This window comes from Phodopus roborovskii, unplaced genomic scaffold (assembly GCF_943737965.1).
Source record: "Phodopus roborovskii unplaced genomic scaffold, PHOROB, whole genome shotgun sequence".
In the NCBI taxonomy this organism is placed as follows: domain Eukaryota; kingdom Metazoa; phylum Chordata; class Mammalia; order Rodentia; family Cricetidae; genus Phodopus; species Phodopus roborovskii.
In genome coordinates, this window is record NW_026126409.1 from 13,944,583 (window position 1) to 14,088,761 (window position 144,179).

The window sequence follows — 144,179 nt, forward strand, 5'->3', positions numbered from 1 at the left end:
CTAGTCACTTTGTATTTATTCCCCTAAGATCCTGCAGGCGTTAGGCAGAACTTGCTTGTTGATCATGAATAGCCACCAAGAAGGGGCCAGGAAACTGCAACGTGCATAGCTCTCATGAACTCAGGATCATAGGCCCTACAATCTCACAGCTACAGATCTCAGGCCAAGGCTTGGGAGGAGCAACTTTAAGTTCAACACCACCCCCTTCAGGTTACTACAGAATACTGCAATTATTAGGTCAAACAAGAATGTGTGCAGAAAAGTGAGATAGAGACAAGTAAAAGTATATTAAATAACAACAAAGTTACAAAGAATAAGTGACAATAACAATGCCATGTTTTCAGTTTTCTACTTTGTGTGTTATGTGTGTGTGTGTTTGTGTGAGAGTAAACATGTTATATTCTTGTGTATAAAATGGGTGTGTGTGCCACAGTGTGCATGTGAAGTTGATGGGTTAGCCTCAGGCTTAGCTGCTTACCTTCCTTTTGTTGGAGACAAAGCCCCCTTTGCTGTTGTTTTCACTGTATTTGCCAAGCTGGTTGGCTGAAAGTTCCAGGGTCTCCCTTGTTTCTGCTTCCCACATAGGAGCACTCGGACTACAAACCTGTGCTCCCATGACCAATTTAGGTTACGTTTTGGAAAGTTGAACTCAGGCCCTCAGACTTATGTGGCAAGTAGCGTATCCAAGGAGCCAGCTCCTCAACCTTTCATATTATTTAAGCAGTGTATTTAAGTGTTTAATTACAACAAATGCTTGCTAATTAAAGACATGAAATGCATTTTCTTTTCAGTATAGTGCCTGCCGTGGAGATGACATGTTTCTGCCCACAATACAGTTCATGATGCCCCCAGGGTGTGCCTGCTTCTGTGGAAGCTCTATGTTCTGTGTCTCGTTGGACTGAGAGTCAGTACAGCAAGGGGCCTATTGGGCTTTGCGCATTTTGGAAACATCCCAAATGTCATACTGGAATTAGTCATCAGAGGCCAGAGTTTGTGTCTAGCACTCACCATGTAAAAACTGGAAGATTATGGGAAAGTCAGTACTTAGGAGTTACAGCCACATTCAGTTGTTCCGGTTCATTCCAGATTTCCTTTGTCTCAGTTTCACTCTCCTGCACCAGGACCTGTCCCCACAACACTATGGATCTCCAGGTCCTAATACCTTTGTCCCATACAGTATGACTGAGGTAGGCAGGCTTGAACACTCTGGATATAGTGTTGCTTTTGTGCTATGGGACTCCAGGGAGCCTGCTGAGTATGGCCTGCTAGAAGCCACATTAGATACAGACCTCTGTGATGTTTCCCATTCACAAACTTTATTTGTCTCAGTTGCTTCTGGTCCTTGCCACTGAGTTTTTAAATATAAGAATAATATTGTATCTAAAGGGATCATTTCACATCATTTATTTATATGAAGCTAACACTTTTTCACTGTGAGGTCATTTTTAAAACTGAAAATTGTCATAATCTAGAAGGAATCACTCATCGACTTAATAGCTGTTTATTAATGGATAAGACTAGGAGGTTATTAAAATTGAAGTATGATACTTGACTTCCAGTTAGATCACAGGAAACAAATCAAACCTCAGCAGGCAGAGGCAAGCAGGCATCATTGCAGGCAAACATTCTGCAATGAAATTTAATACACTTGTCATTGAATTTTTATGTCACATGCTTAGCATGCTGAGTGGATTCTGTCTGCTGTATTTACACATGCCAAGAGATGTGTCTACCATCCTTCTTTCTTGAATATAACCTTAAATTGAGCATGCTCAGGAGTTCACATCTTAGCAGCATACCCAGTGATGTGTCTATCTCTGAAGTGAGTCTGTTTGGTTCCCTGAGTAGCACCCAGGCACTCTGAGAAAGGTGTTGCTTTGGAAATGGTCTCCTAGCCTTCCCTGCAGCAGTTGAGGAATCTTTTCCCTCTCGTTCCATGCTGGTTTGTTTTGACTTTGTACTCACTAAGATAAAAACCCATTGCACTGGTTACTGAACCATGCTGCTGTGCCGTCTGTTAGACACAATTACTGTGACTAGCCAGCCCCGGTCAGGAATAATGTAACTTTTTCCACACTACAAGGGATTATGGGTAATAATACAAAAGTTCCTGTATTTTTGTTTTTCTTTTGCACAATGTTGTCACACTCCTTAAAAGACTAGTTCTCAGGGAAGCAGAGATTTCTGGTGGCTTGGTGCTCTCTCTTGTGGACACATGTAAGATTGCAGCTTGGGCTGTTATGGGTGAAAAGAGGGCTCTCTGTGGTACAAGGATCAGGACTCTCATTTATGCTTTTGCAAATAATTTTTGCAGTGATTGCCAAAGTTAATGAGTGTGTTAGTTACTTGCTGGTTAGACCAACCAAACAACCAAGGGTGGAAGAACTTGTTTGGGTCACAATTTGAGAGGATACATAGTCCATAGTGGAGGGGACGATTAGGGCATTGGAGCATTAGGGCATTAGAGCAGAGGGCATTAGGTCAGGCAGTGAGGAAACAAAGAGAGATGAATGCTGGTAACCAGATCACTTTCTCTTTTTTATGCAGTCTGGAACCCCAGTCCATGGAATAGCATCCCTATTTGTAGTGGGTCACCTCAATGAACCCTTCCTGAAAATACCTGCACAGACCTACAGAGAGGCATGCCTCCTAGTTGGTTGTAGAGCCAATCAAGTTGACAACCATTGTGTACCATCACCATGGAGGTCTGTTTAAACATGCATTCTTAGGTGCTTCTGCTGTGTCGGCTGGCTGGCTGTGGTCAGGGTGACAGACATCTGGACCCCTGAGCATGCACTGGTTATCAACAGTCGCTCTTTCCGGTCTCAGTGTGTCCCTACTGTGGATGATAACTGTATGCTCCCCTTGGTTGTGACAGTTTCATGGCTATGTGGAAGAGTAGTCCCAAGAGTGATCCTATATAACCACTTTACAGCCACCATATCCTTTGGTTGGGAATCCACACATGTCATCCAAGGTCACAGATCTGGTGAGTGAGTATCTGGCCAGGACACAGCCTGGGATGTCAGCCCCATCCCTATCACCCACTCCTTTACTTGGCAATCCTGTAGTCTGCTTCTTCTACTCACCCTTAGCCTGTAGGCTGCAGGGGTAGCCACAGCAGTTGCAAGTAAATCAGTTGACATTCATGTGGGTGGCTTTGGGGTTCCTGGGGAGAACTGGACAACAGTTGATTTATGATAAGGGATATGAATAGGACTGTCAAGGATCACATCTGAGAATGGGCCTGTCCCTGAGGAAGAAACCTCAGGTGTTGGCTTCATTCAGGTCTTAAACTAAGGGCGGGAGGTGGCCTATATCAAGCTTCAGAGTGGCTTTAACCCAGTCCTGCTTTTCCTGCTTGCTGGGCAGCCACGGTTCTTAGTTGTGCCCAGAGGATGTAACACAGTTGAGGCTGCTGAAGACAGGAGCTTAAGACAAGCAGGACGTCAAGGGAAATGGGCAAGGCATTCCTCCTTTGTGATGTGGAGTTTAACCTTAGCCTCCAGTCAGGGATGGCTGAAGTTGAAGTGAGTACGGTTGTTTTCTTTAGAGATCGGGTCTCATGGGGCTCTGTCTGGTCTTGAACTTGCTTTGTAACTGAAGATGGCCTTGAGCTCTTGGTCTTCCCACCTTCACCTCACAAGGGCTGAGATCATGGGTGTGGCCCACCACACCAGACTGTTTATGTGGCTATTTAAAATACTTTTGACTTCTCACCCCTGTTGTTGAGAGCGCCTTGTCTAAGCTACATGGATCTCTGAAAGCTGCTGAGTCCACTGGGCTCACATGTGTGCACTCCCCACACTTACTCACCATGGCCTGAGCTGGAGTCCTGTCCCAGTTCTATGCTGGATTAGATGGTAGCCCAGACGTTCATCATAGCCCGGCTTTGTGCTCCTCTCATTCCTCCCAGGAGGCTCCACCACAGAGGGCTAGAAATCAAGAGTGGAGAATTTTAGTTCAGAGCCATCTCCTGGCTTTGTACAGTCCCCTGAGGACCGCAGTTCCCACTTTTTCAGGTGAGTGAAGGCAAGGGTGTGGTTTCTCATGGGTCTCTGCAGTATGAGTGGTTCAGCCTGTGTTGGTCACTACCCCAGCAGTTCTCTTTTTAGGCCAGTGGGCATACTGTTTGCTTCGTGCCTTGCCAGCACAGGCAGGGCCAGCAGAATGGACTCTTGTGTCACTTTTATTTTATTGCAGCCACTGTTCTTGTAAACACGTGGCATGGCACACTGCTGCTAATCTTTGAGCCTCTGAGTGTTTTCAGAATGGAATCCTCGTTGGCATGGCTTGTCTGAGCCTTCACTACTGTTTCCTGGAGCCTGCCTGCCATGGGCCAGGCAGCTGGCCACACAGCCCTGTGCAGCAAGCTTATGCTCAGAACACGGCCATGCAGAACCGAGCCCAGAGCCTCTTGGGGCTTAAATTAGGAGTATCTAGTCCAATTCTCCCTGGGCCAGTGAGGAAGTCAAGGCCCAGAGCAGCTGAAAGGATTCTCAATAGGTATTCAGCTCCAAGAATAGATTAACAAACAATCAATCTGAGCTGGTGCCCTTGATACGGCTTAAGGCTCTCCATTGAAACCTAGGTGTCTGCTGTCCGAGCATGGCACGCTGAAACCACGGTAGGAATAAACTCCCTGGGGAGGGGGACTGGATATGGCTCAGTCCCTAATGCACTTGCCACACAAGCCTGAGAACCTCAGTTTGTATCCTAGCACCTACATACATGCCGGATGCTGTGGCACACTTCTCAACCGCAGTGCTGGGGCGCAGAGACAGGCAGATCCCCGATGCTCATTGGTTAGCCAGTGTAGCAGAGTCAGTGAACTCCAGATTCAGTGAGAGACCCTGCTTCAAAAAACACAAGGTGAAAAGTGATTGAAGAAGTCACTGAAAGCTTCTGCTTTTTTATACACATGTACACATACACTAACATGGACATGTATGTACACACCCTTACCTGTAACAAATGAATGCAAACACCAGAGTCAGATGTTTCTAAAGTTTGGTGTCTGTCCATAGAACCAACAGGGTAAAATTCAAGGTTGCAGATATACCTACTGACTCTCTACAGTGTGCTTGATGTTGACCGATCTGTCAGAGCGAAGACATAGGTCTATGTCAACATCTGCAGGCAATCCTGGCCACCTTGTGTAGACAGGTAAATTCCATCTGGGTCGGTTACTCTCGTAGGTTAAAAACTGCAGGAATGTTTCACTGCAACCCCAAGTGCTAGGTAGATGTATGGGTGTGAGGGTGTCCAGACAACTACACACATGCTAAGCCGATCATGTTCCTCTCAGTCACGCACTAGGCCTCATGTCCTCTGTGGCTTCCTGTCTGCTAAGACCACTTTCACCCTTGGCCTGCTGAAGACAGACCTTTGCAGACTTACGGAAAGCCTCCTGCCACTGCTCTGAGTCCTGGACTTCCTGCTGCTGTGGCCTGGGCACGTAGCTTGGGTTGAACACAACAGAGTTGGTGCCAGAGGGTTGCACACATGATACCTGCAAAGGTACATTGCTGAGATCTGTTGATGGGTTTCCTAGGATATGTTTTGATCTACAAAATATGGAAAACCTTTGGGCTCCATTACAGAGACACAGGGTAATGCCAAGAATGTAGGCCAGGCAAGTGACCTCATGCCACAGAAACCACACTTGTCTTAACATGAAGGTCGACCTACTAAGAGAAGCTGTGTGTGGTCTGAGCCCCTCATCCTCCCTGTGGGAGAACCTGGGCCTTATTATTCCAGTTCCAGTGTTGGTGGAGTACATTTCTGGGTGTATTGATGGTGGCAGGTATAGTTAGGAAAGTCCTCATCCAAGATCTAAAGTGTAGCATGTCACACTGTCATATCGGTCTCAGGAGAGACACCAGCTAACCTCTCTAGGAGTAAAAAGTAAGGTCAATATTATGGAAAAGGATCAATTAAGGAGCATGATCATTTGCCTTAATAGTCCCCGATAATAGAAGGATAAAATAAGAGTAGGAAAAATATTGTGTATGTGTATGTTAGGGTTTCTATTGCTGTGAAAAAGATACCATGACCATGACAATTTTTATAAAGGAAAACATTTCATTGCTGGCTGGCTTACAGTTCAGAGGTTCAGCCCACTATCATCATGGCAGGGAGCATGGCCATGTGCAGGCAGACATGGTTCTGGTTACATCTTGATCAGAAGGCAACAGGAAATGGACTGTCTCACTGGGTAGTATCTTGAATATAGTCAGACCTCAAAGCCTGACTCCACAATGACATGCTTCCTCCAACAAGACTACACACCCCTACTCCTACAAAGCCATGCCTCCTGATAGTGCCACTCCTATGAGATTATGGGAGCCAATTACATTCAAACTACCCCAATGTGCAGCAAGTCAGTTGACAAGAAACCCTCATTATTAAACATTTTCTGTTAACTGTGCTTGACTAAGAGCTAGGAAAAAAGCAGTTGCCCAGAACGGGGTCACATATCCCCAATGGCCACAAGGAAACCTGTGACATCCCATCTTGACAAATCCACATGGACAGTGGAGAGGTAGAAAAACACCATAAAAAAAAAAGCCATAAAGAGTTCATGGATTTGGAATCTGGAAGTCAAGGCAGACTTGTGTACTGTGTAGCCAGTATGTGGTCCCTGATGCCCTCAGCCTGAATGCCACCTCTGAGAGGGTGATTTCTCTATGGATGGTTTCTGTATTGATGATGGATGGCAGTAGCATCCACGTGCAAGCTTTTACCACAGCTTCCAGCTACTCCAGTGAGCATGGGTAGAGGTGAGTCCACAGGCACCATACATTCTGGAGAAAGCTGCAGGGTGGGGGCTGGTTACAGTGGCTGCTGCTCATGGCTCCATCTTCTTTTTCTCATTTCTGAGAGGAGAAAATAGAGGCAGAGGGACATTCCCACACTCACATAGGGGAGATGGCAGATCCCTTGCTTATTTCTTTGGGCACTTACCTGAAGCAGGATTGCTTTCCCAGCATGCTAAGCTGTCTTCTTCCTGAGCTGTCCTGACCCTCAGGGGCCTTTCCTTCCTTCCTTCCTTCCTTCCTTCCTTCCTTCCTTCCTTCCTTCCTGCTTTTCTTCCTTCCTTCCTGCTTTTCTTCCTTCCTTCCTGCTTTTCTTCCTTCCTTCCTGCTTTTCTTCCTTCCTTCCTTCCTTCCTTCCTTCCTTCCTTCCTTCCTTCTTTTCTTCCTGCCTATCTTCCTTCCTTCCTTCCCGCCCTCTTTCTCTCTCTCCCTTTCTTTCTCTCTCTTTGTTTTTCTGTGTTTCAGGACTTGAGGCCAGGCTAGCCTTGAACTCACAGAGATCCTCTGCCTCCTGAGCATTGGGATTAAAGGCCACTATGCCCTGAAATGGGCTTTTCTGCTCGTGAACAGCTATGAGGGTTTGGCCAGTTGGATGGATGTTTTCCATAGCATATCAGACCACCTTCTATTTTCTAAGACGTGACACATGAAAATGAATAACCTGGGAGTAATTTTATATCTCTCAGGTTCTTCTCAAGTTCCTGAATTGAACATCAGTTTTGACTGTGTGGTAACTTAACCAAATCCTCTGGATTTATTTTGGTCCACATGCTAAAGACTATGGAGTTTTGTAAGGTCAGAATCTTTGTGACCCCACTCTTCAGCTTTTGGTCTCTTTTTATGCAAAGGGACATTCCATATAGACCTTTTACTAAGTTGCAGGCTCCAGATGGGGGTTGGAACATAAAATTACTGAAGTTGGATTTGTTTGTTTGTTTGTTTTGGTGGTACATGACAGAAACCCAGCTCTAATCTTCAGCAATGAGGGGATTGCTGGTGTCACCCCTGGGAACCTGGTGGAGAGCCAACATCCCACGGTAAGTCCTACTGTCTACATTTTGTCTCTCACCATTTGGCTTGTCAAGGTTCAGTCTGTGGCAGGTCCACTCCATATAGAGGCCATTGGCAGAGGAATAAAAGGCCAAGTTTAGATAAATGCATTCTACACAGCACAGAAGGGACATTCATCTTCAGGGAGACATGGCTGTCTTCTATCAGGACTCTCCTCTGTGCTCAGAAGCAGTGTTCTAGGAAACAGACTTCCTGTATCATAGAGCACTGATGCACACGCAAAATAAGTAACTAAATAAAGGAGGTGGGGTCCTTTGAGGCTAGCCTCCCGAGGCAGGACTGAAGAGGTTGGCAGTGGGAATCCAGGTAATTGGAATTTTTCTGAGTAGGAATGCAACATTATAATGTTCTTTCTGCAGCCACATGTCACATTACATGCAAGAGAGGTGCAGTGCATGGGGAGGGGGGTAGAATTGGCCCCTCATATGTAAAGACAGCATGACCTTGGGACTTCTTCTGTGGCGTGGACATTCCTGTTCCCTATCCCTATTCTTCTTGTCCTTCCTTCTTTCCTCCCTCCCTCCCTTCCTTCCTTCCTCCCTTCTTTCTTCCTTTCTTTTCCTCTTTCCTTCCTTTTATCTTCCTTTTTTAAAAACAGTTTTTTTTTCTTTTTTAATTATGTATAATACAGTGTTCTGACTGCACATATCCTTGCAGGCCAGAAGAGGACACCAGAGCTCATTATGGATGGTTGTGAGCCACTATATGGTTGCTGGGAATTAAACTCAGGATCTCTGGAAGAGCAGCCAATGCTCTTAACCTCTGAGCTATCTGTCTAGCTCCTACTTGGGGAAATTCGCACCCACAGAGGGATAGTGAGGGTGTGGGGATTATGGGAAGTGATGAGGTCACCAGGTGGAGCCCAGGAACAATGGGTTTATAGGCACATTAAAAAGCAACAAAGTTCCCTGTTCCTTCCTCCATGGAGGACAGTCAGGAGGTGCCGTCTGTGGATTATAAAGTGGTTCCTGCCCGACCTACAGCCTCCAGAACTGAGAGAAATAAAGTTCTCCCCTTAGCAAACCCTCAGGCTGTGGTCTTCTGGTATGGCAGCCTGGTTGGATTAGGAAATTGCTGTGCACAGACTTATTAAGTGGGATTTTAAGCTTTCCAGAATGGTCCTATTGTGTACGAACTAGTACACAGTGCCATAAAGTTGAGGAAGGATCCACATGGAGCCTAGAGAGGTGTGTACTTCCGGGACTCTCTGAGAGAAACCTGGTCCTGGGCAGCTGTAAGACCAGGTAGACACCTCTGCAATAGTGTCAGAAGGAAGGTGTACACATGGTTAGGATCTAGGTCACTTCATCCTAGTCCCTGGTTTATCTGAAACTAGTACCGAAGTGTCAAGTGCATTCCTGGTGCTAGGACCAGTTGTGAAGCTCTCTATACACCACCCTGATGGTTCCTTGAGGTATTGTCTGTTGGGAACGCTGCAGGCAAGCTGTCCAAGATCACTCCAAAATGCTGGGGTTCCTGCTGCAACTGAGCTACTGCATCTTCACCAGCAGCCTTTTCTGGGACCTGCAACTGAGGCTGACCCACTGACCAATGGCCTCTCATGGTGCCAAGCCTCAGCTGCCCTCCATGACCCCTTCATGTCTTTAAAACTACTACCAACTTGGAAACAATTATACATTACCAAGTTCAGCTGCCAGCATGAGGTACTGCCTTGACTCCCCATAGACCACAGCTTTTGTGTGCTAACCCTGAGGAAGCATTCCCAAGAAGATAACACCTCAGTGATGCTGGCCTCTTCTTAATCCAGCTGATCAACAGCAATTGTCCCAGCAAATCAAACATTTCAGTTCAGGGGTTCTGGTCTCGTGTTAAAGACAACAGATTCTTCAACCCCAATTGACCAGATACCACAGATTCTTAATACAAAACACAACACAGATTACCCTGAAGAACCTTCATAAGCCAAGCCTCTACAAACTGCCTTACTCTTGGGTTTATCTTCAAAGTCCCCAAATAGCTCATTAGTCTCTTAGCACCGAATGGCTTTTCTAGCTCTAAGTTCCAAAGTCCTCCCACAATCCTCCTCCAAGCACAGTCAAGTCTATCACAGCAATGCATGTGGCTGCTATAAAGCACCATGACCATGTTATAAAACACAAGACTTGCAGAGGAAAGAGTTTATGTCAGTTTACATTTCCACATCATGGTCCATCATCAAAAGAAGTCAGGGCAGGAACCTGAAAGCAGGTACTGAAGCAGAAACCATGGAGCAGTGCTACTTACTGCTTGCTCCCCATGGCTTGCTCAGCCTGCTTTCTTATAGAACCCAGGCTCACCAGCCCAGGGATGGCACCAAACTACAATAATTAAGAAAACTCCCCAGAAACTTGTATATAGGCCAATCGGCCAATCTTTTTTTTTTTTTTTTTCCTAGACAGGGTTTCTCAGTAGCTATGGAGTTTGTACTGAAACTTGCTTTGTAGACAGGCTGGCCTTGAGCTCACAGAAATTAGCCTGCCTCTAAGTGCTGGGATTAAAGGCGTGCATCACATAGGTCAATCTTCAGGCGACGACATTTTTTCAGTTGAGAGCCAGTCATCCCAAATGACTCTTGCTTGTGTCAAGTTGAAATGAGACACATATATTAGGCCACTGGGGTCCTAGGGAAAATAAGATACAACATTAAAGTGCACAAGTCACTGACTAAATATCCAAGGGGCTTTTGGATAAGGCAGTAGTGGCCTTTACCCTAGGCCTTTCTAATACTTTTAACTTGTTCCTCAACTTATTCTGATAAACCAGATGTATGAACATGTTTCTTTAAAGGCCTCCAGGTATTTTGCAAGTATAAATTTCACAACAAACCTCTAGGTGGTTGCTGCTACACACAACCTAAGACAGCAATACAAAGCTCTGTGGGGCTGACTGGCTAGAGTCCTCAAGAGATAGCCGTCATTCCTTCCAGACTCCTCCTCTTGGCAGCATGACCATGCCAGGTGCATGTTATTTATACTTGGACACATGCTGTGTGAAAAGATGGACACCTGCCGTTATCCCTGCAGGTCAGATGTGGCACAGTGTGAAGACCATAAATAAGACTGGGCTTGCCCAGCAGGCTGTCCCCTCTCAGGTGGGCAGCTCCTGTTAAATTCTCCCACAATAAAGTCATACCCATATTGGTGCTTTTCTAAAGCAACACACACACACACACACACACACACACACACACACACACACACACACCTGAAAATACACGGGGTTGCCATCTTCTATACCGATAGCGCCCTGGCCCTTGGATTTAGGTGCTCTGGCTGACGGGTGACCTGGATGTTTATGGATGGTCATGAACCACCTTACACCTCAGGGAGCCTTTGGTGAATGAGAAAACATGCCTGAGGGTTTGGGTCTGACTCACACATCTCGTGTCTGCATCTGGGTTGATGCAATACCAGAGTCTGCTCTCTCTTCTGGACAGTAGCCAGAGGGGCACAGAATGGAGTACCCTGAGACTTGGTATGGGTACTTTCTATTTCCTGGTTTTGTTTGCCCCCTTGCATCTGGTCCTCCTCTAGTGAGAGCCAGTGATTTATGATACAGGTATGGGTTTGGGAGAGGCAGTCCTGTGCCTAAATATAGCACCTCCTCTGGCCATAAATGGGAGGGAAGCACGGAGCTTTGCAGGGAGAAATTAGCTCTGCTGTCCTCAGCCAGTGTCGGGATACTCTTCCACAGTCGTTTTCTCCTCTTCGGGTTCTTCTCCTCTGGGTAAGTCTTTCTCCTTTCCTTGGCTGTGATTTTGGGAGATCACAGAGCATGCTGCATTTGCTTTCAGAGTGAAAACTTACCTGAAGATACTCCTCACTCTAGGACAAATAAGAGGATTCCACCCAAGATGTGCCTGTCTTGGGACTCTGTGTTCAGCTCAGCTAGGATCTCTTCCCTTGTTTTTTCTTCTTCCCCTACCTAGTCCTGGCCCCTTTCCTTTCCTTTCCTTTCCTTTCCTTTCCTTTCCTTTCCTTTCCTTTCCTTTCCTTTCCTTTCCTTTCCTTTCCTTTCCTTCCTTCCTTTCTTTTCCTTTCCTTTCCTTTCCTTTCCTTTCCTTTCCTTTCCTTTCCTTTCCTTTCCTTTCCTTTCCTTTCCTTTCCTTTCCTTTCCTTTCCTTTCCTTTTCCCTTCCCCTCCTTTCCCTTCCTTTTCTGCCTCACTTTTGAAGGGGGAGGTTCATATATCCCAGGCTGGTCTTGAACTTGCTATGTAGCCAAGGATGATCTTGAACTTTTGATCCTCTTGCCTTCATCTCACGAGTGCCAGAGTTCTGGAGTCACAGGTGTGTGCCACCAGGTTTTCATGCCATGCTGGGAATCAAACCCAGGGCTTCAGGCATGCTAGGCTAGCCCTCTACCCACTGAGTTACACCTTTATTTCCCTATGTTCTGGGCCTTTCTTGCATGATTTGACACCCTTCATGGTAGGTTGTTCCCCCTGGGTTTCCTGCCCTTCTTATTGTTTTTAAACTGTTCCTAAATCAGCTGATTGATTGGTGGGGTAGAGAGCTGAGAAACACCAGGCATTCCACTTAGAGCTTGGGCAGGGCTGGGTAGGAGGTTCAAGTGTTCTCCGTGAAAGGACGATTGTGGCTTGCCAGGTTTCCTTTCCTTGTACATTTGGAGTTTGGACCTGCAGATCTCCAGCTCCATGCCTTATGCGGAGCTATGTGCAGACTGCAGCGCCTGCCAGGGGGCATAGGGGTTCACCCTGCATTCGAGGGCCAGAAACACTCAGCTTTCTCTGTCACCTGCCCCACATTCCATCTTTACTGGGTGCAATAAAAACAGGAAGCAAAGAGCACGTGGAACCAAGACACTTAAAGGTGATATTGAATAAATGGGGGCCCCAGATAAAAACCTGTCCTAGGATCCAAGAGCTTAGTTTCTGGGGCCCGTGCCAACTCTGTGCCCTCTGGAGATGCTGTGCCCATGAGCTCACCGACTGATAGTTCTAGCTCTGCAAAGGCAGAATGAGGGTAGTAAGCTGCTGAATGTTCTGGAAGGCTGTTAGATCATATCTCTAGCACAGCTGTATGAAACATACATGAATCGAGGAGGTTATCACCCAAGGAGTGTTACATGCAGAGCCAGGGAGATTGTCAATGGAACTCTGTATGGTTTTTGATGACTGCTCTCATCAAGTGGGATGCTGCCTGGGATCATTTCTGAGTCAAATTCAACACTATTAAAGTATTATGGGGAGCCAGTGATTCCCTCAAAGACAGCTGAGTACTTTGTGAATACAAAATTGAACCCTTCTATATCTAATTCCAAGGCTCTCAAAGGAGGGACCCTGCCAAACCCAGCCATGTTTAACTGATTTCCAGTGACCCCAGGGCTTGATTTGTGTCCAGTTGTTTTGGTGGTCCTTTTTGGCAGCAAGTCGTTTTGAAAACCCTTTGGACAAATAGGTCCAAATATGAATGAGCTGGATGGAAACTCCATCTCATGAACTCAGGGCTTGTTCCTTGTGGGCTACACTTTGTCAGCTGATTTTCCCTTCCTCCTTGAATTATTTTCAGTCCATGTGTCTACAAACTTTGGCATTTTTAGCCGTATAAGTAATTTATTTAGTTGCATAAGAGTAAATGCTTTCAACCTGACATATCTTCACAAACTAAAACTGCATTTAGTGACACAAAAGAGTTCCCACTGTCCCTTGCAGGGAGGGCCCAGAACAAGGTACATCAGACATGGAGCTCCAGTGCTGGGGACAGGCTCGTGTTTCATGGTGGTGTCATAATTCCTAAACATGTCAGGGGCCCGCGGGTGTGGTTCCAGAGCTGGGCTGAGGCAGAAAGTGTCTGGGAGTGGTCAAAGGAGCAGCTGGTGTCTTGGCTCTGCTGGAATGCACCAGTCCTTTGGGCAGCAGGGCGTGTTCATCTGAGAGGGTTCAGCACTACTGGTCAGAATGGCCTGTGATGTTAGTTTCGTACAGCCACTGACACATGCTGCTGGAGGCAGGGGTATTTAGAGGAGTATTTATGGCATTACTTCAGTCCTCTGGTTTTACAGTGATCCACACAGTAGCCTGGCACTGTGAGGGTTCAGCCCTTGGGGTCCCCAGAATCAAAGCCTCTCTGTGCATCTGAACTTCAGGGGATCATCAGAACCTGCCCTTTGGAGAAGAGGTGTACCTCATCTTTTTGGGTATGTGTGGGGCCACTTAAAGTGCTTCTGAAAGTGGATAGTGGTAGTGTGAGTCTGGGTGAGGTCTCAGAAGGCCCTTTTACTTCAGAGCACCCGATGCTCCCAGACTGCAGTCCCAGACCTTTCTCTGGGCCACAGGAATGTACTTCTAAGAGGATCTATTGATAGAGATAGGACTGGGAACCCAGCCTGACTCAGGGAAGTTCTGAAGTGAGAAGTCCCAAGGAGTTGGCAATGGCTGCAAAGTGCACACTGGGTTCCCATGAGACCCCCTTTCCTGTGATAGGTTTTGCTGGGCATGAGACTGGGAGCAGTTGAGGAGACAGGTAAAGCCGAGGCATGGCGTTCAGGTGCATGCACTGATCCAGCTGGCATTGTCCTCGAGCCATGGACTCTAAGATACTTCCTTCTTGGAATCCAGTGGTCTTGGGTTCGTTCAGCACTAGGGGACACAGGCCAAAAGGCTGTGCTTTGAAAATGCATACAGTGGAGAGTGTCAAGTAGAGAGCCCTCAACTCCTGGCTTTGATGATGTTAGGGAGACAAAGCATAGGATAAGTGCAGTTAAGTGCTGTTGCCCTTGTCAAAGGCACCTAGGGGATGTATCTGCAGTGGGACTGTGTATCAGAGTGAGGGGCCCAGGAAACATGACCACTTAAGGCAGGTGGGTCCTTGCTAATCACTACAAAGTGTGTGTCCTTCACACATGAAGTGTTTGAAGAATTCCAGGCCCAGAGGACAGCATGTAAAGTAGTGTCAGAGATACACTGTATTGTGTGTTGTCTTTGCCTGGGGCACTGAGAGGGGCAATCAGAATAAAGGGAAGAGGGCCATTGAGATATAAGGACCCGTGTCCTCTCACACACAGAAGCATGTGTCTAATGACATGTTCTACCAGGGATATAGCATCTGTTTGGAGTTCTTTTTGCAAAGAACAAAACAAAACAACAACAACAATAACAACAATAAAACCAATTTGAAAGCTAACATAGCATAGACACATATGCAAGTAAACATATGGAATGACACGATAGTCTATGTTTGTGATGAAGAATTGGAATTCATCAGGGCCGATGGATGTGGGGAGAAATCCTAGAGAGGAAACTAGCTTGATTGGTGGCTATCTCTATAATGTTGGTCTGTCTTTTGTCCCCACATCTGTGTGGCTCTAGAGATAGCACAGGCAGCCATGGACAGCAGACCTTTCTTGGGGATCACCGTGCTGAGGTACAATTGAGACTCTCCCATGTTAAAGTGAGAGGGCTTTCCAGGCACCTCTTCCCATCTACAAGGTTTAGTGTCACAATGACCCTGTGACAGAGACAGCCATGGTGTCTGTTGTTTGCTACTCTATACCAAGCACAGCGCCAGCTCTTACATAGATTCAGTGTGGAATATCAGAGCTGGAGAGATTAGGAATAAAGCCCCAAGGCTACATCACTTGGAGCCAGGTCCCAGGGAGCCTGGCACCTGACCTCTGAGTTCTCCTTCAAGGCTGGCTGGATTGGTTCTGTGTGGCCCTTAGGGCACAATGTCTTTTGACACTTGGCCTCTGGAACAGAAGATGGCTGGTTAACATGTTGATTTTTAAGAAGACGTACTGGAGTATACATGCAAGAAATACTGAAATAATCGTAGAAGGCCCCAAGCAGCAGTTTACTGACTTTGGGGGAGTGGGGGATGGGCTGGCTTGTGTTTGAATAATTCCCAGGATCTTCCTCAGCCCTGTAATTTTGCAATCCCACAGTCTTCACTGGAATTGGTCATGGGGTAAATTACTGGTGAATTTTCCAATATATAGATGGCCGGGTGATGAAGAGGACTGGAACCCCCGGGGTTGGGGGGCAGTCTCCTCTCTCCTGAGCTCCTGTTCCTGTCATTTCACCTGATTGGCAGCCTCAGGGCTGTGCTGCCTTCCCAGAGTAATGCCCTGCTGCACACCGTGTTCCCACCTTCACGCCTCAGAACCATTCCTGCCACCTGACCTCTGTCTGTTGGCTTAGTCACCCCCAGGGCCCTTCCCACATGTCCCCTGCTAGGGGCCTCTCTGGCTGTGCTGTGCTCTCTTCTTTGAAGGACACTCTGTATCTCTGTGTGGCCTCTGGCTCTTGTCATGTCAAGTGTTTGTTTACTTCCCTAATCTGTTTAAATTATTTTTACCCTCTCTACTCAAACTTCTGTTTGCATCGCCCTAAGCACATTAGGCATTCTATGAATACCATTAAGGAAGAAATTAAAGTCAACATATAGTCACAGTATCTGATTTTCGTGAAAGCTGACAAAAAACAAACAAACAAACAAACAAACAAAAAAAAACAAACAAAACCCCAAAAAACAAAAAACTGGATTCCAGAGAAGTCTGTAGATTCTATGATTATAGCTGAGGTTGATTTGTATCTGTGTAAAATCCTTCACATTGACCCTCTGGATCAGAGTAAGTGTGTGTGTGTGTGTGTGTGTGTGTGTGTGTGTGAGAGAGAGAGAGAGAGAGAGAGTAAGTGTATGTGTGTGTGTGTGTGCTCTGTCTATGTGCCTTTCTCTATGTGTATGTATCTGTCTCTCTGTGTGTGTGTCTATCTGTACATGTGTCTGTATGTGTCCATCTGTCTGTGTCTCTTTGTGTGCTTGTCTGTGTGTCTGCTCTCTGTCTCTGTCTCTCTCTGTCTCTGTCTGTCTCTGTCTGTCTGTCTCTCTCCCTCTGTGTGTGTGTGGGGGGGGTGGGCGGGTGGATGTGGGTGTGTATGTGTATGTGGGGGCCATAGATCAATGCCAGGTGTCTTCCTCAATTGTTCTCCACCTTACTATGAGACAGGTCTCTCACAGAACCCAGAGATCACCAATCTCTTGACTGCCAGGCAAGTGAGCTCCTGGACTCCTTTCTGCAGTCTGCCACCTTCAGCTCAGAGTTACAGGCATGTAGCATTGAGTCTTTTCCATGCATGGTGGGGATGCTTTGCAGGGCTCCATGCTTGCATAGCAAGCACCATTTCCACAGAGCCATTGCTCCAGACCCACCGTCTCCCTTGGAAAGATCACAGGACATGAGTCCTCATGCAATTTTCTCTTCCAGGAGCACCCAAGATGTCCCTGGTGGCAGTCCCTTTCTACCAGAAAAGACATAAACACTTCGACCAGTCGTATCGAAACATCCAAACCAGGTACCTCCTGGACCAGTACTCATCAAAAAAGTAAGTTGACAGGTCCTGGCTAGAATCCTTGAATTCTGAAGTGTAGCTTTGATGTCTTCTGGCTAGAAGCTGTGCTATTCCCTGAGATCTGGAGGTGAAATGGTACACATCTCTTTTGAAGACTAAATGTTGGCTGGGTTGCATGACCTAGCTGGGTGGAGCTGTCCCATATTTTGCAGGACCTGAGGGCTGACTCTGAGCCCTCTGGTGGAGATTCCCAAGATTATGCATTACAAGCCCACCGACTCAATATTCTTCCCAGTGTCTTCTAGCAGCAGGACTTAAAGAGTCACTCACAGTATGGGACAAGGAGGAAAGCAATGGGAAGAACATTGGCAGGATCCATAGGAGATAGAGCAAAGATGAAATGAAGTCTGTTCTGACCATAGCTCCCCTACCTCAGTAGTACAGGTGCAACCCCAGAGTCCTCCCTGCCAAGTGCAGCTGGAATCTAGTCCACCTTCATCTCCAGGCTCCTGAAGGACGAGGTCTCCTCCAGCATGCAGCTCGTGCCTCTCTGGCACCATTTGTGGGGCAGCTTATCTACAGCTTCAACAGGCTGATTAGAGGGCAATGAGCAGGAAGAGACCTCAGAGTCTGGTCTTCTCTTGCTGTAGGTGCCTGCCACATGTCACCAGCACCCTATATTTAGAAATGCTTTTGGCACCCATTTAGTTGCCATCCCTTGTTATAAACAAAGCCAAACATTTGCAGCCCATCTTAACAGAGATTGAGATTCTACTACACTCTAACACACACACACACACACACACACACACACACACACACACAGCATCTTGGCTGAAAATCCATTCAGAAATGGTTGGCAGGGAAGGAGAACCACCAGCTACAGGGAGCCCAGGGGAGTATTTTTCAGAAAGTGTTTGCAGACCGAGGGAGAGTGCCACATGCAAAGATGTAGGCTTGGGTTTAGGTGTCCACATGCACATGTGTGCTTGTACTTGTATGCATATATATCAATGGATATGTGTGCCTGCACAAGTAGAGATGTTTGGCTCTGTGTGTGTGTCCATGGCCATGCATGTTCCTGCTTGTGTTTGTGTGATATATATTGGTGTATGTGTGTGCATCTGTATGTGGTATGTTGTGGTGATATATTGTTTATGATTTATTAAAGCTTGCCTAGGGATCAGAATGCAAAGCCAGCCATACTAGTTAGCCGTAGAAGCTGGCCACTGGTGGCACACACCTTTAGTCCTAGGACTCAGGAGACAGAGGCAGGTGGATCTCTATGAGTTCAAGGCCACCCAGGGATACATGAGAGTGAATCAGTCTAAAAGAGAAATGGCATAGGTGTATAAGAGAGGAGCATGGCATTCAGTATTCTTGGCAATTAAAGTCTCCATCACGTTGAGGTCAGGATCGCCCCAGCCCTGGTAGAGGTAAGAGCTCTCTGGTAGCTTGACTGCTTTGCTCCCCTGATCTTCAGCCTGAACCCCATCATCTGTCTCTGGGTTTTTATTATTTGTGTCACAGAATGTGTGCATACAAATGTATGAGGTGTGCCCAGGTGCATCTGTACGGGTATTCATGTACATATGTGTGCACTTGTGTGCTTATGCTCTGGGAGCATGTGTGTATGCTGCAGGGAGGGTTGGGTGTGTAGAAAGGAAGCAGTGTTAGTGTAAGCATTAGTAACTTTCCAGCACACCTAATCATTTTCACTGTTTGTCAGGCGAGCAACTACCCAGTCATCATCCCAGAGGTCTCTGTCAGAGAGGTCCTCTTTGCAGAGAGCTTCCAGTCAGAGCTCCACTGGGGGGATGACCTGCAGGCTCTGTGCAAAGCGGTTGAGCACAGCAGAAGAGGAGGAAGCTGAAAATGAAAATAGGTAACTGCTTTTCATCCTCCATTGGCTCTAACACATAGCACCCGTGCTTCTAGGTGCTGGCATCCAATTCATCTGTGACCTTGGGCAGAGAGGGGTAAGTGGGTACTAGCCCGGGAGGTTCAGCAGGCAGAAGCCAGGCATGCTTATAACCACAGTGGAGAGCTTCTTTCCATCATTTGCTTATTCTGTGCCATCTGATGTCAGCCCCAACACACAAAGAATGGCAACTGCCTCTCCATCATTATACTGGCCAGGGCTGAGTTTCCATCACAGCCTCTGTGGCTGTTGTCCCTTGGAGCAAGGTCATTTTCTGAGGAGGCAGCCAGTGTTTAAACAGCTGTCTCTGTGGACACTAAGGGCTATGAAGGGTTCCATAAATCATCATATCTGTCATAGGAAAGAGAAGGACCAGCCAGAATGTCAGTCCTAAAGTTACAAAATCCAAGTGATGGAGAAACAGTTGGTAGTTGTGTGTTGGTCTTTCAAGAAAAACATTAGTAGGTCTGAAGAGATGGCTCAATAGTTAAGACACTTGCTGCTCTTGCCAGGGACATGAGTTTGAATCCCAGGTGCCTGGAAACCACCTGTAACTCCAGGTCCAGGAGATCCTATGCCTCTGGCCTCCTCTTACACCTACATCCATGGGCATACTATCCATGAGAGAATAATATGAGCAGCCACACACTTATATCTCTCTCCCACTATTCCCTACCATTTCCCAGAATTTCTCTTAAAGAAACTCCAATTCGCAAGGACACATGAGAATGAAATATGCATGCTTCACTTGAAAGTTGCTCAATGGTGGATAGCCCAAAGGACAGTCTTCTTTTCAGTTGTTTGGAAAGGACAGTTATCCAGCAACAATGATACATTTTAGAATGGTAATACAAAGTGAGATGGGAGCAACACTCCTGGTGTGTTTAGATTCCTAGCGTATTATTCTTTTAAATCCAAGGACAGTAAACCCATAGCCCTAGGAATTCCCAGCAATGTCAAAGATAAGATTATTTTAAGTGTACTTCTAATGACATTTGCACTATCATTTAGATAGTTAAAACGTGTGTTTAAAGAATAAAATGCAAGCTAGTTGGTGGTGGTGCAAGCCTTTAATCCCAACACTCTGGATGCAGAGGCATATTTATCTCTCTGAGTTCAAGGCCAGCCTGGTCTACAGAGTGAGTTCCAGGACAGCTAGGGCTATTACACAGAGAAGCTGTCTCAAAATAAAAAAATCGAAACAAAAGGATAAAATGCACAAGTTCAGTACTTACAAAGAACCACATACTAGAGGAATTGTCAAACAGTGAAATTATAATTTAAAATTCAGGTCTTGCAGTAAGGTAACAGCCCTCCATGGAATCACATGGACACCACCCATTTAAGGACTTAGTTTACATTGAAATGTGCTATACCTTAGGAATTTATGACATGAAAAATACTATATATGTGGATTTATAAGTATGGATTTTTTTCATCTTTTAAAAATAGTTTAAAATGCCTTAGGTATATTTACTGTGCCATGCAAAATGTATAAATTGATTTTATTATAAAGTGAGGGCTTCTGGTGTTAAGAAATGACTTCAGAGTGTAAATGGTGGGTTGTAGGGGTGTAGCTCAGTGGGAGAGTGCTTGTTTAGCATCTGTGGTGTTCTGGGTATCACCCTGAGTCCCACATAAACCAGGTATGTCAGCATGACTTTATTCCCGGCATTTTGGAGGTAGAAGCAAGAGGATTGGAAGTTCAAGTCATCTTTGGCTCTATAGCGAGTTTCAGGTCAACCTGGGCTACACGGGACATGAACACTCTGAAGTTTTAAGTGTCCAATTGTTTTGGAAAGATATCTCCTGATTATATTTAAGTTTGGGGACTAGTTGTTGGTCATTTGAGCCATGCTGTTTTGTGCCCATCAGTTATACATCAGTGTGACTTTGAACATAATATGCAAGTTCTTGTCCCTCAGTGTCCTCACTGTAAAGTGAGGAAAGTGACATCACTTTGAATGGTTGGTATGTTGGTTATGAACCTCGTATGGTTTTTCCACAGTCTCAGAGGACAGAAATCTTCATGGCACACAGGGCCTTCACATTGGGTTTTCTCACTTTGAGTCTGGGTTTGAGTTCTGATGGTGCCTCTTAGCCCATTGTAGACGCCAGTCCTCTTGGTAGGTATAGGATTGCAGGTGTTGGCCAGCCCTATACTGTCCCCCATAGAATTATCATCTTTTACTGTCATCACTCATATGGTGTCTTCCTCATGTCAGGTCTTGAGATCACTTCTTCCTCCGAAAGTAGATTGGGTGATTAGTGAGTGATCCTGGGGTTGAGGGAGATGATACCATTGCATTGTGGGGCAGCCGAGGAGGATGAGTGTGCCCTGCTGAGCACCGACAGGAACCTCTGTTATTCGTTATATACACTACCACTATCACCAGTCCTAGTTGTTATCACAAGCTCTTACCATTCCTTGAAGACATTAGTCCAGTCTGGTACATACTTGTCCTTGGCTTTGACAGGAAGGAGTGACTCTGACTTTCCAGGACTAAGGCTGGTGTTTCTTCATTGTTTGTGAACACTCAACTTCTACATGCAGGGATCTTTCCAAGCACCCACATGTACATGCCCCGGAGGACTCTAGTGCTGTCTCCCTTGCCAAAGAAAGCAAGAGATGTGTGCTGTCGATATCTATATTAATAAACCACACACCTGCTGTTCTTTGTAACTTCCTGTGTGCCGTTAACACACTTTGAAAAGAGAGGCAAAATTGAGTAGAAAAAAAAGTTGTTTTGTTTCCCCCCATCATCTTCTTTTATCCCTCCACGCTGAGGGATGGGTAGCCAGATCAGTGTTGTCTGTCAGTCAGTGCCACAAAGTCTTGTCATATGTCCTATGACTAACAGAATCTCTTGGCTGTCATAGGTACCGGTCCCTAGAGGCATCTTATGGAGAAGCTAAGAGGCAGCGTTTTCTTAGTGAGCTGGCCCAGCTGGAGGAGAATGTACACCTGGCACGGTCACTGGCTCGTGACAAGTTGGACAAGTACTTCCTGGAGCAGACGGTAAGGGGACCTCCAAGCTCCTCCGGGTGTATAGAAGGAGAGAGTTCATCTGCATGCAGGCAGTCTAATGCTTCACTGCTAGTGGGCTACTCCTGCCACACCCAACCTGACTACCCTTGCTTCTTCTCGGCAGGTGGAAGACAAGCTATCTTGGGAGAGACACTCATTTGAAGACCGGATGAGCAGAGCCCCTGAGATCTTGGTGAGGTTAAGGTCCCATACCATCTGGGAGCGGATGTCCGTGAAGCTTTGCTTCACTGTACAAGGATTCCCCACACCTGTGGTGCAATGGTGAGAGGCAGCATTTGGGGCTGCTTTCCTCTTAGAACTGTGTGCATGGAAGGCGAGCATGCATGAGAGCCTGTCCTATAGACCTATGGAAGCCCATGTGGAAAATGCATGCACAAAATTCAAGCTGCCTATTCAGTTAATGGTCTATCATTCAAATTTTAGGAACACTGTCCTGATGTCTCTCTCAGAGCATTCTGTTGAAGGGTTAGCTCCCTGAATAGGCATGCATGTTGGTTGTCTTGGCTGTTGTCTATACACTAGCTTCATTGCTGACCATGTACAGAGAGCCTATATATCTGCTTTAGTTATAGGTGGGCTCATGGAGGGAAGTTGTAAATATTAGAGAGTTAAATCTTTAAGCTCTACAGACCCTTCTTGTTCACCTGCTGTTGCAATCACAGATTGCTGAATATATCCCCTTGTGTCCCTGATCTCTTACAGGAGTCTTGTAACCTTGTAGCTCAGCTCATCCATGGTATTAGGAGACAAGGGATTATTCCAAGGCTTGCCCAACCATAGCACAGCCTGTGGTGGCTGAGTCCTGTTTTACAGGTGGGGGCTGGAGCTTCTAGGACCAGGGCTTCATGCACTCTGTGATGTCCTCCTCATGTGTTCCAGCTGCAATGTGGCCTGATGGGCCAGGCTGAGACCTGGCTAGCAGCAGCTACATTTCTTTTCAAATGGAATGGTAATTTCTGAATTCATAAGAGGTTTAAGCAGATTTAGGCAGTTGTCTGCTAGAATGTTACAACTCTTGCCTAGAAAGCAGGATCCAGAGCACCTTGCAGTAATGGGCAGGGGAAAGAGGAGCAGGTGTTTCTTAGAGCACAAAGGGGATTGGGACAAAACTGCAAAAATATATCTGCTACTACACCAAAGTGAATGTTTCTCACCACCAGGTACAAAGACGGCAGTCTGATCTGCCAGGCAGGTGAGCCAGGGAAGTACCGGATTGAGAGCAGGTATGGCGTGCACACCCTGGAGATCAACAGGTGAGGATCCACAAATGGGTTCACATACTAACCACATGAAAATGCTAAAGACAGCAGAAGCTGGAGCCCAAGGCAGAGAGATTGGGATGTGTAGGTCAGCCGGATCCACTGAGACCTGAGTGCATCCATAATCTCTGTGTGCTTGGAAGAGTCACATGATGGCACACACATGTTTCACTCACACACACAGATGCAGACAGACAGGCTTATTTTTCCTGTGTCTTTACCTAGATGCTTGCTTAGAATAAAAACATATTCTTCTATTTTAATTAAAATATTTTATGCATTGGGTTTTGTTGAAGAATGGAAGATTGTGGTCGCTACCTAATAGCAAGGTAGAATCATGCAATGATAGCTTCAGTGGATAAGTGTGTTTGGCCCTTAGCAGACCTGGAGCTGGACACCAGAGCCAAGGAGAGGTTGGAGTCCACAGATAGAAAGTGACAGCAGGAGGCTTCTGGATGAACACACCTAGCATGATCCTTGATGAGTCTAGGCTGTGGTGCCAGCTCTTCCCTGATGGTCATGGATGAGGGGCTCCATTCGGATGGAGGAGGGGGTCAAAGTGAATGGTTTTGCTCTTGAGGTCATGCTCCAACATGAGCCTGTTTGGACTGGAAGCTCTGTTAGGCCCTGGCCCTGCAGTTCAGATGGAATTTCTCTTTTCTGTTTCCTAGCTTCCCCTCGCCCTCTTTCTATCTGTTTCCTTATGACTCCTTGGGGGAGACAGTCCCTTCTCTGGGGTTATCTTGGTGACCTGAGGTCAGGATAGTGCTGTCCCTGAGCCCTGCATGACTGTGGGCCCCTCCCTCAAGTGTGCAAGTGCCACTCCTCCACAGCTATCCAGTCTTTACTAGGTTGGGAGCCCTGCCCCCCATAAGCTCCATCTCCTGACTCACAGCTGGTTGGTTTCTTCTGTCATCCACTGGTAGCCCACTGAGTGCCAGGTGCTGTGCTAGGTGAGGCAGTACACGGATGGCCACCAAAATTGCCCTTGCTGTTTGGTGTTTAGAAAGTGTCCTGTATTGAGCATAGGTGAATAACAGATAGGTGATGGCCTGGGGTAGCAGACCATAACAAAACGAGGACCAGGGATAATTTGCTTGAGAAGATGCAGCTCGAGTTTTCATGGTGAGAGGGTGCTAGTGGGAAGTGGCTGTTGGGCGAAGGGTCTCCAACAGTATCTCATGACACACAGGTGCTGGGCTAGACAGGGGTGGGGGGGGGGATGGTCGGGGGAGTGAGAGGAAGGAGAACTGGAGGCCAGAGATAGGCTTGTAGACCAGGGAACCAGCAGGGCAGGTAGGATGCTGGCTTTGCTTAGAAGTTGAGACAAGTTGAAGGGGGAGGGAGGGGCCCTAGTTGACACTTGCTGAAACTCAAGAATTATGAACCAGATGTGGAGCAGGGAGGGACCGGTACGATTGATGAGAGGGATCCAGAGGGATCCAGGCTACCTTACCTACTCTGCAGGTAGACTCATGTATCTCTGGTGGAAGCATTCTGTACAGGGGCAAAGCCAGTTGGGTGGGTGTGGCTCCACAGCAGCAATTGGAGGATAGGTCTCAGAGCAGGGGCACTCTCTGGACAGTGACTCTTCCCTTGACTTCTGAGGATCAGCTGGCAGTAAGGCAAGACCAGTTTTCTCAGGAGACACCGAGGTCAGGGTAACTGATCCCTGGGCAGGGGTGCTCTGACCAGGAGGCCTGGGTAGGCTGGTTTGAGTGAGCAGTTAGCTTTTTGTCAAGAAGTGTTTTCTCTTTAGCAAGCATGAAAATAGTCACACCCCCCACCAATGTTGGCAGCATTCAGACTTTACACCCAGAATAACATCAGATTTAAGCAGAGAAGAAACACCCAGAGTGAACTAAGTTAGTTGGCCCTGGTAGGGCCATGATAGAATGATGCAGAAACACAAGTCTCTTGACTCACATCTGCCAAGAGCAGCATATCTCCTCTCTCTCTCTCTCTCTCTCTCTCTCTCTCTCTCTCTCTCTCTCTCTCTCTCCTTCCCTCTCCCTCTCTCTCTTCTTTTTTCCCCACCTGGGCGTCCTTAGCACATCAAGTGAATTTCATGTTCTTCAAGGAAAGAGCAATGGGAAACTCCACAAATTATAGCCCAGCTCAGCTGTTGATTCCGATGTGCTGAGCCATGGGTCATCTGATCCACGGCGTCTCCAGGGTGTGGAATGCCTTGTCGGTGTCTCTAGCTGGTGGTGGAGTGAGCTTTTCCTTGCATTCTGAGATGACATTTGGTCCTATGAATGTTCTTTGGCTGCTGCATCGGAATTCTTAAGACACTTTAAAGCAAACCAGGTCCTTGGTACTATTTGAGCTTGTAGTCTGCATATATATATATATATATATATATATATATATATATACACACACACACACACACACACACTCATACTTTTTTCCTCTGGCCACCTATAATGAGAGCTCTCCCCACCCAAGGGTTTTTATGTTGTTCTCTTATTCTGAGGGAGCATTTAGAACAGTCTGACAATCTGTCTCGTTTCTTGTTAGTGGCACCACCATCAACTCCCCCTCCTGCCCTGCCCTGTAGAAAGTTTTCATGACTAAACTTCTCTTATACTTTGCGTTTTGACTTTGGTATCTAGTTCTGAGTTAAGATTTAAGCTCTGAGTCTGATTTTACATCCCGTATCATTTAAGGTCCCGGAATGTTGCCTACCAATGAGTAATGCACTTAGGATGTCTGTCCATCTTTAGGAAAGATAAAATTGCATTAGTTCTCACAGGAAGTTGTGTTGAGACACTTTTACCCTGAGATTTTGAGAGGCAAAGGTGACCCTAAGGAAGTAAAAATTGAGACTGAAAAAAAACCCTCCTATTCTGGGAACCCATCCAGACAGAAAGTAAAACCCTTGCAAAGTTCTCTCAGCATGAAGCAAAGGCTAGAATTAGACACTAGGTTTGCTGAACATTCCCCGTGGGTGTCCGGAGGAGCAGAAGGGAGGGAAGGTCCACCTAGGACACAGTGGGGATGGAAGTCATGGTTCACTGTCTCCAAGTCAGCCTTTGCTGAAATCAGAGTTTGCTGAAGCTCCCAGAGCCACCCACCCTCTTCTTCTCTGCCTCCTGTCTGTCCCTGCCCTGGGCATCCTGTTTCCTACCGCTCTACTACACTCAGTAGTGAGGGAGTATTCCAGGGGCCCACTTCAATATGTGGATGGGTGCTCAGTTATAATCTATCTATCTATCTATCTATCTATCTATCTATCTATCTATCTATCTATCTATCTGCTTCAAAGTTCTGTCTGTAGAGTTCAAAACAGCAAGGTGAACAAGATAAAGGAAGGTACTAGAAGTTGTTCCGGGGAACACTGTCATAAATCAAGGGGTCTCATATTTGGGCATGTGGGGGTTCCCTTCCCAGTGTGGAGGAAGCTGTGGGGTCTGCCTCCTGAGCTGGCTTCCCTAAGCACAGGAGGAAGAGGCGCTTCTCCCATCAGACCTCCTAACTCCATGCCTTTGTGCTACAAGTGCTAATGGGTGAACGGAGGAGCTAATTAGTGCTAATGCGTTAGGTGGCGCTGTCCCATCTTCATGTCTGAGTCAGCCCAGGGCAAGCTGGGAGTTACAGTGAGGCCTCATCTCTTCAGCACTCCTGTGGCCCATTACCTGACAAGCTTTGCTCTCTTCCTGGGACGTTCCTAACCCAAGAACAGCTCAGAGGGCTGGGAAGCCTCTGATGTTTGCAGGACTCTGGGGAAAGAAAGGAAACTTTGTACAGGAGAGAGAGAGAGAGAAAGAGAGAGAGAGAGAGAGAGAGAGAGAGAGAGAGAGAGAGAGAGAGAGAGAGAGAAGGGGGCTCTCTTTTGGTTCAATGGTTGAGCTAGTGCATTTTAACTGATGACGATGGGCTTGACATTTAATATTTATATTATTACATTTACAAAACTGTAAGTTTTCCAAATACATTGCTTTATTTTAACCACCAAAGTCACCCTTATAGAGCATTTTAGGGATTTAAAACATAGGTACCTTTTGCAGGGGATAACATTGATAGAGGAGGGCTGTGAGCTGATCCACAGAAGTGCATGTTACCAAGGTACCGTGGCTGGAGTTCTGCTGCCTCGGCAGCCGTGTTTTTTCTGACTGACCACTGTTGAGAACAACCCCGACTTGCCAAGATAAGCACTTATAAACAGAAACAAGCTTTTACCTTGAGCTTAGGGACATCAACATCAATCAATTAAACAGAGGTGGTAGAAGCGTTACTGAGGCCTAGGCCCAGACAGACTATATACTACATAAATTAAATACCCTAGAGTGCTAAATACTGCCCTTAGTTGTGCAAGTAGAACACGCATGATACATCTGAGCACACACATTTACTCTGGATTGAAAAATTGAAGAATTTTGCGGTGCAGCAAAGGAGATGCAGCTTGGAGACCGTTTTATTTCCACGAAGGGCTGTTGACGGGATTGGAGATGGTGAGATCTACGCAGTGGACTGGACACTCAGGACCATCTGTGTCCACACTTTTCTGAGAACTCTTCATGGCCTACGTGTTAATCCCCTCCTCAGCTCTGAGGACCAGGTGATCTGCAGGGCCAAGGGCAGCCTTTGTCCTCTGGGCTTCTCCTGGAAGTCCTGCCCAGGCTTCTCAATGAACTCTGCTATCTGTTGGGTGCTTGCTTTGGGTGTTCTGCTTCTACTTCCAGGCTTTGTCTGTGCCTCTGTGTGGCCCCTGTTGGGCTCCGTGTCAGTCAGGCAGTCACATCCAGAGACTTTGTCTTTTTCCACCGGCTTTCCAGAACCTGCAGCCATGCCTATAGTCACCATGATGTCATTTTTCTCATTTTGAAATGCCATTGCTGGTGGAGGGTGGGTGAGTGTCAGTGGAACACGCATGCATGTTGTGGAACTTTCTACTGTGCACTGTTCTCTTGCAAGGCTGTCCGCAGAATTTCAAACCCCAAAGCTGATTGTCTCCTAATCAAAGCAGGCCGGCACTGCACTGTGCTGACGGGTAGCAGCTAGCGTTCACTCCTCCCAGGTGAATGGAACATAATGTACTGGCATGAGTGTCCAGATGGACAGGGCTGTGTTGACCTCTGTAAGCAGTGGTATTTAAGGGAGGGGGCAGATGTCATGTCTGACACAGCAAAAGTGGGCTGAAACTCCCAAGAGAGAAGAAGGGAGTTGGCAGACAGTGCAGTTCTCAGAAAATTCACTCCCCTTTCCTAGAGATATTAAATCTTAGGTCAAAGAAAATATTTTCAGATCTGAAAGCAATGGAGAAGAAAGTCAGGTGACCAAGAACTTCCAGGATAGAGCTTTGTCTCTGGGAATACTGGCTTTATGATGAGACTTGGGCAAAGCTTTTCTTCCTTAAAAGTGAATTTGTGCTGTTTCTTCCCCAAGATTAAGGCCTCACTCAGTGCCCCAGTTTGGAGGGAAACAGCAGCAGGCATGCAAATTTTGGAGCCATGTGGGCCCTTGATTTCCAATTTCTCCAAGTGCCAAATTATCTCATGGTGCTCTGCAGGATCCATAGCGATATTATGTAATAGAGTAGCTGAGGGTTGTGGTGCTGGGAAAATGGCATAGTCAGCAGAAGGCTTGCTATGCAAGCATGAGGACCCCAGTTCTCTCCAGAATCTATAGGACAAAGTAGGGCAGAGTGGCTTGTGCTTGTAATCTTAGTGTTGCTGGCATAAAACCAGGTGGAAACCTGGGGCTTTCTAGCTAGTTAGCCTAGTTTAGCCCAAGCTCCAGGCCAATTGGAAACCCTGCTTCCAAAATCATGGTGGGCAGATCCCAAGGAACATTTCCAGAAGATGACCTCTGGCTTTCATATGTGTGCACAAACATGTATCCATATGTATATGCAAATGAGCGCGTGCGAGCGCGCACGCGCGCGCACACACACACACACACACACACTGGAGAGAGAGAGAGAGAGAGAGAGAGAGAGAGAGAGAGAGAGAGAAAGAGAGAGGGAGGGGGGGAGGGAGGGAGAGAGACTCCTATCAGAACTTGATGGAGTACCTGGTATAAACCTGAGAATATGAAACTTCCTGCCTGTCTCTTGTCACATTTTCTGGGGAAGATGAAGGAGTGTCAGTTCACAACCATGGAAGTAGCCCCACTTCTGAAGGACAGAAGTGAGGAAATGAGAACTCTGTGCCCTGAAAGTTTGGGCCTTTGCCAATTCATGGTCATAGTCTTTCTGGGATGGACATACACCCATGTCTTAGGTGGGGCACAGCCTGGGTGTTTTAATGAGACCCATATGGGTCATTCCAATCTGTGGATTGTAGCATTTGTGGTTCTCAACATCAGCTACTGTCCTGAGAGTCCTTCTGGGGAGTGAGGTGGGGTTCTGGATCTGCTTTACATGAGTAGCAGGGTGCTCTGCACTTAAAAAGGCTCAGGGTTTCTTCTCAGGCCTTAGATACAAGCTTGGGTTACTGCTTGGGGCTCTGGTGTGTCTCAGCAGCCTGCTCATGCTGTGATCTCAGAGCCATTTACAATAGGACAGTGGCAGGCACAGTCCTAGATGGGAAGCATCAAGACAACATAGAAGCTGGGACCAATTGGCAGCTCCTGGGCTACTTTGAGCCAACTAGAGACCAGGTCCTAGGGAGGAGAGCAACTCCTTTCTACAGGACAGGCACAAGACTCTCCCAAACTTGCTTCTTCATTAACCCAGCAGGAGGTTCTGCTGTGGACCATGATCCCAGAAGCCTTCCCAGTGACTACACAAAACAACAGACTCAACTGGGCTGAGAAACAGGGCCAGACAGACCGATGACTTCTCCTTGAGAGTGAAATAAGTGATTTCTGGAAGCTCCCCTATCTTTGGAGTCAGGCATTCATCTGTATCTGTCTTGCTCTTCGTTCCAAGATAGAGCTGGCGTTGCTCTCCAGTAAATCCATGTGATTCAGACCACATGGTTTGCTTTCCAGGAATGCTTTGTTCAAGTTCAGGAGGCTGACACTGTCAGAACACCTCACAAACTCCCTTTCTCTTCCCAAGGGCCAACTTTGAGGACACAGCCACTTACTCAGCAGTAGCCACGAACCCTCATGGACAAGTGTCAACCAATGCTGCTGTGGTGGTGAGAAGTATGTCCTGCTGTCTGCTGTCTGTCTGAGGTCTGGGGAGAAGGCCTTTGTCCTTGCCTGTCTCTTTAGTGTCACATTCACCTAATTTTCCCCACAGGGTACCGAGGAGATGAGGAACCATTGCACTCTGTAGGACTCCCAATTGGATGTAAGTATGCCTGGGTGTCTTTGTCAGGGAAGATGCTTAGTGACATAGCATGAAAGTGAGAAATGATTTTGTTAGGATAAAATCTTGGTTAACTTTATGTTTCTAATACCTTTTCAGGTTTTCCCAGCCAGTGTTATTGTCTGATAATTTTCTCTGCTGGCAAGCTGGTGTCTTTAGGCACAGGTGAAAGTATCACTTGTGGAGTCTTTATGTATCTGAATTGGAAAAAAGAAATGAGTACAAATTCTTAGGCACAATCTGTGATGGCTCCATGTTTTGTGTATGAGGACACTCCATGGGCCTGAAGGTCCCGAGGCCATTTGTATGGAGCAGATACCTAAGGTCTAGATGGGACACACAGCCAGTGTATGCTGAGAGTGATACACCCTGCCTCAGTGTCTGACAGACATCTTCCTCATGCGCGGTACCCTGTAGCAGGTGGCCCCTTGTGCCTACTGTCACTGTCAGTGCCACTCCACTTGCCTTCAAACACCACACATCAGGATGGGAAGAAACTACCTATCAGCAAATAGGCTCCTTGTTCACAGTGACCTGCAGTGGCCCAGTCATGAGCCATGCATTTCCCTGTGACCCAGGTTGGTTTTTCCCTGGGAGGCCCAAGAGTTGTGCTGACCCAGACCAGGTGAGGGAGGCCACCAGTGATGAGAACCTACTTCCAATTAACTCATGTATGGTTCAGGGGCAAGCTTTAAGTTTGACCTATACTTCTACCAGGGGAATTGTGCTTTCTGTGGAGGCTTTAGCTCCTCCATGATTCTATTTACACATGAGCCCTAATCTGAAGAACTGACTACAGCATTTCCTGAGGACAGACCCTTTGGCAACTACTACAGTTTCTTTTTGGTGTTTATGCATGCATTTTTTGGGTGAGTCCACACCCAACATTTGGCTGGTATTAAACCACCCCAGGAGCATAGGGCATGTCAAGGTCGACATAAGGAGTTCTAAGGATCTGGAGTCCCATACACCTTGAACACTCAGACCTTTGAGTTAGCTGCCCTACTCCTGTATTTCTTTTATTAAAGATTTATTTCTAAACAGAATATAATATATATAGTTATATAGTTAGGAAATGCCTTTAGATCATGATGATATTAGATGCTCTTGTATTTATCACATATTTATTTATTTAGTAATATTTTTGCCCTTTTGAAATTAGTGTCAAGTTCACATGGCATAGAATTAATCCCTTAAAGCACACAGTTCAGCCGTTCTTCAGCTATTTTAAAAGCTGGAACTGGTAAGATCTTCTGGACACTCAGCCCATCCTCCTAGTCAAAATTACCTCCTCCATTTTGAGGATAGTTTCTGAACTTTCCCCACATGCTGTGTTTTTAAATCACAGATTTTTTTCTTTTAGTTTTAAAATTTTAATTTTTTTGTTTTGTTGTTTGTTTGTTTTTCAAGTCAGGGTTTCTTTGTTGTAGCCCTGACTACAGAACTAGCTCTGTAGACCAGGTTGGCCTCAAACTCAAAGAGATCCACCTGCCTCTGCTTTCTGAGTGCTGGGATAAAAAATGTAGACTACTATTGCTTCGCCCAAAATTTTGCTTTTTAAATATGGTGATACAAACTGATAATCATGTCACTTGGGATGTGGAGTCAGGAAGATCATAGCTGAAGGCTAGCCTGAGCTACATAATACAACCTTGTCTCAATGAAGAACTGGGTCTATAGTTTAGTGGTAGAATACTTGCCTGCCTAGCATGTGAAAGGCCCTGAGTCTGATAACAGTGCTACAACAACTAATTAAACAATGCCCGTTGACCCTCTCCTAAGAGGTTTAGTCTGATTCTAGTGGACATCTCTGGGTCTAGTTAGTTTACTTGCTGTGAAATGACAGATAAGAACAGTTCCACAGCTTATTTTAAAGAGGAAAATGCCATGACTTCAGTAGGTATGACTTTCTCAAAGTCACCCTTTGGGCTGAGGTGAGGCATAAATCCTGTGCTGTAAACAGTTAGGTCTGCAGGTCTGCATTGAATGTCCCTGTCCCTAATGACAAGACAGATTAGCTACTTGTCTGACTACAGAATGGCAGTCTCCCAGGAGGGTGACTGACAAGGGGCCTTTGTTTCCCATGGTTCTGGGTTTGTGGACCTGATAGATCAAGCTGCCCTTGGTGAGTTCTGGGGGATCCTGCTTCCTGGTTCATAGGATGGTTCTTTCTTGTCCTCTTCGGTACAAAGCTATCTCTCTTCCTCCTCTACAAGGACACTGACCTCACCATGGGGTCCATTCTTGTGATTTCATCAAACCCAAATCACCTCTTAAGGTGCTACTGCCCTCATACCAGGGTGGTTAGAGTGTCAGCTTGAGTCTGGGGAATGAACCTTCCTACCCCAGAGGGCATGTAGTCCATGACCAGGTGAGGAACCACCTGGCAGCTGGCAGTGCTCTGAGTGTGTTTGCTGTGCCGAGACACAGGCACACAGGTTGGCTGGGTGCCAACAGTATCCATCCCCCTCCCCACAATATCCATCCCCCTCCCCCACAGTATCCATCTCCCTCCCCCACAGTATCCACCTCCCTCCCCCACAGTATCCATCTCCCTCCCCCACAGTATCCACCTCCCTCCCCTACAGTATCCACCTCCCTCCCCCACAGTATCCACCTCCCTCCCCTACAGTATCCACCTCCCTCCCCCACAGTATCCATCCCCCTCCCCCACAGTATCCATCTCCCTCCCCCACAGTATCCATCCCCCTCCCCCACAGTATCCATCTCCCTCCCCCACAGTATCCATCTCCCTCCCCCACAGTATCCACCTCCCTCCCCCACAGTATCCACCTCCCTCCCCCACAGTATCCATCTCCCTCCCCCACAGTATCCACCTCCCTCCCCCACAGTATCCATCCCCTCCCCCCACAGTATCCATCTCCCTCCCCCACAGTATCCATCTCCCTCCCCCACAGTATCCACCTCCCTCCCCTACAGTGCCGCTTTCATCCGTGACTCCATACACACATTTTGATGTCCAGTTTTTGGAGAAATTCGGGGTCACCTTCAGAAGAGAGGGTGAAACAGTCACACTCAAGTGTACGATGTTGGTGACGCCAGATCTGAAGAGGGTACAGCCACGAGCCGAGTGGTACCGGGACGGTGAGTGCTGTGGTTAACCAGGCCTGGGGACACTGCTGATGTGTTGTCTCCCCACTGCTGTACCGTGAACCCTTCCAGACGGGGGTGGGGTGGGGTGACCTTGGCAGCCTGACACTTGACCAGCTCATGGGGAAGCACCTGGAGCTAACCTTGCCCCCCACCGTGCTGTTTCAGATGTGCTGCTGAAAGAGTCCAAGTGGATGAAGATGTTCTTTGGAGAAGGCCAGGCCTCGCTGTCCTTCAGTCACCTGAACAAGGATGATGAGGGGCTGTACACCTTGAGGATCGTGTCCCGGGGCGGTGTCAGTGACCACAGTGCCTTCTTGTTTGTCAGAGGTATTGCAGTGGGTGAGGTCGAAGCAGAGGGTGGGAAGAAGCCACATGGAAGGAGAGGACAGGGAGGAGGATGGGGAGTCTCGGCCTTTGCAGACTCCCTGAGCTGAAATAACTCCTTCCAAAGTGCAAGGCACATCTGTCTTCATGACCCTGACTTGTGAGTGAGCAGAAAGAGTTAGAAGAGTGACCTCTGCTCCCTACTGTTCTTACCCTCCTAGCATTTATAAAAGGAATGCCCAGAGTGAATGTGCTATAGGCTCAGCTCCATGGAGGATACAGTGGGCTCCTTTAGACTCTGGTGTTATGACTGACACATGACTAGGACAGGGTGTCTTTCATCTTTGCTGACTTTAGTTCATCCCTGAGTACTATGATCGCAGCATGGCAGTGTAGCTCCAGCGCTGGTGGTGTGAGACAGTCATTAGGATGTTAGATTTTCTCTCAGTGGCAGTTAGAATAGAATTTAATGGGGGCCTGTACCATTAGAGTATGCTACCTCAGGAATGGAAATATACATCTCACTCCCGCACTTCCCAAAAGCTTATACAAGCATGCAGGGCTGTGATTTCAGGCTCTGCCATATAGTTTTGTAGGTTTTTATTAGGGTTTGCATTGAAAGATACCTTCCATTCTCCTGTGTGCCTCTGGCTGGGTGTTTTGCACCATAAAAATGCAACGACTTCAACTAGCTTTCATTGCCGTGCTTATTCAGGACTACAGGCAGGAGGAATAGCACACAAACCTGGGTTGCTCAACTATTCTAATCACTTTCTGGAGGATGTGAATGAAGAGGAAATACTAGGCTCAGTATCAATAAATCCTTGGCTCTTAGTACATTAGGGAGGTTTGAACTAGACATCACAGAATCCTCAGATGTCTGTGGGCATTCCACAACCCTGGCTCCTGAATAAATACGGATTTTAGATAAGAACATCAAATGTTAAGTGTGTCAGTTTTCTTAATCAGCTTTGCTGGCTTTCAGTGTAACTAATGAAAATTGCATTCATAGGCCACAAAATGAGTGGGGGAACTTTGTCTCCAGCATTTGACCACAAGTTGTCTTTTTTTAATTTTTAAATCCGCACATTTTCTAAGAAATTTGAAATATAAAAGTATGTCAGTTGGCATTCCTCAAATGCTGCAAAGGCTAGCTCACCACTGTTATTAGAAAAATTTTGTCAATTTGTAAGGTTTGACCACATAAATTTGAATGAAGGTAGCTTTTAGTTTTGGATTAATTTATTTAAAAAAAAGCCACAGATAAGAAGATTAAATGTTGTAGTTATTTTTTTTAAAAAAATGCATCCAGACATTTATATATCTCTTGATATCAATCTGCCGAGTTAATAAATGCATTCAAATAATTTGTCGATAAAGATGAAACTGATCAGAGAGAATGTGAGTTTGGAGGGCTGTGAGCAGGCTTGGCAGTGACTCCATCTTGTAACTGATGTGAACATGTGAACAGATGCCGACCCGCTGGTCACAGGGGCTCCTGGAGCACCCATGGACCTGCAGTGCCATGATGCCAACAGAGATTATGTTATCGTGACCTGGAAACCACCCAATACCACCACCGAGAGTCCTGTCCTTGGCTACTTCATTGACAAGTGAGTGTGTGCTTCATTTTCCTAGGAATGGAAACACCAGTGACATTACTAAGGTGATATATAATGATATATAAGGATATAGAATGTTGCTGTAGGCCTACAGTCATACCACTATTTGGTCATCCAATGTCAGTGATAAAGTAATTGGTAAATTATGCTAATAGGTTGATCCCTGCCTGGGAGAGCCCCCCTAGGGCTTGTTGGCCAGTAACAAGCTCAACTCTTCATCTGTAGGATAATTAGGGGAAATGAGGTGACACTTCCTAACATGAATGTTCATCTCTGCACCTTGAAGAGCCCAAATGACTAACTTGCTCTTTTCTGCTGGGGACTTAACATAAGAGTTTGTATTTAAATTCCTCAGCCCTTGAAAACTAGGCTAATCTTGCCTGCATTTCCAGGTTTCTGGGCAGGACTATATTTTCAAAAGCCTTCCAAATTCTGCATGGGAAGGGTTCTAGAAACTGGTATCTTACTGTTCAGTAGCCTGAGCAGGATCCCAGAAAGGCATCAGCCTTAGCTCAGTTCAAGTAAGATATACAGTAGCCACAGGAAGGGAGGGAGGAAGGGAGAGCCTCCCCCACACACTGAGGGACCACCCTGTGGCCTTGCCACTCAAGCTTCCAAAAAGAATTGCCAACAGTGTGACTCCTCTTGTTCAACTTTGATGTGAGAGTTTTTTTGTTTTATCTTATATTTTATTATTATCACTTAGAAGCTCGTTCTTTTAAAATAGGAGAGAGAAAGGGAGTGGATCTGGATTGGTGGCAGGGGGCTGTGTAGAGAGGAACTGGGAGGAGCAGAGGGAGGGGGGAAACTAAAACAAGTATAAATTGCCAACAATGGGTTTAAAGTAAGTTTTGGAACATATTTGACTAAAATATGTTTTATGGCAGGAATTTTCTTAAGCTATAAACCTAGAAGATTGAACTTATCTATGTAAATGCATGTCTGGCTATCTCCCTCTCATCTACTTTTCCCTTATCTAAAGTCTGTCTGTCTGTCTATCTATCTGTCTGTCTGTCTGTCTGTCTCTATCATCTATTTATCTACCTTATCTATATCATCTGTCTATCATCAATCATCTATGTTTATCTTCTGTCTGTCTATGCATCATCTCTATCATCTACCTACCTATCTATCTATCTATCTATCTATCTATCTATCTATCTATCTATCTACCTTATCTATATCATCTGTCTATCATCAATCATCTATGTTTATCTTCTGTCTGTCTATGCATCATCTCTATCATCTACCTATCTATCTATCTATCTATCTATCTATCTATATCTTATCTATCTATACATCCATCTATCTATAGATCCATCTATTATCTATCTATAACTATCTATCTATCTTATCTATCTCTATCATCTATTTATCTATCTTATCTATCTCTATCATCTATCTATCTATCATCAATCATCTATGCTTATCTTCTGTCTGTCTATGCATCATCTATATCTATGTATGTATGTATGTATGTATCTATCTATCTATCTATCTATCATCATCATCATCTATCATCTATCTGTGCACCATTTATATACCTATGAAGAGATAGCTATTGAATTTACTAAATCTTTTTTGGGTTTATTGTATTACTATTAATAGATGTTAATATGTCAACAGTGTAAATTTTTACCCAAGTGGTATGCTCCCCTGTGATGACTGATCTATGAGAATACACCCCTGAGTATATCGTAGATTACCACATGTGCTTTTCCCCCTCTTCGTTTCTTTTTTGTTTGAAGATGTGAGGTGGGAACTAACAACTGGGTCCAGTGCAATGATGCGCCAGTAAAGATCTGCAAGTACCCTGTCACTGGGCTTCTTGAAGGAAGGTCATATATGTTCCGTGTGAGGGCTGTCAATAATGCTGGCATCAGCAGGCCTTCCCGCATCTCTGATGCTGTGGCTGCCCTTGACCCTGTTGACCTCAAAAGGTTACAAGGTATGCTCATTTAAGCCCCAGTATTGACTGAAACCTGAGGGCCACCTGCATGTAGTTAGTTCTTTCTCCATTACCTACTGCATGTAAGCATGACATCCCATGATGAGTGTGGCAGGCAAGGTTTCCCCATTCTCAACATCCCCATCAATATTGTCTTTAGGTTTGGAGGTAATGCCTTTAGGAATAGAGGCTGAATCCCATGGTTCACAGCAATGCTTCTTGCCTTCACCAAGCAGTGCACTGGAATTGAGAATGCCCAGTGTCAATGTCCCCCATTTGTTGATGATACAGTTTCTGTACATGGTGGGACTTAGGTCTCAATACCAAGACACTATGGCACAAATTCCTTTATGGGACTGGACCTTTTGTCATGGTTCATGGGAGTCACTGTTTTACCTTAGGATGAGTCCTTTGACCCTCTACAAAGAGCTGATTGTACTGAGAATTACCAGAAACAATTTCAAAGTATCAGAGGTCATGACCCCCATAGCTTTTTTTGTCGCCTAAATGCTGAGCCAGTTCATCATTTATCCCAAATTAGGGAAAACTGCTTTCTTTAGAGGATGCTTTGATGTCAAAATCATTGTCACCTTTTTTCTGCAGCCATTCATTTGGAAGGAGAGAAGGAAATCGTCATCTACCAGGATGACATTGAAGGTAACAATCTCGTTTTTCAGCTTTGTGAACTTGAGGGCTCTAGTTAGAGATGAGAGAGGCTGAGGGCAGAGGGGACAATGATCAAGCTGTAGTATTTCTGGGAATCACTCTTCAAGGAGGGCCCAAAGGCATCTTCTAGGGACTCCTGCATGTAAAGCTGAGATTTGATTCTTAGCTGATGTTGGGTTCTTGCTTCCTTCCTTCCTTCCTTCCTTCCTTCCTTCCTTCCTTCATTTCTTCTTCCCTCCCTCCCTCCTTTTCTCCCTCTCTCCCTCCCTTCCTTCATTTGTGCATGTGTGTGTACATACATGAATGTGTACTAGAGTCCAGAGGAAAACTTTGTCATTTTGCAAATACCATTCTCTCTCCCTCTGCCCTTCTTACCCTCCATCCTTCCCTTCCTCCTTCCCTCCCTCTTTCTCTTTCCCTTTCTCATCTCCTGAGACAAGGCATCTCTCAATGGCCTGGAGCTTGCCAAGCAGTCATGAATCCCAGGGATTCACCTGGTATTGCCTCACGAGTGCTCAAATTATAAGTGAGCATGCCTGGCTTTTGACACAGGTGCTGGAGATCAACAAGCACTGTAGCATGGAGCAACTCCCCATCTTACAACTCTCTTAGTGGGAGAATATTTTATTTTATTAACTTTTTCTGCAAGAATTTTATTCCTAACATTTGAAATGGAATGGGTTGTGACTCCCCTTTCAAATGGTATTCTTGATAGGTTATATTTCTGTTATTGAAGCTCGATGTTGTGACTATGACTCATTAACAAGTCTCCTGAGATGCTAGAAAGAGGGACTAAGGAGACTTGCATCACACCGTGAATCAGACATCCAGAGGTTTTAGTTGGATTTATGGCCAGATCACAGTACAGTGAACAGAAACCTAAACAGTAACATTCCAAGGGTGAGGTGGCCAGTGGGTAGAGGTAGAAGTGTTTCCTGGGCAGCCTGGTGAACTGAGTTTGATTCCTGGAACTTAGAATGGAAGGAGAAAACTAGTTCCTGAACTCCTGAAAGTTGTCCTCTCTCTCCCTCTCTCTCTCTCTCTCTCTCTCTCTCTCTCTCTCTCTCTCTCACACACACACACACACACACACACACACACACACACACACTTTTCCTCTTCCTCTTCTTGTTCTAGAAAGACTGAAATCAGTTTGAAGCTACCAGCGAAGCAGGAGTGCTTCTTGGCTTATCTTCAAAATCACAGTATTGGAGAAGATTCCTTCTAGGGCAGTTGCCAGTTAGGGTTGACTTTCAGGTTTGCAGTACACAGTCTCTATAGGAGAAGCCTCACATTGTGTATTCTACCCTGTGAAGGCTACAGTGTCTTTGAAGGGATGTGCTCCAACCCTGGCAACAGAGGAAGTAAAGTTTCATGGAAAGCCCCTGGGAACTTTGCAGAGGTGACCTGGAGGTCACTAGTGGTCTTTGTCATACATATGTCTCCAGAAGACCTCCAAAGCCATGAGAGACACCAATCAATACTCAGTAGAGGAAACTGGCCCTGGCAGGGTGGCTTACAACTCTACTTAACTGTCTGGTTCCCTTAGTCTAGCGCTGTGCCAAGTGTGGGACCTACTGAAACATAGATATTTGAATGACTGAGAAATGGCTCCAAGATATACTGGAGAAGACAGTCTTTCTGTGAACAGGCCTGAATAAATGGGAGGTCTGGCATGCTGGGGGGGGGGGGTAAAGCATTCTATTTCACTCTCATGGGATGTAGGATTAGCGGAGAAATGCTTTGCTCTCCCAATGTGGACGGTGGAATTCACACCCCATAACAAAGGCCACGGTGAGAAGCTGCAACTTGCTTCATAAATGCCGTGTGTCTGTGATGAAACCTGTGGTACTGTGAAACAGCAGAGTCTAATAAAACTCCCCGAGGCAGGGGCATTCCAGCTATGCCTTTCAACCCAGAGGAACCACCCTTTAGTATCTAGGCATAAGCACATTTGGGAAGCATGCTGAGTAAAGGATATTTTATAGAGAAAAATGTCAAGTAAAGGAAGCATTTCCACAATAATAACGGGTGATACAGTGGTGTTGTGCTGCCTGCGGGCACAAGTGGCTTGCATTTCCAGAGGAAGAAGCTGAAGGTATCCAGTTATTCCCCTGTCCCCCTTCCCTGCATCGCCATTCCAGCTGGTTCTACCCTTCTGTGTGGTTGCTACATTCTAGGATATGGAAGTGTCTTATTCACACATAAGAGCATTCCCAAGTATGCTAGTATGTATTCATGTAGATTGGGAGGTGGAGGATGAGATCCTTCAGTAGAGGACCAGGGACCTTGGTATAAGCTGGTATTCAGGGGGATGCTGGCCTTGGTGTGAGGCTTTGCTTGCATAGAATAGCAATTCCTACAGTCTGCAGCAAGCTGAGTGTGAATTAAGGTTCTGGTGTAGTCAGAGAGGACTTGGAGAATAAGTTTATATTCTAGTTTTATTCTGTTGCTATGATTTTAAAGCAGTACTCTTAAGTAAAAGCAAGTTGGGGAGAAAAGGGTGTATTTCATCTTACACTTCTGGGTTATGGTCTACCATTGAAGGAAGTCAGGATAGGAACTCGAGCAGAAACTGGAGGAACTCTGCTTACTAGCTCATGGCTTCTCAGTTCATGGTTTGATAGATTTTCACACAGCCCATGACCACCTGTCTAGGGATAGTACTGCCCACAGTGGGCTGGGGCCCTTCTACACAGATTAGCAATCAAGACTTTCCCATAGACATGCCTACAGGCCAACCTGATAGAGGCAGTTCTTCAACTGACATTGAAGTTCTTTAGCCTCTTCTCAGGTGACTTGGGCTATGTCAAGGTGACACTAAGAACTAACTAGGACAGCCTATTTCCTTTGGTCATTTATACATAAATTCTTGTCTTAACTAAATCTTTAAAGAGATTCTGTGTGTATTTTAGGAAATCATGTCTGAGTCCAAACATTTGCTACTAGCAAGCTCCTTTTTCTATGTATGTTTCATATAATCTGGTCTCCCTACCTCTTCCCCATCCTTCTCCCCCACCCCCACAGTGCTGGGGAATCAAATCAGTGTTTTGCACATGCTCCTTATAACTCTAACACTGAACCTACCTACCTCCTCAGCTCTAACTTTATTGAAGTTCAAATATTCCTTTAGACATTTGCTTTAATGAAATGGAAACATCACTTTTATTGACTAAGAGCAGCAAGCACTTCAGCTATTTTAGTCCTTTTTTCTACCCTAATATCAGTTGGTTTTGTCCCTTCTGTTAAACATTCCATTCACGTCAATGTTCTTCCCTCAACATAATTTAACTTTTCCAATATGTACTGAATTTAGGATTATTTTCATTTATGTATTTTTTAAACTTTATTGCTATGTGAGTCTCTCTCTCTTTCTCTCTCTGTGTGTGTATGTGTATGTGTATGCGTGTGTGTGTGTGTGTGTGTGTGTGTTTGTATGTGAGTGCCATGGTAGGTATGATTATGGAGGTCAGAGGACAACTTTTAGGGGTTAGTTCTCACTTTCTACCTTTATGTAGTGTCCTAATTAGCTTTCACTGTCAACTTGTCACAGTCCAGAGTCACCTGAGGAATGTGTCCAAATTGAAGTATTGCTCAGATGATAAGATTGGCCTGTGGACATGTCTGTGGTGATTGTCTTGGTTGTTAATTGGTGTAGGAGTGATCCGACCGCTGTGGGTGCCACCGTTCTTTGTGTGGGTGTTTCTGGGGATTGTAAGAAAGCTAGATAGCTAGGCATGAGCTCCAATGAGCCGCATGTTCCTCCGTGGCTTTGCTTCAAGTTCTCACTTGAGTTCTCACCCTGACTTCTTACAGTGATGTGTTGTAATCTATGAGCTGCACAGACACATTGCCCTCCTAGGTTGCTTTTGGTCAGAGTGCTGTTTTTTTTTTTTTAATCACAGTAACAGAAATGAAATTAGGGCATGCAGGTTCTGGGGATTAAACGCATGAAACCAGGCTTTCGAAGCAAACACTGTTAATCTACTCAGTGAGCCTGCTACCCCTGCAAGACTGATTTCATACTGCTGACTCCATATCCAGGTTCCTGTGAACTGCCTTGGACCAGGGAACTTGTACCCTGTGTGTTCAGCTGACCATATATTCCAGAAATTGTAGCCCTTGACTTTAGTTTCTCATTCTCTTGACTTCTGGCCTATTGAGAGCTCTACAAATTCCAAATCAAATTCAGGCGTCAGCAACTTAAACAAACTTCTTCTGGTGTGATGGTAGGTTCTTTGGTTTGACAAAGGGAACAAAGTCCAGGATTGGGACCCAGAGGTCCCTAGCTTAAACCCCAGCTCAACCTCTCAGTGGCTGTGGCAGCAGATGTGGTATGGGCTCCTATTCTGCATTTTAGAATGGAACTTGGCACTGTCATCTTTCAAGGGGAAAAAAAGATGATGGATGTGGAAGTATTTTAAGTGATAGCAAGATAATACTAACTCATACATATGTAATTATATATGCTATATTTTTAACAAAACAACTTCAGTTCTGAGAAGTATTTCTGTACAAGAGTATATAGCACAGTTATACATATACCCATCTCCCCATCTTCATCCAGTGTAACAATGGCCACCCAGAGTCAAGTCCCAAAATAACTGATAGGAAGTGAACAGAGAGGTCAAGGGCATTTGTAACTAACCACCCAGGTCTACAGCATAAGGTACCAGGAGAAGTATTCGGTCATTTCCTTTTATCTTTGCCACTCCCCTTACCCTTACTGTGTCACTGTGTTTCTGTGTATCTCATCAATCCATTCTTGGCTCCTAGGCCATTCCCAACCTGGTTTCTTCTCTCTGTGGCTAGGCTTTCTGCAGATCTGCTGCTTGCTTCCCCCAATGTAGTGTAGAAAACCTTAACGACTCAAGAAGTTCATCCTCACTGGGAACTCTCTGTTTCCAAAGGCTGGATTTTTACTTCTTGCTTCAGTAGCCAATAAAGTGTTTCTTAGCCCAATTTCTCTATGCTTAGAGACTGTGTCTCCAAAACTACAAGGATAGGTCTCGGCTCTGAAGTGTGACGTTCAGTTTGTAGTTCCTGCCTGCTCCAGGGTGGTGGGAACCGTATATGACATGTTCCTGCTAGTTTGCTTCATCAGAAGTGATTTGGTTCTGGGAATCTGGCAAAGATTTCTGTGTCTTTCTCTGGTGTCCCTGCTTGTACCTTTTTGGGTGTTATACACATGTAAGGGTTGAGAAGGACTTGTGGGGACCTGGGCTGCTCCCCATTCCCTCAGTCACCTCTGTTTCCCTATTTTCCTGGAGACATGCTGACTCCTCAGTGAAATCCAACCCACTGACAGGCATGATTCCAAATCAGGCTGAACACTCTAGAGCGCGTTGTGCTCTGTGAAGCGACTCTCAGGGTGAAACCCAATCTTGTTTTGTGCTGTTTCCATGTGGCTGCTCAATTTGCAGCCTGGAGCTGAGTCCCAAGGGAGCAACTAGATATTTCAAAGGGCAGAGAGATATCCCGGGGACTGTTCAAACCATTTTAATCATGTGCTAATCTAACTAAAAGTCTTAATATTTTGTACAACAACTAAAGAGACCTGTGAAATTCTCTCATAAATTCGAACAGAAATATCTACGACCTCTCATGTATTTAGGTAGATGAGAGGGGACGCAGGTATACCAGATGTCTTTGATTATAAAGACCCCATCCACAGTAATTTGCAAAGTGCTTATCACCATCTCTCCTGAAGTTTAAATAAACAGGCATAGATTATACTGTTTGCAAATGTGTATGGATCTTTGGCGGGAAGAAAGTGCAGTGTGCCTTAGGAGCTAATGTAAGACTTGAGTCCACAGTATGGAGTCATCAGCAAGGTGTGATCATTGCAGGCACTTTGGCAATGCTGCCTGCTGCCTTCACAGATCCTAACAAGATATAATCCTGGTTTGGTTGATTACTTTTGGATTCTGTTTCCTTTGTCCTATAGAAACTCTGAAAGGCTTTTGTATGAGACTGATTTTTCAAATCAGAAATGAAATGGAGTGATGTTTAATGGAGTGTTTTGCTTTGACTCTGGATAAAAAAAGCCTAGGATATTTTTGCCTTCTCTGAGTAGAAATGGCCAACTGTAGCAGGGCAATCTTTCAAAAGATATTTATTTTATGGGTATGAGTATTTTGCCTTCATGTATGTCTGTGTACCATGTGCATGACTGATGCACTCAGAGGCCAGAGGAGAGGACTAGATCCCCTGAAACTCCAGTTATAGCCACCATGTGGGAGTTAGATGTCAAACCCAGGTTCTTTGGAAGAACAGCCATTGCTCTTAATTGTGGAGCCATACCCATAGCTCACCAGGGCAGTCTTTGTGCCCTGGGTTATGCTGGGGAATGGTTGAGTGTCACCTCATAGTATCCACGTGGTACATTTTTCCTGCAGGTGATGTTCAGATTCCAGGACCTCCCACCAATGTCCAGGCCTCAGAGGTCAGCAGAAACTATGTCGTCCTCAGCTGGGATCCTCCCTCTCCCCGTGGCAAGGAGCCCTTGATGTACTTCATTGAAAAGGTATTCTGGTCAAGTTCCCAAGAAGGCTGCTCTCAGGTAGCCACTTGGTTTTCTGTGCTTTCCTTAGGGCCTAAGAGCCCATTGCTCTCCAGAGAGCCTGACAACTGTTGTGTAAGCGGAGGTTAAGTAGCAGAGTGCAGAGGTGACACCTAGGGGCTAATTCCTCCAGGGTCTGCTCTTGTATGGAAACTTGTGGGAACCGAGCTCTGTTACCTGTGTAGCAGAGCTGCTGCTCAACTCTTTGGTTCCTATGTCCCCATGGTTTAGGGAGGAGTGGAGTTTACACATCTGTTCCTGCCTCTCAAAGACTGCTGGTTTCTTGAGAAGTGGATCTGTGTTCAGTGTTTGCATGCAGCCATGCAGCCACTGGATGGCGATCTTGTAGAGGGAAATGTGTTTAAGCAGCCTGAGGCATATAAGTAAAGACATACATGTTTTATGTCACAGCCTAATACAACACACACACACACACACACACACCACATACAGGCACACACATATGTGTACACATATAGAACTATATTTGACACATTGTATCTCTATACTTTGTAAGATAAACCATTATACCCTATGTATTCTTCCTTATTTACTTTCTATGAACTTGGGCACCAAGATTAACAAAATGATATAATTCCTCAAAGGCCTTTACACAATAAGTTAAGTAGCTCCATGGTTTAGATATGTGACCTCACCATTGTGTGACCCACGCTCTTGGGAACACTTAGATCATGTCATGCCGTCACTCTAAGTAGCTGCAGAATGGTAAAATTTTTAACTGGATTGTGACTCATTAAGTGGAGATGGAACCTCATAAATACTCCCCTAAACTCTTTAATTATCCTCTCTCCCTTCTGTCTGAGACTCTGACCTCCTGTCCCCTTGCTTCCGCAGTCCGCAGTTGGGAGTGGCAGCTGGCAGCGGGTCAATGCCCAGACAGCAGTAAGATCTCCACGGTATGCTGTCTTCGATTTGGCTGAGGGGAAGTCCTACGTGTTCCGGGTTTTGTCAGCCAATAAACATGGCCTGAGTGAGCCATCAGAGATAACGCCACCTATTCAGGCACAGGACATAATTGGTAAGTGATGGCTCAAACCAGAGTCCATGACAGGCTGAGGTTAGGTGTCACGGGTACACAGTCAGTGAGAGGATGAAGACACACCTTGTGCATGACTTCATGCATGGTGGTGAGTCCATTCACAAGCGATGGAGGGCTGTCCTCATATGGTGGCCAACACTCAGCATTTCTCCAAAGATCTATCCTCTTTTCATGAAGCCACAAGTGGTTTGTTAGTTTGTTTATTGAGACAGGGCCTCACTGTATAGCTCTGTCTGCCCCCAAACTCATAGTAATCATTCCATCTCAGGCCCTTGAGTGCTGCGATTATAAGCCTATGCCACACATGAATTAAAATGTATGTTTAGGCCACAATCTCTTAGAGACCCCCCAACCCTAAACTCAGGGTGGTTTCTTGCTCATGACTTGAAGATTCTGCTCGGAAAATTTCAAATGTAGCTCATAGAAACTCGGAATTGCAGTCCACCCCAGAGTGTAGCCCTCTCAGCACTCCCCCCCCCCCAGCCCTAACAGCCTTTGGGCAGGATGTGCCTGTTGTTAGTCAAATCCTGGTGTTAGTTCACTGAGCATCAGGGCAGCCCCTCTTCATTTACCATATCTTAATCTTACAAAAGCTGGAGATGACAGTGAGCTGGTATTGGGAATGGAGACCTAGGTTACTTTCAGATGCTCTTTGGGCTGTGGCCTGTTTCCACTGTCACCCAGGCTCTTAGAACTCAAACCCAGGACCACAGCTAGCGCAACTGTAGCCTCCCAAGGAGAGGCCGTAACCTTTCCTCTGCACAAAGTAAAATGCACAAAGTAAAAATAATCAGTGAACACTGGGCATGTGTCTGAGGTGGTTAGCTCTGGAGTGGCTGAAGGATATTTTTACTATTTTTTTTTTCTATGTGATAGTCAAACTGATTTGGTAGGGTATCCTCATAGATTCTCCAGAATAGGGTATCAGTGTGTCTTATTTCCAACGAGGCTGTCAAACAAAGCCTCATGCACTGGAACCTCTAGCAGCTCCATGGAATTCACAGTGGAAATTCCTGTCCTGTCAGTCACGAGACTCAGCGAGAGGCCCTAGTCCCACAGCCCCATCCAGAACTCACTTCCTTGTAGAGTGTTAAACCTGCCCTTTACTCCTTGGGGACAAGGTGGCTCTCTGGAATGGCCAGCACTCTGACCACAGCTTCCCTCCTCCTGTCTCCCCTCAGTGGCCCCATCTGCTCCTGGCCGGGTGCTTGCCTCTAGGAATACAAAGACATCTGTTGTGGTGCAGTGGGACAGGCCAAAGCACGAAGAGAGCCTGCTCGGCTACTACGTGGACTGCTGTGTGGCAGGAACAAACCTGTGGGAGCCATGCAACCATAAACCCATCGGATATAACAGGTGCCACCCCCCTAGCAACCAACCCACTGTCACAGAGGCAGGGCACTGCATGTGGGTGTGGCTTCCAGAGCTGGAGAGATGGCAGTGGAATGCCCATGACTACCCTTTAGACATGACTCCTTTCTTTAGTCACATGTTGGGGTGTGACATTCTCAAGTGCTGACTTGAGATAGGCAGGTCACATCGCTGAGATAGATAACTTGTCTATTGATAAAAATATCTTTTTTTTCTATTATTATTTTGGTCGTATAAATTCATGGTATGCAATGCAATAATCAAGCACGTGTACACAATATGTAACAGTAACTATCATTGCCATTTCCTTAATATTTTAAATTAGATTTATGTGGGGGTAAGAGTAACATCTTTACTCGCCACACAGCAGGGTAACCCTGTCTTTGCCCATATAAGGGCAGCTTTATACTTCAGCCCACAACAGCATTGGGGCAGGGAATGACTACCTCTTGGCTGGGCAGTGACCCCCTGAGACTTGTACCTTTTGCAATGGGAAGCTGGAGTCTTCTAGACATACTTGCTTCTGCTCTGTGCCCAAAGCACAAGGATTGTCTGAGTTTGTGTTTTCTGCATGATGTGCTTCATGGGAAGGTGGGGTCTGTGTCACAGTGGTCGCTGTGGAGGGTCTCAGTGGCAGCTCTACCATCTTCCTGTAAAATAATTCTTTTTAGAAGGCATATTGTAAAAACCCAGGGGTATAAAAGAATGGCAACTATGTGGTCTATCAGTCCACGGCCAGCAATGGGAGAAAGACCCCTGAGAGGAAGAGACCTGGGGTGTATTATCAGGGAGGGGCTTGCGTAAGGCTGCTGGTAAATCATATTGACTATAGATTCATAACAACTGCTCATGTTTCCGGAGTACTTGCTGTGTGCAAGGCAAGTTCTTCCTGGATTGTTCTTCATTGGATGCTCATGACAGTTCTGAGAGGACTGAGCATTCCTGCTCCCCAGGAGGGAAAGCAGAGCCTTGCAGGGGTTAAGGAACATGACAAGGGACATATGGTCTGGTGGGTGTCAAAGCCAATGCTCCTGCTGGTTCTGTGTGAATTAGAGGTCCTGGTCTCTACCCACCAGCCTACATTCAGTTCCCATGCACAGTCCTCTTGGATGTGAGAAATCAGATGCTATAGCAAAGCATTCTAGAGAGGCTCCAGATAAAAACCTGAAGGCAGGTTCTCAGACTTTGACACTAAATGCAGTATAATTGGTGCTGCTGGCTTGCCTTTTTTACCTTAAATATTGAGTTAATTCATGGCACTGAAATGAGGATGTGTATGTGTGGTTTACAGGAAAAGTCAATTTGGGTTCAGATCAAGTGGGAATTTTTATGACGGACCCTAGCGACTTCTGCTTCAGCTGTAGGAAGCAGCAACCTGGGGCTTGTGCTGTGTGACTCTTGACCATGTTCTTCAGGTTTGTGGTACATGGCTTAACCACCGGTGAGCAGTACATCTTCCGGGTTAAGGCTGTCAATGCCGTGGGGACCAGCGAGAACTCCCAGGAGTCAGAAGTCATCAAGGTCCAGGCGGCCCTCAGTATGTAGCTCTTGGGCTCTTCTGTCTCTGGTTAGAGCTATATGCTCTCTGCATGAATAAATACTTGCCACCATGGACATGGACAGGGGACAAACGTGGTAGGGGCGGGGCTTGGTACAGACTCTACACCTCCCAGTGGGCTGTTTGTCCTGGAAATGGCAGTGTGAGAGGAAATGGTAGGCCAACACTATGCCAATTAAGTATGGAGGGCATCATAGCCTCTCAGAACATTCATTGTCTGCCATGACTGTCTCTTTGAAATCTGTGCTTTCAAAGGGAATGTCTGAATGTCTTTCATGTCACTTTCTCTTTCTATCCATGAATATTTAAAATGTCTATTATTTTGATCAAACAGGACAATTCAGATCCATTTTTTTTTTTTTAACTGTGGTGTGTGTTTGGGAGGGGGCATGCGTGTGAGTGATTAAGTGCTCCTGCCCCTGTGGGTGTGTGAGCATGGAGGCCTGAGGGGTCTTCCTAGATCACATTCCATTTTAGTTACTGGGCAGGGTTTCTCCACTGAAGCTGCAGCTTTAGGACGGGGCTAGCTTAGCCAGCCAGCTTGTTCCAGGGATCCCGAGACTCTGCCTTTTGAGTGGCAACAAGATGTTTTTGCTGTCCCTAGACAAGGTGATCCCTCATGTTCAGTGTCTCATATTTGTTGCCTGGACTGGAACTCACTATCTAGGTAGGCTGGCCTTGAACTCACAGAGATCCACCTACCTCTGCTTCCCACATGCTGGGATTAGAGGTGTGCATCACTTCTCCCAGCTCTGGGACTTCCGGGGACTCTGGTAAGTCCCAGGCAAGCACAGGAGCAAAAACCATTTGGTTCTGAGTCACATGTCTCTCTCTGTCCTCCCAGAAAGACTTGCACTCATCCTTACTTGACTTTTACCTCAATCCTACTGCCTGAAGCCAAAGGCTCTCTGTCCCTGTTCTCCCACTCATCGACTTCTCACTCACCACCCCATCAGTCATGGAGGATGAACCAGTCAGCGGGAAGCTGGGGCACACTCCTAAGCTTGTTGGAGAAGGTGGTCTCCCTCTAGACATGGTGTCTAAACAGGGAATCATGTGTTATGTACCCATGTTAGTCTGAAGTTTTCACACACAATGGATAGTGCTGCCCCCTTCTGGCCACCTGGTGATTGTTCCCCACATACACAGATTGGAAAATGGCATTTGATCACCTCCAGGGGCTGGAAGGCTCCTGCTGTTTCCATGTCCCGGACCAGGTTCAAACAGGTCCCTGTCCTGTCCTCAAGGTTCTTGAAACTGAATTTAGAGAGAGCAATGGATATAGATGAAAGGAAATGGCACTGTTGAACCCACCTACTTTAAAGGCAGCTGTGAAAGGAGCAGTGGCCCCTGCGTGTACAAAGGTGGCTGCTTGGAGGGATGAGGGATATAGAGCCCTAGTGACTGTCATGCTTCTGTGTCCTTGCAGCTGCCCCCTCTCACCCATATGGGATCACCCTTCTCAACTGTGACGGCCATTCCATGACCCTGGGCTGGAAAGTGCCTAAATTTAGCGGTGGCTCAGCTATCCTAGGCTACTACCTAGACAAACGAGAAGTACACCATGAGAACTGGCATGAAGTCAACTCTTCTCCTGTCAAAGAGAGGATTTTAACGGTTGGTTTTTGTTCTCTGCTTTTGCCTAAGTGTCCTTTGGGTAGACTCCTTCATTCAGAGTTTCAGAATTCAGTTGGCTTTTGGGTCCTTTGATCCTGAAATATAAGTTGTCTAAAAATCCTAGAATTAGAAGGGCATGGTGCTTGAGTCTAGATGGATCTTAGGAATCTAAGAAGCAATAAAGAGTTCCATGTCTGGAACTGAGCAGGCTTCATAGTCAGTTAATGACCCGTTGGAGGAGTGGTGTGTTCCATCCTAGGATCCCAGCCTGGTCCAGGGGGATGGATGGCAGAGGAGGCAGGGGAGTAGGAAAGGATCTAGCTGAGCAAGTGTTGATGGGAGGACACTGCTCTTCGTCGATAATCACCTGTCTTAGCTAGGGTTTCTGTTGCTGAGAAGAGACACCATGACCATGGCAACTCTTATAAAGAAAATATTAAATTGTGGTGGCTTATTTACTACAGTTCCAGAGGTTCAGTCCATTATCATCATGGCAGAAAGCAAGGCAGCATGCAGGCAGACATGATGCTAGAGAATGAGCAGAGAGTTCTTACATCTTGACTTATAGGGAACAGGAAGTTGACTGCGACACTGGGTGTGAATTGAGCATATATGAGACCTCAAAGTCCACCTCCAGAGTAACAGCACTTCATCCTCAAGACCAAACCTACCCCAACAAAGCCACTCCCTTTGGGGCCCATTTTCTTTCAAACCACCACACCACCATATCCTAGAAATTCCAGTGTTTACCATCTCCTGTCCCAGGGTGTGTCACACCCAGATGCAGAGGGAGTAAGAGATCTGGAGTCAAATTCCTGATTTTGATTTCAACTTCAAAGCCTTTGCTTTCTCATTTGAGCAGTGACGAATGGATTCACTTCATCACCAACACATAAGGACTGATGATAGCAGGCACATTAGGAAAAAAAAATGAGAATTTGGGACAAGATCTTAGCAGCCTAATTTTCATATAGAAAACTGCTTTATGATAGACTTTATAATATAATTATTTGTAACATTTACACTTATGTGATATATGTAGCTTAAACTCAAATAAACTTAGTGTGACTACATCGATACTTTCCAAGTTCATCCTCAGCATGCAGTGGCTATTGGGCCTAGGCCCCTGGCAGAACTACCTGCTTCCTCTCTGGGTGAGATGGCTCTGTCTTTTGAGGAATAAAGAAGTTTAGCCACCAAGATTTCACTTGGGAAATCAGTATCCAGGATAGGGCTTTTATTCTAACAAGCTGCTGGGTCAAAGTCTTTAGGGTCTTGCCCATGACTGACAGAGACCCCAAAGCTCAGTGTAGACTGAAAACTTTAGCATCTTGAAAAACCATGAAACCCAGGAGCACTTGAACTTAGGTAGCAGATTTTGTAGTGGTTGCAGGTGACAGGTTCAGTGACTACAGCTGAACGTTAACCCAGCGTTACTTAGCTAGGCTGGAGTCAGGGTTCCTGCGAGCTCCTTGCCAACCCCAGTTTGCAGAGACTGAGCAGGGCTTGGAGCTGGTTCTCCTGTTCCTGGTTTGCTCTTTGTGGGCATTGCTTTTTGTCTCAGCTCAGCTCTTACCTGAAGCCATCATAGAGTTGATGTCATGACTAGTGGGTGCGAAATAAATGGCCTCTTTAAATGACATTTCCAGCACTGTTTATCCCACTTACATTTCTCTTTGCAAACTCATCACGAGTCCTCCTTTGCCTCTATGAATTTTAACATTCCTTCGAGTTCTTAGATTAATTGAAACAAAATCCATACAGGTGGAAGGCTTGACAGAAGGTTCACTGTATGAATTCAAAATTGCTGCCATCAACCTGGCTGGGATCGGGCAGCCATCGGATCCCAGTGAGCATTTCAAGTGTGAGGCTTGGACAGCGCCAGAACCTGGTGAGACAGCCGTCCCCCACAGGCCTCCCTACATCAGCAGGGCTGGCTCGAGGGGCACCCATGGCAGGCTTTTGTCTGCCACTCAGTTGTCACCTACTTCCCAGTGAGGAGGTGGCCATTCACATGATGGAGGCTGTGGCAAGAGCTGCATGCAGCAGTGAGCCTGGACCGATGCAGTTGAACATAGCCGGGGAAGGGGCTTCGAGTACAGAGTGGGAGGCGGTGCATGGAAGGAGCCACTAGCCCTGGCCACAGAGAGGGAGTGTCCCAGAGTCCACAATGTGCAGCTGGCACCTGACATGTGACCCAGATGTGGCTGTGGCCACTGGCTCCTAAGGGGCCAAAAGAATATGAGGGCAAAAGTGAAGGTGTAGAAATTAAGATTCACCAGGCCCTCTCCTTCCTTCCTTCCTTCCTTCCTTCCTTCCTTCCTTCCTTCCTTCCTCCTTCCTCCTTCCTTCCTTTCTTCCTTTCTTCCTCCTTCCTCCTTCCTTCCTTCCTTCCTTCCTTCCTTCCTTCCTCCTTCCTCCTTCCTTCCTTCCTTCCTTTCTTCCTCCTTCCTCCTTCCTTCCTTCCTTCCTTCCTTCCTTCCTCCTTCCTCCTTCCTTCCTTCCTTCCTTTCTTCCTCCTTCCTCCTTCCTTCCTTCCTTCCTTCCTTTCTTCCTTTCTTCCTCCTTCCTTCCTTCCTTCTTCCTTCCTTCCTTCCTTCCTTCCTTCCTCCTTTCCTCTTTCCATCCCTCCCTCCCTCTCTTCTTTCTTCCCTTCACTCTCTTCCTTTCCTCCTTCCCCTCTTCCTTTCTTCTTGCTGTCTTACACAGCCCCTCCCTTACTCTCTCTCTCTCTCCTCATTTTCATTAATTTAAGTTGGGCCCATTAGTTGGGCTCTTCAGAACACCCCCCCATTTCTCTTCCTCCTCCCCTGCCTCATTGTCCCCCTTTCATTGCCCCCAGGGGTGAATCCAGGGATTTTAGCAGCTAGGTAAGCCTTCTATCAGGGAGCTACATCTGCAGCCCTTTTCTTAAAAAAAAAATCGACTTTATATTAAAAATTCAGAAATAAAAAGAAACCGCACACTGAAATTAACTGGACCCACAGTCTGTAGGCATTCTGAACTTGTGGAGTTTCACCTTGGGTTTTATTATTTTGCTCTCAAATATATTTTAATACACTTATGTCCCCAAAATAAGAAAAAGTCTATGACAGAGTTAGAACTGGGAAGGTATTAATTTTATATTCTTATATTCTCTCTCATAACTCGTGTCCATTGCCAAGCTTTTATTTTGAGAGGAGATTTTATTAAGTTTCCAAGCTATCTTACGCTTACTCTGAGGCAGAAACTTTAGCTTTTAATACTCCTGCCTTGGCTTCCTGAGTAGCCAGGATTGCAGGTCTGCACCACCAGGCCCAGCTCCAGAATCTTCTTGAACGCTTCATACAAACAAACTGCTTTAACAGCACACATCTGAAACAGTGTGATCTAATTAAGATGAAGTTGGGCAACATCGCCTCTCTCCCCTTGCTCCTAAGAACTCCTCTGGGAGTGGGGACTCAGTCCCAGACTCTTGCGACTCTGTTAAATATGTTAACATGTCGGGAGATTTGTAGCAGTGACAACAACCCCTCCTGTTCCTGCACATTTTCTCTCTGCTCATGTGCTGGCCTGAGAGAGTGACATGCACTGTGAATTACTTAGTTCATACTCAGGATCACCCAGGTGCCTGATGGAGGGGATAGAAGATGGATTCTCTTTCCAGCCCGTGTCTGGAACCTTCTAGAGAGAGTCATATGTGAATGTGGAGAGGGCACATGTGATGTCTGTAGAGGGAAGCCCTTGCCAAGGCAGCAGGGACTGGTTAGAGTGGTGGTGGTGTGCCTGGCCTCTGCCCAGGAGACAGAGTCACATAAATGATGGTGGTGGAAGGCCCTGCCCAGGAGACAGGGTCACATGAGTGGTGGGGTAGGAGGTCCCTGCCCAGGCTGCAGGGTCATTGCAGTGGTGATGATAGTAGTTAGATTTGGCTAAGTTGGCTGGCTGAGATTTAGTGACTTTTCAGGTCCCGCCTACGACCTGACGTTCTGCGAGGTCCGAGACACTTCTCTGGTCATGCTGTGGAAAGCCCCGGTGTACTCGGGCAGCAGTCCTGTGTCTGGATATTTTGTGGATTTTAAGGAAGAGGATTCGGGGGAGTGGAAGACCACCAGCGAGGCAGCAACTCCAAATCGCTATTTAAAGGTAACGTCACCGCTTTCACATTCGTGTTTTTGATTCTTTAGCAAACTGGCCCAAAGTCTCTAGGTGAGAGATGCCATGGAGACGACCACTGTAGCACATTCCACCTTCAGGTCTACAGAGCAAGTGAAGGAAGCTCCAGCAGAGGGCAGCAAAGCGCCTTGAGGAGGGAGTGCTGTCCTCACAAATTCACTGTCAGAAAGCTGTGTGGATTTGCTCATTCCTTCCCTGACCAGCACTGTAGCCTACCAAGCTTCCATTATAGGTTATAGGACCATGACCCTTGTATGCAGAGGCCCTTTCCATGACTTAGGCAAGGATAATGACATCTAACTATGTGCCTCGATCTCAAGCCCAACATTTGCTTTACCTAGTTCCTATGATTGCTAGTAGTAATTATCTTGAGTGAATATTGCTAATAATAATTGCTTATATAGTTGATAAGCAGCACACACACACATATACAGGCATGTATGAACATGCACACCCTCATCCACACATCTGTGCTAATACATGTGTACATACACAATGCTGTACTCACCTGACACACATGCATGTATATTAACACAGACATCTACCTATATACACACACTCATACTTTCACACATGTACATATACAGTTGTACTAACATGCATACATGTTCATCTGCACCCATTTGTATATACACTTGCATGTACACATTCTATTATACAGATATGGGCACCTTCACACTTTTATACACCTGTACTCACACACATGCACATATACACACACAGAAGCCCAAGCATGGATATGCACATCTGCACTCTCATACCTGCATACATATGCAGAAGTACACACATGAACTCATGTACACATACCTTCACTGTCACAGATATACACCTGTATACATGCACTCATACACATGCACTTGTATGCACACATGTACATATATACATATTTGCACTTACACAATACACATAATTTCATACCAGCACACACATGTCAGCACACATGTACCGTACTTACACTATTACATACTTGCACACATGAACACATACTTTTATACCTGTACCCACATGCATGCCCATATACACACATGCAAACTTGAACTCACCTACCCATGTACACGTATGCACACAGATGTGTGACTGTGCCCATATATATACACACATGCATATTCACAACATCCCACACATGCATACCAGCATTCTCTCTCTCTTTCTCTCTTTCTCTCTTTCTCTCTTTCTCTCTCTCTCTTTCACACACACACACACACATATATATATACATACATACATACATGCATACATACATACATACATATATATATTGCCATATTCACTTATACACCTGCACACCTATACTCAGGGTCAGGGTCGCACACTCACACAAATGTGCAATGCAAATTAGTTCACCTTTATTTTCCAAGCATTTAACTTTAACACTTGCAGTTTTCTGGTCACTGGGTCAGTGTGCCAGTGCCTTTGAGTTCCTGGCCTGCATCATCTGATGTTTACCTTTCCTGACCCAGGGGTCCTTTCTTGATGTGGTTAGACAGAAGCCTGTGCACCCTTCTGTCAAGGCACCGAAGCATACTGATGGCAGCACAGGCAGCAGTCTGCTTTGCAGAACAGATACACAGTGGAAAGCAGTCTCCTTTGAGTAAATGGTTACCTTAGAGTCCAGACACAGTGTGCATACATGTGAAAAGAGACTGGTTTGATTATGGTATGTCTAAAGGACGATCTTAACGGCCAGAAAACACAGTGTAAACAGCATCTGGTCCTGGAGAACTGTGCTAAATACCATCGCCAGGTTGCAGCCTTGTCAATAGATTTGATTCTGCATTTCAGTGTTCAGAGGAATGAATGAATGCAGGCAAACACACACCCGTTCATTCCTTTGGTGAGCTTGAGCACTGTCTGCCCGGCACATGTTTCTTCTGTCATTTTAAGGTGTGTGACCTGCAGCAAGGCAAGACCTATGTATTCAGAGTTCGAGCCGTGAATGCCAGTGGACCAGGGAAGCCGTCAGACACATCGGAGCCTGTGCTTGTGGAGGCCCGGCCAGGTGAGCCCCACCTCTCACAGAAGATGTCACTCCACAATGGGACCTTGAGGGGAGCTCTCATGCTCTGCATGTATGTGTATGCATGGATGGAAGCATACTTAAAAATGCACGAATATGTGCCCTGCCATTTTAAAGTTTTGAAAAGTTCTTTGATAATTTCATGTGTGTATAATATAATGCATTTTGACTATATACACCCCATCACCTGTTTACCCCTTCCTAACTGAACTCTTTTTTTCTTCCCCACAAGCTCCCCAAGCATGTTTTAAGCAGAATTTGATTGTCAGAAGAAGTTAGGCTGCATCCAGGGTTTGTGTCTGCTCTAAGCCCTTGAGCATGCCATCATCTGCTGGTGTGGAGAAGTTGTTCTAGGAGTAGCAAACAATGTCCAAGGGGGACAATTGTTTATACAGCTCTTGCTGTGTGACCAGAAGGCTATAAAGCTATTGGCCATTTTCGTGGCTGCAATGGACTCCTTTGAGGCGATCTTACAAAGAGGCATCTCTGGGGCTAAAAACCAACTCACAAGATACACAGGTTGGTTTTGTGCCTGGATTCAGGGAGGTGATGGAGCCAAGAGCTGAGACCTCCATGGTCTACTCGTGGGCCTCCTGATCTCCTCTGTTTTTGCTTTCCTTTTTTCTTTTTCTTTTTGAAATCTTCCTGGTAACCCAGGAATGTCTATATTAATGACTAGTTTCACTCACCAGCAGGGCTTAACTTTGCCTTTGTTTGCCAACCCCACCACCATAACCACCACCGGCAATAATACAGCTTCCTCTTTCTTCTACCCTTCCTCTCCCTCTTTCTTTTTTCCCCATAAAGATTTGTTTTTATTTTATGTGTATGAGTGTTTAGCTGTGCATGTGACTGGTACTCTCGGTAGCCTTCTAAGAGGGCATCAGATTCCTTTGAACTGAGTTACAGGTGGTTGTGAACTGCCATGTGGGTACTGGGAATCAAATCTGGCTCCTCTGAAAGAGCAGCAAATGCATTCACTGGCTGATCCATCTCTCCACCCCACCCCTGGCTTCTAAGAGTTGTATTCTGAATGTCTGCTGTCAGGCCAACTGTTCACCTTAGTCAACACATACCAGACAAATAGCAGCCCTTATTCCCTAGAGGACACAGAATAACGGATGTGGAGAAGGAAGATGCGGAGGTAATACGGGGTAGTGTAAGCACGACTGTCCAGGTTATGGCCTGGGGGGTGACAGGTCAGTCTGAGAGGCAGTCCAGGGGTTTCAGAAGTGCTGGACAGGAAGCTAGCAGAAGTTAGAAGTTTAATGATATAAATGGCATCAGCACAGCTAGCAGCTGGCCTTGTTGACCAGCTCCCTGACTTGCTCTCTGAAGCCTCTCTGGCCAATCTTGGATAGACATTAAATAAAACTGATGATGCAGCCAGTGTCAAACAAGCTTCCACCTGTCCTGTGTCACCCCCTGTCTCTAGAAAAGGAATCTTGGGGACACAGTGTTCCTGAGGATCCCCTGCTTCCTCCCATCCCTCACAGGCACAAAGGAGATCAGCGCTGGTGTGGATGATGAGGGCAACATCTACCTTGGGTTTGACTGCCAAGAAATGACAGATGCCTCCCAGTTCACCTGGTGCAAGGCCTATGAAGAGATTGCCGATGAGGAGCGGTTTGAGGTTCACACTGAGGGTGATCAGTAAGTTTCTGGGAAGCCAGCGGTTGTGAACCTTTGGCTTCTGCAGGCAGAAGCGACTAATGCTCACCTTTCTTTTTACTTTCAGCTCAAAGCTGTACCTTAAGAATCCAGATAAAGTAGACATAGGGACATATTCTGTGTCTGTAAGCGACACGGATGGTGTGTCCTCCAGCTTCGTTTTGGATGAGGAAGGTAACATTTTCTTGATACAGGCTTGTCTTCTTGGCTCTGTCACACTTTCAGAGTTTGACTCTAATACAGAGAAAACACATTTGATCATGAAGAAGGCTGGGCATGGGGTTTTCTCATGAGCCACGATTTCTTCAGAAATTTAGCAAATCTAAACTAAAGGACTTCTCACTGCCTCTTTCTGTCTTGAAAAGTATCACATGGGGGAAACAGAAATCTTTGCAAGAACTTCACTGCCTCAATAAGGGCTCACTCCCACCTAATATACAGATCATAGAGGGGTCAATTTATAACACATGAACTTGGGGAGATGCCTATATCCCACACACCGTGGGAAGGGAGAACAGGTGAACATCTGGGAGGAGGGTGTTGGTGACATGTTGTTGGCCCCACAAGATTGCAGATCTAGTTCAGTTTGGTTAACTTTTAACAAATTCAGACAAGCTGAACAAGACTCACCTGGGAAGAGCAGAGGATGGGTGTTGCCTCTCTTTAAGATGCATGGAGAAAGGACTTTGTAGCCTGCCTCTTTGCACACACAAGAGGTGGTGGTGTGTTCCTCTGCATGGCAGTTCACACAGGGCATCCTGCCTTACAGCTTTATATAGATGTATAGGGTGAAGCTTCTGCCATGCTTTATGTAATTGGTGACCAAGCAAGACCTCAGGAATCCAAGCATAGTTCATTTGATTTATGCACCTCCCTGCTGGGAACGGAGTTCATCATGGTCAAGTCAAGGGTCAGATGAAGTTTGCTTTTGATTGGGAAGAATGATATGAATGCTCTCATATTTCCATGACATGTATGAATTCTAACTGTGTGAGGGAAAGGAGGAAGAAGAGGAAAGAAATGGAGAGACATCTTGGAACTTCAGCCTTTCTGTCTTTGCTCGGGGTTTCCCCTGGAGCCATGCATTCTGCTTTTGCCCCATTGCAATTTGCCACAATGAGGGTTTTCTTGAATAAGAGAACTTCACTTTATCTGAACAAGACAAAAGGAAATCTTGAAAGGGGGAAAGAAACCCACTAGCCTTAGCATGTTCCCAGGAGCAGGCTAGCTGCAGGAAGTGACTCCTGTGTTAGAGAGAGAAGTCATCCCCAGAGTTGTCCCTTTATACACTTTCTGAAGATTATCCCAGATTTCCAGAGTACCTGCCTTGCCTAGTCCCACACTCCCATGTCTCACCCTCAACTGTCCTTTTAGTAAGTGGGCTTCATGGTGAGGACCCTGACTGGGGCAGACTGCTAATGTGTTAAAAGCTAAAGCACCTTCTCTGTTCTTACGTTTATTTTGTGTCCACAGAGTAAATCTTGGTGATATGTAATTGGCCTTGATGTTTGTTTTAGTTAAGTTTTCTACTGGTGTGAAGAGACACCTTGACCATGGAAACTCTTATAAAGGAAAAAAATAAGATGGAATAGCTTACAGTTCAGAGGTTTAGTCCTTTATCATTCGTGGTGGGGATCATGGCAGCGTGCAGCAGACATGGTGCTGGAGAAGGAGCTCAGAGTTCTGCATCTTGATCTTCAGGCAACAGGAAGTGGCCTGAGACACTGGGTGTGACTTGAGCATGTATGAGACCTCAAAGCCTACCTCCAGAGCAACACACTTCCTCCACAAGGCCACAACTGCTCCAGCAAATCCACACACCTTCTATAGTGCCACTCTCTACAGGTCAAGTTTTCAAATACACGAGTCTATGGGAGCTATTCCTATTTAAACCACTACAATGTTGTTTACAGACTTCTGAATGCACAGGTCAAAGCTGATGAAGTGTTTTCTCCCCTTACTTTTAGAACTTGAACGTTTGATGACATTGAGCAATGAAATAAAGAACCCCAGTAAGTAATCCCCCTGCCTTCTAATAACCCACTTATAATGACCCACTTAGGAAAAATGCCAGTTTATGTTGTAGAAACTTGCCTGTTTGTTCCTAATCCAAGTTGTCTAGAAAAAGGCATCTCAAAGAGTCACTGCTCAACCTCTGACCATGTCCAGAGAGGTTTAAGGAACTCATCAAACAGGAGGCTTTTCACATGATGTTTGCCTCTTGCTTTCATGATCCTGGGCAATACTCCATGACTCACCTTCTTGAAATGGTTAGGAACTAGGATTGGTGCTGCATTCTGATCTTCAGCTGTTCATCTGAGGTCAACCTGCTCACCACTAACTTTTGATTTCTTTTCCACCTGTAGCAATTCCTCTGAAGTCTGAATTAGCTTATGAGATTTTTGATAAGGGTCAGGTCCGATTCTGGCTCCAGGCAGAGCACCTTTCACCTGATGCCAGCTTCCGGTTTGTTATCAATGACAGAGAAGTCTCTGACAGTGAGGTGAGTCCTTAGATGTGAGCTGTGGCTGGAGCAGAAGGGCCTGGAATTGCTGGGCTGGGAATAAGCTAACGTTTAGAGAAATCTGAGGTTATTTGGAAGGTTCTCAGAGTCAGTGTTTTATATTCACCCCCACTCTTTTCAAGTTCCAGAAACAGGAACTTGTTTCTGGAGTTCAGAAGGTTGACCAGATGGCTTGAGGTTGTAGTTCTCACAGTGCTCAGAGGTTCAATCTTGGTTTGATATATCTTAGGCTGACTTTAAAATCCAAATGTATTAAAAAATGAGGAACTATATTTTAGAGACTGGGAGTTTGGGTTTAAGAAAATGTTCAGGATAAAAGGGGATTGTCTTGATGAATTAGTTTCTTTCTTTCTGATTATGGTTCTTAAACCTTGTCATTTTGCTCTTTTCTGGGAAATGGTTCCCTATGTTCCTTCCTCTGACAGCTCTAGGTAGAAAAGAAGTCTCTGTGGCACTTGATTCTCTCAGGTTTTTGCCTTGGTGTACTGTATCTGATCTGAATAGAGAAAGGGGTAGGGTTCTCATAAATGTTTATTATGATGATATATAAGCACTTGGCTTTGTTCTACTTTGTGTGTATGTATATATTCACTTTGTGTGTATGAGGTGGTGCATCATGCATGACACATGTGGGTATTTTTTGTCAGGCATCTTTTCCTTTTTTTATTAAAGTAGTATCTTTCATTAGCCTGGAATTTAATCAAATAGGCCAGCCTAGTTGGTCTATAAGCTTATAGAGATCTACCTGTCTGCCTCCAATTTTTCTATCTCTGGACATGTGCTACCATGTTGAGCTTTTTATATGGGTTCTGGGATCCAAACTCCCATTATTTCATGAGTCAATGAGTCATCTTTTTTTATTATATAAAAATAATCTTTAAGTTACTACAGTTCTCATTTTTCACTGTGGAACATTTGAGAAGTCCTTGCCTATGTTTAAATAATGTTTACCCTTGTCTAATTTATAGCATTCTGGGGAACCCAGTCATAAGACAACCTACTTTTTAATGGGGTCTTTTTATTGGGGAGTGGGTTAGGTGAGTTATTTATTGATATGCACTTAGCCACTTACTCCTAAATTCCGCATTCAGGTGTCCATCACACACATATCAACCAGGGGCTGGAAATGAGAGCCCACCCATGTTTGTGGGCAGCCCACTCTTTTTCTGTGAACTTTACTATCTGCTCTGAGTCTGGTCTTTATGTTTGGTGGTATTGACAAAATAGGGCTAGATGAAGTCTATAATACAGAAATATTGGGATGTCAGGATCAAGTGGTGTTTTAAATCGCATGATCTAGTCAGTCTGCCCCATGCAGGCCATGACATGCTTTAAGAAAAAGTAGAGTGCAGGTAGATTTTGTGGGTTGCAAATAGCCAAGTGAATGCATATTGGGTAGGGGGCAGCACTGCCTGATCAAGGTAATTAGGGGCATTTTCTCCAAGTGGAGATCACACTAGGAAAAGAAGTGGAATGTGGAGTAATTGCACATTATTCCTTGAACATTTTTTGATTATCATTCCCTACCTGCCACAGACAGCAACAGTGCTGCTCCAGAGCTAATCTTTTGGAGAAGGAGGGTACCATTTCACTTCTTTAATTAGCAGCCCACAGGTGACTTTCACATTATAGACTAATGCTGTTTTGTGAAAGTCACATAAAACCCTGTATTTATGGGGCTCGTAAAATCACAGAACTTCATCTTGGTGCATCAAGATGCCTAATTATTTCCTAAAGCCTTCTCAGATGCTGTGGTGAGGGATCAGAGGAAGCTGGAGAGCTTACTGTGTCATTAAGCTTCTGGTTGGTGGTCTCCCACAGTTCTGGGACTGATAGTGAAATGGTAGTGGTATCGTCAAGCAACTTGAAAGTTGCTGTTGATATGCAAATCTCATCATTTGAAACTAGACAGATCTGCAAGGACCAGGGCAGGGGCAGCTCGCTGGCCTCTTCTTCCACTCTGATATGGTGGTGACCCATTTCAGGATGAGGACACAGTGCTTCCCCACAGTTCCTGTCATTAACCTGTTCCAGAAGGTTCTACTGCAAGACTAGTCTGCACGCTTGTGGCCCTTCATCGTGGCCTTTGTTGAGCACATAGATAAACCTGTCTCCTCTTCTGGCTCCCTTTGAAAATACACAGTGATGTGACTCAAGTACAGAACTTGTGACTGACATATTTAAAAGCGTATTTGAATTTCTTACTAATTTTTTTTTGTATGTTTATTGGAGATGAAAGCCCAGAGAGTAGGCTGGTGGGTGTTTACAGTTCCAGAGGTTGTAGTTCATAGTTATGCACTGGGAAATGTCCTGTCTCTCTTCCCTTCCCCAGGGACAGAGGTGTGTTTTGGTTTTTGGTTCACCCAGATGTACAGTTGATAACTTTCCTTCTGAGTTCCTTTGTGTCTCCCAGTTCCTTTAGATGTAATATCTGATATGCCCTAGTTAGTCTTTTGTTGCTGTGAGGAGACACCATGGCCAAGGCAACTCTTGCAAAAGAAAGCATTTAATTGGGGCTTATTTACAGTTTTAGAGGATGAGTCAGTGATCATCATGGCAGGAAGCAGACAGGAATAATAACACTGGAACAATAGCTGAAAGATAATGGGTGGGGAATAAGATTCACTGGGACACCGTAGAGAAAGCTTTATTTACTGAACCGCAGGAAGGCAGCTGGCAGAGAGAGAGAGAGAGAGAGAGAGAGAGAGAGAGAGAGAGAGAAAGAGAGAGAGAGAGAGAGAGAGAGAGAGAGAGAGAGAGAGAGGGAGAGAGAGAGAACTCACATGGTGTGGACTTTTGTAACACTTCCTCTGACAAGTCCATCCCTCCTAATCCTTCCCAAACGGTTTCACTCCCAAATAATTAAGCATTTAAATATATGAGCCTATTGAGGGCCATTCTCATGCAAACACCCGCATGGTGTAACTGCAGTGTGGAGAAGCAGTTTCATCGCATCATTCTCTGTGTCTTTGATGGGTTCCAGACACACAGAATCAAATGTGACAAATCGACGGGCATGATTGAGATGGTCATGGATCGGTTTACTATAGAAAATGAAGGCACCTACACTGTGCAGATTCAAGATGGGAAAGCCAAGAACCAATCTTCACTGGTGCTCATTGGAGATGGTATGCCACAGCAAACATCTTCACATGCCCGCAAAGCATAATTGAAAGAAAATCCCTTTAAGGGAGAGGTATTTCATCTCTCTATTTTTTCTTGAACAGCATTCAGGACTGTCCTAGAAGAGGCTGAATTTCAAAGGAAGGAATTCCTCAGGAAACAAGGTAGGTGCTCACATGGCAGCACAAGGTGCAGACTTTGTAATGTGTCTCTGCATCTCACAGCTGACCCTGAAGACATGAAGAAGGAGCAAACGTTCCACCATCATTTTAGCTGTGGACGTTAGGAGGTGCTTCTGTCTTTTAGCTCCCAAGGGGTTTCTTGCCCATATTCGTTCTTGCTTCTAACCTTGGCTAACCCTGGATATATGTTCATTATTTCCTGATACTATCCTTATCAGGGTAGTGATCTATCCAACCAGCCTCTGCACCAATGGCTGATTAGTCCCTGTCCCCTGCCCCTTGATAATTCCTCTCAACACCTTTCTTTTCATGTTCCCCTGCCTGCCACATGTTGATAACCTCACACAGAAGTGGTGGGAGCTCAGGTTAGCCAAATTCCCTGCCTACCTCAGCCCAGTATAGCCTTCTGGACAAGTCAGGTGGACTTCTCTGGATACCATCACAGAGTCCAGACCACAACTTATTGGTCTTGCTTTTCCAACATGTTTAAATATATATATATATATATATATATATATATATATATATATATATTGAATTGAAATAGTGCCACATCACCTACTGCCCTCCCTCTCCTTCTGCCGGAGTCTCCCAGGTACCTTCCTACTTAACCTCCCCAACACCTGATTAAACTCTAGCCTTATAAAATCTATTAATTTGGAAAAAATCAGTACATAAGTCTCAAGCCTGCTTTATTTTTATAATGTTGTATTGAATAAAAAATAGTTTTATTAGGATTTGGCTTACTCCATGTTTATTTCAATAGAAATGATTGAGAATTTTGAAAAAAGATACCTGAATCCATCTCTGATCCATAATAGCAAGCATCTCCAAAGTTGTGAGGTCACATGGTCTGTCTCTGCCTCAACTCTACTAATTCTCTTACTTTAAAGATGTTGTCACTGTGTTGCTCAGTGTTTAGTCAGATTCATAGCCTGGGGAAGATAATGTGATGAGCTGGACAGTATAAATATCTAAAGAGCAAATGACCCTATGTGCAGTAAGGAGGGGGACTGTGTTCTCCCACTAGGAATAGGGGGCTCAAGATATAGTTAGGGCTAAGGCAAGCTGGCTTTGTAATATGAGACATTCCCTGGCTTTACAGAGCATAGCAAGTTCCTCCAGCTTTTATGTTTATATATCAAAATACAACAGAAATACATTAAAATACTGAAATAGCTACATTAGCCTTATGCATCTGTACATGTAAATTCTTATTTTAGAACTTCCTCCTTTCCCCACAGGCCCTCATTTTGCTGAATATTTGCACTGGGATGTCACAGAAGACTGTGAAGTTCGGCTTATCTGTAAGGTGAGAGACCCAATGGTTCTCCTTCTTGTTCCGTGCAGGAAGTCTGATTAGGGAGCAGTCATGGAGACTGAAGAGGGTGGTCTAGGGTTAGGTGCAAATAGACATGTGACTTCAGGGTCTAGTGAACCCTGTAGACTTAGATGGTAAGCACCCATTCTCCCTTCTTCACCAAGCATTAGTTTTTGTGACATTAAAGGAAGATTTAAGGGGGAAGCATACTAAAGCATTGACTTAGAATGTTAGCAGTGACTCCATGAGAAGACGTTTCATGAGGAAATGCACCTGCCATCCTGTCCACTTGACACCATCAGGGACTAAAAAATACATTTGGGGAACAGGTTCTTAAGTTTTGCATTAATAAGTCAGCAAAGAAGCTTCTTTTTTCTTTCCTTCCTTTCTTTTTCCTTTTCCAGCTAGGGTTTTTCGGTAGTTTTGGAGCCTGTCCTGGAACTCACTCTATAGACCAGGCTGGTCCTAAACTCACACAGATCCGCTTGCCTCTGCCTTCCATTAAAGATGTGCACCACCACCACCTGGTTTTAATTAACAAATCTTTAATTTTTTGAGTACCTGCCTTAAATCTGTCACTGTGGAAGAGCTGAGATAAATAATATTAGTGCATTATTTTTGTTCTTAATCTGCTTAGAAATTACTTAAAGCCCAAGTAGGAAGATTAAAATAAGCAAGCTATTTCAGAAAGGTGGGGCTTCATGTGTCAGAATAGTCCAGGTCCAGGGGTGAGACCAAGAGCAGGAACTTAATGACATCTTCAACCACCATCAGAAGACAGAGCCAATGTTATGTGCACTTTGCACAGTAAGAAGCCATGGGGCTATATCAAGAGGGCAGAGCTAGTGGGCTTGGGGTTGTTAGGAGGGTGGGTCTGTTGGTAGAGTCTGAAGTATTGACATTTACAGGCAAGGAGCTAGCCCTTTACTGAACAATGGGCTGTTTACACAGGCATTTTATACTGGAAAATCTCAAATAATTACCATCCAAGGGAAGGTATGTATTTCTAGGGTGAGCATTTTAAAGCTCAGTTCATTAGGGGTCAGAGGTCAGGTTTAGGAATGAGAGGGGTAACTGATACTCTGGTTCTGACCATAGCACCGAGACACACTGGTGGTATTCCTGTTTCCTGAGGACGAGGGACAAAATTATGAGGTCCACTTCCTGGAGTGATAGCATCTGAGTGCTGTGTAACTGCCCATAAATATTTGAAACTACTTCAAGTTCCCTGATAACAGAGATGCGCAGGCAGGCCACTAGACACAGATATTAGGGAAATGAAAGAAATCTTGAAACAAGTATTTTGCCATCTCATGCAATTCAGTTTACACGTTCATGTTCCCATAATTGCTGCAAACCATCTTCCTGAATACTGTGGCAGGTGACCTTTCTTTATTTATTTATGTGACAAAACACACAGGGGATAGCATATATAAGGGTTTACTTATACTTTAATAGAAAAGCATTTAAAAACAAAAAAAGTATTTAACAGAAACCTTAATCACAACAAGAAGACAGTGCTTTGGAAGTCTGTCATACTCTAGTGCAGTGTCCCAAGAGCAGTGTCCCTTGGGCACGGGCATGGCGTGTATGTGATGTCTGATGGATTTGCTTGTTCATGTCACTTTGCATGCTCATGCACACACTAGGCACCTGAGGGTTCCAGTGTGACAGAGATGAACTGCAGGGTAAGAGAAGGTGCACAGGGTTGTGCATGGGGTGAGACCACTCCACCCACGTGGTAGGGGAATGGAGGTTGTTTAGAGACAAGGTTGAAGGGAATTGGAAAGTCTGATTCCACACGCACAGAGTAGCAGCTTCCCCCTTGATGAGCAGAGTGAGTCTAGAGACAAGGAAGCATGGTCCAGGCTGGCACCAGAGAAGACCAGGAAGCTACTACCCTGTGATGTGTGTTCATTCATGGTCTGTGCTGGGGTGGGGCGTGTCCAGGGTGGCTAGTGCATGGTCTCCATGCATTCCTTAGACACCATGAATGGCTTCTCTGTACGAGGCTGGCTTTCTACTCTGGGGACTAAAGCAAGCAAATGTACCTGTGGTATGTGACTTTTCTCTGGTATTCCTGGTGACAGCACCCCATATAGCTGCTGTGGAAATTCCAAACACATGGCATTACTTTCTGTAGAGACAATGCCATGACATTATCATGTGTAATGTTCCATTGCTGTCCTTACTGGTGTGGAGTCTGTGTGGGTGGGGATGCAGACTCCTCAGCTTCTTGGAACCCAGCATCTGTCACACAAGGCAGAATGTCGTTTTCCTGAGATAGGATGCCAGCTATGTGTGTGTGTGAGCCTGGTTTCTCTCCATCAGAACCATGCAAAGCTTAGCTTCTAAGCCAGAGGCTCAAGTTTAAGGAATTCCTGAATAGGGAAGCTCTCTGTCTGTGTGCCATCCTTTTGTGTTCATGAACCTCAATCCCACACTTTCCAGAATACTCACCCAGTGATCCACAGAGCTCTAAAAACATTTATGAATCAAAGTGCTTTGCTTAGGCCTCATTAATGACATCTCCTATTAAACGAGAGATTTTTCACACCTACTGGCTTCATCGGTCCTGTTGGCAGCTGTGAAGGCTTATTGCTTTTAGAAGACAATTGAGAAATGCCATTTGCTGTTATTAGAAGTGACAGTTCTTCCATGAGCCCTCCGCTGAGCCTGTTGAGGATAAAAGCTGGTGTTGTCTTTAGGTCTGGAGTTGACTAACCCTGAATGATTTTTTTTTCTCCCAAGCTACGGTGATTCACTTAGGACTTCTGTTTTGCAGGTTGCAAACACCAAGAGGGAAACGGTTTTCAAATGGCTCAAGGATGATGTTCTTTATGAAACTGAGACACTGCCAGACCTGGAGAAGGGGGTCTGTGAGCTGCTTATACCAAAGGTACTATGCAGCCAGAGAAGCAAAATAGCACTCTCCAACTCTCCACAACTTGTAAACTCGGCAGTGCCTTCCAGTTTGCACACTGATTCCCCATGCTTTGCAAGGAAATTGTACTAATACAAAGTCTTGTCTCATGGTATTGATTCTGCGTAAGTATGGAATGTGTTTTATTCTTAGTTGTCTAAGAAGGACCATGGTGAATACAAAGCAACCTTAAAAGATGACAGAGGTCAAGATGTATCTATCCTGGAAGTGTCTGGCAAAGGTAAGATGGTGCCTTTTTTTGCCTTACAGTGAAATATATTCTGTCAACTGGATGAGGGGTGTTGTAGGGCTGTGTCCATATGCACCCTGAGCTGTGTGCATCTTTCACTGAGCAGGAATCTATTCTTCCAAATGAGGAGGGGTGTCGTGAGGTGTAGGCATATGCACCAAGAGCTCATAGAGCTCCGCGGAATGGCAGGTGCTGTAAAAGTATAGCCATGCACACTAGGAGCTGCATGCATTTCCCCTCTGTAGTGACACTGGGTAAGAAAACCAGATTGTACTTTGTCTGTATTAGAGCTGCTTCATGATGTTAGAGAAAATGCACAATATCATTTTGGGCTTAGATGAAATGTCATTTCACTCGCTCATCAGAAGCCGAGTTTGATAGTTTGATTCCTTACAAATGCAGTTAAGATGACGGGAGCTCTTAGGAAGTTATTCAATTCAATGTACAGTTTGGATTTATATTGAACAAAGTGTTCTTGTCCCATGTTTAAAATGTGAAGAGGTTAGAAGGATTTATAGAGCACATAACCCTTTTATGGACAAATATTATCATCTTAATGTTTCATTTTTCAAATGAGTACCACAGTTTCCTGTGTCAATTTAATTAGACATGGAAAATTGTGCTTTCTGTTAAAGTCACACCCAATGATAGTGCATTTCCCTTCTCCCTTCCAGTGTACGAGGACATGATCTTGGCAATGAGTCGTGTGTGTGGTGAGTAAAAGCCCCTGAGTTTTTAATTCTTGCTGGCTAAAGCATCTCTGTTTCCTATGGTGAGCACTTGTGTCCTAGAGGACACTGATGGCTGGGGTGTATCCCCTGCCTGGACTTGGGCTGGTGGCAAGAGAATGACAGGTTACCTTGCCCACTCCATGATGTTGTTTCAGAGCTCTGCAGTGTGAATACTAGAACCTCTGCTGGCATTGCCCACCAATCACCTCTGCCAATTTGCCTTTGCCAAGCCTGGACAATTGTTGTGTCCAAAATTGCTATTAGTCTTTCTCAAGCACTCAACTGCAATAGTGGATATTTCACAAATGTATTGAGCCATTTGTCTTTGTATAGAAACTGGAAAATCAAAGGCACTGCTTATAAATGAACAAGTAGTAGCTTTCATGGCAGTAACTAGTAACTTATTACTCCAGACTCTCTAGATTTGTAGCATGCACAACCTGTGACCCACTGGCCACATGTGACTACACAAAGTCAAAGATAGCTACACATGTGATCCAACACAAAGTCATAAACCTACTTGTGACCAAATGAGACCTTCTGGAATTAACTTTCCCATGACTATGTTGTAAGGCCCTCCTGGGTGAATTTTGTAGATGACAACATTATATTCTAATATCAAAAGATCAGACACATCAGCTGGAGAATACCCATGTTGCATGGTTTTCTGATCACATAACTCAAATCTGTATAGGCAAAGTAGATGACCAACTGGCTGAGTCCAGACTTACCAGGACCCTATCTTCTTTACCTCAATCACAGAGTCAGGTACTTTCCAAGAATTCCCATGAAAACCTACATATATGCATCTTTAATGCTTTTGTAAACAGCCCCATGAGGTAGACTTTTGTTTTTGTTTAGTAAAAGATCAGGCTACATTTTAAAACGAGGTTCACTTGGAATGGCTTCCAGCGAGTTGAACACTAACCTATGGGTGAGCAAGTCACTTACTTGTAAGGTGAACCAAACTGTTTGAAAAATGGCTTTGTTCTTACATTCTGGTGAGTTGCTTTGTGTTACCTGTCTTATGATGTGCTGGAGGGCCACGTGCCCATGAGTGCCAAAGACTAGCCTCACACGATGCTTCTTGAACCCTCAGCTCACTCAAGTGGACAGAGACATCTTGTATGGGCAGATAGGTAGGGATGGAAAGCAAGCACAGGAGTCTCCATGTGACTAGACCCCTGGTGTCTCTGTGGCATTTTAGGTGGAAAGGAGTGAGGTGCAGATATCTCTAGTAATGAGGGTTCCAGCTGTGTCCTTCAAGTCTGGCTTCTGCTGATTCTTCCTCCTCCTTCCTTTATAGTTTTTCACTCTTCAGACTTGGGTCAATTAATATAGCAGGTTTCATAGCCATTGTCACCAAGATTGATTCTTTCATGCAAGCTAAACGGCTAAGTGCTAGGTGTAAATTATTTTTTTTTTTTTTGAAAAACTTCATGTTTCTTTGGTCTTAAGCAAAGGGCTTTCCAAAGTTCTCTGTCAGGGCGAATGTACCTGTCGCATGAAAGCATATGACTGGGAGGGAGTTGGGCCTCTGAGGCTATGACAGGAATAAGCACCAACTTGAGGAGAGACGTGCCAGTACTGTGGGTGGATGCACCTTACCGACGGCCCATGGGCCGGTCCTGCTTGTCTGAGATCTGAGATAACATCTTGCTGTCTGCAGGAGCCTCTGCCTCACCGCTGAAGGTTCTCTGCACCCCAGAGGGCATCAGACTTCAGTGTTTCATGAAGTACTTCACAGAGGAAATGAAGGTCAGCTGGTATCACAAGTGAGTAGTGCCTCCGTCTATGGCCACAGCAGTCCATGGCTCAATGTGGTACTCTTGACAAACCCTGTTCTCAGGAAATGTGCCATGCTTTGCCTGGGTGGCCATGGGGTAGTGGGGAGGGTCTGGGCAAAGGAGAAAGCAAAGGAAGAGGCCAACACTTCCTCATTGGTGCTTACCAATGACACCAGTGCTCAGAACACATTCTCCTGGTAGTGACAATGGCAACAAAAGGACAAGTGTTTTAGAGTCCAAACTCCGACCTTCCAACTAGTGATTTTACCACTAGACATGAGAAAGAAGAGCGTGGGGGAGAAACCTGTGTCAGCGGGTGACATTTGATTCGTAGATCCCAATGAGAAATTTGCAGAATACAGACTTAGGTGCAGACAATTGTTCGTTGCTTTAAGGAATCACCAAGTCACATATCAAGGAGGGCAGAGAACGCCACTTTAAATAAAAGGCTGGAAATTTATTCTGAGTGAATGAGAAACAGGCCGAGAGGAACACAGTAAAAATGGTCTTCAGAAATGGGCCCTTGTTTTTCTGCCAGAGGGTGAAATTAATGGATTGTGCAGGCATGGTGAAGTTCAACTGTCTGAGGATTGACCACTTCAGACTTAGAGGAATCCCAGCCGCTCAAGGGATCACTTGCTGTCATTACAAGAATAACAAAGCTAGCATGCTTTTACCTCAGGCTGTATGTGTTCCCTCAGCTTGGGAGGTCTCTCCTGCAGTGGGCACATTGGGCTAATGGCTCCCCTTAATTTTGGCAGCCTCCAATTACCTGCAAGAATGAGATGCTTTCTGTTTCCCGCATCTTACCTTTTAGCATCCTTAGACTGGGGGGAGGGGGGAGTGGTGTTGAGGTGAAGGCTTCCAGTGGGATGGATTCTCTCCCACTCAGGGTAGGGCTGCCAGCTGCTGTGACCTGTGACAGGGTTCTCTTTGATTACAGTTTATTTGAGTTTTACAGACAAAGAAAACGACAGACAGACATCTCCAGATTCACTACCCACATGGGTGGCACATGGCAGAGGAATCCTGAAAAGGCTACAGGAGTCATTGCATAGTTAGGGATGGTGGCCAATGACTCACACAGCACCTGAAGCAGATCACAAATCCCTGGGTTCTGTGAATGCTGTCTCCCTCTGACAAGCAGGAAGGAAGTAACAACCCTCAAACATGCAGGCACTACAGGGCTGGATGAGGTGTTTGCAGTGGATAGCAAGGGGGCCTTACCAACATGCATGCTCACACAGAGCCCTCTACCTCAAACCCTTCTGGCTTTGGAGGCATCAGTAGCCCCGCTGGTGACTCCCCAGTGTGTGCTTGCTTGGGTCTAGGAAGCTGTGAGTCGGGGTCTAACCCTCATTTGGGTGGTCAGTTCATGGAGTTGGCAGAGAGACTGACTACAAGGTATGTAAGAATTTTCTTTTCTGTAGAGGCAGAAAGTCTCTATAAAAGTCTCACTACTCCTTTAGGTAGGGAAGGTCAGTTGTGAGTGCTGGGGTGACCTTTCCATTGTTTTAGCAATTGAGATATTGCTCTGTGCTCACTGGAAGTCTAAAATTAGTGTGTGCTACCCTCAGGTAAAGAGTCAGCTGACTAGGATGAACCCACCAGAATTGAACAAAGTATTCTGTCTGGAAAGCTGTGAGCCTACCTACTCTACAGCACTGGCCTCTGGCTTCTGACTTCCCAAGGGCACCAAGCACCTATGTGTCCTTCTGCCAGGAGTGTTCTGTGTTCTGCTAGGCATGCCTAGTGCCTTAACATTGCATCCTTTATCCCTGCCTGGGTGGGTCTTCCATGGAACATTCCTGGCTTCTTCCCTCCCCCTTTGCCCACATTTCTGAAGTTCTCCTCACATAGTCCCAGGCACTTTCCTATTCTTGATTGATGCACTCTGTGTTCCCACATTATAAGTGGTACCTGTCAGAACTACTTCATAGTTAAAAGGGCCAGGAAATTAATTTCTCTCACCAAATGGCTGGTATACAGTGACCAGTAAAAGTGATAGAATTACTGTTAGGTCATGGCCAGTTATCTGCAAAACCAGAACCTGCTCTCTAAATTGCAGGGACTTGAAAATTTTGTGTGTGTGTATGTGTGTGTGTGTTGACTTGACAATGGGTGAGTGTGGTGTAACACTCTGCTGACTTGGTATACAGCAATGGTACTAGTTGCTTTAGTCTTACTTACATCTTCAGAGTTGGGATAGAATACATCAAACACAGTTTAACTATCCATTGACTGTCGGGGCCCATGTGGCTGACCACATTACCCATTGTGAATAATGTCTCTGCAGATGTGGTGTCCAAATGTTCCAGTCCCCACTTTCAGCTATTTTGAAGGTTCACCTAGAGATGGAAATGCTGTGTCAGGTCTTAAGTTCCATTCCTAACATTCTTACTAGCTGCCATACCAAAGCAAGTATACCAAAGCAAGTATTCTGAAGTCTTAAAGTTGTACGTACTCATTTGGCTTTAGGAGGTTTCAGGCCTGAGTTATTAAGGTACTTAGGTTTATATATATAGCCAGAAAAAAAAACCCCCAAAACTACTGTGCCATTGGCATGAGCAAGTGAGTAGACCATCCCCAACCAGATGTAAGGGAGCAGACCAGACCTTCCTCACTCAGACATACTAGTGTTCCCTCACAGGTGTGAGCATGTGATCTGGAGGTTAGCTGAGCACACCCATGCTGTTTTGTAGAGAAGCCAAGATCTCATCCAGTGAGCACATGCGGATTGGAGGGAGTGAGGAGATGGCATGGCTGCAGATCTGTGAGCCCACAGAGAAGGACAAGGGGAAATACACTTTCGAGATTTTTGATGGCAAAGACAACCACCAACGCTCGCTGGACCTCTCTGGACAAGGTACGAGATGTTCCCTGTAGCTCATCACACTCCTGTGAACATCCCATGTAGGTACTGAAATGAACAGGGTACATTAAATAATCTACAGATGTCATGACTTAGGGGAGATGACAAGGAAAATCAATTTATCAGTTTGATTACCTCTCAGTTTTCATCTTGTCAGTTATCTAGTAGACCATCTGAGTGGATGAGAGTAAAACACATGGGGACATGAGTGACATATGGAATGTTTCCTTGCAGCTTTTGATGAAGCATTTGCCGAGTTCCAGCAGCTCAAGTAAGACTCACAGCTTGTTAACATTATTTCTGATGGGGGTGAGGTTCTGCCTTGGGGTCATTCTGGCCACAGCACACAGGGTCATCCATAAATGCCTTGGAGATTCCAAGAATGCTCTGTTCCTGGGATGAAAATAGCAATGTAAGAAATTCAGGGAAACCATTGTACAACACTAGAAATGCATTGTGCATTAACTTCCTAGGGCCATCAGAATCCTGGGTTACTTTAAATGATTAAAATGATTAAAATGATGGATTTCTCAAACCTTCTTAATCCAGGTGACATACCATACAGAGCAACTATTCAGGAATGCTTCAGACTTTCAAACGAGTGTCTGAGATTTAGAGTATTAAAGGGGAGGCCAGTTGTTGGCTCCTACTAAATTATTCAGATACCTTTGTTGAGTGGATATGTGACAAGTGTGATAAATGAGAAATTGGCAGTTTAACAAAATCCCTAGTGTCTAGGAGATGGCTTAGTCAGTCAAGTGTGTCCTTAGAACCCATGTTTGAAAACAGAAGCTGGGTACAGAAGAGCATGCCTGAAATCTGAGCACTGGGGAGGCACAGATAGGAGCAACCCTAGGGTTCCTGACCAGCCAGTCTAGCCTCATTAGCAAGCTGAGGGGACAGATATATATATATATATATATATATATATATATATAGAGAGAGAGAGAGAGAGAAGGAGATCACCTCAAAATTAATATGGTGGAAAGCAACCAAGGAAGGCATTTAATATCAACCTCTGTCTTCCATATGCACACACACACACACACACACACACACACACACACACACACACACACTTGTACCGACCAGCACACACAAGTGCAGACACACAGACACCAAAAAGTCTCTAATGCAGACTGGTGGTTTTGGTGCAAAACAATGAATCTTCCCAGTCTGGGAACTTGCATGCTAATCTTCTTTTGGTTTTAGCATCCTCCCCACTCCAAATGATGAGAGCACAACCCTTCTGCATGGATATAGGTTCTGCACCCTCAGATCCAACCATGATTGAAAAACATTGCAAAGGCAGTGCATCCCCACAGGCATTTTTCTTGTCATCTTTCCCTAAATAATAACAGTGTAGGGATGCTTTACAGAGTATTTACTCCATTGGGTACTGTACGTGACTAGAGATGATTGACAAGACCCAGGAGGATGAGTATATGTTGTGCGTGAATACACATTTTCATCTCAGGGACTTGTAGTTCCATAGATTTTGGTATCCTTGGAGTTCAGCTCTGGAACCAATGGGTCTCCTTAGATCTTTCTTCTTTATTTGCTCTCAATGCTAGCAAACTTCTCACATGCATGGCATACTTTTGGCAGTAGCATTTCTCACAGCTTTCTCTCTCCCTCTTCTGACTTCTAGGGCGGCTGCATTTGCAGAGAAGAGTGAGTACTGGCTGGGTGACAAGAGGGATGGGGGGGTACACATTTCACAGGGTTGATTTAGTGGACCAGTAAGAGCAAACCTTCCTTCCCCAGGTTGAGTGCACCCTGATCTTTTAGCCTCTGCTCATCCCAGCCTTATGTCTTACCTGGTCCCCGCTCCACCTTGTCTTCAGTCATCCTCACATGTTTCTGTTCCCCAGATGCCAAGACTCTCTCTTTGTACAGCCCTTGATGTGACCTCCCTAGTATAGTTGACTCTTGTTCCTATTTCTTTGGTACCACTTGTCCCCAAACCTTCACAGAGCCAGCTAGTCCTTGCCCATGGCCCCTGTGGTAGCTTTCTTCACCTGTTTATGTCCTCTCCTGAGGATATGTCCACCCTTCCCTTGGGGTCGACCTCAGGCCTCCTGTAGGGTCTTTGGGACAATGCTTCCTCAGCCCAGCTCTTTTTTCATTGCAGATCGTGGCAAGGTGATTGGCGGCTTACCTGATGTGGTGACCATAATGGAAGGCAAGGTGAGAGCAGGCAGCTGGGGCCACAGCTGGGATGAGTGATGCAGGGTAGAACTCAGCTGCCACCTTAGGGTGGAACACAGGGCAGCCTGAGAGCTGGAATCATTCCCCACTCAGCCTGCAAGGTGCTCAGAGCTACCTCCCATTGTACTGTCACCCTCGGCCCTGAACCTCTGAGAGCTCCTGCAAACAGGGGTGGGATGGCTTTGTAGTCAAGATTGGGGTGCACCTCAGTGGTGGAGGGTTTGGATAGTGTGCGTGTGAATCATTGGGTTTCGCCCTCAGTACTGAGGGAAAGAAGAGCAGCAATAGCAGCAGCAGCAGCAGCAGCAGCAAGGAAAGTCAGTTCACAAGTCCTCGAACACCAGGCATGCTGTGGGAATCATAGACTTGGCGAAGGACCTTGGGTTCCACAGGGTCTGATGCCACTTGGCTCAGGGACTTCTCTGAATGAGGTCAGTTCCCATCTGTGGTGAACTGTGAGCCACTACTTTTGAATGGAAACAGTCATGCCTTCTTTAATAGTAAAGGAAAGGGAAGCCTGGCTCCAATTTCCAAGGTCATTCTAGAATCTATAATTGAAGTTTTAATTTGTCTCCCATCAGTGGAGTTATTGATATCTAATTGGCACTTCTACTGTGTGCTACTTGCTCAATGTCACAGGGACACAGGTACTTGAGAGGATTTTATTAGGCCCAAATGCAAAATTTATAGACCTCTTTTAACAGCCAGTGAAAGCACGGAATGCCCCTGAGATGGAGTGACTGTGACATCACAAAAGATGTAATTGTGAAAATTGACAGTCACAGGCTGCAAGTGCGTTGAGCCTGGGCAAGTGTGTAGTTGCTGCACCTGAGTTAGGAGATGTAGACAGTATATTCTCTGAATTTCCCAGAACTAGGAAGACAGACCCCCAAGGCTAACTATAAAGGAAGTTTAGGAGCTAAAGCAGGGGTGGTTCATCTAGAGCAAGTGCTTCTCTTAAAGGGAATGGGGGTTCAGCTCCTAGCACCCACAGTGGGTGCTTCACAACTCTGGTGCCTCTAGCTCCCGAGAATCCGACACCTTATTCTGCTGTCCACAAACAGCTACACTTACGTGTACTTCCCCATACACAGATATGCAGGAAAACACATAAAAATAAAAACAAACTTTAAAAACTTTAAAAAACAGGTTCAGTAGAGATAACAGAGCTGATCTATTTCCGAAGTTCAACCCCGAAGCTCAGGTTAGAACTTGGAGCAAGCAGAACCATTTACACAGGTTTCCTTGGGCCCTGCCCCACATAGCACAGGGCTCCTCTGCCCCCACCTCCCTTTGGAGCCTGTGTCCATGAGGGGTGGTTGATGTAACAAATGATCACAGGTGCCAGCAGGCATGACTGAGTGCCACCTCCACAGAGGACCATGGCCCTTTTCTTCTTTTTTAAATTCTGTGCTGGAAAATTCCATACATACATGCAGTGTGCATCTTGCTCACATGCCCTACCTTTACCTGCATCTCCCACTCCTTTTCTGACTGTCTCCTTTTACCGCCCCCCCCCCCAAAGACCTTGAACCTTACCTGCACAGTGTTTGGGAACCCTGATCCTGAAGTGGTCTGGTTTAAGAACGACAAGGACATTGAGCTAAGTGAGCACTTCTCCGTGAAGATAGAACAGTCCAAGTATGTCAGCCTGACCATTCAGGGGGTGACAGCTGAGGACTCCGGCAAGTACAGCATCAACGTGAAGAACAAATATGGAGGGGAGAAGATTGACGTCACTGTCAGCGTGTACAAACATGGGGAAAAGATCCCAGATATCTCACCTCCCCAGCAGGCCAAACCCAAGCTCATCCCCGCCTCTGCCTCATCCGAGTAAGGGGATACAGTACTCCCTGGGCTGGAGAGATGGATGGGAGGGATATCTGGAAGTCTTAGGATGTTGTATTCTGTGCTGAGTGGATGCCAGTTCTGAGCGATAGATAGCACATATGGTGAGATGGGTGGTTGCACATTAGGCTTTTGATTTTTGTACTTTTGTGATTAAAATTTTACGTGCAGAGAGAAAGTTAATGTTTTTCTGCAAAGCTGGAAATCTTGTGTGACTCCAGGAGTGGAGGGCATTGGAGAGTAAGTGGAGAGAGGGCAGCTGCCATGTCCAGGGTCAAGGCCGTGTGGAGTGATGCTCAGATAGTTCTAGCATGTGGTGGTTTGGGCCATTATTGCCACCCTGAGGGCCATAGTGGGGCCTGCAGGACACATCTCTGAAAACCCTTCAGAGTCTTTGAGCATGTCACTTGGGTTACCTTTTTTCTTCTTGCTTCAGGCTAATAAAAACAAACAGACAAACGGAAGGCATTTTTGCTGTGTTTTTTGTACCAACATCCTGCCTACCTGCATGTTCCTACCTTGGCTCAATAAGTTCCTTGGGTTTCGTGCTTCTGTGGCAGGTGGACCAGGGCTCTCTTGCAGCTCTATCCCCTGATAAAGTCACAGAGAGAGATCCCCCCAGTGAAGAGCCCCGAGAAATATGCATTCAGTGAGACTCTCAGACCATAGATTTAAAGACTGTCTTAGACGAAAGTGAAATCCATGTGTGGATTTGCTCTGTTCTAGGTTGCTAGTTAATTATGCAGGGATTCCCTGGGAAGCAGCCCCTAATTGAAAAGGGACACTGTAGTACCCACCAAGGGAAAAGGAAAGCCTGGCTGAGTGCAGACATGCTTGGACTTCCTGTATTAAATACATCATATCTCTTTAGGTCATTTAAATCTGCATTAGTTGCTTTTATTGTTGCTGTGACTAAATACTTGACCAGTGAAACACCAGAAAGAGTGAGTTCATTTTAGTCCACAGTTCCCGGGGACTCTATCATGGACAAGCATGGCAGCAGGAGCCTGAGGCAGATAGTGTCCATGTGTGCACGGTCAGGAAGCAGAGAGATCAATGAATCCTGGCGCCCAACTCATTCTGTTTACATTCTGTCTAGGAATGGTGCCTCCTACACAGGAATGGTAGGAGGTACCATTTTAGGGTGAGTCTCCTCCCCTCCTTAACCGAATCTAGAAACTCCCTGTTGAGAGGAGTTGGTATAAGACACCCCAAAGTTCTCAGCACAAAGGAGATTGACTTGCTCCAGAGGGACAAAGGGCATGAAATAAGAGATAGATCGGAGATAGAGGACGAGGGAGAAGGGGGCTGCTTTTGGATAGAGGGGAGACAGCCATGGTCCATAGGCAAATAGCAGTTTATAAACATAAAAGGGGAAATCCCATGTTAGGATTAGGTGTTTGATTTTGATTGGATATGTTAATTAGGACAGTCAAAATGGGGCTTCTGATTGCTGGACTTCAGTACTTTGATAGCTGGAACTTGGTAGTCAGCCTCAGGAGGAGGAAGTGGACAGATAAGGGAATAGACCTTGGGGGTCAGCCTTAGGAATGTAATCTAATGGTTTAGCAAGGCAGAGGGAATGGGGGAGACAGGCAAGGCCTGTCAGAGCTGTGTTTGCCATGCTCAGGCTGGCTAGAGTCCTTTCATCTGTTGTATGACCAAGCCTTTCCTGGGGTGATACAACACCCTTTCACCCCCATCAGATCGGGAGCCATGACAGATCAAAGTACAGATACCACCAAAGTCCAACTTGGTGAACAACAAGTTTTGTTTGGGGTTTCTTACAGGAGTTGGGGTAGGGGTAATTTACAGGAGCAGAAATGACTCAAAGGCAGCTGTATTATCAACATCCACCCCAGCATGGGTGACAGCTCACAAAGCCAGCAATCTGAAACGCACTGCACAGCTTGCAGGCAGCTCAACAGGTTGGAGTGTGTCCTTTCCAGGTGCCTCAGCTGGTGTAATCCTCTTCCAGGAAGCTCAGCTGGTTTCAGCTTCTTCCAGGCAGCTGGTCTGGTCTGAGAGTCTTCTTTGCAGCTCAGCTTCCTTCTGTCTGATGGGGACTCTCAATTTTTATTGCTTAATCCGGCAGGGAGAGACCTAGTGAATCTGGTCAGTTTCAGGGACTTCCTGAAGCTATTTGAGTTGTTCTTCTTTCTGCTTAAGGAGTTCCGCTGCAGGATGGAATGTTTTAATCTTGGGAAACTCTTACACAATGCTTACTCACAGGTTGGAATATTTCTGTATTGGGAAACTGTTACATAACACTTAGTCAGGTTTGTCTCCCAGGAGAGAGTATAGATCCTTTTAAGTACCAAGGGTCACAAAGGCCAATGGTGGTGACAGGACTTGGTCAGTCATTTGCCCTTTTCAGTCATGTAGAGAGGGGGAGAGAAAGAAAGAGAGAGAGAGAGAGAAAGAGAGAGAGAGAGTTGGACACCAGCACTCACCTGTTTCTGATACCTGACAGTGAATACTACATGCCCAGTGGCCTCAGTGAACTCTCTTCCTTCCCTGCCATGAAGGACTGTGCCCTCAAGCCAAAATAAATCCTTGATCTTGTAGGTTGCCTTTAAAGTAACTCAATCAGCATGGGGAGTGTATTTACAGATAATCTTTGTTTCTCCTGGGAACTGGTAACAACATCCACACCAAACACACGTGGTTCTGGGGTGGGAGCTACAAAGTGAGTTCAGATGCACAGCATGGCTCGGGATAAGTCAACCATCATTGACTGAGACTGGGGCAGAGGGGAGATGTGCCTAGGTATCTTTTCCCCAGAGTCGTCATCTTATTTGCCCACCTCATCTCTAGGAGAGAGAAAGCTGCAGCACTGCCACCAGTCGGCCCCTCAGATGTGTCTTGGAGCACAAGCTCATGAGGGGCTGGCTTTGCTGGGCCTCTCAAAGCTGCCTCAGATTTCACTGTACAGTTTGCCCCATGTACAGGCTCAGGCTCAGATGTTATTTTCTCAAAAAATTCTTATGTCATTTATTTCATGTGCATGTACACATACCATGGCACACATGTGGAGGACAGGGGAACTTGGCATGGATTTGGCATGGGTTTGTTCCCTCCTACATCAATTAGGTAAGTGGGGGCTACCTTCCTGTGATCATTCCCTGAGTAGCCACTAGGTGGCGCTGAGATACTCAGTATAGCCATCTGGCCAGCCTTCTTCCTTGGCACAAACCCATCACTTAGAGAATGGAGATTGTTCAAGGTGTTAGACACACCCCAGTGACAAGGACAGGTCTGGCAAATTATTGTTTCCAGGAAATAGCAGGCTGTTTGAAGGCAATAATACAGCGTCTTAATCTTCACGTGATTCACAATAGAGCACACCTTGTGACATGTTACAAGGCTCACATTGCGTCAGCGAAACCATAAAAGTGTGTGATCTATCTCTACATTAAGTCTGGGGTGTGAATTTTAAATATCCTATGTTTCAGAGAGGCATGACAAAAGCGGCAGGCTCCGGCATTTTTCAAGTCAGTAAATTACAACATCGGGAATTCTTCCTGCTGGCTCTGGATACAGTAACAGGACTTCCTGAATCTCTGGGGAGCTGTGAGCCCAGGAGTCCTTCTCTGTCCTTCAGTGTTCTTCCCTCCAGCACTCTGCATATTGATTGTATCTGGGAGGGGTGGTACCCAGAGGGTAGGAGCCCAACCCTCACCCCGCTCTGTAATGATCAAACACAGCTAACTTCACCATTGTTTGCAAGAATTTTAATTGATAGTGAATTGGATGAAAGATCACAGATGATAGCCTCATTTTTCATTGGCTTCAAGTGGATTAAGCTCCTATTTAGAGTCATTGCCCCTGCAGGATCATGTCCATATTTTAAAACAGAGCCTGTTGAAAAGGTTCGTCAGAGTGTTAGGGCAAAGGAGTACGTTCAACAGCAGATTGACAATTTAAAAAGGAGCCCCAAGTCACTCAATGTTGAGACATCAAAGAAGTCACTGGCTGCTCAGTGCCCTATGTGACCCTGCTGCTGTCCTTCACATTGATCTTTCTGTTCATGTTCAGATATAGACTGTCTCCAATTTCTCCACACACATGGGCATTGTTTCTTTCAATACATGGCTGTAAAAACAAGATCAGTCCCAGCAAGGTGTCCTAGTTAAGGACACTGGAGGTTTACCCAGTAGGCAGCCTTATATAGATGGCATTTCTTCTGTGCCTCAGTTTCTTTATCTGTAAAAAGTGGAACTGATGCACCTCATGCTAAACCACATCCCCAAGGACACAGGGAGTCCACTTCATGACCTTTGATCCCTTGGACATACCCAGTCCTCATCCTCCATCCCATCAGAAATGTCCTGAATGTTGGCTCTTCCCACTATATCCCCTTCCAATACCTCTTAAAATCTGATGCTCAGTAGTTTCTCAGGTACATCTCAGATCTGCTACGGATATAGATGGACTGAGGACCGAGTGTGGCTGTGTGGTCATCTCCTGGCTGCTTGTCCAAGAAATGGTCCATAAAGAATAAGCTGTACTTGGATCCTACACCAGCAGCAATAGCAACTATCACCCAATTACCTTTTCCATATCGTTCTTCCCATGTCCCAATTAAACCATCAAAACCAGCCACAGGGATGGTAAATAACTGGTCTCTGGCCTCCAGGGTAAAACAAACAACAAACAGTCTGTGATTGAACACGTTAGGTTGGCTGGCAGCCTGCACAAGGCCAGCTCTGAAGGACCATACCCATAATCAAGGAGTCAGCAAGGTCTCAAACAGGTGTCTATGCAGGCTTCGTGGGGATGATCCATGGGCTTATAACACTCAGACAGGTCTAGAACTCAGGAGGGAAACAAAACTGTCTTCTGCCAATCTGGCATGCTGATTTTAAAGATCCATGTAGGTGTGCCATCCTGCTGAGGTACAGGGACAGTTACAGGTGGGAAAGCACTGAGTCTTGACTGTGGAAGTCTCCAGGAGGCTGTTTGTGCAGCCAGAGGTTTGGGGCCTAGTGGTCATCTGGCCAGCAGGCCAAGGTGCAGACCTTTCAGGCGGCTGAAGAAGTTACCTCCTGTCCCTTTCTTTGTAAAAATGTCTCTAGTATTTCCACAAAGAGAAGCAAACTCCAGGGATACATGTCCATGCCTTCCCTTGTAAACACAGAAAGAAAAAGTAACGGTAAGGAAGCCATCTGTACCCACTAAGCTCCTTGATTAAAAGGTGCTTTGTGACAACTCCCCACCTCTTCACTCTGGTCACCTGACCCGGTCTTTTGAGAAAAACAATGGTTCCACCTTTGCCTAAGGGGTGAAGGTATGCCTTCATTACATCAGCCATTCACGGTGTCAGAGACACACAAGGGTCCTCAATACCGAGGTAGTGGTGTCTGAAATGGCCATTCAACAGACCTTTAAGTAACGCTGAAGTTGGGGGTGGGCACTGTTTCTTACAGCAAGAGCTGGCTTCACCAGCTGGTGAAATCAGAGGTCGCTCACTTCTGTTCCCAGGTGAGTTTTATTTGGCTCTGCCCAGGAAGAATTCCCCAGGTGAGGTAATCAATGTGGCTAGGAAGCACAAGAGAAGTTCGTGCGTGCACCAAATCTGTTTTAGGTGTGTTTGGTGCTCAGACTGTGAAACCAGGATACTGGCTGGAGCCTTTGGTTCACTGCTGTTGCTGAGGGCTATTCATCAAAGGTAGCCAAGCTAACCAGGGGGAGCAAGCCAGAGCAAGGGGTGTTCCTCCGTGGTCCTGGCTCCAGATTCCTGCCTTGAGTTCCTGCCTGAGTTCCGCCAGTGACAGATTATGATGTGGAAGTGTAAGTTAAAACCAATCCTGTCCTCCCCAAGCTGCTTTAGTCACAGTGGTGTATCACAACAGGAGCAAAACTTCTTTGGCTTCTCTTCCCCCTTTGGGTCTATCACACATGAGTCTACTTACATTTTATAGTTTTATAATAATCTCATGGCTTGGATATGGGCTTGTGCATGCGACCCCTCCCCACAACTTTTGCAGTTAAAAAACTCACTCTTTTTTTTTCTTCCCTTCCTTAATTTTCTGTACATTACCTGAAATTGATATGTAAAATTCTCTTAGTGATTTTAGCCTCTAATTTCATGTGTGGCTCTATTATTTTCCTTCTGAGAAAGACATGTATTTTTTCACAGCTTTGATACTGAACATAGTATTAAATGAGCAGCGAGCATTGCTAGCATCTTTGTGGGAGTTTTCTAAGGTATATATAGGGACAGTTGCTGTACTAGGAATCCCAGCTGCTCACTTTATGTGTCGTCTCAATTTCCTCCTGGAAATGCTATTGAGTTTATAACATGGTCAGCCAAATACAGAGTTCCTTTTGTTTCTCATGCTTTGTTACAGTTGACACCAGGGAAAGGCTGTGGTCCCTGGTGTGTTGTTATATCAACCTCTTTCCATGTTAGGTCTGATGACCAGTAGGTTTGCTTGCTTCTTTAGACAGACCGCCATGTTGTCAACAAACAAGTTTTCTTTCTTTCTTCTTCTTTTTTTTTCAGTTCTCACAAATTACATTTTTCTTGCTATATCTGTGAACTAAGTCTCTGGGGTAATGATGGGGTGGAGGGGTGTGGCCCAAGGTGTGATGGTAGTCATTCTCTGTGCTTTCTGGAGATGATATGCAACAGGATATGGTTGGGATGGGAACCAACAGTTATTTTCATCAATATTTTATTAGAAGAGGTATAATTCTTAGCTGCTGTTTTCTGCTTTAAAGAATGACATTGAATCATGTTCATAAATGTCCCAATGTGAAGCCATTCTTGAGGTCCTAAAACAGGCACTGTTTGGACATACTGTATTTATTTATAAATGCTACCAGTTCATCTACAAATATTAGGGATGTTCATGTGCATAATCCTATATCAAAACCTCAGCCACTGCTACTGGCTTGAACATTAAGAACAGATAATGTCTTTCTTGGAATATGGAACTTACATTCTTTTGTGATTTGCTACCACAAAGGCTTATTAAGGTAGTTGTGTGTTTATTTCAAGACAATTAGAACAGTATTTTTAAAGTCCTCTGTATAGGTCTGTCAAACTCACTACAGTTGGAACTCATGTCCTTGTGCTTTAAAATTTTTGTGTTCTCCTTGTAGTTAAACATTTAGAAGATTTCTGTGCTACATAGTTTGCAATGATGGTTGCCAATATTTGGGTTTGTTCATTATTTTCAGAAACCAGCATTTGTCCTTGTTAACCTTCTTCATGGTTTATGTGCTAGCTAGTTGCTTTTGCTTTTCTTTCTTGCTTCCCTTGGGGATGAATGCCAGTCCATCTATTTCCCAACTTAAGTTCTGAATTCCATCTCTCCCATGCCATCTCTCAGCCCCTCTACCTCACTTGTGGGCCTCCTGGGTCGGCTCTTGCAGACAGGCTTTGAGCCTGTAGCCTTCAGTGGCTTCAGTGAGACATGTCCCACACAGGCTCATCTACTTAAGCACTTGGTCCCCAGTTGGTGGCACTGTATGGAACCTTAGGAGGCGGCCTTGCGGGAGGAAGTACATCACTGGGGGCGGGCTTTCAGAGTTATAGACTTACCTCACTTCCAGCTCTCTTTCTGCCTCTTGTATGTGGTTGAGAAATGATCTTTCAGCTTCCTGATCCTGCTGTCATACTGTCCCCGCCAACATCTAGCTGCCTATAGCAAAAGTAAAAATTATTCTTCCAAGTTGCTTTTGGTTTTGGAATTTTATCCCAGTAATGGAAAAACAACTAACACACAGACTCTGAGGCTGCAGCTTTGGAAAGAGACTCGGTTAAAAATGCCCACTTTTTATAGATTTATGCATTTTTATTTTTGAAGAAGAGAACTAGTTAACTCACACTGCCCCATGAATATATATGGTCCTAAACCTACACTTGACATTAGCATTCAACCCTGTTTTACACTTTGTCTGGACTAGTGTGCAATGACATGTGTCTACCATAAGAATCACACAGATAAATTCCATTGTCCTGAAAAATCATCCATGCTCCACCTGTTTATTTACCCTTATGCTGGGTGGTTTTATGTCAACTTGACACAAGCTAGAGTCATCAGTGAGGAGGAGACCTCCATTGAGAAATTGCCTCCCTAAGACCAGGATATAGGCAAGCCTATAGGGCATTTTTTTAAGTGATTAGTGGGCTGGTAGTCCTGGATTCTAAAAGACAGCAGGCTGAGCAAGTCAGTAAGCAGCACTCTCCTCTGACCTCTGCATCAGCTCCTGTCTCCAGGTTCCTGTCCTGCTGAGTTCCTGTCCTGACTTCCCTTGATGATGAGCTGTAGTGTAGAAGTTTAAACCAAATAAACCCTTTCCTCCCCAAGTTGCTTTGGTTGGTGTTTATCATAGCTACAGTCACCCTGACTAGGACACTCTCTCCAACCCCAGGCATTTGCTGACCCATTTAGCATCTCTAGCTTCTGTCTTTTCCAGAATGCCACATACCTGGCCCCATTGCATACTTACCTTTCAGCTTGGCTTCTTTCTTTACTAACATACATTGAGGATTCCTGAATGTCTTTTTATGGTTAGGCTACACATTTCTGTTTACTGCTGAATACTGTGCCCCATGGTCTGGACATACTTCAGGCCTATTCACCTGCTGAAGGATGTCTTTGTTGCTTTTGAGTTTCAGCAATTATGAATACAATTGTTATGCAGTTCTGTATTAAGTTTGTGTGTACACACACATTTTCTTCTTTTTTTTAGTTTTAAAAACATCTATAGTATTTATCATGTTTTTTTTAATTTTTATTTTTATTTTTTATTTTATATAACCAAGTCCATTTAAATGAAAACAAACATTTATAGACAATATTTGGGAATTTGGGTGTTGTTCTTTCCAAACTACTTCCTGCTGGTAAGGGGCACTGTCATGGGGGATTCTAAGAAGATGCAGAAATCCTGGCTGTAGTCTGTAAGGCTGCTTTGTCCAGCTGTTTTGAATGTAGGATCACCTGGTACTCTGTTTCAGGCTGCCTGGCTTGATCAAACCACATTAGTCTGGAAGGAATCCACAGCTTTTCATTTTCTGTGGAAACAAAAATAGAAATCCTTTTCCCCAGTAACTTGCCTTGAACTTAAATTTTGGAGTCAAAGCATTTTTTTTTTTAAATTTAATTTATTATTTTACATGTCGATCCCAGTTCCCTCTCCCTCCCTCCTTCCCTCCCTCCCTCCCTCCTTCCCTTCCTCCCTCCTTCCCTTTTACTCTCTCTGCCCTCTCACATGCACCCTAACCACCCTCCCCTCCCATCCCCCTACCCCAATTCCATATGTAGGGGATGCCATCCAGTTAGGGTCATGTAGATCTGACAGGTCATGTGAAGTAGGGACTAGGGCTTCTCTCCTGTCTCTAGGTTAAGGCAGTTATCCCTCCATGGGAGATGGTACACACACATTTTCAACCTCTTTGAATAGTTACTAAGGGAGGGCTATGATTGTTAAGTCCTGTACTAAGAGAGTTTGGTTTTATAAGAAGCCACTAAAAGATCTTCCACAGTGTCTGGCATCTTCCATTTGCCAACACTCAGTGAGGGCTCTTGCTTCTCCATGTCCCGCTGTGTCAAAGTGTCCAGATGTTGGGTGGATTTAGAGGTGAGCGGTGGCAGCCTTAAGCTTTGGTTATGCATTTTGGTTGTATGGCCTGTGCTTAACTTTATTGCATATGAGCTGCGGCAGCAAACCCAGGCCAGCCATCATCTCCCCTTGTTCCTGGCTCCCCCATTTCTGTTGCTGGGCTTCATGCCCTGCAGATATTAAGGCCAGTATATTAGTGACATCCTTAGCGTTTTCACACCACCTGCTGCTGTGTTTGAGAGCATGACCTTGTAAAGGGAAAGGCAGTGGGCTCCTTCTCATGTGTTCTGGCTTCTGAAGATGAGGATACCATGTTTGTGGCAGCCAGTTTTATTATTATCTAATCTGTAAGCATAATTTCTAATCTGCTATGTGCCCTCTTTACAAGACACTACTTAGACATGCATGTGAATTCTTGCTTAGATATTTCTCTTTGACTTATAAAAGTTTATGTTGTTTGCATGATTTTTTTAGGTTAGTGAGTTCTGGGCTGCTGGTTGGTCTACAGTGTGGATCTAGACGCCACTGTAGGCATTCTGGAGACCATAAATAAACACTGGAATTCCCTATTGCACCTCACCAATACTATCTGTTCCCTTGGCCAGTCTAACCAGCCCACCAAGCCTTTATCAAGGCTATGTCCACAACTTTGTCCCTGCCCTTCCGCACCTGATTTCCACAATCTCTGCCTCACTAGTCTTCTTAAAGCTGGACCCTGTCATAGTACTCTCCAGGGCATGCTGCTACTCATCTGAATTCTGTAACACCTGGCATTTAGGTAAACACAGCCATCACTTACTTTAATGCTAACCAGTAGGCTGCCAGACCACCACAGCTCTTCTGCTCTACTCTGATGAGTCTGCAGCCACCCTGCTGTGGGACTCCAGCCCCTTTCCTCCCCTGGTCCTGCTTCTGTAAGTCCTCTAGCTTCTGGCTTTGCCATAGGCCTGGCTCATGTCACATGAAGAGGCTCATGTTTTGTGCTTCTGTTTAGCGTGACTGTTCAGTGTTGCTCCCATACTTTTAAATTTCCATATTAATGGGGTTTAACCCCTCCAAGGGATGTTTATTCTTAGCCATTTAGATATTGAGTGTGCTGACTTTTCTGTACCTTGTACATTTCACCAGCTCTGGGGGGATGTGAGGCTGCTGTGTCTCCACTTGGCAGGGTGTGCCCTGCTCTTGCTGTGCCCTGATTCTTCCTGTCCGAGGTCGCATATTCCTTGAGGCCGTGTGTCTGTCCCAGGCTGCTGTCAAGGGGAGACAGTCTCATCTGTGCTGTGTACCCTGTGGTACACACGGGGGCCCCAGAGTGCTCCCTTCTGCCAGATCTGGTGACACAGAGGACTCCTGGTTCCTTTCAGATAACGTGGTTTGCATATTCTGGTTTTAAAATATTTTTCCAAGGTTTTAATTCTACATCCTACTGTTCAGTGCTAACCATAGTTTCTCTCCTCCCCTCACCCTCCCCTCCCCTCCCCTCACCCTCCTCCTCCCCTGCTCTCCCCTCTTCTTTTTTCCCCCCTGCTAACTAGAAGCTCCTCCAACTTCTTTGCAGTTTCAGGGGATGTGTGGACAAGAAAATAACATTTCTTTACAGATTTCAGGTATGGGTTCTACCAGATAGTGATGTCCTCAAAACCATGAAGTCATTTAAATGCTAATATTTATTCATCATAAGAAAGGAATGAAAAAAAAATACAGAGGCTATGGTGGGGGAGACTCTGATTACTAACTCCTAATGGTGATGGTGTCAAGTTATCAAAGTACTGATATGTATACCATATATGTGTGTATTTATGTATACATTATATATAATGTGCACATAATTTTTACTTGTCAGCTTTGCCATAATAAAACTAGAGGGAAGTGTTTGGATGCTACAAAGCCAGTATCAGCTTTTCTATCTGATCCTAGACAGGAGACCTTGGTCTTAAATGTGCTGGGCACTGGCTTTCTTCCTGTGAAATTGTTTATCCATTTCAGTTTCTTTGGTCATTTGCATATATATATATATATATATATATATATATATATATTTAGTGGTAACTGTTCAATGAGTGTACTCTTGTTGGAATACAGATACTTTAAAAAAATACAATTTTCTTTTTTTCCATTTTTTAATTTTTTTATTTTATTTTACATTCCAACCACAATTCTCCCTTCCACCCCTCTTCCTATGCCCCCACCTCCTTCTACCCCTCCTCACCTTCCCCCAGCCCTCTCCCCACCCCTCCTCATGGGCAAGGGCTCCCATGAGGGGTCCACATAGTCTGGCACACTAGGTTGGGGTGGGGCCAGGCCCCTCTCCCATGTGTTAAGACTGAGCATGGCATCCCACTACGGGGAGTGGACTCCAACAAGCTAGCTCATGTACCAGGAGACTATCTAGTCCTACTGCCACCGAGCTTTAAATTTGGCCATGTCTTATTATAGCTTTTAAAGAAAGAAAATAAAAGTAAAATATCAAGCAAGCAGGATCGTCTGGCTGCTGCTGCTGCAGGCATGTGCTAGGACGATGGACAGGGCCTGCATGATTTAACCTAGGGCAGCTTACATAAACTGTGCTGTAACACTTGGTACAACAGGTAGGAGTTGTGGCTCAGTGCACGTTGTTTTTGCTGCATAGTGATTGAGCCTGATGAATCTGAGTGAAGCTGCTTCTCTGTGAGGGACCTGGAGGTTGCAGACCTCCTGGGATTAATTAGTTTTCTGTTTCCCTCAAGCATGGCTGCTTTAGTAGGACCATTGTGGATGCCACTCAGTGAATATGCTTATCTATCCTGCAGACTCACACATCCATACAGATTTTCTTTAATTTGTAAGCTCATTATTTACTCAAGAGTCTTGGAACACAGAACTACTTTGACATTTAGCCATCTTTCCTCAAATATTTTTATGACAGACATTAAATACAGAGATGCATTCCCAGGGCAGAATTCAATAAATACATAGTTAATAGCAAGCAGTTTCCCACAGGCTGCTGCTGTCATTACCTAGCATTTGGGAGCTGGGGAAGGACAGAGGTGGCCACCATACCCATAAGCCTGACCTCATTAACAGATTTAACAGGTTCTCCCAGGATAACAGACCTTATGATCAGTGAGGGGCCCCAGCTGAAACTCTGCCTGAAGAGGAGTCGGGCTCAGCCGTTGCAGTGTGTCTAGGAGGGTTTGGTTCTTAATTCCCCCAGGTTGGGAACAGAAGGAAAATGGCATTTCTGAGTTTCCCTGCACCACAGTGAGCTAAAATACAGCTTTAAGTGAACATGCAGGTTCTTTAGAAGGTGATGCTCTGTAGAGCGGGTCTGGGAATAGGGCTAAAAGGTCTTGCTTCTGGCTTCTTCTTGGAAGAGCATATGCTTTTCCAGCTGCTGCCTGAAGGTTTAGCTTCTATAAGCCAGCATCAGGATGCTTATAGGGCAGGAAAACCATGGACCTCCAGCAGCATTAGTAAAACTGAATATCCATCACACAGCTCCCAAGGCCTGTCAGGGAAAAGTTGTGCACACACCCAGTTTCTACAGATGGTTCCTTAAGATGCCTCCTGACCACAGAACTTTGGAAACTCCAGGATGCCTAGGCCACAGGCTAAGAAGTAGGTTCTGAACAGAGAACAATTCTAGTTGCCTGGGCTCAGTGGAAGTGCTGGCAAAAGTAAGGCCATTTTCCCATAGACTCTCCCCATGATTTAGAGGGAAATAAGCTCCAACTCTTAGCTTCCCCATGAGGCTTGAAAGTATTAAAACACATATTCAACACCCAACTTTTAAAGATCCTGTTGGGGGATTAATAGGATATGGCTTATCCTAATTTTGTAGAGGACACTAAAAATAAAGATGTTGGTTTGGACAAGAAACTCTCTGTCTGGGATGATTTGGTGAGGTCTGTTCGCTTCACAAGGGCAATGAAGCAGGACTGGGAGGGTGAGCCTGTCTTTTTTAAACCATTCCAATCCAAGTTCCCCTCCCTTCTTTCCTCCCACTCCCTTCACCCCCCCCCCAACTCCCATCTGCTCCTTGGAGAAGGTAAGGCCTCTCCTAGGAGGTCTACTAAGTGTGTCCCATCATCTCCTTGAGGCAGGACCAAGGCACCTCCCCAACCTCCACACCCCTGTTTCTAGGCTGGACGATGTATCTCTCCATATAGAATGGGTTCCACTAAGTCAGTTTATAAATTAGAGTTAGATCTTGGGCCAACTGCCAATGGCTTCATATATTGTCCCAGTCACAACATTGTCACCTATATTAAGGGAGTCTAGCTTAGTCTTATGCAGGTTCCCCATTTGTCAGACCTGAGTCAGTGATCTCTCACTAGCCCTGGTCAGCTGATTTTGTGGGTTTCCTCACCATGGTCTTGACTCCTTTGTTGATAATTTTTCTCCTTCCTCACTTTGATTGTACGCCAGGAGCTTGTTCCAGTGGTTAGTTGTGGATTTCCCCATCTGCTTCTGTCTGTTTCTGGGAGAGGGTTCTATCTTCTCTGGGGTTGTGGATTATAGGCTGGGTATCTTTTGCTTTATGTCTGGTATCCACTTATGAGTGAGTACATAACTATATTTATCTGTCTTCTGATATGTAGCAATCAGCATGGAAAGTCAAGATCACATCCCAAGAAAAAGTGCAACACAAGTATTTAGAAACCCCAGTGGAACGGAAATAAATGTCAGAGCTCTACTCACACTTAACATTTAAAATATCACTCTCAAACTGTTTATCTGAGTTTAGGATAGTAAAGGATACACAAAGTGAGACTAGATGGAGAAAGATAGAAAATATAAATAACATCAAGAATCAATCATTGGCCTAAAAGTGCAATAGCACAATTAAAGATTCAATGGAAACTTTCAATTGAAAACGGAAAGTAGAGAAAAGGGATGGGACAATAATCTTTGAGGGAAGAAAAGACAAACTCCAAGTGTGTGTGTGTGTGTGTGTGTGTGTGTGTGTGTGAGAGAGAGAGAGAGAGAGAGAGAAGAGAGAGAGAGAGAGAGAGAGAGAGAGAGAGAGAGAACAAGGTGTAAGGGATCTGTAGGACACCATTAAGCTGAAAATTTATAGTTGCTGGAATTCCAGAATGAGAAGAAATAAGCAGGAGACGTTTTAAAAATCATGAATGGATATTTCCCCAACTAAGGAAGGAGCTAGAAGCACTGATCCAGGAGGCAGAAAAGGCACTCAATAAGATAAATTCAAGGACACTGCCATCCAGACACACATAGTCAAACTGCTAGAAGCTAAAAACAACGAAAAAAAAAATTAAAAGCGGCCAGAAAAAGACTTACTTAAAGAGATACTTTTGAATTTTATTTTATTTTTTCAAGGTTAAAATATAATTACCTCATTTCCTCCTTCTCTTTCCTGCCTCCTACTCTTCCCATGATTCTCCTTTTTCATATCCATGACCTTCTTTTCATTAATTAATCTCTCTCTCTCTTTCCGTCTCTCTTCCTCTCTGTTCAGACCATGTATTGCTACCTATATGCATGTGATCTCAGGGCTGACCATTTGGTATTAGATAACCAATTAGAGACCTCTTCCCTAGGGAAGACTTTTCCTCTCACCCTCGTCATTCTTTAGTTGCCTGTAGTAATTTGTCTCAGGTAGAACAACGAGATTTCCCCTTTCCACATTAGCATGTGTATTGGTGCAATCATGTTTGTAAAAACTATACAGTTATTAATTCTTTGAGAACTTTATGTAAACTATTGACTCTCACCACTTATCCCAACACCTCCCAGACCCACTCCCTCCTTCTCTTCCCCTTCTTCTGCATGTCCTCTTTAGAAGAAACTTTCTCCCAACTGATGACCTGGCCTTTTCCCTCCTCCTCGATGGTTCCTAAACAGTGGTGTAGGGATTATGCTGCAAGTGTATTAATTGGGGCATGCGCACCCTGTGCTCAGTTGTTCTCTGCATTTTGACGAGTGTGGCTTCCTGTAAGGTTCTCTGTTGCAGGAGAAGAGTCTTTGATAAGGGGTAAGGGCCACACTTAATTGAGGATATAGGGAAAGGTTTTTAGGATGTAGTTTTAAGATGATACTGATTTAGGAAAGAGGTGCTGGATTCCCTTATGCTGGAGTCATAGGAGGTGGTGGGTGCTATGAACCCAATTCAGGTGGTTCTCCAACAGCAGGAAGCTTTTACATACTGAGCTATTTGTATGCCTTCAACATACAAAGAGCCAGCCCTTCAATAAGCCTGCTTATCTCATTTTTAATGCATTTAGAATTTCCAATAAAATTATTCACAGATGAGCTCTGGGAGTGATAGGGTATTATTTCCATGTCATCTATGACATTGCCTTTGAATTCCATCGAACTGGCCATCTATTTGTGCCAAGTGTTCAAGATTTCAATCTAATACATGTTTATACATTATTCGAGGACACCGGGTTAAACAAATGTGTCATTTGCTAAAATCACAGGGTGTCTGGCACCCAGGAACCATCTGCCAGTCTGGAAATCCATTTATTAGTACTTCCTGGCACTGAGACACATTTCTGCTCCTGCCTCCTTGGGATGCAGCATGGAGAACGAATCATCTACCATCTGCAGCCATGGAAAGACTCCTTCCTTGTGGCATCACACCTTCTTCTGAACCCCTGTTCCTTTACCATTAAACCTGTTGACACCCAACCAGCAAGTCTGATTTACTTACTGAAAGAGAAAACATAATGCTTGAGAAAAGTAAGCTCTCAAATCACAGAAGGGAACTGAGCACCGATGTTAAACATTCACCTGACCCTGCCCATGGGCTGTGGAGTGGGGCTTCAGTTTTATTTTAGATGCAGCAGCTTTGAGTTCTGTGTTGATTGGCTCAGGGCCATGAACATCTGATTTCTTGGCTCACAGGAGTCCAGCTTCTTACTCATATATAGCTAGTGCTGGTTCTAGAACAAGCCTCATGATGTGCCTCTGCGTGCTTGAGTGACCTTCTTGTTCCATGCCACACTGGGAGATGATGTTGGCCGGAGAGGCTTACTGCATTCAGGATTCACACGGGCTCCACGACCCTGACCTTTTCTTCCTTGAAGCCTAGGGTATAAGGGGAATGAGCCTGTGCCTGTAACCACTTGGTTCAGCTGGTATCCTAAGGGCAGATTGTCCTCCCATCCAAATGTTAGCATTCAGGCATCTGTACTGCCCAGTCCTTGGGGTTCTGAAAAGACACACCCTCAGCTGCAGCCACTAAGAGCACCACCTGTGCACATTCACTATTTTCCCTTCTGAAAGGGCCCTGACCATCTCCCATCCTTCTCTCTCTCTGTTCCCCCTTCTCTCTCCCTCTCTTTCCTCCTCTGTCCTTTCTCCTCTCTCCTAATGTTCCTATCTCTGGAGGCTGGTCCTCCCCCTCCTCTTTCCCCTTTTTATGATCCCCTTCCCTAATGAAAAGGCCCTCTGCTTGAACCCTATCACATGGCATCTTTCTCTCGAACACCACTTTTCTTAATTTACAACACCAACCTCTCAGTGTGGAGCGTCCCGCATTTCTGCTTCCTTGATCTCATGTAGGCACATGCTCTCTTGGACCTTACTGGAGATAGGAGTGATGGCCCCGAGAGCATCAATTCCTTGTATTATCTAGCTGCTTTCATGGCAGTGTGTTAATACACCGAGGCATTCGGTCATTTATTTATAGCAAAATGACCTCCCTGTTCCCGTCTAAGTAGATGTAGGCACAGATGAGGAGGATCTGCAATAGGATATATTTGATTTTCTTTTTTTCACCATGCTCAAGACACCTTAGAAACAACTTAAGGGAAGGAGGGCTAATTTTGTTCCCAGCAGCTCTAGCTCCTCATGGTGTGGAAGGAGTCAGGAATCAGCAGCTATGTCTTCATGGCCAGGAAGTAGAGTTGGTACATACCTGTCTTTTCCTTACTCCCTGTTTATTCCATCCAAGCCCAGTCTAGAGGATGGTGCTGCCCACATCCAGATGAGCCCTCACCATAGTTTCTCCTAGTGACACACAGAAGAGGGTCACTAATCTTCTAAATCCAGATGTGTTAGCAAGTGATGTGTTTGTCAGGTAAGGGTGGATATGACTTCTATGAGAAAGAAAAGAATGATAGCAGGTTGGGCACAGGCCTGGATTTCAGGAAACACTGTCAAGTTTATAAAGAGGAAAATGCTCCCATCATACAACCAAGGGCTGGGTTTGTGACACAGGATGGGAATCTGAACTTGGTTTCTTTTGTCCTTTACCTAGCAAATGTGTTGGGGCCCTCAGGAAGGTTTCCCTGGCAACTGGCCTACCTGGCTCTCCCCACATCAGAAGGCTAATGCCTCCTCAATATTTCTCATGGCTACTTTGATATCTTTTATTTTGGGGGAGATGACAGAAAAATATTTGTGGGGGGGGGATATTGCAAAGAGGATTTTCTCAAATTCTTTTTCCATCTAGTTAGAACAGTTGTTTCTGGAACCACCTGCCTATTTTCCTTGTCCACACATCATCAAGGTCTCACTGGAGGGGTAGGAAAAACAAGTTGGTAGATTTCTGCTCTCATCTGCTGCTTTTATTTGCCTTAAAGTTTCAGATTCCTGTTCTGAGAGTATTCCTCACATTGGCCTCAGGTATGGGGTGTTTACTAGTGGAAACCATCTAAGCTACAACCCTTGCATATCAGCAGAAGGTCCTTGAAATAAAGATTCTCAGCCTTTTTTCCTGGCTTAGTGCATTCTTTGTGGGGCTGAGCCAGCAAACCCCAGTGTTTTATGAGATTACAAATAACACATTGGTAGAGTCAGCATGCGGCAGGTGTGAATTTGAAGTCCATTGTGGCCCAGCTCCAGTTTTGACACGTGGGCCTCACCAGCTGTGAATGTCCAAACTCCAACTTCATGATTAGTGGGGACTTTGTTTCATTTCCTGATGCTGAGCTCAGGCCCAGACATGTCTAGGGAACTGTGGCTTAGCATTAGTGGATTGACAGCCTCATCCAATTTTCCATACCCTGAGATCTTTTGTGTCAAAATCGGACATTGATCCCCTTTAAGAGAATGAGATTTCATCTTACTGAAAATGTCACACATCTGAGAGATTATTCCTGGTCTAGTGTTGTCATGCCATACTTCAGAATGGGAAGACTTTGTTATTTTTAGAGCAGAGACAGTCATAGGGTGAAGAGGGGTAATGGAAGATTGCTGTGCATGGGGTGTTTTGTGCCAGCTTCCTGGCAGTGGCTAGGAGGGGTGAAGGGTGGGGCTGGTAGCATCAGTGGGCTCTTATGCAACATGAACAAATGGTCTCCACACACAGCAGGTGCTGGCCCTGTCAGCACACTCTCCTAATGACATTTGCAGTTGTGTTTCTTATGTAACTGGATATTCTATAAATACTTCTAAGTCCAGCAATGGCTTGTAAGAGCCAAAGTTAACCAGCACTTTGAGAGTATCAGGATGCCAAATTTTTGTCTCAGCACTTTCAGACGGGGCATCAACTAAAGCCAGAAGTCCCCTTCTTCTGAGTGTGTTTTAATGCTTCTAAGAAGGAGCACAGTTTGTATCTTTGCTGGAAAAGGTTCTCTTAAATTATATTTAGAATAAAACTTACTGGTGAAACTGGTGACAAAGTATGTGTAATGAATGACTCAGGAAGAGAAAGAGGTATGGGAGGGGCCTGGAGAGATGGCACCAGTTAAGAGTACTTGCATGGTGGTTCAGTTTGCAATAGCCAAAATCAGAAGCTTGCAATGTTTTTAATTCCAGTTCCAGGGGATCCAATGCTCTTCCCTGGGCTACAAAAGCACCTTCAAACACCCGGGATCCATGCCCTCCTCAAATATAAAATAAATTGAGGAGGAAATGAGTTTATGTTGTACAAATTTAAAAATCTTATTTCATTATTTAAAAATAAGTTCAAGCAGCTATGAATCAATGCCTCTGTCTCTAGGTTGTCAATATATTTTATTTAAAAAACCTGCTGTTCTTTAAAATACTCATGATTTAGATCTACTAAATCATTAATGAATGTGCTATTGACACTTGGCCATAAATATATCAGAAAGAATGCATTTTTTAAAAGTATTCTGTCTCCATCTTAGAACATTATGTTTCTGTCTTCCAAAAAAAAAAAAGTATTTGATATTCTGTAAGAGATCAGAAGTCAGGTTTTTTTAGTAAATCTTAATTTATTTATCTTGTTAAAGTTATACATGTTGATTAAATGGCATTAATGAATCTGACACTTGAGGGTCAAGAATTTGAGATGACCTCTTATCCAATACCCAATCAATACCCAATGTAAGCATTTAACAACTACAGAAAAAAGTAATTACAATGAGCAAGTTTTTAAAAATTCTACACAAAGTAAACCAATAATAGTTCCTCCATATGTTAATGTGTTTCATGGCATTTTATTCATGAAGAGTGAAGATGCTACCCACAACATTATATTTATTTTATAGTACTTGATTTTCTAATTATTTATGTAGTCCTTGTTTTTGTAGAATATGTATATGTGTGATATTGAAATCAACAAGTGTTTACTTAAGAACCAACAATGATTAGAATGAAAAAACTATGGCTCAGTTTTACTCCAACCGCTTCTACCATCATATCTTCTTCAACTGTAGGATTGGACAAGGAGTACAAAGCTAGTTATATCTTCTACCTATCTATGTAGCTGGTCATCCATTCATCTATCATTCCTGTATCTATCTTAGCCACCATTTCCCTTTATATCTCATCTTTGTCCTTTTGTCATCCATTTATCTATCCTCTATCTATCATCTGTCTATATCTATCTATCTATCTAGTTATTTTATCTGTTTCTATGTATCTTTTATAGCATCTATTGATCTATCTACTTACGTATATCTGTCATCTGTGTATCTGTCTCATCTGTCAATCATCTATACATCTGTCTACTCTATTTATGATACATACACTATCTTTTTTCCATCACTCCATTATTCGTCTCAGATACCTTTTTATTGCTGGGAAGACAGACCATGACCAAGGCAACTTATAAAAAGAGTTCATTGGGGATTTCAGAGGGTTAGCCAATGACCATCATGGCAGGATACATCGCAAGCATGCCAGCATCTTGCTGGAGCAGTAGCTGAGAGCTTATAATCTGAGATAACAACCATGAGGCAGAAGGAGAGAGAACTGTAATATGGCATGGGCTTTTGAAATCTCAAAGCCCATCCCCAGTGCCACATCTTGCAATTCATCCCAAACAGTCCATCAACTGTGAACCAAGCATTCAGATATACGGCCTATGGAATCCATTCTCAATGAAGCCACCCCACCATTTTTATTCTGTCATTTTATTGTTGTGTGTCTGCATCTTCTATCATCAATGTATCTCATTTATTTAAAAAACAGAAGGACATTAAAATAAAATGAGCACAGCACAACAGCATGGTCTCCAGGGATTTGGTAAAAGAAAATGAAGACTGAAAACCAAGGAAAGAATAAACACACAGAATAGAATGCCATGGTGAGATCCTATTCCATTATAAAAACATAGAGGTACACTAATTTCTAAGCTCTGAAATTAGTGAAAGACAATGAAGAGACTTGAACCAGTCTTACAGAAATGTGTGAGATCCTAAGTATGTGAAGGTCTGTGGAGTTTTAGGGAGGGATGGGAAGGAAGGGTCACTTCAGTCTCCACAGGCTTAGAGTATGTTCAATTAAATAAGAAACAACAAAACTACTGTGCTGTGATCACTCAGAGTGCATTGAAAATGCCCCCAAAGCTGTACTGAACACATGTCAGCTGTAGAAACACGAAACAAGAATGTGACATTTTCCACAGCCTTCCAGACATATTGCTGGTGCTGGCAATTCTGTTAGCTCCTCTAGAGATATTTTATAATTTCTTCTGTGTTTTCATGTATAGTCTCTTTGGGTTGGGTCAGGGAACCCAGGCTTAGTCCTGGGGAGTCAGGAAATCATCCACTGTGAAGACAGGGACGTTTGTGCAAACATGCACAGTACTTGTGCAAGTAAACAAGGCTCCTGGGAGTAGTTCTGAAGGGCTTGGCACCAGCGCTGCACAGCTAAGAGGTTCCTCAGAGCTCAGAGCTGAAAGGGCTTCATGTCTCATGTAAAGAAAAGCACAAGCACAGAGAAAGAGAAGAGAGCAGTGAAGAGTAATGTGTACTCTGAAAGTGCCTGGGATGCATGTTGCCACCCTCACTCAGTTTGGGAGGTAATAGGTGAGGCTTTCCTGGTAGCATGCTGGCTGACCTGAGGACCCAGGCAGTGCTTGAGGAGAACCTGGCTTTCATGGACACTACAGAGGACTTTTAAAGGATGGGTTAAATTGTTCTTTCTCTTGTTTTTTTGAAACATTGGGTGGGGCCAACCTGGAATTTGCTATTTGTACTTGTGTGTAACTTTGCACGTTTTGAGGGGAAGTACTGAAATGTAAAGTATAGATCTCCTTGAGTGCATCTGTGTGTAATTTGTAGTCTTGCCTGACACGGAGGAACTGATCACCCTTGAGCATCAATCAACCCAAGTAGAAAGAGTGAGCATTTGATGTCCATCCCCCTACTGCAGGGAGAACACCCACTTGCTGAGGACAGAACAATGTCATCTCGGCCATATAAAATTTACTAAAGCAGAATTACAGCCACAGTGATGGGGGGAGATTCAAGAAAGTACTCAGTGTCAGTGATATCTCAATTTATGAATAGGCAATCTTGGAATGAAGGTGTTGACAGATACATGAGGTGTAGGGGCTCATGGCAGCCAAAATGGCCAGTCCTCATGTTATAGTACAAAGATTCCTAATGGTAGGATGAGGTAGAAATCTAGAAACCACAGAAGGCTTTGAATTGTCTGATGGTAATCATGGCAGATGAATGTTAGAAGTATGATATGACTCACCAGGGGAACCTGGTGGTGGTGTGTGGGTATCTTAGAAACAAACTGTGGACACATAATACCCCAGGGTCACTGGACGTGAGATTAATAATTCCCTGAGTATGAACACCTTGTCTCCTGCCCACCCAGGACAGGAGTAGCTCTGACCCTGATGTTTACCTGGGTGACAAAGTTTCTTATTCTGAAGAAAGGAGCCATTTTGTGGTAGACCAGTAAGCTTATGATTTCAGACAAGGTTACTGCACCAGTATCTGGGGACAGTTTGCCTATGAAATGGCCATTAGCGAGAAATCACTCAGTATTACGTGAGACTGGGTTGTGTCTCAGCGCCATGAGGGGATGTCAGACAGGAACAGGGAGTGTTCTATTTTGGTTTGAAATTTCAGAAGTTTTCAGTCATTGAGGCAGTCAAGGCTGGTAGAGCTTATGGATGGCGCAAATGCCACCGGGCTCTTCATTTCATCTGGTTAGCAAGGAGAAGAGAGTCAGACCAGGGTAGGTACACCTTGTGTCTTCCTTGTGCCAGCCAGACTCCACCTCTAGGAAGCTCCACAGCTCCCTAAAACATCACTGTCAGACAGAAAATGTTCCACTCAAACCGTATGCATGTGTGGTGTTAGGAAAATCACACATAGTTTAATATGACTGTGTAAACAGATGGAGGGATAAGAACGATACATCAGAAGAGATGGCCAGAGTACATTTAAAGTCAATTAGGCTGCACAACCGATTTGCAACTTTCTAAGTGATACGTGATTTTTCTTTTTTCCCAACACGATATATTTTATTGATTATTTGGGAGTTTCATATAACATACCGCATCTGGCTTTTTATGTAGTGTCTTGGGACGGAACTCATGTCCTTGTCCTTATACTGCAAGCACTTTGCTGACTGAGCTATTGCCCCAGCCTCGGCAAAATTAAGAGCTTTCTATAAACACTTAATTTTAATAGAGTAGTGGGGATAATCAGGTAATTTTTTACTAATTAAACTGAATGACTAGCAGAAGTTTATTTGCGAAAGCACTAGTGCTGTGGGTAGTAGAATGAATAACTTCTTAGAAAATAGCATGTGAGAGCCAATAGCTCCTCACAGGTTTTTTTTTTCAGCCTCTTTCGTTGAAGAACTTCACCTCAACAAATGTAGAAATTACATTTAGTTGCTGCTAGATTAGATGTAATGGTACACATCTGTAATCCAGTGATTAGGAAGTGGAGAAGGGGGGGGGGGACAAATTCTAGGCCAGTTTGGGGGCATTTAGCAGAATTTTGTTTCAAACAAAACAAAACAAAAATCCCTCTGAAGTAGGTCACTTCTGGGTATTTTACCATTTATAAGTAGATTTTCATTTGTGGATTTCTTGTGGTTCAAATTGTTTATGTATCTGAAACTACATTTTCAATATAATATTGCTTTGTTTTTAATAATGTTTGAAATTCCTAGGGCTGGAAATATGGCTCAGTTGGTATACTCACCATACAAAAATGAGGACCTGGGTTTGTTTTCCCAGAACCCTGTAAAGTTCTTCACATGGTGGCATGTGCCTGTAACCCTAGTACTAGGAGGCAGGGATAGGAGGACCCCTGTGGCTTGCTGGCCAGCCAGACTTGCTGAATCCATGAGCTCCAAGTTCAGTAAGAGACTCTGTCTCTGAAAAAGAGAGTAGAGAATTATTGAGAAGAACACATGATATTGAGCTCTGGCCTCTATACACACACGCATGAACATGTATGTATACACACAAATTTGGCATAGTTATTATAAGCTGTAGCATCTTGGGATGTTTGCTTAGTAACTCTTTACATTTTCTTACCTTTATAACTGGGGTAATAAGTATCTTTACTATATGGGGCTGCAAAGAGGACCAGCAGAAAAGCCAGAACTATTTTTCTTGGGGACATTTGGCATAGATATGATGACGAAGGTGATGATGATATTGGTAACAGTGATGGGAACAATGACGATAGTGCTGGTGATGTTCAGAGTCATAAAGATGGTCATGGTAGTAATGATGATGACAGTGATGGCGCTTATGGCAATAATGGTAACAGTGATGATGGTAACGGTGATGGCAATATTGATGGTGGTAACTGTGTTAGTGATGACAGTGATGGTGGTGATGACAGTGGTGAGTCTGTTGAAGGTGGTGATGATGAAGGTGATATAGATGGTACTCTGTTGGTGGGGATGATGATGATAATGATGGTGATGATGGTGGTGGTTGTGATGATGATGGTAATGCTAGTGAAGATGGTGATTGTTGTTCTTTTGCTGTGCAGCTAATGCCTAAGAAACACAAACACGAGACTCAGCGCCCACGTGGAGTTTATTGAGAGAAGGGAGAGAAAGAGGGGGCAGCTGGTGGCCAGCCGAAAGCAGGAGAGAGAGAGAGAGAGAGAGAGAGAGAGAGAGAGAGAGAGAGCAAGAGGGGGCAAGAGAGGGAGCAAGAGAGGAACCAGAGAGAGAGGTGCCCTTGGCACGCTTGCTTTAAAAGGGGGCCTTGCGCATGCATAACTGAGTCCTCTGGCAGCCAGGTAAAGCTTGAGCTGCCAGGTAAGGCTGACTTAGTGATGACAGGGCCATGAGCATCCCGCCCATCATCGGGGATGGGGGTCAGCTGGCTGCTAGTTCCTAACAGTGATAGTGATGATAATAATGGTGACGATAGTGATCTTAATAGTGAAGATGATGATTATAGTAGATGGTGCTTATGCTGGAGATGATGGTAGTGATGATAATGGTGATGGTGATATTAATAATGATGATGATAGTGATGTTAGTGATTGTTATGATAATGGCAGTAATTTATCTCCCAGGAAGATGATAGCAATGGTGCTTCCTTAGATTGCATCATGTGTCTTCTTAATATATGGGGATTATAGAGAGCAGAGGTTCATCCTCTAGGAGTAAAAGTGGAAGCTGGAGTAAGAGACCCTCTTAAAATGAGCTGGAGCCTTGGAAGCGTACCCATGGGGATGAGGCATGGCATGTACCATCTGTTAAATGGAGTTGCTCACTAGGATCTTATCTAGCAACTTATTTCCCTTTGTGAATAATAAATATTTTATTGTGAAAGACAGACAATGGCTGTGAATTCTAACACATTAACAGAAGAAAACCATCAAGATTGCAAGTAATTAGTTTACTGTAGCATGCTCTATGCAGCTAACTTCTCTCAGGGGAGACAGAGCATTTTCAATCATACCATACTTAACCTTTTTTTATTCCATTTATCAAGCTGAGCTTTACAATGGATAGGCTTGTCTGGGTCTGACTTGCTTCCTCTTTTGGTCTCAAGGAGTGATTGTGTATATTTATTTCCCCAATAAGGGGCTTTTATTTCACCTCAATAAATAGTTACTCAGTTACTTTTGAATTTAAACTACCTCCCTTTAGCCACAGGGACATTTCCACAGGAATATTGTGTATCTTTCAGCCTACAGAGGCTATACTATCCGTCAGGTCACTAAGCGCTGCCCATCAAACTCAGGATACAGGACAATTGGAGATTGTCCACTCTCTGTGGATTGAGGATGGTGTTTCCTAAACAGATTCTTCAAACTGATAACAGCTTCGTAGCATGATACATGTTATTGTTTCCTCTAGAAACTCCAGGAGATCCAACCTCCCACCCATCAATATCTAGGGAGGGCAATCACAGTCCCGGAATTTTAATTTCCTCTCAAGCTCTATTTCACTGCTCCATAGGCCTCTGTGGAGGGGTCTCCTCTACAGCAGGAAGGAACAGGAAGTAATGGTGGTGGGGGTGTTAATTCTTTCCCTCCTTAACCCTTTTTCACCTGTTTTGTTTTTTGTTTAGTTTTGTTTTCAACTGTACAGGAAATTGTCTTTGCTGTTTCAGCCTGAAGTCATTTTTCAGTGAGGGGGAATCTTCCTTTTCAGACAAGTCAGTACCTTGTGCAGGAGACAGACAACCACTGGAAAGACATGAGGCTTCTGTGAGTCTCCCACTTAGCAACTTCCCTCCACTCAAGTTTTCCACTCCAGACCTTTTGTGCACTGTTGTGCAGGCAGAAGTCGCCTGTGTTATCTCAGGGTCCTTACTGATTGGATCTGACATCTCCTAGGCTTTATCCCCTCCCACCCCCAACACCCAGTTTTATGAGTTTCTCAGCATTCAAAGAATGTCTGTAAGAACCCCTCCAAATAGCCAAGCACAGTTAGAGTTGCCCTGGATTGAAGGAGAAGGCACATTCAAACGAATTAGGTGACATGATTCTATTGTCTCCTCTTTCCTTTAGAAGACAATTAATATATAAAGTTTAGTCTCTTTTATCAAGCTGCTTGTTTACTCATTTCTTCTGTGAATTATGGGGTTTTTGTATCAGATTGCATACATCAAGTTCTGTCTCCACAAGCTATTTTCTGCAGTCTAGTGACTGATGCAAGTGGCTGGTTATATGCTTCTCTTCAAATTCATGGAGACTTTAAATGCTGCTGGTGTGTCTCTGCCAATTAATATGATGAACTTTAAAAAACAATGGAATGATTAAAATGCCATTAAAATGATCTATAAATCTCTCACTTTAAGAAAAGGCAGAACACACAGTATATTAGCGTCACAATATAAGTGGGAATAATTAGTCTCACTCCAATTAAATCTTGAGTTATGAGTATATTGCATTCTGATATATTGTTATTTTTAGAAAGACAATAAAAGGCAGGAAGAGTGTCGGAGGAGAAGCCCTCTCTCCAGAGCTACTCACTAAGAAAGGCTATGGGATCCCAAAGGGTGGCTGTGTAACCAAATGAGAGGCCTGGATCTTGGCGTTCTGCTTGTGTTGTAGCTGCTCATAACAGGACCACATTTATACATCAGAGGGAAATTTGTTGAATTCCCAGGATGCCTTGGTCACATTCCACAATGCTCCAGCAAGGGTCATATGTCTGACAAAGTGATCTTTGCACCTTGTCTCCACAGGACGTGGAATGTTTGTTACTGATAAAGATTGTGGGAGCACGTTGCTTGTTTAGTTCTTCAGGTGTGGATTAGAACCCACAATTGCAATGGACAGTGGGTACTCTAACCTGGGCAGGGTGAGCAGGGTGACTCCTGACAAATGAGCTGAGAGACTGGTGCTGAGGAGGCCAAGTTTGTTGGGACAACTCCTGTCTCTTGGTGTGATGGTCAGTCTTGGCTGTTGACATTGATTGCATTTGGAATTAACTAAGAAACAGCTGGGCACACTTGGAAGGAGTGCACTTGATCAGGTTATTTGAAGTGAGAAGACTCATGCTGGGTGTGAGCAGCATAGATAAAAGGGGGGCTTAGGGAAAAGGTGTTACTTTTTGCCTACTTGCTTTCACTCTGTGCTGGCAAATTCATCTACTCTGCTTGTGCTTTTATTGTTAACCCATCTACTCAATTGTAGCTGTGGCCACTCTGTAGATATCAGAATACTGCTTCTTTGATCTTCCAGACATTATCTTACAAGTCAATCTAATAAATCCCATTTAATGTATAGTTATTATATTGGGTCTGCCCCTCTAGAGAGTAATGCGGTGGGCGATTTGAACAGAGCACTTCCATTTCCTCAGTGATAATATGAGGATCAATAATTGCTTCCAGAAGCATTGGTTATTTTTCATTTCCCTTTAAAAAGTTAGTATTTTAGCTTAGCACAGAGTAATGGGTTTCATCATGGCATTTTCATACATGTGTTCACCCCCTCACCCGATACCTTCCTATGTGTCTCCTTTACTTTGTGGGAGTCTTCTCCTTTCTCCAGATCCTTCCCCCTCTCCTTCATGCCACATGTTCCTTACCCTCTCTTGCTCTCTCTCCCTGAAATGTTTAATGTTTTCCTCCCCACTTAGAGTTTCATAGCAGTCCCTGCTCTAAATGCATGCACACACACGCACACACACACACACACAGAGATACAAACACACACATATAAACACATACACACATAAACACACACACACATAAACACACACACACATAAACACACACACACACACACACACAAACACAGAGTGTATAATTTTAGGTTTAGATTCCTGACACAGGAGAGCACATGCTGTATCCATATTTTACCCATCTTTCTTAGTCTGGCTTCTTTTACTTTGCACAGTGTTTTCCAGCTCTCACATCTTCTCTTAAAGATGTGAGTTTTGCTCAGCATGGAGGAAAAACGCCTTTAATATTCTTGGGCCATGCACTAGTTACTTGGTCCCTGATGAGCCCTCAGTTATCTCGGGAACACACTGGAATCAGTCATCACCTCTGATTGAACCTATCCTCTTCTATCAGGAGCAGGGCAGCTTATTTTAGACCATTCTAACACTGTGGGCAGATAACTGTTGAACAGAGGGTTCTGGAGACACTTGAGGAGATTATAAAGGAAGCACCCACAAAAGCAAAGGGAAAAGGGTTCTGGAGGGTGAGGGCCTGAGTGGGCAGCGTGGGAGTGGGTGTCCTCTATGGGAGACACCCTGGAGAGATGCCTGGGTAGGAGCAAATGAGGAGGCTGGGAACACAGCTGGTACCAGTCTGATCCGTCTGTGCTGCCTGTCTTGGCACCTCTTATCTGGGTCATGACAACCTGAATCAGCATTCACCAATTATCACTCATAAGTCCTTCTTGTAAAATGTTACCAGGTGCCTGGGGAATCCCAGTGAGTGACTTTTAAAAAGAAAGCAGTCCCCTAAGGGGACTGGGAAGAAAAGAAGGACCTGCAAATGTGTGCTCATCAATAAGCCTTTTCATGGTGCTGAGAAAGCGATGTGCTCCAGGAAGTGTAACTGAAAATGCAAAGGACAGACACATAAAAGCTCAATTAATTTAATTAGAATAAAATAAAAGGTGCCAGGAGAGGACTCAGCACAAGGCCTGGCTTGTTGTAATGGCCCAAAATGCTTAAAATTTACCGAGAAATTGCTGTGCTATTATGTGATTTGGGCTTTTTAAATCTGGTAACTCTGGATGTAAAGAATGACACTAAGACTTAATAATCATCACATTTGTTGGCTTTCTGTAACTCATTATTTTTAGTGAATATGTGTATATGCATATGCAGGTATGTATGTGTGCACACACATATAGTGAACATGTCTCACGTACACACACTCACTTGCATAGTGATGAGGCAAAAGCGATTATGTATGCAATCATCTACTTTTACCATATGCTTCTTGCATGGTCACACAGCCACCCTGAGGACTGGTGGTTGTAAGACATAGGGACAGGACAGAGTTCCTATGCTAACTGCTTTCTAAGTGCTAGGCTGACTTCTGTCCTGAATATTGGGACTGTAAGTACAGAACCTGCTATACACTTAAGTTTCTAAATGAGAAGGTCATTCACAAAACTGTCTTAGTTAGGGATTCTATTGCTATGAAGAGATACATGACAACAGCAACTCTTATAAAGGGAAGCATTTAATTGGGGTACTTACGGTACAGAGGTTCAGTCCATTATCATCAAGGCAGGGAGCATGATGTTGTGCAGGCAGACATGGAGCTGAGAATCCTACATCTTGATCTGCAGGCAACAGGAAGTGAACTGCTTCATTGGGCATAGCTTGAGTAAAGGAGACTTCCAAGCCCATCTTCACAGTGACATACCTCCTCCAACAAGGCCACACCTCATGATAGTGCTACTCTCCATGAAACTTTCAGGAAGATGATTTAACCAGCCATACTTTGTGCTATAACGACTTTTAAAAACAAAAATTCTGCTGGGTTTGATGGTGAATCTGAGCACTCCAGAGGCAGATGGGTCTCAATAAGTTCAGGTCATCCTCATCTACATCTCAAAACAAATTGCCACACTACTTCACAAGTTGGGGTCTGAGATACTGTTATCACCAGGAAGGGATCCCAGGAGCTATGAGGTAAATTGTAGAAATGTGACAAAGGATCCCATGAACCAAGTTAAAGGAAACCTATAGATACAGAAGGGCATACTTGTTGGTTTGATTTTACAAGTTTAAAGAAAAAGACAAATTGTGCACTAGGTAAGCAAAGGATGTAGACTATCACATTAGAGAACCACAGTTCAGGTAATTCACAAACACAGACATGGAAAATCAGAACCCAAATGTGGGTAGGACAATGCCCACTGAACTCACAGTGAGATATCACTCACCACTTACCTAATGACACAGATGTTCAGCAGTGACCAGTTCTAATTTGTGTAGATTAGGATATTGGTGAAATGGCACTCACATTTTTACCAGGAATAGAAATGGATGTATCCTGTGTGTTTTGGTTTCATTTCTGTTGCTGTGATAAACTACTCTGACAAGCAAAAACTAAGGCAGGCAAAGGGTTTATGTTAGCTATACTTCCAGGTTATGATCCATTGTCTGGAAGTCAAAGTGGCTAACTTAAAACAGTGATTATAGCCACAGTCAAGGTCACAGAGAAATGAACACATGCATGCTTACAGCTCAGCTAAAATATGCTGTGGTTTTCCACTCTTAGGTAGGTCAGGACACTCTGCCTGAGGAATGATGCCACTCACAGTGGAGTAGGTCTGTCTACATTACTCACATTTATTAAGATATTCTCTGAAGACATGTTCACAGCCCAACCCAATGTAGGCCATTTCTCAATGAGACTCTCTTCCTAGGAGAAACTTGTATCAAGTTGACAAAGCTAACTATCACACTATATTTTAGAATAACTCAGCAAGTTAAATCTATGTGTATACTGTCACAAAGCAATCTACTTCTGAGTAGTACCCACAAGAGAAGAGAACCCTAAAAGTCTATAAAAAGGGCATTTGTAACAGCCTTGGAAACAGAGCTTGCTCAGCAGTGTGTGGCTAAACACTTTCAGGGACTATGAAGGCTTGAACTGTCTACTTGATCTCTGAAAATTTATTCAGTGCTGGTAAGTGAAAGAAATGGAGACAAATCTGGGGGGTGGGGAGGCTAGCTCACAGAGAAGTGTATTCAAGGACTTTGGAGATGGGCTTGTTGGTAATTGTATTAGTAACTGAGAAAATGCATGGCGGATCTCTTCCAGCTTGCCATTTGGGTTTACTAGAGGAGCAGGTGTCTTCAGAATGACTGGCACAAGGAAATAGAACATTCAGTAACACTAATCCTTCAGCCTAACATGGCAGCTACGTGGGTGGGCACAGAAATGAAGAGAAAATGAGACTGTCTACAACAATCTGTTAAGTGACAGAAGCTTACACAAAGACTATAATATAGGTAGCATTTATTAAAAAGAAAAGGAATGGGCTTCACACACCTGGATTTTCAGTAAAGTGTTGAATTTCTACACCACGCTTGATGACATGAAAGATTAGTCATGACTTACCATCCAGCTGTGTCCCTCAGTCTTTCAGAGTGCAAACCAGCCAACAAAGAAGACAAAACCCAGAGAATTACTAATTTTGAACAGAAAATCCTCTTGTCAGACACATACGCATGAAGCAACTGGTGTGGAAACTCCAGGATCGATTATTTCATCCTGTATCTGTTGCCCATCACGGATATGCATGCATTTCTACACAGTTGCAATAAACCTACCTCTGTGTGTCCCCTGCTTTGAGATTTATGCTTCATTTTGGAGTATGGGGCTGAAGACATTCTATAGGGGAAATTGTGATTCATAGTTGGAGCAGGAGATAGCCCCATAAGTAATTTCTTGTGACTCCAGTGTCATGATTTTTGCCCAAAGGGAGCAGTATCAAGTCTGTTACTTACAGAAATGATCAGGGATTGTACCTCAAAAGCTAGAAGGCAGCCTCAACCATACTGCTTCTTTTCAGTGTTAGAAGCTAAGTTTTGTGATGAGATACTGATATAGTATACTAGAAAGCTAGATGGATGGAGAAAACAAAGACTCTTAAACAAATATGGATGGAGACTCCCTTGTGTGGGAGAACACATGATATGTGTTACAAGAAACATCTCATCTGGTGTTTTGGGTGGCCCTGCTCAGACACCCCTTGGGGGAGAGGGTGAGACAACACAGCACCAACAACTCAGGTACTGAGAGTCAGTGAGTATCAGAGCGTGCTGCAGACTTGTTTATTTGTGCATTTGCCTTTTCTCATGTAACATACAATATCTACTTAGACTGCTCTACATTTCAAAAAACCAGGGATGCCTCTTCATATCATACTTCTTCATTATTATTGCAAAGGGGCATGGGCATTGTATGTGAATATGGGTACACATGTGTCACAGTGCACATGCTGTAGCACACGTACCACACTGTGCATGCAGGCATCAGAAGACACCTTTGTGAGTCAGTTTTTCCTTCTGCATTTCTGTGGTAGAGGAGGACTGAACTCAACTCATCTGGTTTTGGCATAAAGGACTTTTACCTGCTGAGCTAACTCACAGTTCCACCTTCTTCATTTTGTATGTTTTCTAATTTATGAACTTCTGACTTTATTGTTATAGATTTACTATTATTTTTGTTCTCTATTATTGATGGCTTAGTGCATTTGCAGTTTTTTTCATAATGAGTAATAGAGTATTTTAAACTGATAATATTCACACAATGATAGCTTTGTCCTCTCTCTATCTCTCTCTTTGTCTGTCTCTGTCTCTGTCTCTCTTTATACAAAGGTAAGTTGGGGCCAGAGGTAGATCTTGGCTATAGTTCCTCAAGTGCTGTCTATGGTATTTAGAGTTGTCTAAACTGACCATTAGGCCCCAAGGGTCTTCTATCAATAATTTCGTGGCTCTGGGTTCACATGTGTTTGATCAAACTCATGATCTTATGATTGCATGTCAAGGACTTTGTAAGCCTAGGCAGTTCCCCATCCCCCAAACTGTCTGTTGGAGAGGTTGTTACTGTTTGAAAGGACACACACACCAGACTAAGGAGTATATGGCTTCTTGGGAAGTAACACATGGAGTAGAGGTTTGGTGTGGACCCCAGTAGTGTATTAAGACAAAAATGATCAAAATGATTTCCCCATGATAGCAATTTCAGCCCCAGTACCAGAAACCAATGTCTTACCCATGTATGATTATTTAATTTTCAGAAAGCTCTTCATGGTGGTCTGGAGTTTACAGGCATTATCAGGTATCAGTTCTGAATAAATATTAGCAGTTAATGAAAAGAGAGAGCAGTATATAGGGCACCACACACATTCAGAGGTCTCTGTCTACTAGATGAAACTAAATAATCATATCCACACTGGACTGACATCTTGGGCCCATTTGGCGGTGGCAGTACTGACCTTGGAGTCCCTTGATCTTCCCTGGTCCCTAGGGGTTTGGCTGTGTTGCAGGTCAAGTGTGCAGCAAATCATCTGATTGTCGGGTGACAGGCTCCAGTACCGTGCATGATGCTGGTAGGACCATTTAGATCACCACTAAGATAAAAATGGATCCAGATGATGATTTATCAGGGAAGCATGTGTGCAGCTCTGGGTTACTTCTGACCCAGAGCACAGAAAGCTCAGGAGAGAACTTCAAGCCCTGTTGGGATAGTCCGTAGTGAATGGTGGCATGCCCTTGGGGAGAAGATGGTCACCCTACTTCTGGGACCAGAGACAAGCCTTCATACTTCTCAACAGCAGTCAGTGAGGGTTCTCCTGAGTGAAAGCACTCACAGAATGACTCTCTCTAGATATAGAAACGGGATTATTAGAAGAACCTACTGGTTGTGGTCTAGCTGATCCAACAATGGCTGTCTGTGAGTAGAAAGTACAAGATGTTCAGTCCACATGGCTGTATGTCTCAGCTGGTCTTCAGGATATGCTAGAATCCCAAAGAAGTAGGCCCTAATGCCAGGGAATGAACTTGATAGCAAGGTGAGGGCAAGCATGCAAAGAGCAAAAGCTTCCTTCTTCCATGTCCTTATATACTATATAGTATAAGGCTATAAAATATATAACCTTCTAGCAAAAGGTATGGCCCAGATTAATGCGTTGTCTTTTCACCTCAAAATCCAAATTAAAAATGTGTGTCTTCCTGGCTCAAGATTGGATCAAAGGAGTGTGTATTTCCACCTCAACCTCAAGATCTGGATTAAAGGCATGTGTCCCTCTAACTCAAAGATCCAGATTAGAAGTTGATCTACCTACTTCAAATTAAGCAAAATCCCTTCATAGTTGTGCCCTCCATTTTTGGAATTTAGTTCATTCTAGATGCTGTCAAACTGACGAGGATAAACATCACAGTCAGTTGGCTAACAAAATTGTGATGTTAGCTTACCGGCTCTGGCTAAAAGCAGGTTGCCCTCAGCAGGTCCTAGCATCCCCTCTTGTTGGCTTTCCCTCACTCATGCTTTAACACTCATGGCTGGAGGGGCACATGCTGATTCGTAAAGACATGTATGGACAGGATACTCCAAGGGTTAGGGCTGAACTAATTAACTGTGACTCAGTTGCTAGGACAGGAGATTAAGACCACATGGAGCTGACAAACAAAAATGCATTCAGTAATACCAGAGCAGCAATGAGAACCACTGAACCTGGCTGTGCAGGTTTTCAAAACTTCATTAATATCTGGGCAGTAATTTGATAATGGAGCAGGCAAGGAAAGTCTTCACCCTCCCCTCATTGAAAACTAATGAGGCTGCCTTGACTTGGGTCCCTCTGGAGTCACAAAGGGACTTTAATTTTTCATCTAGCACTAGATATTGTGACTCTATAATTAATAAATACCAACCTTATTATCTAGTCTGGCTTGAAGTACTGAAATTCCCCTGTTGCTGAGAAAAAAAATGTTCCTGTTTTGTTTCTGCCTAGTGCTCCACTCTGTTATGGAAGAGCATGGGTATCACATCCCCAGCTCACACTTCTCTTCCCATCTCTAATATGTTCAGGGATCTAATGAAAACAACCCATTTGTATCCACTCTTGGGTATCAATGGCTAGTCTTGTCTTCACAGTCCTAACACTGACTCCAGTGCCCAAGAGGGATTTGGACACAGAAGGCAAGACAGGGAGCTTCTGGAAGATAGACAGTTAATATCTGGGTGTGAAAGGTGGCTGCTCGACTGTGCTCACTTGGCCATAGTTCATGAGCTGTGTGCTTCTCATGTCCTCACTCTCCATACATGTTCATTTGCTTAGAACACAGTATTCATAGGCTGAGGTCATGGTAGGATGAGCAGGAGCTACAAAGCTGCTTGTAGATCCCTTGTCTTTACTGACAAGCGCTTCATTTTCAGCATTCCCATGAGCAACCTGTGTCACAATGGATGGACCCAGTTTGATATGTCATCACTCTAAACCCATGGTTGGCATTCAGCTTCCTCTTGCTATGGGTTTAGACATGAAATAACTTGTAGCTACCACTATAGTATTTTATAGTGAGCCTTTGCACTCTCTCTCTCTCTCCATTTTGAGAAAACTGTTAATCATGTAAATTTGTGAATCTGATAAGGGCATGAAAGTTAGACTAAGGAAAGAGAACTAGATTTTTTTGTTATAAATTTTATAATTCCAAGACACAGTCAGGCTTTCCTGTTCAGAGTCAGGTTAATACCTCCCTAAGGAGGTTCCCTTCTTGGTGGGCCATGGATTTCTTAACTCACTGTCAGCTGTGGGATCACAGTAGGGAAGAGACTGAGTCCAGAACACCCTTCAGAAGCATCCGCTGTTGCCATGGAAATGCTTCTTGAGCATCCTCTGTTACCATGGACACCCTCTTGTGCATTCTGTTTTCTGAAGGAGAAGGTGGGAAGAATGACTCAAGCTGATTTTCAGTTAAAGCCCAGATGGTGGGAGAGCTTTGTGGTCCTGTTCAGGCACTTAGGCCATCAAAGGACACCTGGATTTCCCAGGGAAATGGATTTTTCCACAGTTGGTGTCCATGCCATCCCTTCTAGTGGTAAAGCCTATTTGCAGGAGCAGTGCCTGAAGCATTAACTCTCAAAGAGCATTATGACAACTTGCCCCGTGGTGGAGGATAATTCAGCTCATCCATTAAACATACAGATAATTTAAATATTATTGCTACTCAATTCCACTGAAAAACATTCTAAGAGCACTGAGGTAAAACAGCTGGGGTTTTGTTTGGCTCTCTGGGCCCTGAAGGCAAGCTGATCTGCAGTCAAGAAATCAGTGTTCTTTGTCACCTGGTGAACTCAGTACCCCTCCTGGAGTTGGTCTGTGTAGCAGATGTGGCATGGACACTGAAAGGCCATCCTGCCAGTGTGACACCCGCTCTCTCTGTCCCTGTCCCTGTCCCTCTCCTCTCTCCCTTCCTCCTTCCCTCCCTTTCTCCCTCCTCTCTCCTCCTCCCCTCTTCTCTCTTCCCCCTCCCCCTTCCCTCCTCTTCCTTCTTCCCCCACCCCTCCCTGACCTCATAGGGGAAGGACCAGGCAGCTCAGCCCTGAGGTAGCTGGGGAAACTGAGCTGGAGAACAGCTCAAAGGGACACCTCAGCAGGGGAGCAGTGGCATGTTTCCCCTTGGGTCATTCACAGCTCATAATGACTTTGTACCTTTACTGCGTTGTTTTCTGTTGCTGGCATTAACCGGGGTCATCAGAGAAACTAAGTTCCTGGAAGAAACTGTCCACAGAGCTCATAAAAAGCCCTTTGCTGTGAGGGGATGTCACTACACTGCACTTTACACCGACAGCAGACTTGCCCAAGCCTGATCTGATGTTGTTTTCTATCTAGTCCATGTACACAGTACCTGTAGTCATGGGTAGTACAGAAGCTCTGTTCTCCTATGTTTGCTCAATGCCTTTATAGTCCCGAGAGTGCTGAGTGTATGAAGGGAAGAGTCCTCCACAGCAATAGCAATGTGCCGTCGCTCTGGGCACAGCGGTGGTGGTGGAGGTGGTGGCTGTGATGGTGGTGGTGTGGTGGTGGTTCTGCTTCACCTGAATATACCTCAAAATGGCAAGGCCAGAGCAATGCTTTCTGGCTGTATCCCGGAAATCTTCAGATTAAGGTGCAGCCCTGTGGGGAATGAGACTCAATTTGCTTCCCCTTTGAGAGTCATCTTAGCTAAAGTGACACTGAGAACCTTCATCAGCTGTGGTTTGCTGGGTGACACTATTCCTTAAAGCATGTATATACTTGGGGATGGAGGGATCCAGTATATCTGGTCAGTTTTAGGGACTTCCTTTGAGCTACTAATTCCTGAGTTTAAGAGCTTGCTTACAGGATGTGACATTTTACCTTTCCTTGGAACTTTCCCTTGTTTATCTCCGTTTCTAACATTCTGTGTCTTAACACACTTCCCTCCAGCATTGAAAACTGTAACCTGCTACACAACAGTGACATGTCCACATAACAGAGCAGGTATGTGATAACTAGGGCCACCCCTGAGATTCTCAAACCATATCATCTGCTGTTAGCAAAAAGACTAAATTCTAAGTGTTCATGGACACACAGGCCCATGCAGGGGTCCTGATGCGGGATTTACTGTGGAAGTTAGACAGTCTATATGGAAGGCAGACAGCAAGTCATTGGTCAGAAGGGCAGAGAGCGAGCCTGTTGCATATGAAGTCAGTGTCTTTGTGTTAATCTGAGTTGTGAATTGTTTACCCTGTATTTCATGGATACACCCTTGTGTTCTCTTTATTACTCTATGTATAGCAGTTTGAGAGTGCAGTGACTCCGAGGAGCTGAAAGTAAAGTAGACTTGCATCCAGAGTGGCTGACAGCTGGGAGTTTGATAGTCCATAGAAACTTTCAGATTTTTCTTTTTGTGTGGTGCCAAGACATAAATTGTTAAGCTGACAAACTCAAGCCGACGGGCTACAGAGGGATTCTATCAAGAATGCCTTTTGTTGGGAAGAAAGTTGGTGTTGAGTGTCAAGAAAAAGAGAGGAACATGTAGTGCTACTCCCCATCCCCAAGCTCCCAAACTGTGATGGAAGGAAGGGTGAGGCATTCTGGCAGTATTCCATGAAGGCTAAGTGCACAGTATTTAGGGAGAATGAGTTACATTGGCCAGGTCAATGGCTCATTTTACCTTGAGATGTTAGAGATGACAGAGAAAGTTCTGGCCAAATGAGGTCTGATACACAAAGGGACTAAACATGGCAGAAACAAAACTCCAGGCCAGGAAGCTAGTCCCATGGCTTCTCTTACTGCCGATCACCAGGCAGTGCCAAGGGTCAGACCCCGGGGGTTGAGTCTGTTACTGCTAGAGAGGTAACAGTTGGCTTTTACACCTCAATCTGAGTGGAGGAACCCAGCTAATCTTTATCACTGGCTACTAGTTCATGAAACTTACTCTACTAAAGATGGCAATGTGCTATATTTTTTCGAAAATTAAAGGATTTTACATGTGTTTTCAATGAGGAATTGTTGAGGCATTAGATGTGTATACGTAAACTTCAACATTATACAATGTTTCATGGTACATATACCAAAATATTAGACATTACCTCATGAGTATTTCCATGCTTTCAGTTATCAGTTATAACTTAAAAGTTTTAAAAGTGCAGTTGGCTGTTCTTGGATCAATGTTCTGCAAACTGATTTACATGATATTAGTATTTAATATAGATACATACTCACTGTATATTCTGGTTTTGTATGTACCATTTCTGCATGCACTGTATATATGTTTTCTTTAGACACAGTGAATGGTTTTTTGCCATCTTACATGTGAAGTTTCCTTGAGTTTGGTCTCTTATAGTAGATCTGTGTAGATCTGTTTTAGGCAGCCTCCCAGTGCTCTAGTTATAGTTTCTGTAGGGATTTGAATGAGGATATCTCTCTTGGGCTCCTATTTGGGTGTTGTTAGGAGAGGTTTAGGAGGTATGGACTTGCTAGAGGAAGTATGTCACTGGGGGGGTGAGATTTCAGAGCCAAATCCTTCCACCTTCCAGATTGCTCTCTTTGCTTATATGAAGGATGTGAGTGCTGCATTCTGTTCTGACTGCGATGCCTGTGACTTGCTGCCATGCCTCCATGCTGAGATGGACTCTTTCCCTCTGGAACCATAAACCAAAATAAATTCATTCTACAAATTGTGCTGGCCCTGATATTTTATCACAGCAATAGAAAAATAACTAATGCAGTCCCTTTGTGTGAGGATGTGCCCAGGCTTTGTGAAGGGCAAGACTGGGCAGCATAGTAGTCACTGGGTCTGTGTATCCAGTCACAGGAAATACCAAGGAGCTGAGAAGGTCAGGTGACTCCCATGGGCCAGAAGAGTGAGACAGAAGGATCCGAAGGCCTTTTAATTCTAATACTAATGGTCTGTGCTCTGTCGTGTTTCTCACTGTATAACTCTTGGTGACTTGTTGACTTTGAAATTACTCCTGAAGTTCATATTTTCTAGACACCTTGTAGGTCTATTTAAAGATCTTCACGTAATTTGAGAAGAATCGATAAACTGATCAATTATGGAAATTAACAGATCTCCCCTTGCTTCCTGTATAGAAAGTCATGACCACAAAGAACATTTCAGTTCTGTGTGGACCTGACATTGCTCCTCAGCTTAGGCTTCTTGCTTAAGATTTCTTTTTTTTTTTTTTTCCTTTAAGTCAAAATCAATCAGAAGGCATCTATTTAAGTTGAGGTTAATGAACAAACTGATCAATTACGGAAATGAAAACATTTCTGATGCATTTTATGGATGAAAAGCAAAAGCGACCTAATCAGTAATCTGTGTATTGTCAGTTCTGAGCCCCATACACTTTGTGATAAAGATGCAGTGAAGCTGTTTATGCTTGTAGCAAAAGGGCTCGGTCTTCCCAGCTATTCTTTCAAGTGGAGATTAAAGAAGGGAGAAGTTAAAAACCATGCCTTTCTCATTAGGGCTTATTTAAGGGATTAAAAGTCTTACAAGGAGAATAAACACCAAGAAAAACGATAGAACTTCCCAGGCCATGCATCTTCTGGCTCCTTTCTTGTCATTTGTATCAGACAACAGGCAAGGCCCTTCATCTACACTTTCATGTGCTCTGCTTTGAAGGTAATTGTATCACAAATGGACTTCCAGATGCCTAGAAATACGGCTTGCTTTGGAAGAAGTGAGAGCTGGGACAGGGCTGCTTGCCTTGGCTTGCCACCAGGGTTACTGGGGTGGGAAAAAGGTGACTTATGAGGGACACTGGACTCAGTTAAAAGTTGATGCTATCACATGTTTTCTTAAGTCTGGCTCTGTTTATTCCAGACTGTGATCTCTAGAACTTGTAAATGAACCAGCAGCTTGGAGTCCTTCAATTGTAGGTTGATGCTGGTCTTGTGTGTGGTGCCAGCATTTAGTTTCCTCTCTCAGGCCACCTTGTGTTCCCAGCCCAGAGCAATCTGTGGTGTTGAGACTTCTCAGAGGCCAATTGCAGGGATTAGTGGGAGAGCTTTGACAATCAGAGCTGTGGCTTGATGTGGCTGTTTGTGCTGAAAAACTCCTGTGGTGCTTCTGCCTTGAGTAGCAGAAGGCGAAGCACAATTTTCTCTTTCTGATGACTTTCTTGGTGGTAGCCAAGGCTTTCTGAGCCTCTCTGGTTCCCGTACAAAGAGAGAGACACCAGTCTGTCTCCTACTCTGGAGGGATTCTCTTAAGTGATTATCAGATGCAAGGTCAAGATGTAGTTACCATGAACACAGATGGGGAGGTGTCAGCAATTCATATGACTTCAAAAGTGCTACAGGATGCTGTAAACAGCTGTAGTGCTGGCTCACAGGGCAGACCCACCGCACAATCGTATTTACTATACATCTCCTGTCAGTGTTTTAGGGGTTTGTTGCAGAATGACCTTTGGGGTGCTGGGAACTTAATGGGTGTTGCGGTTTGATGAGAAAAACCTCTCGTAGTCTTGTACGTTTGAACACCTGATCCCCAACAGATGGCACTGTTTGGGAAGGCTATGAAACATCTAAGTGGTGGAGTTTGCTGGAGGAAGTCCCTGAGGTGGGCACTTCTTGTTCTCTCTCTCCGCTTCCTGTGTTCAGATGCAGTCTGCATTCTTAATTCAGGCTGACTACATGCTCTTCCTGCTGTGCCTTTCCTGCCGTGGTGGGCTGCAACTACCCTTGGACTGTAAGACATACTCTCTCCCCTCTAAGTTGTCTTTCCTTAGGGCAGTCTATCAGAGTAACAGAAAAGCAACTGATATGGCAGGGAGTGAGGAAAAATTTCACTTTGTGTTTCTTCAGCAACTAGATTATTACTACAGACACAGAGACATCACTCACACACACACACACACACACACACACACACACACAGAGAGAGAGAGAGAGAGAATAACGCTATCCCCCCACCCCCCCCAAATTGCCACATACCAGTGCATCTAACTTTAACACACACATGTGGAGAACTTGTGTCCTTTCAGGTGTAATGTGCCTGGGGAATACATCCTGCCCACAGCCAGGCTGCTAGCTCCTGGCTGTTCAGTGTCACTGGGGTTGGGTGGGTTCCAAAACTGCAATATACAATAGTGCTCATGCCTTAACATAAGGAGGATAGCTTCTCAGACAGCCTGAATTCACAAACATGAACCAAAAGCCTCATTTCCAAGCTCTCCAACACACAGCATCACACGTATTCACATGATGCCTGTTAGATGAAGACATTTAGATTCTTATCATATTAGACAATATTGAATAGGCCATGGATTAATCTCATGCTTAATTTATGCCTTTAATGTTTCTTTAGCTTCTAAATGCACTTTGTGCTCTCATGGGGGGTCTTTTTCTGAGACCAAGAAAATAGCCTGTTCTCAGTTCTCTGAAAATGAAGTCTCTCCCCTAATGAGTTGACAAATACCTTCATTAGCCTTCTCTGCCTCTAGTCGGCTCAAAATTCAGCAGCGTAATGCTTTCGAGGATGCTCTTTCTCAGCATTTGAATAGAGGCATACAGGAATGTGATTCTCATTTCCCTGCAGATGGTCTGATTACAGAGGAATGAATGTGGCCTAACAAGCAGCACCACTGACTGTCTCCAATGCTGTCCTTTCACACCAGTGCTAATGGGCACCCAAAGCACAAACCGGAGGTGATGGGAGAAGCAAGATGCTTGGGTGTCCCCAGCTGGAGCATCTGTCCCTGTCTCTGCATCTGTCATCTCCTGAAACACCTCAAGTGGAATTAAACTCTATCAGTTTTGCCATGACAGGTTACAGTTGATAGACAATGGAATAAGGAGAAACCTGCTTATTATAGGTTTTTTTCCTATCAGAAAATATCTCTTATTATACAGCAAACATTATATAAAACTATTCACATCCCAGACTTGCTGTATCTTGAAGCCACATAACCTCTGAGATTGGGGAATGTTTTTAGTCTCTCATTTAAATATTGTTTCTGTTATATTTTAACATATATTCTTTTTCTTTTCTTATGAACTTGGACAAATAGAGCTTGTTTCCCAGACAAGAGTTTTTGTTCCTGGAATTTTGTTTTGAAGTCAGCATCACATTAATGTTTCCACTTATCCTGCCTAAATTTGAAGCAGCATGTGTTCTCTCTTGAGGTCTCACATCTGAGAATAGTGGGCACTGCATTTTATCCACTTTTGCATTTTCTTATTCCAGGATTGGTGAAGTAGGTGTTAAAAACAGAAATGAGTGGTAAGGGTGACTGAGGTCACCAAAGGTGACAAATAAAAGCAGGGGGAGGGGCAAACACCAAGAAAGAATGGGGCTCTGTGCAGGGTTATGGAAGCAGGCAGGTCAGGGGTTTCAGGTCATTCTGAGCTGAATAGCAAATTTGAGGCTATGTGGGCTACAAGAGACCTTGTTTTAAAAAAGTAAAAAATAAATATATAAATAGGGGCTTGAGAGATGGATTAGCAGTTGAGAATGGGTTCTGCTCTTGCAGGGGAACTGAGTTCAGTTCCCAGCACCCATAAAAGGTGATGCACAACCACTTGTAACTTCAGGTCCAGGGTGTCTAATACCCTTTAAAAGGTTAAGTTATGGTCCTTTTTGTCATGAAGTGGTACTGAATTTTGACTCAAACTGTGGCTCCATGTCCTTGATGAACAACAATACAGAAACAAATCCTCAATAGAGTATGTAGGGACACATTACAAAGAGCACACACTGACTCAGTTGGTTTTATTTCAGGAATAAAAAGACAGTACACGTAACTGAATGACTGACTGAGTGAATGAGAACACATGGGTAGAGCCAGGGATCTTTCCATGAAATGTTCCTCTTCTGGCTGCCTCCTCAGTCTCCTCGTTTGGACAGACCTTTCATTGCACATGAGCTTTATACCCTTTGAAACGTGTCATTTGAACCTCAGGCTTCCAGGTCCCCTCAGGATATCTGAAAGCAAACATCAAAATAGCACTTAGGAGGAGATAAATAATGGTCCTTATTTCTTCTGATCACATCCTCGATACTGCCCCTCTTTGAAGACTTGACAGTAGGCTCTGTCTGACCCAGATGTCTTCTGCCTTTAGCTGGCTTCTGTGAGATCAGGTGGAATCAGTGTTCCTCAATTCTTAATATCGACTTGCGAAACTACGCATTTTCAGGTAAAATGAACTAGGGTGAATATTACCTGGCTTTGACATCTCTGTATAGAAATGCATATTAATAAATAAACTGTGGCAGGTTGCTCTAGAGAAGCATTGGATTCGCTGTCTATAAAGCACTCTGTGCGCACCATGTAAATGCTGGGTTAGTAATGAGCTGTGCCACAACTCCTCAAATACCCAGCAGAGGCGGGGAACAGGGGGTTCTGTGTTGTGGTGCATTCAATACCTACATACCAGGGTGTATATGCAGTCTGTATTCAATCACTAGATTTCATTACTACAGCGAGTGTCTGTTTTTAATGCCAGAGCTGAGTCTTATGAGGGCCATGATGTGAACAGCAGCTGTTAATGGAGAGGCAGTGTCTTTCGATGGCAGGCCACAGGGTTGCAGTGGGACTGACACAAGGTATCTTGGGCATAAAGTTAAGTCAGTTAAAGGAGTCAGTTAAGGGAGTAGGCTTCTGAATGGACTTAAGAGGGCAGGGTGCTGCCTGGATCTGAGTCTCTTCACCACGCTCCTCCTACTCTTGCTCTTCCCTAATAGTTCCTTTGTTCATGTCCTGCTTTTCTTCTAGATTTCATATGTGAGAGGAAATATGTGGGGCTTGCTTTTTGAGTCTGCTTTTCCATTTTGTGCCATTTCCCTGCATGTGGTAGGACTTTGTTCTCTTTATTCCCAAATAAAAGCCCACCCTGTATATGTACCACATTTGTCTTTATCCATGCACTAGTGATGGACAACTAAACTGGCTCCCAATTTCTTGACCATTGACAGCAATAAACGTGGGCATGGAGTACTTCTGTGGTGTATCCTGGGTTAGAATATTTGGAGGACATACACAGAAGTGGCATATAGCTGGGTCATATGATGGTTCTATTTATTTATTTATTTATTTATTTATTTATTTATTTATTTATTTATTTATTTTTGAGGAAACACTACACTGCTGTCTGTAGTGGTTGCATTTGCTTGCATGCTCACCTGAATGTTTAGGATGCCTTTTGAAAGTAATTCTTAAAGGGCAGCCCTGTTTTCCTTTAATAAGGGCTTAATAACCCTCCCCAAGGACAGAGCTGAAAGCATGATCTTAGCTCTCTTGGATTTTGACATTCAGGTAACTGGGCTAAGGATAACCATGAAGAAACATTCGGGAAATGAACACAAATCTCTCCTGATCCCCAAACCCAAAGAGCACTTAGCCATCGTCAAGAGGCCCAGTTGGCAAGCAGTGAATTCTGAACGGCCAGCTCTCTTTACCTGGATAGGTTGATGCCAGGCAAACTCTGGGTCAAATAGGCTTAGAAGAAGACGAACACAGGCTTTTGAGGAAGCTTTTCCTGGGCCATGTGCAGTGAGTGTGTCACACCAAGAGAGAAGACAAGGGTGGACTGTGAAGCCACAGGACATAGTTTACATCCAAACCAGGGTTATAGCTCAGGCAGGCTGACCACACTCCAGCTAACTGTGGTTTGGTCTGTCTGAAACACAGGAGGAGGGAGGAACATAAGTCATATTAATATTCATTGTGGCTGCTCACATACATGTTGTGGTTTAGGGGAAGAGAAATCTAGCGAGCTTTGCCTGGAGGTGTGTAATTCAGTCCTCAGAGGTCAGACTCTCTTTCTGCAACCTGGTAGTCAGCACACCCTCACTTAAGGCCAGAGACACAAGCTGCTGGAGTATAATGGTTTCCAATGTAGTTCCCATTACCCCACAGCTCAATCACTTCACCTGCCCCCATGAACCAACCTGGAAAGGCTGCATCTTATGTGATGCTCTTCCGCTGCAGATGCCTTGTTAATTTCCTGTGTGTCCAGGGTCCCTGCACATAACATGGAAGCAATTGCACCCCCAGGCAGGTGCCATGTACCTGTAAACCAGGCTGTCTCAGAGTTCCTGGTATTCCATCAGGCTGCATTGTAGGTGGGAAATAATTTGCTTCCTCTGTTGTTTTTGATTTGTGTTAATCATCCTCTACAAGTTGAGGTTATTTATCTTGATGGTGCTGGTAGAGAACTAGTTGAAAGGGAGATTATCAGAAGAAAGATGTTCCCTGCTTGGGAACTGCAGTGCCTAGAACAGGGGTCCCAGGAAATGGATTTGAGCAGCAGAATGCCCGGAGCAGGAGGAATTAATTAAAACACATTGCTAGACAGGAACTGAGAGGTGTTTGTAAACAAGGTCTTCTCTCTCTCCCTCTCTCTCTGTCTCTAAATAATTATTATCAGGGAGCAAAGCAGAAAGACCACCTGAAGAATTTACTTTAAGCTACTCTCTAGATAGGCCTGGAGTAAGCAGTTTGTTCTTGTCTCCACCATGAGGAAAAGGACATTTGATTAAAATATCATGGGTGAATTTGGGTATATTTTTAAGGTAACCAGTGGCTTTAAAGATGGGCTGGCAGAAGCCACTTCATGCAACAGAGAGGAGAGAGCACTCCACAGACCCAGCACCTTCTGCTTGCATGCTTTATTTATGACACAAATGGCTACCTGCAAGCAAAGATGTGGTTACCATATTGCTTTACATGCTGGAACAGCTTGCCAGCCCCTTAAAACTTTTTAAAATTTACTTTATAAAACGTTTTATTATTGTTTTCCTTTGAAAAGGTAATGAGCCTGTCAGTGTTCTCTCTCTCTCTCTCTCTCTCTCTCTCTCTCTCTCTCTCTCTCTCTCTTCCTCTCCTTCTCTCCCCTCTCTCCTTCTCTTCCCTCTTCCCCCTCTCAAAACTCATACTCAGATCCCTGTATCTGATGTGAGAAGGACCCAGTACTTTTTAATTCATTGTGCAAGGTTTAGTAAAGACATTTTAATTCAAGTACATCATGTACTTTGACCACATTCTTCTACCATTACCTTTCCTGTCCCTTCTCCTTAGTGCTTGCCCTTCCTTCCTCTTTCTCTCCCTCTTTCTCTCTTCCTTCCTCTTTCCTTCTGCCTTTCTTCTACATTCTAAATAGTTTCCCCTCTACTTGAGACGTGTGTGTGTGTGTGTGTGTGTGTGTATGTGTGTGTGTGTGGTGTATATCCCACATGTATATAAATCTGAATTCTGCCTGAGAGTGTTCAGGAGAACATGTTTGCCTTTTTACGTGCATTAGTCATTTTTCTCATTGCTGTGACTAATTACCTTAACAGAAACAACTTAAGGCAGAGTTTTGGCTTCAGTGCATCAGTTACAATGGCAGGGAGGAGTGCACAGTGGTGGGGTTCTCACCTCGGCCCACCCATCTCCCTCACAGGTTTCTCCACTCTCAAAGTCATGCTGGAAGCTCGGGACGAAGTGTTCAGACATAGGATCCACTGGGCAACATTTCAGATTTAACCTGTAACTTTGAGCCTGGCTCATTGTATTTAATGTAATGCTTTCGGGGCCTCTTATTATTTCAGCAGATATTATAATTATTCTTTTTTTATGGCTGAGTAAAACCTCACAAGTGTGCATTTATCATATTTTCATCATTCCTCTGTTGTAGGGCTTGTAGGCTGATTCCATATCTTGGCGGCACTGAATAGTGACACATAGTCTAGTGTATGTCTGTGGTATTCTGACTGTGGTATGTCTACATCAACCTGATGGTCTGGAATCACCTGGGGATGCCTTTGGCTGATCATCTTCATTTTATTAACTGATGTGGGAACATCTATATTCATTGGGGTAGGATGATTTCCCCAAGTGGTAGATCTTGGATTTTTCTTTTCCTTTTTTCTTCTTTCTCTCTCTCTCTCTTTTTGTTTCTAGACAGGGTTTCTCTGAGTAGCTTTGGAGCCTGTCCTGGAACTCATGTGTAGCTCAGGCTGGCCCTGTGCTCACAGAGATCCTCCTGCCTCTACCTCCCGAGTGCTGGGAATAAATGATGAAAGTGACTGGTCACTAGTCTGCCTTCCTTGCCTTCTGTTTCTTGATAGTGGATTTGATGTAACCACTGCTTCAGGCTGTTGCTGCCTCGACTTCCCTGACATAATGGACATACCTTGAGCTGTGAACGGAAATAAACCCCTTCCTCCTGTAAGTTGCCTTTGCTGAGTCTTTTATCATGGCAACAGGAAGGAGACTAAGACCTTGAATTTGTACCTAGGAGTGGTATGGCTGGCTCATGTGGTAGTTCTATTTTTATTTTATTTCTTTAAAGATCATCTATACTCATCCCTATAGTTATAATAGATACTCATTGTTGACTGAGCCAGTGAGAAAACTAAGTTATAGAAAGCAAGTTACTTACATATGTTAGTATTCAGGCATCTGTACTGGGCTGCCCTTGGGGTTCTGATAGGATATGCCCTCAGGTGCAGCCACTAAGGGCACCATCTGTGCACATTCACTATATTCCCTGTTTAAAGGGCCCTGTCTGCCCACCCCCCCTGTCTGCCTGTCTGTTTCTCTCTCCCCCTCTCTCTGCTTTTCTGCCCATTTCTCTGTCATGCCCTCTCTCTCCTCTCTTTTCTCTTCTGATCCTGTCCCCAGAGACCAGTCTACCTTCTCCACTTCCCCTTTTTCCTACTCCCTTTCCCTTAATTAAAGAAACCACCCTCAATGTGAGCTCTGTCGCATGGCATCTTTCTCTCTCGTGCCACTTTTAAAATTACAGCATAAATTACGGTAGAGCAATAAACTCCAGGCATAGGAGTTTGACTGTAGACTTTGACCAATTGAGAATTGAATTCTCTGGCTGGACCCCAGGTCTGAGTTGCTTGGCTTCCAGCTCCATTTTTTCCTTTTATAAAATAATAGGGATGGTAATTTTGCTTTTCTATTGACTGACCAACCATATAACATTCTGAGTGTGCTCACACATTCCACATCTCTGTGAGTTATTCCTCCTAAGGCTGTGTGTTTAAACCAAGCAAGAGATTGACTAGATCTAGTCAGGACCTTGAGCAAAACCGGGAAGTCGATAACCAGGGTGTAAAGTTCATGGAAGTAGTGCTTCCCTCTGCTACAGCCCTTAGCATTTGTGTCTGAAAGCAGTTTGCTTTCTTGAAGGGAAACTCCATCATTGTTTCTGCTGTGATATAATGATTGTGATATAATGAATTGCTGGCCTTTTTTGATACCAAAAGTTATCATATATTTAAAGGACAAGTGCTTTTCCAATTACTCTATATTATAAATTCCCTTTAGAGAAATGATTCAGTATTTTGCAGGGGGAGGTGAATAAGCCATCTCTGGAAAGACTTGTTTCTTAGACTCCATGACTATTCCTGCTTCAGTTAGTTCTTAGGAAAACTCTGATCCTCTCTGGGCTGCTTGCTGTGGTAAATAAGAGAATTGAACTCCAGGCCTCATAGTTTGGTGGTAAGAGGGTAGCATGCTCACAGGAAGTGGACCCCAGCATCCCGGAGTCTTTCACTGCTTTAAAGACATTTGTGTCATCTCCCTCTGTATAGGTCACTTAGCCTGCCAGTGTTGAGAGCAAGTAACTGTCTCTCACTGTGAACTCTGGAAGGACCCTCTCTCAGCAGGGAGCAGCCTGAAGAGCAGAATCATATTAAAAGGAACTTGTCTGCAGCAGCAGGGTTACCACATCCTAAGATGGATACCTGTGTTTAATAATAACATGAAGTCACAACAAATCAGCTAAAGTTTGAGCAGAACGTCTCTGAGTATTATTTCATGTATTTGCTTTAATTTCCCCCAATTTTTATTTCTCTTTTCCTATTTTTGAGAATATAATTACACTTCTCCTCATCTTTACTCCCTGCAAACCCTCCCACATATACCTTCTTGCTTTCTTTCAAATTCATGGCCTCTTTTCCATTAATATTTATTACCTGCATGTATACACACATGCATACACCTAAATATAACCTGATCAGTCTGTATACATGCTTCCAGGGCTGATCATTTGGTATTGGATAACTATTGGACTTCTATAATCTCTCTCTCTCTTTTTTTTAGATTTTTATATTAATAATGGTGGACATGAATCATTTGGTTGGTAAAGAATTGCTTTATTATATCAGGAAAATGAGACACAAAATATGTGTTTGTTTATTTATTATTAGGTTTGAGGTAGAGTTTTGTGTAGCTTTGTCTGGCATTGAACTTGCTATACAGTCTAGAATGGCCTCAGGTGATTCTCCTGCCTCTGTTTCTGAAGGCATGGAATTAACACTATAGTTCAGATATACTTCTGGGCATGTATTGCTTCTTTTCACAATTCACTGTGGTGAGGGACATGATTGCTTACTCCAGTTTCATTGTGATGAAACTCTCATGCTCTGAATACTGAGACCCAGGGAAACTAAGGGGCTGGGATTCTGGGAGGAACCCTGCCATTTTGTCTTCCCTTGGGTGGCAACTGACTTTTGAGTGATGGGGCCCTGGGGAGCTCCATTGGGGACGATGCCATTCATCCTGGGCGCCTTCAGCACAGAGGGAGACTTTGGGGAACAGGGTGGGTGGTGGCGGGGGAGTGGCAGCACTAAATCCCCGTGCTTGGGATACCCATATGAGTCTACCTGGCCTGGTGTCCAGCTCACAGTGTCTGTACCATGGAGACTCCCTGGACTGATGGCCATAGCTGGATGTTGTCAGGGGCAGGGCTCTAGCATGGCTGGGATGAGCCATGATATGGCTGTCTGGAACTTATATCCCTCATCTGTAAAAACCAAGATTTAGTATTCAATCCATAGTCTTCAGTCCACCCAGGGAGTTCTGAGAGCTGGAGACCTTTCTTTATGGAAGAGGTGGTGATGGCAAGCCTGGCCTTTTATGACAAGTTTAAACATGAGTAGCTCTAGATTGGATTCGTATGGCATTGGTGTCTCCAACTGAAGTTTCCATTTTAAGAAGACTTTACATCTGCAAAGTGGGGACAGCAACAGATGTGTTCCAGGACAAAGCAGGGTCTGTGTTTTCTCATCTATGGGAAGACAGAGAAGCACACCTTCCTGTCCTGGGTTATGCCATTTTCACAGAAGAGAAACATTGGGCTGCCTTGGTCTAGCATGTCTTACAAACACTCATGTTCCAACAAGACTCAAGAAGAATGGCTGGAAAACAGGTTTAGACATTGCCTTAGTTTACAGCTTGATATTTCTCATAAGAGACATTAATGTTTCCTGGTTTGTGAAGTGCAGAAAAAAAATATACTAGAATAACACCCACGATCACAGGGGCATGGCAACAAATCACCTATATCTGATGGGAGCCATTTCCTCTCCCTGTCACACTGTCACTAAGGCATTAAAAATAAGCATTTTAATAAAGAAAACAACATTAAATTCCAGCAGGCTAGACCATTACTTCTAATGAAAATCCTTAGAATGAAGAACAAAAACTTAATTGGTTAAAAAAAGATTAATAGTTAATTATTTGCTTAAGAACAAAGATAATTAAAATAAAATAAACACCTGTGGTTGTGCATGAAGGCACAGATCTAGGGAAAGGAGTCTGTCTTTTCAGAACCAGAACCAAGACACTGAGGCCTGTCTCTGCCCTTAGGTCAGATGATGGACAGTATGGATTGTAGGCAGCCTTTTCACTCCAGTTCTGAGTTACCTTGACTACAGAGCCATGGCCAGCCAGACTCTCTGCTGAGGCCTACTGCCTTCTGGAATTACATGTTGATGACTTTTGATAGGTGGCTCTCATTTCTTGCTGAGATTTTTAATCAGAAATGAATATGCATCAAGGAACTCTGTGTGCACAGCAAGTCCCACTTCGTCAGACTGCATGAGCAGATGTGTGTGTATTTCTTTTTTCATTTTTTTTTAATCAATGGCCTCTTCACTGAGGATCAGTGAAAACCCCACTACTTGGAAGGCTAAGGCAAGAGGATAGAGAGTTTAAGGTCAGCCTGGACTATAGAGCAAGACCTTGTGAGATAGACAGATAGATGGTAGATAAGATAGATGATAGATCAGGTAGATGTCAGATGGATGGAGAGATAAATAGAGATGGATGGATGAATGTTGGCAGGCAGGTAGCAGTTGTAGTTCAGTAGTATAGTATTTGCTTACTATGTGCAAGGTTCTAAGTCTAGTTCTCAACTTGATCACATTGTATGACCTTTCTATGTGTGTGGTTGAATACAATTTTTCAATCTTTCCTTAAGGATTTTTGTGCCTATAGTCATCAAAGAAATTCATTTACAGATTTCTTTTTCCTTGTGTTCTTATCTGAACTTTATATCTGGGAAACATTGGCTTTATCAGACATGTTTGGGAGTGTTCTTTCAATGTCTATGTTATAGATAGCTTGAGGAGCATTGGTGCTAGTCCAACTCTAAGAATCAAGCAGTATTCCATATGGTTCTGGGCTTTGTGTTATTGGGAAACCTTTTTTTTACTACTTCAATATTTTCTGCTTGGCATAAATAGATGAAGGTTTTTTATATCTGTTGATTGTATTTTAATGATTTTATATGTAAAATAGATGCATTTATTTTAGATTTTATAATTTGTTAACATATATAGGATTTCATATATTATTTCATATAGTAGTCCCTAGCTGTCTTTGGATTTCAGCAGTATGTATTACAATAATTTCTTTTTCACCTCTAATTTTATAAATTTTATTTTCCTTTTCTTTTAATAGCCCACAGTTCATCAGTCATAATTTTCTTTTCAAAGAACTCTTTGTTTTGCATTCATTGTTTGTATTGTTCTTTTGGGTTCAATTTAATCAAAATAAACTCAATATTTATTATCTTTCCACTCTATTATTTTTGAAATTATCTTGTTCTTTAAAGACCTTGATATGTATCTGAAAGCTGTCATTTTTTTAATGTAACCCCCACATTCTAAACTGTTGTCTTATAATGGCTTTTGCTGTGTCCCACATGCTCTTGTGATATTTTCCTTTCCCTTAGATTCTAGGACTTCTACAAACTTCCTCTGGCTTCCTCAGTTATCTATTGTTCATTTGAAAATGTGTTCTTCATTATGGCTCACTTGGTAAAGTGCCTGCTGTGTAAGTAACAAGACATGAGTTTAGACCACAGAGCACATGTTTTGTAATCTCAGCCTTTGGGTCAGAGGGAAATGTGGGAAATGGTGGCCCCTGAAGTTTATTGGCCAGTCAGACTAACTCAGTTAATGAGTTTTAGGTTCACCGTGAGACCCTGTCTCAAATAAAGAAAGGTGGAGAATGAGTGAGGAAAAATACATGGCATCAACTTCAGGCTTCTACAATTATGTGCACATATGTATGGGATGTATGTGTGCACTTGGACACACATGCTTCCTACCACACCATTAATACTCAGTACCATGTGTACATACTAAAAGACATATATTGTTCTGACTCCATATGTTCTATGGTATATCTTATTGCTGACTTCTATTTTTATTTTGTTATGATTTGATAAGGTGCTAGAAATCACTTCAACCTTTTCTGATTGTTGGTATTTACTTTCTGACCTAAAATGAGATCTATTTTAGAGAAAATTTGATGGGCTACTGATAAGAATGTATATTTCATGGTTGCTGGGAGAAGTTTCTATAAGTGTCTCTTACATTCATTTCAATGTTGGAATTTATGAATATTCCTTTTGAACCTTCTCTATTGATGTTAGCAGTTTATTGAAACTATCCATTAGTTTCCTGCACAATGCAAGGATACTCCACACGCATGGGCTGAGCTGAATCCTTTTCCCCAGCTCTATTCCCATGCTGATAAGCAAAATCATATCAATATTGAAGGTCAGATACTCTGTTTTTATTCTTTAAGACATACTGGGCAAAGGCAAGGAATGTAATGAAGGGGAGAAAGGATTGTAGAGATTTAAAAGTTTATTTTTTTTTTAAGAGAAAAGAGTTTGAATACATCAGCTCCACACATTGTATAGTCTGTCAATTTTATCACAGTTACATGTACTGTGAATATTTATTTTTTATTATTTACTTATTTTTCTTATTTTACATATCAATCCCAGTTCCCTCTCTCTTCCTCCTTCCCATCCCCCCCACCTTCCCCATCACCTCCCCACTCCACAGGGAGGGTGATGCCTTCCAGGAGGTATCAACAAAATCTGTCAAGTCATTTGGAATAGGGACTAGGTCCTCCCTCCTGCCTCTAGGCTAAGAGAGTATCCCTCCATGAGGAATGTGCTCCCAAAGTTCTTTTGTGCACCAGGAATACATCCTGGTTCCACTGTCAGAAGTCTCTTAGACTGCCCAGGCCTTCTAACTGAGACCCATGTTCAGGGGGTTTGAGTCAGTCCAATGCTGGTTTCCCAGCTATCAGTCTGGGGGCCCATTAGCTCCTCCTTGTTCAGGTCAGCTGTCTCTGGGTTTCTGTAGCCTGGTCTTGTCCACATTTTTCTTATCACTCCTCACTCTCTGCATTTGAATTCCAGTCCGGCTCAGTGTTTAGCTGTGGATGTCTGCTTCTGTTTCCATCAGCTACTAGATGAGGGCTCTATGATGGTAGATAAGTTAGTCATCAACTCATTATCAGGGAAGGGCATTTAAGGTAGCCTTTCCACTGTTGCTCAGATTGTTAGTTGGGGTCATCCTTGTAGGTTTCTGGACATTTCTCTAGAGTCAGTTTTCTCTTCAAACCTATAATGGCTCCCTTTTTAATGGCATCTCTCTCTCTCTCTCTCTCATTTTCTTTCATCTATTCCTCCCATGACTCAATCTTCCTAGTCACATATGCTTTCCTCTCCTCCTCTTTCTCCTAGCTCCTTCTCACTGCCCCACCCCCAATATGCTCAGGAGATCTTGTTCCTTTTCCCTTCTGTGAGGGACATTGTATGAATCTCTTAGGTTCCTCCTTGTATCCTATTTTCTCTGGTGGTGTGAATTATAAGCTGGTGATCCTTTTGCTCTATGTCTAAAATCCATATATGAGTTAGTACATACCATGTTCCTTTTTTTTTTTTTTTTTTTTTTTTTTTGTAACTGGGTTACCTCATTCACATTCAGGATGGTTTCTTCAAGTTCCATCCATTTGCCTGCGAATTTCAAGATTCCATTTTTTTCCTGAATAGTATTCCATTGTGTAAATGTGACACATCTTTAACCATTCTTCAGTTGAGGGGCATCTAGGTTGCTCCCAGGTTCTTGCTATTACAAATAATGCTGCTATGAACATAGTTGAACAGATGTCCTTGTTGCATGGATGTGGATCATTTGGGTATATGCCTAAGAGCAGAATTGCCGGGTAGACTTATTTCCATTTTCCTGAGGAACCACCATATTGATCTCCAAAATGGCTGTACAAGTTTGCACTCCCACCAGCAGTGGAGGAGTGTTCCCCTTTCTCCACATCCTCTCCACCATAAGTAGTCATTGGTGTTTCAAATTTTGGCCATTCTGGCAGGAGTAAGATGGTATCTCAGAGTTGTTTTGATTTGCATTTCCCTGACATCCCTGACAGCTAAGGATGTTGAGCACTTTCTTAAGTGTCTTTCAGCCTTTTTGATTTCCTCTGTTGAGAGTTCTCTATTCAGTTCTGTACCCCATTTTTTAATAGGGTTATTTGGTGTTTTGTTGACTAGTTTCTTGAGTTCTTTGTATATTTTGGAGATCAGCCCTCTGTCCGATGTAGGATTGGTGAAGATCTTTTCCCAATCTCTGGGCTGCCATTTGGTCTTGTCTACTCTGAATATTTAATTAGAATCTATTAACATGTTCTCTTCAGAGCATCAAACCTTCAAGACCACAAAAGGCATGTGAGGCTGGGATCTAAAATTCACAGAGCTTGAGACCTATCCAGAAGAATAGATTCCCCTCTTCCTGCTGTTTATGAAGGCTATGAGTGAGTGGTTGTGTGGGAATATGTATGCCATGGGACTGGCCTCACTTCATGCTAAGCAAGCATCCTACAGGAGCCCATAGGCAGACATGTACTTGGGACCTGGAGGACTGGTTCCTGATATCCTTGATGTACATGTTATTCTCTGCAATTCTGGATCTCTTGTGTCAAGAAAGAAGACAAGCATTGGTGCTTATTGCTGTCTGCCTGTCTTGCACTTTACATCTTGGAGGAGTAGAGAGTAGTACTCAGTGTTTCATGATCCCAATGTTCTTTGGGTCTTCTTGTTCACACAACAGAATCCAGATTCACCCAACTCTACTTATTCATCTTAAAGCAACCTCTAAAGCCTTCTGTTTTCAGGGTGAGGAGCCAGATGCAGTAGAGCCAGAACCTCACATATCTGCCTGACCTTCTAACCAGGAGCCAGATAGAAATGATCCCAAGCATAATCACCTGGTGTGTTCTTCATCAGGCTGTTATAATGAAATCACAGTATATACTGGCCATCAAGATGTGGTTCAATTAAACAAGACTAAGTATTAATTGCTTTCTGGTTCTATTTGAACTTTTATAAAACTGTCTGGAGGCAGGTGCTTCAAGGGGGATGCTAGGGTAATCCCCATGTCCCTGGCTGCTGGAGTGCTATGGGTAGGTGTCTTTTACAGCGGAGATATCCAGTGTTATTTTCCAATTTCTGAGATGATGGTCCCATCTTCCTTAATTGTGTGGGTAATTGAAACACCCTAGTTCTCTTGAGTTGAGTGTGCATGTGTCCAGTTGTACATTTGTACATGTGTAGGAGAGAGGCTTGTTGAAGGGATGAGGTGATGACACTAATACCTTATGCCTAAACCTAAAAAAAAAAAAACAATTACTCAAGTGGAGAATAGTGTATTTATTAATAATAAAAGGGAAGCATGTTTTGAAATATGGCTCATTTAAATAAAAACGCATGCCTCTTTTTTTATACCTGTGTGCAACTTCATAAAAATGGGACTTGGAAATGAGAATGCATCCAGGAAATTATGTAAACAGTTCATGTAGATGACTGGTTTTTTTTTTTTTTCATGCCTTATTTATAAAGTGTCCTCCCCCTTGCAGAGCAAGGGGAATTCAGGGGAAAAATTAATTATGTAAATAATGGGGCAAGTGGAAGTCACAGAACAAACCAATGGGACCCGGCTAAGTGCCACAATTGCAACTCAGTCTGTGGATAGTCTAATGCTAATGTGATGACATCTTGTTGAACTGTCTCAGGGCACTAGGATTCTTGAGAAATACAACCATATTTAGCATCATGTGAGAAATAGAAAAAAATGGTAGACAAACAGAATCAGTATCTATTTTAAATTAAGTTCCAAAACACACCACCAGCATTATTTCCTCAAGGATTTCAGCTGCATGCCAGCCTCTCAGCAGAAATTTGTTTCATAAAACTGACATTCATATGACATGCACATCTCGATTAATACCTACAATTCAGAGCAAAAATAAAAGTTCCACACAAGGCAGCTACATTTCCTCCTTACAGGTGCTATTATGCAGGTCAGTGCAAAATGGGGTATTGTCTTTGTGCGGAGTGTTACTTCACAGCAAAGCTGACATTGTTTTAAACAATTGTCCAAATAAAACAAAGTTTAAGATTAAAAAGAAAGAAAAAAGAAAGGTAAATCTCGTCATGCAAGCTGCAGTGTGACACAGTGAATCACGCAATAAACCCCTTTATCCATACATCCTTACATGCAGGTGTCCATTGCTAAGAGTCATTGCTTTGGTTCCAGGCTGCAGGCCTCCACTACACCATCGATACTGGGCCCTCAATGGGACTCAGAGAAACAGAATGATGTTTTCTTTTTAAGTTAGCTTTGCTGCTGACAAGTCCAGAAATATAGTTTGTGCAGAAATTCAAAGTTAAAATTACTGGTTCCACTGGTTGTAACTGTAAATATTGAAAGCCAGTCATTGTAAGTCACAGGCTATAAAAAGGATTCTCAAATATGGCTTGTATTTTTCAGTTGGTAACGAGAGCCTAGATCTACAGTGGTTTCTCTGTGTGACCTGGACAGTTCCACAATCACATCCACGCAATCAGTCACTTGGTTAATAGAACTATCTGTAATTTGACTCCAGAAGCCCATCATATCCCAACATGCATTGTAAAGCTTTCCTGGTTCCTGGTGCAGATTTGGAGACACAGAGTTACCTTTTCTGGCAGTGAAAGGAAGATGTTACATGAGACACCTGGGAGATGATCTAGAGGCCACAAGCCTAATGTAGGACAGATGGTGGGAAGTAGGTTCAGTGTCACCGTCTGAGACTGCTGGTGGCTTCGATCATATTCCAAGTTGTCTCCATTCCTGTATCTAGGATATGCAGCAATGGACAGATCTTGGGGAGTGATCATTGAAAAATGTCAGCTTCATCAGCTGCTCTGTATGTATGGGTCTTTCCTACAGGGAGATCGTGGCCCTGGGCACTATGATCACTGTTCTAGAAGGAATTGTTCCAGCTCAGTAGGCAGGGACAAACATAAACAGTTGGCTTTCCACTGGCAGGAACAGCGATACATGGCTTCCATTTGCCTCGGACATATTTGAGTCTGTCAAGCTCAGACTGGAATTTAATGCACTGGTTATCTGGCTGACTGCGTATCAGAGGAAGTGTAAGACCCGCGGAGGGCGTGGACCCTCACGCCCCGACTCAGGAAAGGCAGCCCCCCAAATCACTCACAAGAAGCGGTCTTCATGCAAAAGCATGAGGTCTTTTATATTCCAGTGCACTGGGGTCCGCAGCCATACTCCAAGTGGGGTACAGGACTGGGAACCCTGGGTACAGGGTTCAGACAGCTTTTATAGGGTTACAACAAAGCCCGCACATTACAAACCAATCATCTCAATAGCTTCCAGTGTGGACCAATCAATTCGAACTATCCAAGCCCGCGCTTTGCCTAGGAAGTCAGCATTCACTGGGGCTCCTGGGTAGAGTGACAAGCCCACGCTTAGCCCAGGAAGTCTGCTTTCGATAGGGCTCCTGGGTAGTGTGGCATGGCTCATTTCCTGTTCTCATTCACTCACAGGTGCTGTCAGTAACCCACCCTGTCATAAAACAGTCAAGAATGACCTTTTGCCTACTCACTGCTAGGGGGCAGAGCCTAGGGAAAATTGGGCTAAATTTTTCCATCCTTACAGAAGCCTTTTGGTTCTCTCTGGAGTCTTCATGCTGGTGGAGCTTTCATGGCTCACATTCTAGGGATCACAGCGGATGCAAGGCATGCTTCATAGGAACTGAGTGGTCACCAAGTTCAGCAAGACTTCTGAGGTTCTAGAAGGCTGGAGAGCACTGCATATAGTCATAGATGCCTGCAGCTTGCTGCACACTGCGCTCAGTGATTAGAAATAAACACAGCACCCACAACACCAACTAATGCATTGTTTAGGAACAAAGTATTCAATGAGTGCACACTTAGTCAATTACTACTAATGTTAGTAAAGAAAGAGGGAGAAGACAGAGAGAACAGAGGATAGAGACACCATCCACCTTTGCCAAGCCTGTGTTTTTTCTGGTAAGAAGTGTTCAAGTTGAGACAGGTGGACATGCTTTGGGGCTATCATTACTCTTTTACCATAGAGATCATGCCTTTCACTCTGGACTGGGAACTCACACTAGGACTCTGTTTATGAAGGCTATTGTTTGTTGAGCATCTTTGCTTCCTAAAGAATTGCTCAATAACCTTTTGTAAGGATGGAAAAATTTAGCCTAATTTTCCCTAGACTCTGCCCCCTAGCAGTGAGTAGGCAAAAGGTCATTCTAGACTGGGTGGGTTATTGACAGCACCTGTGAGTGAATGAGAACAGGAAATGAGCCGTGCCACACTACCCAGAAGCCCTAGCGAAAGCAGACTTCCTGGGCAAAGCACGGGCTTGGATATTTCAAATTGATTAGTCCACACTGGATGCTATGAGATAATTGGTTTGTGATGTGTGGGCTTAGTTGTAACCCTATAAAAGCTGTCTGAACCCTGTACCCAGGGTTCCCAGTCCTCTACCCTGGCTGCGGACCCCAGTGTACTGGAATATAAAAGACCTCATGCTTTTGCATCAAGACCACTTCTCGTGAGTGATTTGGTGGGGGGGGGGTGCCTTTCCTGAGTTGGGGCATGAGGGTTTGAGCCCTCCACGGGTCTTTCACTTTATTTATTATTGTTGAGTTTAGCACCTATGTTACCTGTGATGGCTTTCATCTCAAAGCTACCCAAAGTGTTCTTAATTTAAATAGTTATCTTAACTGAAAAGGTGTATGCATTTTAGTCAACAGTTCAAATTTTTACAACACAAGTGACATGTGTAAAGGAGGTGATATATGTGTGTTGGGTGTGTGTGTGTGTGTGTGTGTGTGTGTGTGTGTGTGTGTGAAAGTGTGGTGTATATGTGTGTCTAAGTGTGGTATATGGTGGATGATCTGGTCCATATAGGTGCATGGAGGCCAGAAATCAAAGCTGAGTATCATCCTAAATTGTTCTCTGCCTCATTAAAATCTTATGTGTGTCTTGAGAATTTGCTACAATGTGCTTTCATCATATCCACCCAGCGTCAACCTCTCCCAGGTCCACCGGTTCTCTCCTACCTGCCAAACTTGTGCCTGCTCTTTACTTTTCACCAGTAAGTCCAAATTGTGTTACCTATATATTCTTGGATGTGTGGCCTTCTCCCTGAGGATGGTCAACTTACATGTGGTTCCACTTCTTAAGAAAATTGATCTCTTGCTGGGGGGGCATGGGAGGATGGGGAGGGAGGGAACTGGGATTGATAGGTTAAATAAGATTGTTTCTAATTTAAATTACACACACACACACAGGCACGCACACATGCATGCATACATACATATATGATCTCTTCCCTCCAGAAGTTCCTGTTGCTAATAGGTCTTTGGCTGGGGGTAGGATTTCTTGTCTGCCAGGGTTTAGTCTGGCTTGAGCTTGCATGGAACTAGTGCATACTGTCACAATCACTGTGAGTTCAGATGTGCAGCAGCCCTGTTGTGTCCAGAGGATGCTGTTTCCTCATAGTCATCCACTATTTCTGGCTCTCAAGTCTTTCTACAATGATCTGTGAGCCTTGGGAGGAGGACATGAGGTATAGCTGTCCTATTTGGTGTTGAGGATTTCAGAGTCTATTATTCTATATACCTTGACCAGTCATGGGTCTCTATGCTAGTCACTACCTACTGCAAACGTAAGTCATTACTACCAAATCTATTTTAGCAGAATCTTAGCAGATTCCCCCCTAGGGCCTGTGGTTCATGGCCTAACAATGATACCAGCTATGGGTTTCTTCTTGTTGAGTGGGACTTAAGAAAGTGGCGGTTTTTGCCCATGGTGTTTTACCACTGATGCACTGGTGGGCGTGCCTTGCTAAGCTTCTAGTCAACATCTGGAGAGTACTTTTCCTAAAGCTAGAGGCTACATCTCACCATAGCCAGAGATCTGTCACAGGGCTCATTCAGACCTTTCAACAAGCCCTCAACAAACCCACCGGGTACCTTGGTCTCCTTGTTCAGCTAATAGAAGTAACCCTGCTTGCCCCCCAATACTGTAAAGAGGCATGAGAAGAACTCTCCTTAGGATGTCTGATAGGCTCCAGCTGCTCTGTGGACGTCAGGACCTAGGAATGCCTTGTATGCAATGAAGAAGGTATCAGTAGCAACTTCTAGATCCATGCCATTGCAGATTGATGGCACATGTTTGTCACTGTGAGCAAAATGCCACCAGCCTGGATGAGAGATAGATAGATAGATAGATAGAGAAAGAGAGAGAGAGAGAGAGAGAGAGAGAGAGAGAGAGAGAGAGAGAGAGAGAGAGGAGATTGCCAAATCTTTTGGTCAGACATTAGGTGAGTCTGTGCTAATTTAGACAGATTTTTCTCCCACTTGATTCTGCCAAGAATAGGTAGGTGCAGCTCAGGGTTAGCTCTTGTCTTCAAGGAGTTAGCTTGAAATTCTTCACTCAGGTAGAGGGAGACAAGTGTGTGGAAGGAAGACCAGGGATGGTAATGGCATCCTCCAGGATTCTCTGGGAGCAATTTCTCCCTGAGTCTCAACACAACAGAGGCCCAAGGGAGTCCACAGCTGCCAAGGATTTTCATTAATCCGAGATCCTTGGGCTGCCATCTTTGACTAAATTGTTTGGGTGATTGTATAATTAGTGCATTTGTCTTCCCTAATAACTGAGGCTAGTTTAATTAAACATTATATGGGGGAAATGCAAAATAAATGAGTGACTGTAGCTTGCAATTATGGTTGGGAAAATTGCCCTCACCTATATGGCTCCTGTGTGTGTGTGTGTGTGTGTGTGTGTGTGTGTTCATTAGTAATCTGTGTTATGAGTTACACTGGAAAGCTTTCAGAATAAACACACACTCAGGCTCTGAGCAACATTACAGATTTAAAGGTCAGAAGAAATTCTCTACTAAATTCACTAACAGATGCTAGAATATGAGAAGGTCCAAAGCAAGAGTTAGGTAATACCTTTACTTTCTTTGTTGTAGTTTCTTTCATGGGCAGAGAACGAGTTATATACTGTGTGACTTTAACATAAATCTGAGGAATGTCAGATGTATTTGGTAGACAAGAAAACACACCGTGAGAGCATTTTCCTTATGTTGCCTTAGGTCCTGTTGCTATTTGATCTATACACATCTCTGGCCCATTATACTGTAGAATTAAATGAGGGCAATCTTCATGGGCTGGGTGGAACACATCTAGAACACAAATTCTGACTAGAGTAGGTGTGGAGGATGGAGACAAGTAAGATGATGTATTGGAACAATGAAGCCTTTGAAGGAATTGAAAGTATCAGATGATCACAAGCAAGTGAAAAGATGTGGGGAGATGTATCGCATGTGAAAGTGTTACCCAGGTAAATACAAGGACCTGAGTTCAAATCCTCAAATGCATATGAAAGCTAGATGGGTAGTGGGAGTGTCTGTTAGCCCAGTGCTCCTATTGGAAAATGGGTGGTGGAGAGTGGAGAAGCTCAAAAGCTGTGGGTCAGCTAGTTTCACAAAAACAGTAGAGAAATAGCAACGAGACCCAGATTCAAATGAGGACCAACATGCTCAACACCCAAGGTTGTCCTCTGACCGCCACGTGAATGTTGTAGCATGCACGTGATCTTGTTCACACATGGTGGCACCTGGGCATGCGAGCACGCACGCGCGCGTGTGTGCACACACACACACACACACACACCATATAAGGCACTCTTGTGACTAACTGCTGCGTATGACATTTAAAGTTGCCTTGCTCTTGCTTCCACCAATGGTCCCATTCTGTCTTCTAGAATAACAAGGAATTATGGGAACTGTTCTCCTTTGTAGCAGCTCTCCCAATTATCCATACTTAACAAGTAAACCAGATGGCACAGCTGTTGGCCAGTGCATCTGGCATTGGGCAGACAGACCTAGGGGAAGTAAAAACTCTTCTGGCTGGCTGTAGGGTGTCTTTGGATGTCTGCTCTGTTATTTGGGCTTTGGAGCAACAAATGTGCCTCAAACCTAAAGTAAAATTGTAGCACTCATGGCACAGAGTAAACAAAATAAATGCTAGCTACTTGTTATCCAAGACATTTCATTAGGTTAAAAAGACAGTAAAATCTTGATTCACAGCCACAAAAAGGTCAGGGCCCATTGGAAGAAACAGGCATGTAAATATGAAACATAGGCATAAATACAAGTGTGCAATGCCATGTATGCTGACAGAGACTTTATGTGTACTGAGATGGGGACCTGCCACCAGCAACCTCCCTAAGATCAACCACTGCCTCCCTCCATGCTCACTTCACTAAACAGATGGTCCCTTTTGCTCTTCCTCAGGGACATCTCTCCTAGGACTGAATCTGGGGAATGTGGGAACCGATTCCTGTATCCTGTGTGCTTCCCAAAGACTTCAACTCACAAGACACTTGAGACAGAAAGTCAAGTCTTGGATGGAGAAGACTATATATATATCGTGTGTGTGTGTGTGTGTGTGTGTGTGTGTGTGTGTGTGTGTGTAGTTATATAGTTATATATTACACACACACTGTCTCCTTGCTGTAAAGGGCATAATATGATAATAATGTGAGAGAAAGTGAAAATCCAGTTCCCCACTTCCCCTTTTCTGTCCCATCTCCACACTGATAAAAGATGCCTGCCTCTCTTCTCTCCTATTGGGAACTCTGGGCTTGATTACCACCTCAGTTTCTCATTATGAACCCGTGTTCTAGGAACAGACCAGGCATTAGCCACATCTGTGAGGGACTTTCTCAATCAGTTTAATTAAAATGGAAAGACCCTCCCCATCACAACACTATGAATGTGAAAAGAACCTTCCAATGGCATCTCTGATAAAAGGAACTCTGAGGAAGAAAAGCTTTAGAACCTCATATTGCAATGGCACCTTGATCTACCCTGTTGGTATCTTCCCTGCTGCCTCCATCCTGTATCACCAGCAGTGTGGCTTCGTTGGCCTTCCAATGTAGACTAATGACTAGTGTCTCTCCAGGAAAGCTGTAGGCCTTCAGTGCCCAACAGGGATTTCCAAGGCTTCTGACTTAATGTTCCTTGCTCATTTACTTCAACTGTCATTCCTTTTCTATTTTCTTTACCTGTTTCTTCTGTATAATGAGACCCTGCAAGAGTTGGTCTGTCTCAGAGCTCTGTATGGCCATGCCTGCCCCATGCATTCTCGCAATATGAACCCTACTAGTAGTTAATAGGCAACTATACTCTGAATATATCATCTATATTCCAATCATGACATCTGATACTATTGTTCCTCCTGACCACACACACACACATTGGGGAAGTTTTGCCCACATAATGACTTCCAGCTAGAGTTTTTACTCCTTTGATGCTCTAAGTTACTATGACAGACAAAGAACAAAAGGAGAATCCATAAAAGAACGGGTTTCTTTCAGGACCTGAGCAGCTAATAATAAATGGCTTCCAGCTGCTAAACCCACAGACCCTGGGGTACGCCCACAGCATTATTCACTCTGATAGAGTTTCAGTGTAGTGTTGGAAGCTGCAGCCCTACTGTGATGGGTTAGACTTGGAGTGGAAGGTGAGGGAATAAGTGTGAACTAAGTAGAGGAAGACATGAGTAAAGTAGTTTCGATGCTCTGTTTCAAACACAGATTGGAGAGAGTGAGGAGCTTGAAACACGATGGTGAAAACAGAGTAGAAATGACAAAATGGTCCACCTACCATCTTCACTAACAGTCAAAAATGTTATGGAGGACACAGTTACTTAATAACATCAAGTCAACCCACTGGATCAAATAGAGAACCTGGAGATAATAAGCCAGTGGATCACAACCAAAGGGTTTTGACAAAGGAACTAAGAGCATATGTGTAGACGAGAGCATTCTCCTTAATAAACAGCACTGGGAAAACAGAATAGCTGCATGTAGAAAAAATGAGACCTGAATACCCACCTCCTATCATTAAAAAAAAAAAAATCAACTCAAAATGCACTGAAGACTTAAATGTAAAATGTGAAATGGTAAAACTAGTGAGAGCTTGTGAAGAGGCTCTGAGACCATTTGGTTTCAGAAACAGTGTTCTCATTAGCCCTAAATCACAGGCAACAGAGACAGAAGTGAAATGGTATTGTGTGTGAGATACATTCTAGATCAGGCCCAGAAGAGTGAAGAAACAATCCAGAGAGTGGGAAAATATTTCCAAAGTATATATCTGATGTGGATCAAAACAGAGTATGCCAGAAACATGACAACAGGCAAAACAAAGCAAATGACAGAGTGAGAGACAGAAGAGAGCCCCCCCCACAAGAGAAGATGTACACCACAACAGGTACAGAAGCATTCTCTAATTCTCTATCATACTCAATTTTCTTGTCCTCCTTTTTTCATTTATTATTGCTAATGCTTTCCTACTACTTTTAAAGTATACTGAAAAACAAATAAAAAATTCCTAAAACTTGTCAGCGAATTTAAAATAAAAAGTGGTTATTCATCAATATTGTATATGTCAGGATTCAGATTTGCTCTGAGTGATTCTGTAGCCAAAATAAAATACAAAATGGTCATATTATAAGATGACAAAAGTGTGCCATCTGTCATTTTGCTATTAGATTTTTTTCCTCCTCTAAAATTCATTGATATTATTTGTTCCCTTGTACGTTTATTGTAGAAACATGAACTTAACCACCTTTATCAAAATAAGTATTGCATTAATGGATTATATGTATTGGAATTCATAGACAGTGAGTTTGTTGGGTGTTTAAAAAAATAAGCAGTTTGTCCTTAACTCTTGATTGTAAAACTACACAAGGAGAAAGCTGGAATGCTAACCTCATAAGTAAATAATTTTAGTGCTAATTTAATGCACAATACCTTATATATTATGACCGCTCAATGGATAGTCATGGAATTAGCAAGTCAAGTTCAGCCTTCTGTCATGATAAATTCTGTTTTCTCAACTTCAAGCAGTAACCCCATCAAACACAGATGGGAGACCACAGTTTTGGAGCCTGTTTACATAAG

At 44.2% G+C, this 144,179-nt stretch overlaps 1 protein-coding gene across 1 annotated transcript; it reads left to right on the forward strand.

Annotated features, from left to right (window-relative positions):
* The first annotated feature begins 7,790 nt into the window (after positions 1-7,790).
* Positions 7,791-78,614, forward strand: Myom2 (myomesin 2). The gene is made up of 37 exons (XM_051182079.1): positions 7,791-7,855; positions 17,116-17,233; positions 18,930-19,085; positions 22,002-22,140; positions 22,274-22,431; positions 23,331-23,423; positions 30,439-30,527; positions 30,625-30,675; positions 33,634-33,798; positions 33,973-34,134; positions 35,603-35,744; positions 37,502-37,701; positions 38,305-38,358; positions 44,766-44,893; positions 45,785-45,968; positions 47,171-47,345; positions 48,776-48,897; positions 50,348-50,535; positions 52,300-52,426; positions 54,482-54,660; positions 56,575-56,689; positions 58,204-58,360; positions 58,446-58,552; positions 60,346-60,390; positions 60,745-60,881; positions 63,886-64,030; positions 64,130-64,189; positions 65,452-65,519; positions 68,314-68,427; positions 68,605-68,692; positions 69,376-69,414; positions 71,102-71,207; positions 73,922-74,085; positions 74,326-74,362; positions 75,743-75,765; positions 76,226-76,281; positions 77,828-78,614. Exons 2-37 carry the CDS (start codon positions 17,127-17,129, stop codon positions 78,137-78,139), a joined length of 4,392 nt encoding a protein of 1,463 aa, XP_051038036.1. The 5' UTR covers positions 7,791-7,855; positions 17,116-17,126; the 3' UTR covers positions 78,140-78,614.
* Positions 78,615-144,179: the final 65,565 nt, after the last annotated feature.

Coding starts and splice junctions, on each gene's coding strand:
- Myom2 (XM_051182079.1), top strand. CDS start 17,127: ATGTCCCTGGTGGCAGTCCCTTTCTACCAGAAAAGACATAAACACTTC. Junction 19,086..22,001: donor GAAGCTGAAAATGAAAATAG/GTAACTGCTTTT, acceptor TGGCTGTCATAG/GTACCGGTCCCTAGAGGCAT. Junction 68,428..68,604: donor GTGAGCTGCTTATACCAAAG/GTACTATGCAGC, acceptor TTTTATTCTTAG/TTGTCTAAGAAGGACCATGG.